Source organism: Trichosurus vulpecula, chromosome 1 (assembly GCF_011100635.1).
Source record: "Trichosurus vulpecula isolate mTriVul1 chromosome 1, mTriVul1.pri, whole genome shotgun sequence".
Classification (NCBI taxonomy): domain Eukaryota; kingdom Metazoa; phylum Chordata; class Mammalia; order Diprotodontia; family Phalangeridae; genus Trichosurus; species Trichosurus vulpecula.
Genome location: NC_050573.1, coordinates 307,464,453 through 307,608,631, shown reverse-complemented (window position 1 = coordinate 307,608,631; position 144,179 = coordinate 307,464,453). Strand labels below are relative to the sequence as shown.

The window sequence follows — 144,179 nt, the reverse complement described above, 5'->3', positions numbered from 1 at the left end:
AATTGCTTAATGGTCAAAAAAAGATGAAAACAGGAAAAGAGCAATTGGATTTATCAGTTAAAAGATACTAATGGCTAGCGTTTACCTAGTGTTTTAAGGTGTTCAAAGAACTTTACATACATTATCTCATTTGTTGCTCACTTAAGCCTTTCAGGGAAGTTCTATAATTTTCTCCCATTTTACATATGAAGAAACTGAGGATGACAGACTTACTCATAGTCACCCAGCTAATAAATGTTTGAGGTGGAATACCAAATTCAAGTCTGACTCTTAACTCCAGTGCTCTATGCTGCCCCCTAGCTGCCACTCACTAGTGTCCTTGGGGAGAGCTGTTTCAGTGACTGGAGGATCAGAAGCCAATAGCAAAGGACTAGAAGCAGCACTTAGTGTAAATGTAGTTTAGTGGCAAAAAGGAAGGATAGATAATTGGAGAAGAGCTTGAGGCAATGACAAATTTGACTGGAAGTTTTTTAAGGGGGCGGGGGAGATTGGATGAATGAAAAATGCCCTTATTAAGAGCTTAGTGCTAAGTGTGAGTGATACAAATAGAAACAAAATACAATCCCTGCACAAAAGGAGCTTATACTCATAAGCTGGGAAGACAACACATGTGGAAGAGAGTAGCCCCAGGTCAGATGCAAAAGGCCTGTGGTTCTAAGGGCTCAGCGTCAGGGCTGATGGCAACGACCAGGAGTCCTTAGGATACTTGTATGTGTGTGTATGTGTGTGTGTGTGTGTGTGTGTGTGTATGTATGTATGTGTGTATATGTATCTGCCTGAGGCCTACCACCACTGAGAAAAGAAGAGTGGGCCTAAAGATCAGTGTTCATCCAAGAAGAGAAAAGGGGAAGAGGGAATTTTCAGGAAGATATAATGTGGCCTGTAGCAGGGAGGGCAATCTTACTCGGCACCAGCTGTGGCTGGAAACTTCCAGGTGCTCCTGATAGTGTCTGAGGCAAGCTTCAGTCGGGGAGGAATCTAGATATGTTTGTAGGTAGTGAAGAGGGAGTCAGCAGATAAGATATTGAAGATGAGAAAATGTTAATTTTCAGTGAAGTGTCTTCCTAGAGGCAACGAGGGGGGAATGGGATCAAGGATATAAGAACGGTAGAAGTATCATGGTTAGCCTTGAGAGCTTCACAAAGACTATAACACAGGCTAATCAAGAATGACTTGGAAGGCAGACAAGAGATATATATGTTCTTTTTTTAAAAAAAGCTCAGTTCAACTTGGAATTTATTATGTTTGATTAAATCAACACAAACCTAGAATTGGTTGGCAAGAAAGCTGAGAAAAATGAGGAAATTGTAACAGTGTGTGAAATGATTGACCTGGAACAAAGACATAAAAATTTGAACTATAATTGTTAGTTCTCCAAATTCCTAAGCCTGGGCAAGACTTGCTTTTTTATTTTTAAATATACAGTCTCTTTTTCTATATCCTTCAGTATCCTGAGTATTTGAAATAAACCAGTGTGGTTATACCTTTGTTTTCATCTTGCTAAGCACTCTCCATCGGCCAAAGGTCAAATAACTTAACATACCATTCTTTGTTTAATGGTACTTTAGTGTGGCATAACTGGAGGGATACATTCAGAGTTTCCAGCACTATTCTCTCAGATCAGCCGGTCGAACAGTAATTACACAGTCAGCATCGCCAACAAACTCTACGGTTCAAAGAATATTGAATTAAATCCAGTAAGTACATCAGGAATGGCGGTATTCATGGCAAGCAGCACTCTTGGAATCCCCTACCAAGATATCTGGAACCACTGGGTATTTTTATTATCGGGGTTTTTTTGGGCTGAATTGCAGAAGAATATTTAATAGTTTCTCACAATTTAAAGTTGGTTTTGCATTAAAAAGCACCTGAAAAATTCACTTCTGGAAGGACTATATATGTTATTCCCCTTAGGTTGACCAGTTGAAAGTCAGATTTGCATTGGGCCTAGAAGACTGATTATGGGGTCAAGAAGTCATGGGTTTAGCTCCTGCCTATGACATATACTGACTATGTCACCCTGGGCAAGTCACCAATGCCCGCAATGCCACAGGCAACTGAAATTATAAATTGCAGAACAGTTGCCTATCTGCATGTAAAAGAAGAACTAGAAAGTGTGAAATCTGTCTGGATCCCCCAAACAAAACAGAGAAGGATAACCTTATCTATTTTCCCATAACTCTACCTTCAAATGTAATTTCCACTGGAGCAGAGAACATTGTAGGGTAGTGAAAAGAGCATTGGACCAGGGATCAGGAGATCTTAGTCCTGAATGACTGGCCATGCATGTTTTTTTGGGCATGTTTCTCCTCTGGTTTGCAAACAAATACCTTGTAGGAAGCTAGCAAGGGTCAAAAATATTAAATTTAGAGTTGGAAGGAAGCTGATCTAGACAAACTTCCTTCTTGTATGGAAAATAACCATAATAGCTAACATTTACTAGAACTTTAAAGCTTGCCAAGAGCTTTACATATATGATGTCCTTTGATCCTTACAACAACTTCCTGAAGTAGGTGCTATTTTCCCTGTTTTATGATAAATAAACTGAGGTTGAGAGAGGTTAGGTAAATGCTGTGTTTTAAAATGGGCTTTTACTATGTGCTGACTCTGCAACTTGGCTCCTGCCAAGTACAAAACAATGTGGCTGGACATAAGACAAACCCCTCCACAAACCCTCTCATCACTGTTTTTGAAGTCCTTGGATCATCCAAGGTATTTGATTGGTTTGTAATTTGTGTGGGGGTACATTGTAAAAGACAAGGGGCTAGCGAGTCAGTGACTCCACATATTTGTGGTTGTTTAGTCATTTTTCAGTTGTGTCCAACTCTTTGTGACTCGTTTAGGGTTTTCTTGGCAAAGATACTAGAGTGGTTTGCCATTTTCCTTCTCCAGTTCATTTTATAGATGAGGAAATTGAGGCAAATAGAGTTAAGTGACTTGCCCAGGGTCACACAGCTAGCAAGTGTCTGAGGCCAGATTTGAACTCAGTTCTTCCTGACTCCAGGACTGGCATGCTATCTACTATATCACTTAGCTGCCTCTTAGCCTGTCCCCAAAGCTTGCCTACCCAGCAGATTCTGCTCCGTATGACTTTAGAAATCATCTGCTATAACCCTCTGCAAATTTTGACTGAATCAAATAACAAGAAGACAGCAGAGTTTTGTGGGGAGCGAACCGGCCTAGGACTTGGGCAGATCTGGGCACTGGAGCCACCAATTAATCATGTATACTCAGGCAAATCACTCAGCCTCCCTGGGCCAGAGTCTCCCATCTCCAAAAGGGGCAGGAAAGCATCCCATGAACCCGATGGAGGGGAGTCTCTGGATGTACTGTTCTGTGTTTTGCCCATGTGGGTTACATGTGTGCACATGGGTCTGTCTAGATGTGGTTCATAAGGAGGCAAGAATAGACATCTCTGGAGTCCCTTCCCCGTCCCGCCCCACTCCCTTATCTTTCCTCAAGGGAGACTTACATGTTACACTTAAAATACTGGTCTAGTATGAATTGTGCTGATTATTTTAAGAGTCTTACTGAGCTAGTGGCTTTATTCTCATTCTGTCTTTATGATTTTTGTGAATTTGTCTTTTAAATTACAGCAATATTTAAGTTGTTCAGAAAAGTTCTACCAATCCAATCTGCAGACGGTAGATTTCCAGCACAATCTAGAGGAAACCAGGAAAATGATCAATGCTTGGGTTGAAAGTAAGACCAATGGTAAGCTTGAGTCACGTTCCAACTGCTGCCCTGCCAAGTTTCTGTCTACACTGTATGTATTCAAGAATGTGGGCAAGGCTCCTTCTCTGAGTAGGTGCTGAAGAGGTCAGCTGAGAGAGGTCAGGGCCCTTGTAATTCCCGACAGTGAAAATGCAGGCCAAAGATAACTGTGTTATACACTGAAGGGATATTTCCAAATGGCCACTACAAAGGGCTGCTTTATAGAGTGAAGAATTGCAGGATGCAGGATGCAGGTCTCTCTGCCTATGACTGAAAAGTTTCCATAATGCCAAAGGAGAAAGGTCACTGAATTAGGAGTCAAGAGATAGAATTCCTTCATGTCAGATTTGCAGGGGCCCTCTTAGGCCACCTAGTCCTACTCATACCCGAATAAGAATACGCTTCACAAAATCCCGGAGTGCTGGTCATGCAGCTTAGAATTTGACATGGGTTCTAAATCTTAACTCTGCTAACTGTGTGATCTTGAGCAAGTCACTTAACCTGCATGGGCCTCAGTTTCTCCATCTGTAAAATGAAGGGGTTAGGTGATGTCATCCAATTCTAATATTCTATGTTCTTAAATATATCAAAGTTTTTCTTTTTAAACTGAACACATGAAGCTCTAAGACCTGAGTGATCTAAAGGGAAAATAACTCATTTTAGGAGCAGATGTATGACTTTAAAAGTAGTTTTATAGAATCTGAATGGCCCTGTAGCATCCTCTGAAGAGCCTTGGCCTCTTCACCTGTAAACTGAGAGGGTTGTATTAAATGTTCTCAAAGTTCTCTCTTAACTCTAAATCAATAAGTCAATGATTTCTTGAACCATCATTCTAGAGCTACATATAAAATTACATAACATCTAAGTCTTTCACTTTAGTGTGATGAGTTAGACTATAACATTTAGCTATGAGTATGGCATTTGTTACTGTTTACACAGACAACTTACTGCTAATATCCATTACAACAGATATAAATAGGTCCTAGGTGAAAATGAGGTCTGCCTCCAAAGACCTTGGGAATGGGAATAGTATCACCGCCATCACCAAGATACAGTTTAGTGCCTTGAAACACGATTGTATCTCTCTAGCCAAAGTATTCTATGTAAACTCAGAAAGGATCTGTGATTTTGTAAGTACAGGGAACTTTAGGTATGAGAATTCACTTCAGTAATACAGAGTGGGATTTCTCCTTGACTCAGTAGGTAAATCCTAGAAAGTAGTTTGAAGGACCTAGATGGTTAAATGACTTGCTCAGGGTTACAAATTGAGCGAGGTATCAGAGGCAGGATTTGAATCCAGGTCTTCCTGATTTCAAGTCTAGTACTGTGACCACTAAGCCACACTACCTATTCATATTATTAATATCAAATTTTCTTTTATATACACTCACATATATGTATGGATATACACATGTATGTATGCACACACATGCACATATATGTATATGTACACACACACACACACACACACACACACCCCTAATATGTATTTAAAGGGTATGCAAAGTTTGGTTGCCCTTTGGGCATAGTTTCAAATTGCAATCCAACCAGAATGGTTGGATTACTTCACAACTCCACCAACAATGCACTAGTGTTCCAAAAACTGGAACACACATCCTCTCCAACATTTGTCATTTTTCTTTTTTGTCATATCAGCCAATCTGATTGGTGCAAGGTGGTATCTCAGAATTGCTTTAATTCTCTCATCAAAAGTGATTTAGAGCACTTCTTCATATGCCTATAGATATCTTTTATTTCTTCATCTAAAAACTGCCTGTTCATACACCTTGACCTCTTATCAATTGGGGAATGGCTTGTATTCTTATAAATTTGACTCAGTTCTATATGTATTTGAGAAATGAGGTCTTCATCAGAGACGCTTGTTGTAAGGATTGTTTCCCAGCTTTATGCTTTCCTTTTAATCTTGGTTGCATTGGGTTTTTTCATACAAAAGCTTTTCAATTTAATTTGATCAGAATTATTTATTCTACATTTCATAATGCTATCTCTTGTCTGATCATGAATTCTTCCCCTCCCCATGGATCTGACAGGTAGACTATTCCTTGGTCTTCTAATTTGATTGCTTCATTGTCTATGGTGGCTTTTTTTTTTTTTAGCAAGATGTAGTTTCCTTCCTTATCTCTTTTAATTAGGTCTATTTTTGCTTTTATTTTGTCTAAGATCAAGATTGCTACCCCTGCTTTTTTTCACTTCAGGTGAAGCACAATAGATTCTGTTCCAGCTCTTTATCTTTACTCTTTGTGTGTCTCTGTTTCAAATGTGTTTCTTGTAAGCAACATATTATAGGATTCTGTTTTTTATCTACTCCACTATTCGCTTCTATGAGAGTTCATCCCATTCACATCCACAGTTATGATTACTACCTGTGTATTTCTCTCCATCCTATTATTCCTCCTGTTTGTCCTCTCTCTTCTTTCACCCTTTCCCACCTTACCAGTGTTTTCGTCTCTTTCTACCACTTCCTCTGATCTGCCCTCTCCTTATGTTGGCACCCCTCCCTTTACTTAATCTCCCCCCCCCCAACTTCTTTGTTGGGTAAGACAGATTTCTACATTCAGCTGATTGTGCATATTTTTCTCTCTTTGAGCCAACATTGATGAGAATAAGATTCAAGTGATGCTTGTCACCTACCTGCCCATCTTCCTCTCCACTGTAATGGGTATTTTCTTGCCTCTTCATGTGAGATAACTTGCCCCATTCTAACTCTCCCTTCCTTCTGTACCCTTTGTACTTCTCTTTCTCATCCCTTAGTTTTTTTATGTCATTCCCTCAAATTCACTTTAAACCCTTATCCTCTGTCTATGTATATTTCTTTTATCTGTACTGTTAGTGATACAATTTTTAAGAGTTACAAGTATCATCTTCTTGTGTAGGGATGTAAACAGTTTAGATCTATTGAATCCCTTTTGTTTTCTTTTCTCTTTTTACCTGTTTACGTTTCTATTAGGTCTTAATATTGGAGGTCAAATTTTTGGTTTAGTTCTGGTCTTCTCCTTATGAAGTTTTGAAATCTTTCTCTTTTGTCAAATGACCTTTTCCCACCTTGATGTATTATGCTTAATTTTGTCGGGTAAGTGATTCTTGGTTGTAGTCCTAGCCCCTTTGCCCTCCAGAATATCATGTTCCATGACCTCCAATCCCTTAACGATGTAGCTGTCAGGTCCTGTGAACCCGACTGTGATTCCCCAGTATTTGAATAGTTTCTTTCTGGGCATTTGTAGTATTTTTCCTTGCCCTGATACTTCTGAAATTTGGCTATAGTGTTGCTTGGGGTTTTTATTTTGGGATCTGTTTCTTGAGGTGATTGGTGGATTCTTTGAATATATATTTTGCCCTCTGGTCCCAGAACATCAGGGCAGTTTTCCTTGATAATTTCTTGAAAGATGCTGTTCAGGTCCTCCTCTTGATCAAGGCTTCGAGGCAGTCCAGTGATTTTGATATTGCCTTTCTTGGATTTATTTTCCAGGTCAGTTGTTTTTCCCATGAAGTATTTTATATTTTCTTCCACTTTTTCACTTTTGAATTTGTTTGATTCATGATGTCTCATAAAGTCATTAGCTTCCACTTGCCCAGTTCTAACTTTTAAGGTATAGTTTTTGTACTTTCTTTTCCATTGGGCCAATTGTACTCTCTAAGGAGTTGTTTTCTTCAGTGGATTTTTGTGTCTTTTCCATTTGGCCAATTCTACTTTTTAAGCAGTTTTCCAGGCTGTTGACTTCATTTTTTCATAATTCTCTTGCATCACTCTCATGTCTTTTCCCAATTTTTCTCCTATCTCTCTTACATGATTTTTAAGCTCCTTTTTGAGTTCTTCCATGAGATCTTTCTGTGCTTGAGACCACTTTCCATTTTTGTTTGGGGTTTTGCCCATAGGTATTTTGACGTTGTTGTCCTCTTCTGATTTTGTGTCTTAGCCTTCCCTGTCACCATAGTAGCTTTCTATGGTCAGATTCTTTGTTGTTGTTGTTGTTTCCTGCTTATCCTTTTGTTTCTTTTTCTTTTTTTGGCCTTTTCCTTTGCTTTTAAATTTGACATCTGCTCCCAGGGTTGAAGGGGCGCTGTCTCAGGCTTCTTGTGCCAGGGGCTGTAGTCTGTTTACCTGGTGCTACGCTGATGTTGTTTTGAGGGACCTTCATGTCTGTTGCTGCCCTGAGGGGATGGGGTATGGGTTGGCTGGCATTGCTGGATGATTAGTTGGTGCTGAGCTGGGGTCCTAGTGGTGGTGTCTGGCATGTGCTGATGCTTGGTGGGGTGTTCCTGTGTTTCCCTGTAGCTACACTGAAAGCACATGGTGGTCAGGCCTCTGTAGGCTGCCTGTTTGTCCAGAGCTAAGCTGAAGGCTGGCAGGACCACTGCTGGCTGATGGCTGCCTGTTTATTTGGGCACCTATAGGGTAGGCATCTCCTGTTTCCCTGGGTCTGTGCTGCAGCATGTGGCAATCTGGCCTCTGGAGGCTGCCTGTCTGCCAGTTCCCTTAGCTATGCTAAGGCACATGGGTCCTGGTCTTGGCATTTGCTTATTCTACTGCTCTGGAGCTCAGGATCTCCTAGTGGTTTGCTGAGGTGGGACTGCTGCTGGCATGCTGGGATGCTTCCAGTCCTGGGTTGCCCTCCCTTTTCACCCCAGTGAGATGGACCTTTCTTGCTTATCTTCCAAGTTTCTTGGGCTAAAAGATTGTTTTACCACCCCCCCCCCATCTTTTTGCTGGTTCCGCTATTCTAGGAATTGTTTTGGGGCTCTATTTTATGGTTGTTTGCAGGTGAGTATGGGAGAATTGCAGTGGTTTACTTCTTACTCTTCTTATTCTCATTTTGTAGATGAAGAAAGTAAGTCTGACAGGTAAGATGACTTGCCTATCATCAAATGATTAATAAGGCTCTGAGGTAGGATTTGAACTTGTGTCTTCCTGGTTCTTGATCTAGTATTCTCTCCACTGTACCACCTAGTTATGGGATCACATGACTTCACTAAATCTATTTCTTCCTGTTTGCTTAGGAAGATCCTTCTCATTGGGACTAAGGTTATCATTTAGTACAAAATTGCTATATGAAATATCTGTGTCTTACTTTATGCAGCAGCTATTTGCCAAGTTGAATATAAACAGAATTTTGTAAATTGACTCATCTTAAATGTGAAAAAGGCCATTTATATTCCAGAGAATCTTCTTATGAAATTTGTTTGACATGTGCATAACTACTTTTTGGTTAATCTTTTTCTTTTAATGTGGATTTTCCTACATTGTTTGTTTAAAATGTGGGCACAACCCATATTTGTGATACAAGTATTAGCCAAGCTGTGAAAAATACAACTTCAAACTAATAAACATAAAATGGATACCACAAAGAGCTAATGAAAACATTTCCAAACAAATAGCATTCTTGTATGAGAAGTCATTGCCCATAAATAACCATAGCAAAGATACTAGTGCTTTCCAGAAGGTCTCATGTTCTGACTAGGAACAATGAAGCCTTTTTTATTTTTGGAATGGATTCTGATTTGATGGTAATATGAAGTGAAAGATGAATGTGTAATGTAGAAAAAACAAAACAAAACTTTGGCAGTTTAGATTGTTTATCAGTGTGGGAAAACAGGTCCGATTCTCCAGTGAATGGTCCACTATCCCAAACATGTTTGTGTAATCACCAAAAGCAAACAGTGCCTCTTACTTGTTTTTGTTTCCCCTTGTTTTACAAGGAAAAATCAAGAACCTGTTTAATAAAGGAACACTTGACACTTCTACTGTTATAGTCCTGGCGAATGCTATCTACTTTAAAGGACAGTGGCAGAGTAAATTTCAGGAAGTAGAGACAACTAAAATGCTCTTTAAGCTAAGAAAGGTATGTACCTCATTTCCATATTTGTCAACATTTATTTGGGGAATACAGTTATCCTATGAGTACAATCTAGAAAAGGTCCATGCAAAAGTTGATCTGTGTTCATACAGATTCCTTAAAGTTATTTCAGGGTTGTGAAACTTTCATTTTTTTCACCTGAAAACACTGAGGATGATCTCTGAGAGCTCCTTCTCCTCTCTTCCTTGTCTCACAATACCCAGATGTGCAATTTTTCCATTTTTCCTTGGGTCACTTACAATTTTGATTTGATCACTGGAAGAATATAGATGTTTTTTTGTGTGTCATGGAACAGTTTGAAATTGTTGAAAGCACTGGCAATTTCCTAAGTGCATTTTGATTTACTCTAGCCTCATATTCAATTTTGAATCCAGTTCTTTGTCCATCTGCGGTGTTATCCATCCAAGATATTATATGCGGACTGATGGACTAACTCAATGTCTGGACAATATATATGGTGGCCACATGCTGTACAAACACAAAGATATATACACATATCCTATACACATTTATGTTTTGCACACCACAGAATATTTAATATTTTTCTTTTCCCTGCCCCCAACAGGGTCAGACTGTACCTGTGCAGATGATGCGTCAAATCGGAACATTTAAAGTGGCTCTCATAAAAGAACCTCAGATGCAAGTCCTTGAGCTTCCATATGCTAGTGGAGATCTAAGCATGATTATACTTCTTCCAAAAGACACAGAGCAGATAGAACAGGTAAAGCTATAGTGAAATGTATACATAAACATATATACTGTATGAATGCCACATATGGTTCATTCAAGAATTATTTATTTAGCATTAATCTAGTGGGGGTTCTGTGGAGGAGTCAAAGGAATTAGAAGCTCTAGTCTCAGTCCTCGAAGAGAGTCTACTTTGGGAGAATAAAATATACTTAAATGAAACACCTGAAGAACAATCAAAAGGTACCATGTAGGCAGGTAAAGGTGCATGGTGCAGTGTAAAGCATACTGGACAAACAACTGGGAGATCAGGTTCAAGCTCTCCTGCTAAGGAGTTATGTGATATTGGGCAAGTCTTTGAACCTCTGGGCCTCAGTTTCCTTATTCAATTCAATAACAAGCATTTCCATTCCTAATTTTTATAAGGAACGCTGTTAGGTTTAGGGGATACATAACTAGACAAAATGCAGGCTTTTCTTTTAAGAAGTTTAAAATCAATGGAGGTGGGAAGACAAGTGACATAAATAACCATGACACAAGATGAGTGAGTTAAGTACCATGGAGAGGTCCTGGGAAAATGTTCGAAAAATTCCTGTTCTCTGGCTGGGTGTTGATTGTGTCAGAGGAAGCTTTGTGAAAGAAGTTAAAACTGAGTCCATCCCTGAGGAAACAAAGGCATTACAACTGGGGAAGGGGGAAGGGAAGGGAACGTGGAACAAAATACAGTTGATCTGTAAGTGACATCTAGGGTGGCATTGTAGCAGCCATTCAGGGGCTTGATCCCACCACTAATCAGTACAGAAGCTTTGACCTGCTTTGTTTTCTTAATCTCTGTCAGATTGCCCCTCCTTTGTCAGCCTCATGGCCCCCTACCTCTAAAGGTTCATCATCTTGGTGCCAGACTTATTATGGTTACTGATTGACTTTAACCTGATTGCAACTCTGAACTTTTGAGTTCGAGATAGGCCAGCCACAGCCTATCCAGTAGTAGGGACTATTGGCATGTGCCACCATGCCTGGCATGTGCCTGTATTGAAGGAGAATAAAGTTAAGCTTCAAGCAACATAATGTAGAGTTAGGATCTTTACAAGAGATAATTTGGTCTTTGTAGAGAAATATGAACTTTAACCTATTGTAGGGTAGAATCATATAGGGAACTGCTATAGGCAAAGCAAACATTAAATAGAGGAGAGATTGAGGATGATATGAGTTGAGAAGAGACTGTGAAAGTAGTCAGTAATGTTCTTAGAGGAAATAATTTTTATATATTGGTGATTATGTAAACAGAGTGAAAGGCAGTAAAGAAGGGATGGGGGGAGGTAAGGAACTGGAGGTAACAAGTTATCAACTATGCAGTTGAGAAGTTGAATTATAAAATGCAAGCAAGAATTCTGATTTTAATAGCAATGGATGGGGCATGTTGAATAGAAGACATTTTTTTAAGACCAGCGAAACTTGACTATAATGTAAAGGCAAATGAAAAGGGGCCAGTGTATACAGCCAGTCTCCCACAGAGAACCATAAAAATAAATCTAATTTTAATACATGATCCCCTATCAGTTTTTAATCTGTGTTTTATCTTTTAGATTGAGAAACAGCTCAACTTGAAGACATTCCAAAAGTGGACCAATTCTTTCATGACAGAGAAAGAAGTTGATGTTCAACTTCCCCGATTCAAACTTGGAATTAAATATGAGCTAAAGTCTCTGTTAAAAACACTAGGGATGACAGATGTTTTTGACAGTGTGAAAGCTAACCTTTCTGGACTATCTCTAACTGGACCCTTAAGTTTATCAAAAGTTATCCATGAATCCTTTATAGATGTTAATGAAGAGGGCACAGAGGCATCTGCAGCAACAGGGGTGGATATTGTTATAAAGAGGCTTCCTCTTCGGGTCTCTTTTGTGGCTGACCACCCTTTTCTTTTCTTCATAAAGCACATTTATACCAACACAATTCTCTTCTGTGGCAGGTTCTCCTCTCCACAAAAAAGGGGAGGGGGTGGTAGTGTCAGTCAGGGCTAGATGCATTGAAAAGGCATAAGGATAGTTAGCATGCTTCTACCACATGGGAAGAGAATCACAAGATTATACAAAACAGCGTTTTATGTTAACTTTTTTTTCATTCTTTCCTTCTCTTGGTCCTTACCTGACAACCTCCAGTAGTGACATTGTCAAAGTAATAGGGCAATTTAAAGGGTTAGTCTTTCTTAGCTGAATATCTTGATGAGATAGTGCATAAATCAAAATAACTATAAACCACACTTCCACAAAGAACCACAAAAACTTAACTGTTCTAGAAAAAAATTCATTAAGTACTTACTGTGTTCCAGGTGTTGTGCTGGGTATTGGGGCCACAAAGGTGAAACAGCTTACATTCTTTCACTGCAAGCTAGCAGGGAGTTTGAGTTTTAGAAATCTCCTTTTGATGTTGGCATTCATGTATAAAGATGACATTATTATTTTGGTTCAAAAATGTCATGTTGATTATTAATAAAAGAATGAACTAAGTCTTAACTCCTTTGATAACTTTTAATTCCTGGAAGAATTAAACATGGAAGGCAACTTTGAAAACTTTAATATGTGTGTTTTCTTGTGATATCTGAAAAAAATATCAATGGTTGAAGAAAAGTAATTTCCTAGGAGAGAAGTTGAGTGGTTTCTTTATATTTCTCCCACCTGGAAAGAGAGCAAGTTATGAATTCTGAGTACCTGAAGGAAGGATGGTTGTTACCTTGGTGATAGTAGAGCTGAAACAGTCACCTCTCCAGAAGCTTCTAAAAGATGCCTGAGCTGCTTTAGTTTTGTTTTCTTTGCTTTTGCCAATTCAGAAGCATGTGGAAAAGGGAGAAAGGGGTAGGGATAAGATTGCCAAAAAAAGACAAAAGAAAGTCATTAAATCAGATATTTTTTAAAAATGGAACAGAAAAAAATGCCCAAAAGAATCATAGACAAGTAAAACAGATTTGAAAGTTAGATGTTGAATTTATTATACATTTAAAAATTAAAACAAACTTTACGTAAAGAGATCTACAATTTCATGTACAATCCTCTTTTTCTGTTCTACTGCATACATGGAAATGTCTACTCTTTTTAAGTTGAGAATTTTTTAAAAAAAGGAAATTGGGGAAAAAGAAAAAAAAAAGATATGAGAACCCAGCCAGATTAAGAAGAGAAGCTGTCGATGGAGCAATAGCTCACTTTCTTCTTTCCATCTCAACCCTTGTTAGAATTACTATTGGTTTAAGATTATGCCAAAATGTACTAGAGAACTTAAATAATTCAGACCACAAGAAGCTTTCACTTCTAATAATCAGATACACCCCTCTGGGCTTACTCACTGAACTCTTAGTCATTGGCGGGATGTATCCACAGAGGGTGGCTGCTACTATTTTCAGGGATCTAAGGGTAACCCTGTGGGTGGCTAGCCTCCTAACACTAGCTCACAAGCTCCCACTAGTGTTTTTCCCCTTGACAATCAGCCAGCACAAAGTTTTGTAGTAAAGTCATTATTCAAAGGGCATGGTAAGGACAGTAGTTTCAAAATGTAACAATAATAATAGCTAGCATTTATATGGCACCTACTATGTGCCAGGAACTTTAAATATAACAACCCTGGTAGGTGAGTCCTGTTTTGATCCCCATTTTATAGTTGAAGAAACTGAGGTAGACAGAGGCAAGTTACTTACTAAGGTTCTCATAGCTAGTAAGTGACTGAGGCTGGATTTGAATTTGGGTCTTCCTTACTCCAGGCCTAATGCTCTATCCGTGGTGCCATTTAGATGCATTTCCCATGATATAGTGGAAGTGAGGTGCATACGTAGGAAACACATTATGACTGAGTCAATTCCTAACTCTTCAATTGCAGGAGGATTTCTTTAGAGGTTCCTCATGATGTTCACTTTGTGATACTAGTAATAGATGAGTCATTCCACTGTTCATCTGAGCTTCATCCTCATAGGACTTGGTGTGTTGACTGGATAGCTTAGTCGTTGGTTGTGGCTTGGGTCAAGTGATTTGTTTAGCAGCTATGTTGGCTCTTTTGTGGGGTGTAGCTACTTCTGGATGCTGTTGGGCAGGTCACCCTGTCACTGGAGGACAATAAAGGACAGGGCACTTTGCTCTTGGGCTGATGTTACCAGATGGTGTCCAGTCAGCCATGTTGCCTCTGGACAGTCACATTTTAAATCTAATCTGCACCATTAGCATTTCTCCATCATCACGTTCTTAAGTCTTAGACAATCAACAAAACAATAAATCAACCCTGATTTATAGAGTTTGCCTTTTCAGGATATAAATGCTCACACTAAAACTTTCTCAAACTAGTTTGAGCTACCTCCCACACATCCCTGTGTGGGCACACCATCAACCAGCCTAATCTGCCATTGGACGGTGACAAGAAGGTATAACTACAGTCATGGTCTCAGCAGCCTTTTCATATGCAAATTAGTTATTAAAGCCTTCCTAGAGTGGAAAATGTCCATTTTACATCTGTAGGCCTCCTCCTTTACATTTCACTCTCTGTCCATTAGCTCCTGTGGTTATTCAGTTTTCTCCAAAGTCTCAAGTTGGTACCCTCTCTTACAGAAATATTTTTTGTTTTTGGCCAGGCATTTAGGACCAAGACTTGGGAAGGCAGACTGATAAATGCTTGGGGGCAAAGTACAAAAATTGGGAAAAAAGGAACACTTTTAATGATTTATTTTGATTATGGCAAATATTTTTTTATAAATTTATTTTTTATTTTTAGTTTACAACACTCAGTTCCACAAGTTTTTGGGTTCCAAATTTTCTCTCCCTCCCTCTCCTACACCCTTCCCCCCAGACGTCATGTAATCCATGTAGGTTCTACATATACCATCACATTGAAGTTATTTACATAATAGTCCAGTTGTAAAGAAGAATTATAACCAATGGAATGAATCATGAGAAAGGAGAAATGAAACCAAAAAAGAAGGAAGAAAAAAAAAGAGCAAATAGTTTGCCTCAATCTGCATTCAAACTCCGTAATTCTTTCTCTGGATGTGCATAACTTTTTCTGTCATGAGTCTTGGAGCTGTCTTTGAACCTTGCGTTGATGAGAGGAGTCAAGTCTATCAGAGTTAGTCCTTACAGACATACAGCAAATATTTTTAACAGCAGAAGATATTACTCTCTTTAGGATGTAGACATTTATTTTGTGGTAAGTAAAGCCTCCTGTATTACAGTGAAGCCTCAAAGTCTTCAATAAGCAGGATCATACCTGCCTTTTTTAAAGATAAAATTATATTTATATTTTCTTTATACAGATTTCAAATCTTGCCTAGGACTCAGAATTTATTCAGGTTCCTTCTTTTTAGTTTTAATTATCTCAAGCAGTTGTCTCCAAATTTTTAATTTTTAAGTATGTATCTCCAGTAAATGCATTTTAACTTATTTATAAATTACATACATGTAGTACTCTAATAGTACTACATTAATAATTATGTAACCATGTACATTATAAAGCTTACACAATAATTTAAAGGGTGAGATAAAGATGAAATATTATTTTGAAAATGTTTTATTATGATACAAAACACTTTTCTTTCTAAGTTATTATCAGTAATGATATTTGTAGTGAGAGCAATGTAATGATATGCTTCCTGATTTTGAAAAATCTTGGTTTAAAATCTGTGATTTAAAACAGTGATTCAAAGGTTTGATTATAAATCCAGTTTATTTTGATATTTGATTCAATGTCTATCATAACTCAAAAAGATACCACACAAAGACCCTAAGATCCAAAAAGAAGTGCATCTTTGAACTTTCTAAATCATAATACATCCTTTTTAATCCCATCCACCAATTATGCAAATCTAAAAAAATCAACGGGCAAATTTCTGTCTTCCCTTATAGCAAGCAGTTGCTCTTGCAAACTAATCAGAAGGTGATGCATTTCAACATATTTAGCAAATAGGCTCAAAAACCACCCAAAATCTTCATTAGGAAGACTTTAAATGGGTTAGAAAATTCAGCATCCCTGTTTTCAAAGTATACAGAAATGAGCATTTTTTTTTTACAGTTGACACACACTGTCCATAGCAACCCAGAGAGGAATCCAATATTTGGGGAAGAGAGTGGTAAACCATATTGAATGCTTCAGAGAGGTCAAAAAGGATTAGGATTGAGAAAAGGCCAACAAATTTGGCAAGAAGAGATCACCAGTAGCTTTTGAGAGGAGAGGTCAGTTTTACATGAGTGAAGAATCAAGGATAACTAGGAATCTGAGAACATGGGGGACTAGGATGTTATTGGTGCTTGGGTGAAGTTAGGTTACAACTACCCTAATAGATTGATTTATCTCAGCCATAGGAAGCCAGAAGTGGGGGTGGGGTGGGTTGGGGGGACTGGTGAGCTATAATGGGTGAAGAGGATGGAAATGAGCCCAGGCTGAGGTATCCTATCGTGCGGACAGTGAGATGTGACCTCTCTTTTCATCCTGAATTGAACAATCATACACCACTTGGGGTCAGGCCTTAGCTTTGCACGGCATTGTGGCCACAACTCTGGAAACCACTGATCTAGAAAAGTATCTGGATTCAACACTTTATTTCATGAGTTTAGATTTGTCCCAAGAATTTTAGGTTAAATGCTTTGATAGTAAAGGAGGAAGAAACATACTTAGCCTATAAAATTGGACTTTTCTAAATGCCCTCAATTGCCTAAAAGTCCTACATCATGCTTTTTTCTAAACATACTAATATTGAGATACTATTGTATTCCTCTGTGACTCAGACAGAGTCATCATTTTCCTGTAGCATTCACACCAAAACCTTTCATGAACAGGGAGCCGTGGAATCCATGAGTCAACAGTGAGTGACAGCATCACTTGGAATCATGACTGCCAGAGCCCATAGTGACTATCCAGTGAAACTTCATTGCTCTTCAGGGAGGAGGTTTCACATATGGGGTGACTGTTCAAGGTGAGACTCCTTGGATCCAATTTGCTGGAAATTTTAATGACGTTTTTTAAGGTTAACTCATTTTTTGGGTAATGGTCCAGTAAGGAATCTAAGTCCCATTGAGTGAGTTTTTGTTCCTTCCTTGATTCCCCAAATAAATCTTCTCTGTAGTAAGACTCTTGAGAGTTTTCAGACCTGTATCCTTTATCACGGGAAAAGTAGGATGGCAGTGTTTTAGTTAAGGGCTTTATGGAGACCAAATGTCAGAAGCATTAAAGCTTAGAATAGCTGAGGTTGGACTTATGTACCACAAAATAGTGGTTTTAAAAAGTTATATTGGGGAAAATAGGAAAATCAAAGAAGAGAAGGGGGGGTAAGTACCCTTATGTCTCTATGAGGTCAGCTGGTGCACTCCTCTAAATCCCCTCAAGCCTCAATGGGGGCCAGTTGAGACAAACATAGATTCCCCCCAAGCCTTGATGGGGGCTGATCAAGGCATGCACAGCAGTTCAGTTCGTGCATTCAACCCTAAGCATTCCCCACTCACTGACTGGTGCCCACTCACTGACTGGTGCCCACCTGCTTTATAGGGTAATGGGTAAATAAGGCACATTGCCAACAATAGCCTCACAATTTTACTTTGCCTCACCCCTATATATCACTGCACTGTCACAGCGAATATTTACAGTTTAAGCACACATGTTTACATTATTTATTATTATATAACACTGTGCAAGTGTGGTGAAGATGTTTGGAACCATGATCATGAGAACTCATAACCAACACCTGGGAACAAGAGATTGTTATGGCTATGGATCATGGGAACTAAACTATAAGAAAGAATAACAAAAATCCATCTCACACATACCAAAATCACCTTACTTACAGTCTGTAAAAGACAGAACAAAATTAGCAAATAGGGAATTTAAACCCAAGGTAAGACATCAGGAAAAGAGTCCTTAGTTGTATTTGATGAATTCAAAGCAGCAGGCCCAGGTGAATTATATCCTCAACCAGAGCAATAAATAGCAGAGTGTGAATGGGTACTTCAGATACCAAATTGAAGGAGAAGGGAATTCTTCCCTGTGGGTTGTACTCCTTCCCTTGGATAACACTTCTGTTCCTCATGGTGAACCTGACTTTTCATTAGCCCTGACAAGGGCCACCCTCCACCCTGGAGACCTATCTCTGTGGCACTCCTGTGGCAGAGTCCACCTTCTTCTTTAATCTCTGAAGGTGTGAAAGTTAGACTGCCCCCTTTCCAAGCCGTACTGCTCCCAAGGCTGGGCTGTCCTTTATGTAGCCCATACCCTCTAAAAATGTTTTTGCCCCAGGTGAAAATATTCCTAGTAAATGATACCCTAGCAGGCATGGAAGAACTGGAGGACATGATTGCTGAGCCACTGATTCTGGGGAATAAGAAATGTGCATCCAGATTGGAGACGGAAAAATGCCATTCCTATTTTCAAAAAGGGAAGAAAGTAGACTGTACGTGTTATAAGTCAGTGAGCTTTGTTTCAATTCCTGGCAAAATTCTAAATGTGTTATAAAGGGATGATTAATGAACATCTAGAAAGGGAGTGGTGATTGCCAAGAGCCAGTATGGTTTCATCAAGAACAAGTCATACCAGACAAAACTCATGTCTGCCTTCAATAGGTTTACTAGCCTGGTAGATTGGGGAATTCCATGGATATAGTTTATTTAGATTTTTGGAAAGTATTTTGCAAAGTTTCTCATGCTATTCTTAGAGATGAGATGGAGACAATTGGGTTAGCCAATGCCAACTTAGAAAGAAATTTTCTAGTGGAATTCCTGGGGATTTCTCTTTGGCTCTGAGTTATTTAAAGCTTTAATCAATGACTTAGGTAAAAGCACAGATGCCATGTTTGTCACCTTTTTAAGTGAGATGTAGCTGGGAGGAATATTTAATATATCATATGACGGAATAAAAATCCCAAAACACCATGGCAGGAAAGAACACTGGGTAAGCCTAATAAGATGGAATTTAGTAAGAATCTCTTAACTTTGGGTTATAATATCAGCTTGATGAATGTTAATTGGGATGGAGTGTTTTGCTTATGTGAAAAAGGTCTTGGAATCTTAGTGAATTGTAGATTCAGTTTGAATCATGAGTGTGATATAGCAGCTAAAACAGTGAATGCAACCTTAGACTACATTGTAAAGAGGTATATTGTCTAAATAAGATAGTAGTCTTACTGTGATCTGTACTGATCAGACTACATCTCAAAGATGGAATTTAGTGCTAGTGTCACATTTTACGAAAAAATACAAAGCCAATCAGACCAAACATTGATGAGCTAGAGAATGTCTAGGGGAGGGTGACCAGAAAGATAAAGGATCTTGACGTCGTACTGATCTAGACAAGGCAACAGGCCTTTAATGAGGTTAATGCATACATTGCCAAAGCTAGCTCAATGTTGGGAGGCTCCTAAGGAAAGTGTAGAAGAGAAGAGGTATTAGACTGACTACCAAACTGAAGGTCCACAGAGCCATTATGCTGACCTCATTGTTGAATGCCTGTGAAACCAGGACAGTATACCAGTGTCATGCCAGGAGATTTAATGGCTTCCATTTGAATTGTCTTAGGAAGATTCTGAAGATCACCTGGCAGGATAAGGTACCAGACACTGAGGTCCTTTCTTGAACTAAATTGCCAAGCATTCAAACCCTACTGCAGACAGCATGACTATGAACAACCATGTTGTTTGAATGCCAAACGTATGCTTGCTTAAAAGACTATTTTATGGAAAACTCACAAAGGGCAAGCACTCACATGGTGGTCAGAAGAAGCCATACAAGGATACTCTCAAGGTTTCTCTTAAGAACTTTGGAATTGATTGTGTGACATGGGAGACACTGGCACAGAACCGTGGAGCACGGCATGTCCTCATCAGAGAAGATGCCGTGCTCTTCGAGCAAAGCAAAATTGAAGTAGCTCAGAAGAAATGTGAGATGCACACATTTGTGCCTGACCTATGGTAGAATATTCTGAGCTTGTATTCATCTGATCAGACACAGTTGGACACAAGGTAACTTGACTCTAACATAGCAACATCATTTTGGTCCTCTTTGAGAATGAAGCATGACCACCACCCTGCTAAGACACTGTGTATTGGGGATACAAATACAAACAAAAAGTCTCTGACCTCAAGAGGTTATGTTCTAATACGGGGAATATACAAAAGGCAGCTAAAAAGGAGGCTGAGGGAAGGTACCAGGGAAGGGACATGTGGCAAAATCCTGAGAATCAGAAGCAGAGCCAGGAGGGGAATGAAGCATGACTGGCTGAGCCTGTCCTCAAAGTGGAGGGATTATAAACAAAGAAGCAGTTACCTGCTCTCTCATTTTTGAAAAATTTGTCATGATTTTCCCTATATCACTTTTACTCTGTTAAGTCTATTCACCTTACAAAAATGTGGAGCCATTAATTCAGTAGTACAAAAGTGATACGCCTAGGGCATTGGTCACTACACATGAACCTTCTTTCTTCTAGGGCACTATATTATCATCATTTCTTTTATCCAGAAGAAGGCCACAGTCACTACATAATGATTCTAAATCCATGCATGTTTCTATCTTCATCTTTTAGACTCTCAGTTCCCAAAATTCAGTGTGGGAGAGGTCTAGGGAAGTGATTAGTAGAAGAAACAAGTGGGTGCATTTAAAAAAAATGGAATGACTAGAAGATGACCACATGAGTTTATATGTAATACTTTTCCTGTATGTCAGAGAGGTCAAGCTCATGACCTCAACATGCCAAAGCCCCATCAAACCAGATTAAAATGTAATTGGCAATTGTCTAACAAAGTCAATAAAAATACAATATAACACAGATGTGGTTTTCTAAGTCAATATGTGGTCAGCAGGTTCTCAGCAATGCAATGATCTAAGACAATCTCCAAGGACTCTTGATGAAAAATGCTATCTGCCTCCAGAGAAAGAACTGATGACACCTGAATACAGACCAAAACAATGTTATTTTTCCTTTCCTTTCCTTCCCTCCCTCTCTCCCTCCCTTCCTTCCTGCCTTCCTTCCTACATTCTTTCCTTCCTTCCTTCCTTCCTTCCTTCCTTCCTTCCTTCCTTCCTTCCTTCCTTCCTTCCTTCCTTCCTTCCTTCCTCCTTCCTCCTTGTCTCCCTCCCTTCCTTCCTACCTTCCTTCTTTCCTTCCTTCCTTCCTTCCTTCCTTCCTTCCTTCCTTCCTTCCTTCCTTCCTTCCTTCCTTCCTTCCTTCCTTCCCTTTTGAGTTTTCTCCCACAAAATGACTAATATGGAAACATTTTACATAATTGCACATGCATAACTTATATCATATTGTTTATTGTGTCAGGGAAGTGGGAGGAGAGGGAGGTAGCAATAGAATTTGGAACTCCAAACTTAAAAAATAGTTAAAAATTGTTTTTACATGTATTTGGGGAAAAACATAAAATATTAAAACTATGTGGCCCCCAGGAATCCTTACGTGTGGTTCATTAATCCCTTTGGATACCACTGCTGTATGTATCATTTCATAGTGGTCCTAATGACTTTCGCATCCATTACTTCATTTGACCTCATGACAACCCTGTGAGTTAGGCATTGTCAGAATTCTTATTCCCAGCTTGCAGATGAGGAAACTGAGGCTTGAAGAGGTTGTTTGTTTGTTGTAATTGCCTAAAGATACAGATTATCAAGGAGCAGAGCTGAAATGATTCTATAGGTCACCAGTGTCTTTCCCCTATACCATACTGCCTCTTTAGAGAAACAGCTTATGTCAATGCTGAAGGCGCATGAGCCCAAAGTCATAAAAAGAGTAAAACCTGCAAATTCTCTAAAGTTCTTTTATACAAATGATTTGATGCCTACAACTAATTGATTTAAAAGCAAATAGTTTTAAAATGAAGTGACCAGAAATTACTAGACCTTCCCATGGAGATTAAAGAGTCTAAGCTAAATCCCACCCTGGTGGGCAAAGACACATAAGCACTTCTAAGAGTGGCTCTGGGTGTGGACCGAGTAGGTAACTCCCAAAGGGCTCCAAGGGGCCCACACAGTGGGGTGTGGGAGCTAGCTCAAACCAGTTTGAGAACCTGCTGTCAAATTTTTAGTGTGAGCGTTTATACCCTAAAAAGGCGAACTCTATAAATCAGGGTTGATTTATTGTTTTGTTCATTGTCTAAGACTTAAGAAAGTCATGGAGAAATGCTAATGGTGCAGATTAGATTTAAAGTGTACCCTGAAGACATTTTTTTTTTAAATGAAGAGCTGGTTGTTAATCATTTACCAGCTTGGCCCTGGTCCCCAATTTTTCCCCATTAGTCTACTCTAATGTCCAAAATTACCACCATTGGAGTCTCTCCTTGGAAGTGCGTGCCTCAAGGATGCCTTAGGTAAAATAGAATTAAGCTATTTGTGAGGCTTAAAAAATTAAGCCAGTTAGTTCCATTGAATACATTCCCATGGGTTGGTCCATAGAGCTGATGCCTAGCAATTCTGGGTGCTGAGGAAATGGGACACAGCACAAGCCAATTTTGATGTGAAGAAAGGGGAAGATCTGAGGCATAAACTTTTTCAGGCAAGAGGAGGGAACAGAGAGGATGGAGAACCTAGGAGGGCACCAGAATGGCAGGCCTTGCATTAGAAAAGGCAACACGAGGATTCTGGGAACCTAGGAGGAGTGGAATGTAGGAAGGGAAGAGGTGGAAGGAGCTGAGGACAAACTTTACCTTCTCATAGGCTGCTAGGTGCTGACCTTGATGAGTTTATCTTAATTTGGAACATCCTAAATGACTAATTGACCCAATAGATTCACTGGATGAATAAAGGCATGAAATGTTGAAGACTGGGAATCCTTAAGTTCTAAAAGGCAGCTTCTGCCAAAGGAAAAATTATTTCCAAGTTAGCCTAAAATGACCTTCAGGAAAATTCCTTATGTCCATAGGCTCTAGTACTTTAGAGGCAGAAACAGAGTTTCTGTCTCATTTATTTTGACCACGTATATATTTTATTTCCACCCACAAGACAACTTGAAAACTACAGTAAGAGGCACCACTGGGGCATTTAAATTGAAGATGGAGTGATGTAGTTGTGAGTCACGGACAGACCTATCAACTCATTATGTAGCTGCTGAGATAATTCATTTGGCCTGATATCCATCATCTTTGTCTTATTGGTTTGGACATCTGTGTTGGAAACTCCCTTTGCGGATCAGGTTGCAAGACTGTAGGGCTGGCCAAAGTGGCGTCTGCTCAATTTGTTTTTCTGGAGGCACAGGAAGATCCCTTCAAGTTCTAAGGAATAATTATCATAAGGAGCTTACAGCCTAGTTGGGGAGATAAGTTCCACCCCTTCCATCTTCCTGGCTCAGCCCTTTTCTTGTCTTGTAAAATTCCTTCCTTTAAAACGTCACTTCCATGAAACCTTCTCTGATCTTCCCAAGATCATTCCATCTCCTGACTCCAGGGGTTTTCACTGGCTGTCACCCCACACCTAGAATACTCTTCCTGACTCCAGGGGTTTTCACTGGCTGTCACCCCACACCTAGAATACTCTTCCCTCCTCATCTCCACCTCCTGCTCCCTTGGCTTCCATCAAGACCCAGCTAAGATCTCATCTTCTGAAGGAAGACTTTCCTGATTTGATTATTTCCAATTTATCCTGTGTCTAGCTTGTTTGTATATGGTCGTTTGCATGTTGTCTCCCCCATCAGACTGTGAACTCCTTGAGAACAGTGACTATCTTCTACATTTCTTGGAATAGCCAGTGCTTAGCATGGTGTCTGGGATATAATAGATTCTTAATAAATATTTATTGACTGACCAGATGAAAGTGATTCAGTCTTTGACATCTCTTTTAACACCATTGCCTAGAGTCTAGGCCATAGACCTTTCCTTTATGTTTATTAAGATCAGCCTCCTATCATTAGGTCTTCTCCCATCTTCCCTTCATCCCATTCTTGCATTGGATTGTAAGTACAAGAGCAGGGACTGAATTTCATTTCATCTTTGTATTCCTAGCTCCTGACATGGTATCTTGCTCACAGTAGGTATTTAATAAATATTTGTAGGATTACATTAGGGATAGTAATGATTAGTGGACAGTGTTGGGCTTAAATTCTTGTTCTGCCATGTAAAATCATTGGACCATTGCATGATAGTGTTAGAACTGGAAGGAAATTTAGAGGACATCTAGTCCATTTTAAAGATGAGAAAGATTAGGCTCATAAAGGTAAATTGATTTGATCAGAGTCAGTGTTGGTATTTGAGCCCAAGTTTTCCTGACTCCAAGTCTAGCACATGCAGTTGAACAAAAGCTGTAGAAAAATCACTGAACTGTGCTGACTGCATCCACTAAAAACTTATGCTAAATAACCTGAAGTGGGCCCTCAATGCTGCACAGCAATCTGTTTATGTTGTTTAGTCATTTTTCAGCTGTGTTCAACTCTTAATGACCCAATTTGGGGTTTTATTGACAAAGATAGTAGAGTTGTTTTCCATTTCCTTCTGCAGATCACTTTACAGATGAGGAAACTGAGGCAAACAGGATGAAGTATCTTTGAACACTGGAAGATGAGTCTTCCTGACTTCAAGCCCAGTACTGGATCTACTGTGCCACCTAGTTGCCCTTAATCTATTTATACTTCCTTAATTAACTACTATCTTACTCACTAAAGTGACTCACTACAAAACTTTTTCTATCTTTTCAAACCTCCCAGGCTCCCTCTCAGCCTCTCAGCTGACAATATTACCTAATATTTTACTGTAAAAAATTGAGACCATTCACCAAGAATCTCTTTTTCTTCCCTCCTCCACATTTCAAATCACTCAGATTCCTTCCGGTAGTATGTCCTCCACCCATTTCCTATAATGAGGCTCCCCTTCTCCTTGCCGAGGCTAACACCTCTACATGCATAAAGGATCTCATTCCAGCTTGTCTTACCCAAAGGATTTTTTCCTTTATCATTCTCACTCTCTCACTTTTGTTCAATCTCTCTCTATCTATTGGCTACTTCCATACTGCTTACAAACATGCCTATATTTCCCTGAACCTCAAAAATCCTCAACCCCAAACAACCTCATTTGATCCGTCCATTTCCTCTATGTATCTTAACATTTCTCTCTTTCCTTTTGTGGTTAAATTCCTTAAGAGGTTCAACTACAATAGATGCTTCTGCTTCTTTTTCTCTTACTCTCTTCTTAATTCTCTACAGTCTGGCTTCTGACCTCATCATTTAATTGAAACTACTATTTCCAAAGTTACAAGTGATACCTTAACTGTCAAATCTAGTTGCCTTTTCGCAGTCCTCATCCTTCTTGACTTGTGTGTAGCCTTTGCCACTGTTGATCACTCTCATCTTTTTTGTACTCTCTTTTCTCTAGGGTATTGGGATATTATTCTCTCCTTGTTCCCTTATCTATTTGACTACACCTTCTAAGGTTCTTTTGCTGGATCTTCATCCAGGTGATGTCCACTAGCTCTAGGACTCTGTTCTAGGCTATTTTCTCTTCTCCTTCTATAGGGTTATGTTTGGTGATCTCATCAGCTCTTATTGATTCAATTATCATCTCTACATTGATGATTCTCTAATCTATTTAGCCAGCCTTAACCTCTCTGATGACCTCTTGTCTCACGTGTCCAGCTGCCTATTGGACATCTAGAACTAGTTGACCTATAGCCTTCTTAATTTCAACATGTTCAAAACTGAACCCCTCCTCTAAATTTCCCTTTTACTCTCCAGGGTACCACCACCCTCCAATTCACCCAGACTTGTAATCTAGATGCCATCTTTCTCTCCTTACACACTCTTACCATTCCCTCCTCCCTGACAATCCAATCTGTTGCCAAAGCCTATTAATTTTACCTTCATAACATTTCTCATATGTTCCCTTCTGTCATCTTACAATGCCACTACCCTGGTTCAAGCCTTCATCATCTCATGCCTTGGCTATTGCAATAGTCTACTGTTTGGTCTTCCTGCCACAGGACACTCCTTACTCCAGTATATTCTTTTTTTTTCTCCACATTTTTTTATTTAATATATTTAGTTTTCAGCATTGATTTTCACAAGAGTTTGAATTACAAATTTTCTCCCCATTTCTACCCACCCCCACTCCAAGATGGCATATATTCTGGTTGCCCTGTTCCCCAGTCAGCACTCCCTTCTGTCACCCCACTCCCCTCCTATCCCCTTTTCCTTTTCTTTCTTGTAGGGCAAGATAAATTTCTACTCCCCATTGCCTGTGTATCTTATTTTCTAGTTGCATGCAAAACTTTTTTTTTGTTTTTGAACATCTGTTTTTAAAACTTTGAGTTCCAAATTCTCTCCCATCTTCCCTTCCCACCCACCCTCCCTAAGAAGTCAAGCAATTCAACATAGGCCACATGTGTATCATTATGTATAACCCTTCCACAATACTCATGTTGTGAAAGACTCACTATATTTTGCTCCTTCCTAACCTATTCCCCTTTATTGAATTTTCTCCCTTGACCCTGTCCCTTTTTGAAAGTGTTTGTTTTTCATTACCTCCACCCCCATCTGCCCTCCCTTCTATCATTCCCCCCCCTTTTTCATCTTCTTCTTCCTCCTTTTTTCCTGTGGGGTAAGTTACCCAATTGAGTATGTATGGTATTCTCTCCTCAGGTCAAATCTGATGAGAGGAAGATTCACTCATTCCCCTTCACCTGACTTCTCTTCCCTTCCTACAGAACTGCTTTTTCTTGCCACTTTTATGTGAGATAATTTACCCCATTCTATCTCTCCCTATCTCCCTCTCTCAATATATTCCTCTCTCATCCCTTAATTTGATTTTATTTCTTTTAGATATCTTCCCTTCATCTTCAACTCACCCTGTGCCCACTCTCTCTCTCTCTCTCTATATATATATATATACACATACATATATACATACATACACACTCACATAAACATATATATATGAACATATGTATATATATGTGTGTGTGAATATATATATATATATATATATATATATATATATATCTGAATATTCCCTTCAGCTATCCTAATACTGAGGTCTCTTGAATCATACACATCATCTTTCCATGCAGGAATGTAAACAAAACAGTTCAACTTTAGTTAAGTCCCTTGCAATTTCTTTTTCTTGATTACCTTTTCATGCTTCTCTTGATTCTTGTGTTTGAAAGTCAAATTTTCTATTCAGCTCTGGTCTTTTCACTGAGAAAGCTTGATAGTCTTCTATTTTCTTGAAAATCCATATTTTGCCTTGGAGCATGATACTCAGTTTTGCTGGGTAGGTGATTCTTTGTTTTAATCCTAGCTCCATTGACCTCCAGAATATCGTATTCCAAGCCCTTCGTTGTCTTAATGTAGAAGCTGCTAGATCTTGGGTTATTCTGATTGTGTTTCCACAATACTCAAATTGTTTCTTTCTGGCTGCTTGCAGCATTTTCTCCTTGATCTGGGAGCTCTGGAATTTGGCGACGATATTCCTCGGAGATTTCTTTTTGGGATCTATTTGAGGAGGCGATCGATGGATTCTTTCAATTTCTATTTTGCCCTGTGGCTCTAGAATATCAGAGCAGTTCTCCTTGATAATTTCTTGAAAGATGATATCTAGGCTCTTTTTTTGATCATGGCTTTCAGGTAGTCCAATAATTTTTAAATTATCTCTCCTGGATCCATTTTCCAGGTCAGTGGTTTTTCCAATGAGATATTTCACATTGTCTTCCATTTTTTCATTCCTTTGGTTCTGTTTTATAATATCTTCATTTCTCATCAAGTCACTAGCTTCCACTTGCTCCAATCTCATTTTTAAGCTAGTATATTCTTCAGTGGTCTTTTGGACCTCCTTTTCCATTTGGCTAATTCTGCCTTTCAAGGCATTCTTCTCCTCATTGGCTTTTTGGAGCTCTTTTGCCATTTGAGTTAGTCTATTTTTTAAGGTGTTGTTTTCTTCAGTGTATTTTTCAGCATTTTTGGGGGTCTCCTTTAGTAAGTCATTGACTTGTTTTTCATGGTTTTCTCGCATCCTTCTCATTTCTCTTCCCAATTTTTCCTCTACTTCTCTAACTTGCTTTTCCAAATCCTTTTTTGAGCTCTTCCATGGCCTGGGACCAGTTCATGTTTTTCTTGGAGGCTTTTGGTGTAGGCTCTATGACTTTGTTGTCTTCTTTAGGCTGTACGTTTTGGTCTTCTTTGTCACCAAAGAAAGAATCCAAAGTCTGAGACTGAATCTGTGTGTGTTTTCGCTGCCTGGCCATATTCCCAACCAACTAACTTGACCCTTGAGTTTTTCAGCGGGGTATGACTGCTTGTAGACTAAAGAGTTCTATATTCCAAGCTTGGGGGGATGTGCCAGCTCCGCCACGCCAGCACTGCTCCTTCCCCAAGAACCCCCAACCCAGACTGGACTTCGATCTTCAGCAGGCTGTTGCACTCCTGCTCTGATCTGCCACTTAATTCCTCCCACCAGGTGGGCCTGGGGCTGGAAGCAACTGCAGCTGTAGTTCTGTAGCTGCCCCACCTCCGCTGCCCCTGGGGCAGTAGCCGAACCCCGAACTCCTTCCACTCCCGCAGCTTTTCCCACTAACCTTCTCCGTTGTCTTTGGTTTTTGTGTGTTGAGAAGTCTGGTAACTGCTGCAGCTCACTGATTCAGAGCTCTAGGGCACACTCCACCTGGCTCCTGGTCTGGTTGGTCAACGCCGCCCATGCTGGGCTCTGCTCCACTACACTCTGCTCCCATCTCTGTGCGGGGTAGACCTCACCCAGAGACCATCCAGGCTGTCCTGGGCTTGAGCCCTGCTTCCCTATGCTCTTTTGTGGGTTCTGCAGTTTTAGAATTGGTTCAGAGTCATTTTTATAGGTTTTTTGGAGGGACTCGGTGGGGAGCTCATGCTAGTCCCTGCTGTTCAGCCGCCATCTTGGCTCTGCCCCCACTCCAGTATATTCTTTACTCACATATCAAGGTGGCCTTTGTAAAGCACAGGTCTGACCATGTCACCCTCCTACTCAGTAAACTTAGTGGCTCTCTATCATCTTGAGGATCACATACGAAATCCTCTATGTGGCATCCAAAACCCATTGTAACCTGGCCCGTTTATATTTTTCTAATCCTCTTCTACCTTTACTCTTCTGGTCCCCTAATACTCTGTGACCCAGTAACACTGACCTCCTTGCTGTTCCTGGAACAAGACTCTTCATGTCTGGACTCTGAGTATTTTTACCAGCTGTTTCCCATCCCTGGGAAGCTGTCCCTCCTCCTCCCTAGCTCCTGGCTTCTATGACTTCCTTCAAATTCTAGCTAAAATCCCATCTTCTCCAAAGAAGCCTTTCCTGATCCTGCCTTAATTCCAATATGTTTCTTCTTTTGATTATTTCCTATTTATCATGTATAAAGCTTGTTTGTATATTGTCTCCTCCATTAGATTGTGAGTTCTTTGAGAGCAGTAACAATTTTTTGCCTTTCTTTGTTCCCAAAGTGCTTAGTACAGTACCCATAGTAGGTGCTTAATAATGATTATGTTTACCTGACAATAATCAGGTAATTATAATTATAATTATATATAATTATATATATGTTATATACATTGTTTATATAGTGGTTTTATGCTTACCTGAATGATTATATCCACTCCTTTCCCCAAATACCCGTGAGATCTTGAGCAAGTCACTCAACTTATCTCTGTCTTGGTTTTGTCACCTGTACAATGATGGAATTGGATTGGATGACCTTTAAGGTCCTTTCCAGCTCTATGATCCTATGAAGATGAATAATAATACAAGGCAGAATATATGTGCCTAATAAGTATCACTGACCCTAAATGCTTTAGGAATTCAGAGGAAGAGGACACCACCATGGATCTGAATTTCTAGAAAAGGAAGCAGTGATTGCAATGAACAAGGATGGCTTCATCACATCTGACTAACTGTATTTCCTGTTCTGACACAGTTATGAGGTTGGCAAATCAAGGAAACACTATAGATAATTGATTTCCTAAATTTTAGTGCAAATTGTATTTCAGGGCCCCAAACTCTGTGCTCACATTAACTGGGTTCAATCATGGTATCTTCTCCAAAAATATTATCACTTTGGCTTATTTTGTCCCCATCCAGAGTTTCCTCTGGAAACTTCAGAAGGTAACTTCTGTCTTGGACCCTACCATTGTAGGCCAGCTCACACCTAAATTCTGAACATTTCACACTTAAGAAACACTAAAAATCAGGGCTTGATTTATTGTTTTGTTGATTGTTTAGATTTAAGAAAGAAATGGAGAAAATATTAATTCAGATCAAACTTTAAAATGTGTTGTGTGTACATTTTACTTTTTATTGGAATACCATTGGTTGTTGTCTTTCATACTCAAAGAGGACTAAAATGGCATCACTATGTTGGGGTCAAGGTATAGTGTATCCAACTGTGGTTGATCAGACCAATATGAACTTAGAAGGCTCTACCACAGGTTGGGAAAAACAATTTGTATTAACATTTAGAATAGAGATGTCTCTAAGTTTGTTCCTCTCACATTTCTTTTGAGCTATTGCAATTCTGCTTTTCTCATAGAGCAAAGCACCTTCTTTGATGTGAGCATCCAATGCTGGGTGGTCCTGTCCCCGTGTATCCCATGTCTCACAATTGATTCCAAAGTTCTTCAGAGAGACCATGATTGTCCTCGTATCACTTCTTCTGACTTTACGTGAGTGCTTGCCTTGTGGGAGCTCTCCATAGAACAGTCTTTTAGGCAAACATAGGTTTTGCATTGAAAAATGTGGCCAGCCCATTGGACATTGCAATCTTTGTAGTTGGGTTTGAATGCTTGGCAGTTTAGCTCAAGAGAAGACCTCAGTGTCAGGTACCTTACCCTGCCAGGTGATCTTCAGAATCTTCCTAAGACAATTCAAATGCAGGTGATTCAGCTTCCTGGCATGGCACTGGTATGTTGTCCAGGTTTTGTAGGCATACAACAATGAGGTCAGCACAATGGCTCTGTAGACCTTCAGTTTGATAAACAGTCTAATACCTCTTCTCTCCACACTTTCCTTTGGAGCGTCCCAAACCCAGAGCTAGCTCTGGTAATGCATGTGTCAAACTCATCATCTATGTGTACATCCCTGGAAAATATATTGCCAAGGTATATATACATATAGCATTCAATATTTCTCCATTTGGTATAGCCAGTGGTTGCATGTATGGATGGCATGGTGCTGGCTGGTGGAGAACATCTGTTTTCTTGGTGTTAATTGTCAGGCCAAAATTAGCAAAAGAGGCAGAGAATCAATCTATACTCTGTTGCACCTCAGATTCGGAGGCTGCATTGAGTGCATAGTCATCTGTAAACAAAAAGTCTTGCACCAAATCTCCCTCCACTTTAGTCTTGGTAAGAATCTCAGTTTCAATGTGAGCACAGAGTTCATCACATCAGTTATAGGACAACTTTTATTTCATTACAGAAAATTTTAAATAATACTAAAGAACCTGGAATCTGAATGTTCCTTCTAATTCTTACCTGTCAATGTTGTGGTGAGTCCGATTTTCTATTCCAGGGACCTAGTCTGGGCCTCTATGTTTATAGTACTGTCTAAGAATTTGGACTCTCTGGAAGGGAGCTCTCTCTGAAGTTGCTAGAGGGGTAATCCCTCTCATTTGGGGGAGACCCACTTTTCACTCCAGCCTAAATAGGCTGTCAGCCTTAGAGTACTATTCTTAGGTAAATTGGATTCTTCTAAGGATGGAAGCAAACTTGGAATTGCTAGAAGGGGAGCTTCTGACCCCCATTGCCAGGACAAGGTCAAAATGTTCCCCCTCATTGTGGCACAGTCCATGGTAGCTACTCCATATCTGGGTCCATGCACTTAATTTTGAGTCCCGAAATTCTTGATATTTCTTCAGAGAGCCAGAGTTCAGCAGTGCCCATCACTCTTCTAGAAGTCTGTCCCACCACATGATTCCCCTATCTATGGTGGCTATCTCTAGGGCTGAGAAGTTCTTCTACTGTTCCTCCATAGTGGGAACAATTACTTAAATCTTAGAAGCTCCTGTTAGTCTAACACTACCCTTGGCTATTGCTGTCTCTTGGGCTAAGAATCTCTGCCCTTGTCTCTCCATAGCTGTCTTCATCTCTGGTGCTGAGGGAAGAAGTAGGTGGTCTCTGGAGACTGGGGTGATTTGCAGGCTTCATGTCCCCTAGGAGCCTAAGTTCATTCTCAGCTTCATGGTCAGCCTCAGCTCTTTTTGTGAATCTGTTTCTATGCAATTTCTATCCATTGCGGAGGGGTCAGTGGAAAGAATGGTAGATTGGAAGTCAGAGAACCCGGGTTAGAATCCTGACCACTATTGATCAAAGAAGAGTCACTTAACCCCATGACTGATCCTTGGTTTCTTCATCTGTAAAATAAGGGGATTAGACCAGATGATGTGTTAGGTTCTGTGCTTTCTAAGTGTATGAACCTAGGCTGAATTCTGGAAAGCAGTTCCCCTTCTTCTCACTAGATGGCACAATGGTACGTTGTTCAGTCACGTTTGACTCTTCGTGACCCCATTGGAGTTTTCTTGGCAGAAATACTGGAGTGGTTTATCATTTCCCTCTTCAGCTCATTTTACAGATGAGGAAACTGAGGCAAACAGGGTTAAGTGACTTGCCCAGGGTCACACAGATAGTAAGTGTCTGAGGCTAGATTTGAACTCAGGAAGATGAGTCTTCCTCACTACAGACTTGGTGCTCTATCTACCAGGCCACTTAGGCCACTGGTCCTGCTGCAAAAGATTTTCTCTAAAAAGAAAAGATTTGTGGTGGCAAATGAAGTTTATTTAATTTTTCAAACTGTGCACTATGTATTTTTTTGTAAACACTGAAAAAACTATAGTCATCTCTGATAATTAACTCACAACTGACAATGGGCAAATTACACTACTTGGTTTTTCTTTGCAGTCTTTTCTCCCCTTCTTAAAAGAGAATGTTGTCCATGCGTGTCGCAGTAAAAAAAATTTGAAAACCAAGAAAAACCCCAATTCAGCTTGAGTTCTACAAACATTTGGGTGCCAGCTTCTTTAAACTTCATGCTTGCACGTACTTGTTTTTCTCATTCTTTCTTCTTTTTTAAATTCATGCTAAACTTCTGTGGGAGAGAACTGTTTAAGCTTTAATGAAATCATATTTATAAAACTATTTTCTTTTACTCTACTTTATGCTTTTGGTATTGTTTATCTTTAAAAATTAAATGGTCTTTGATAAAGGAAAAAATGTATGTAGGAAGAAAAAATGTGTTAGAGGAGCAAGCATTTTATTTTTAAAAGTCAAATTCATTATAGTGAAATATTTTCATTGAGTCCTAGACTAGTAGAGTTAGTAAGGGCTTCAAGAATTATTTAGACCAACCCATTCTTTTTAAGAATCAGTAAAGTAAGAGTGAGAAAGGAAGGAGCACGAGAGGGCAGTCCCTGGTCGGCATGAATGATTCCAGTTCTTACACTGGGCTCTTACTCATTTTCTTCTCCAGATCATACAGATGAGGAACTGAGGCAAATAGGGCTATGTGACTCACCCAGAGTCACACAGCTAGTAAGTGTCTGAGTTCAGGTTTGAACTCATGAAGATGAGTCTTCTTGACTTTAGGCCTGACACTTTATCTATTGTGCTACCTAGATGCCTGGAAGGAACATCAGAAATGAGTTCTTCTTAGAATCAAAGAATTTTAAAGCCTAAAGGAACCTTAAAGATAATCTAGTCCAAACCCATATTTTGTAAGATACAAGGCCCAGAGAGACTTCCCGAATGCCACACAATTAACGGCCAAGTCAGGTTTAGAATCTAGGTCCCTGTAATACAGCAGAATGTCTACTGCATAATGTTGCCTCTAGCTTAACCTCTTTATTTTGCACATCAATCAGTCAATATACCAATTAAAGAGGAAGCTAAGGCCAAGGCAGGTGACATGGTTTCCCTACGGTCAAGTAACTGGTTAGGACTTAGAAATCAGGTCTCAATCTAGTGTTCATTCTCCTATATCCTGACCACTTCCAACTTGTTCTACATTCCAAGGCATAAAGTATGGGTGGAACATCAAAACAGTCAACTTTGAAAGCCAAAGTCCAAAGTTCAGTATTTATTTAAACATATGTTTTTTGGATTATCTTTTGTCTTTGCATTACAGTCATTTTACACCCTCCAGACTAAACCCTCCTTTGTGACAAAGAAAAACAACTAAGCACAGACATCTGATACAAAAACTTTGTGTGACGCTGCATGCAATATTTTGTACCAACAGTCTTATTTTAGAGAGAAGAAACATATTTTCTCTCCTCCAGAATCTTTGTTTTTTTTTCCCATTTCTCAGAGTACAACTTTCCTTTAGTGATCCTTTCTTTTGCATTATTTTAGTCATGGTTTATATCATTTTCTTGGTTTTGTTTATTCTATATCAGTTCTTCCACATCTTCTGAAATGACTCTGAATTCTTATCTATCATAAAATTCCATTACATTTATAAATCACCCTTTTTTCAGCTGTTCCCTAAAGAATAGACCCCTACTCTGTTTCTAGTTCTTTGTTAGACAAGTGCTGCTATGAATATATATTAATGCATATATATGCATATATAATACACACACACACACACACATAAATATGTGAATATGCAACCTTTGTTTCCATCTTTGATTTCCTTGCATGTACATGCCCAGTAGTGGATTTGTTGGGTTAAAGGATAAGAATACTTTAGTGAAGTTTCCTGCATAATTTCTAATTGAAATCTGGAATGGTTGGCCTACTACTACGACCACCACCACCATCACCACTACTACTACTGCTAGTACTACTACTACCACCACCACCATCACCACTACTACTACTGCTAGTACTACTACTACCACCACCACCATCACCACTACTACTACTGCTAGTACTACTACTACCACCACCACCATCACCACCACTACTACTGCTGGTACTACTACTACTACCATTACTGCTGCAGCTACTGTTACTACTACCACCACCATGATGATCCTTACTATGACTACTGTTAACACTGCCAGCACTACTACTACTGTTACCCACTTCTGTTATAACTGATATAACTAAGACTACTACTGTTGCTGCTGCCACTGCTACTATTACCATTACAGTATTGCTTCATAAATGCTTGTCAATTAACCAAAAATACCTTTTAAGGAAAAACTAGCCTAACCTGCATTAGGGGAGGTGTTAGGACATTGCTTTTTACCACCTTTTATCCCTTGGCTGTAAGGTCCTAAAAGTCTTCCAAAAGGCTTTAAACCACTTAAGTGACTTTGGAGTTGCGACGGGTCAAGTCTGACTTCTGTTATTCAAGAAGCCTTATTTAAGCAGCACTAAAAGGAAGAAGAGAAAAACTAAAATAGAAACAAACAAATAACCCTCCTCCCCCCACCAAGAAATAGTGTGACAATTCCCTGAAGGACCATATGAATCTATAAGAATCCCAGAAATGACTGAGTCCTAGATCTAAAAGAACAAGTCTGTGTGGTGAATGATGTCAAATCTTTGCAGTTCAGTCTTGCTGGAGTGGACAGCTAGGTGGCACAAGGGAGAGCTGGGAGTGAGTTCAAATCTGGCCTCAGATACTTACTAGCTGGGTGACCCTGGGTGAGTCACTTAACCCTGTTTGCCTCAGTTTTCTCATCTATAAAATGAGCTGGAGAAAGAATGGAAACCCACTCCACTATCTTTGCCAAGAAAATACCAAATGGGGTCATGAAGAGTTGGGCATGACTGAACAATGACTAAACAACAGGAACAACATTGCCTCTATCACTATCTGCTTCTGTCTGCCATCACCGGGGCCCGTGTGTCTACTGTTCCCTGCTGAACCTGGGGGCCTGTATCTTTGCCCATTGCCCTCCTGCCAGCTGCTACCTACGCTTACATCTGCCTGTGTCCCCCCCCAGTTGCCCACTGTTTTTTCCCAAGTCTGATAACTACTTTGGGACTTTACCTTTATAAAAATGTCTATCGTTTATTTCCTCGGCTTTCAGTTAAAAACAAAACAAAACAGCCATATCCTACTCTTTTATTTATTTGGAAGAATTAATCTCCCTAACTGAGGTCTCTAGCTGGAATCAAAAGCTGGAAGCTCAGAGAAGCTCCAGAATCTCATACCTACTAGAGCCATGACTTGCAGTGACCAGCAGAAAGCACTGGTGTTGTAGAGAAATATTATGTAACATCCAGTAAACACCACCAGCCATGCCTATGTACCTAACAGAGACATGTCAACCACATGTCTGGCAGACATAGACTACATATTTCTAGAGAAAGCATAATGCCTAAGTCCAGTATAACTTAGTTGAGGCTCCCAGCAAGAAGTGAGTCCAGAAAGAGCAAAATGATGGCGTTACTGGAAAACACTGATGACTTTACATCACCATCGGTGTGAGTTATCCCTCCATGCTTGAGTTTTGGCAATATGTGTTCCTTGGGTGTGTGACATTCCCCATATGTGTTCTACCAGCTGCATTCCTTACGTGTTTTATGATCCACACATCCCTTATGTACGTTGAGTGTGCCAGCTGATGGCATGGGTATTGTGGGAGAGGTTGTCCTAAGTATATGAGAGAAATGTTTTATTGTTACTTTTTTTAACCATGCTATTTTGTTGCTAGTTTTTGCTCTGAATTACTTCTGTCCTGTGGCTGAGACTTGAAGAAATAGACACATTAGTGTTACAAATGCCTATATACTACAAAGGAATGAATGCATGGTTGACTGCCTTAGTGATATATGGGGCAAGGCTACATTCACCCTCAGGCTAATAGGTAAGTTAAACCAAATAAGGTATTTAAATCTTCAAAATTCAGTTTCAAATATTTTCTGCAGATAAGGAAAAAATGCAAACTGGTAGACACTATAACAAGTTCCACCAGTGTTTCTTGAAAGACCTCATACAGGCTTTCTGTAAAATCACGTATCTGTGCTCATGAAATGTCTTTCAATCACAAGAGTAAATGGTCACTCATTTCCACATATTTGGTTAAATCTACTTAACCTTGGGGAGAGAGCAAACCTTTTAAATATCAATTCAATTTCTACCTTAGGAATACTGACATCAGCAAGCAGGTAACTCTTTCCTGAAAATAAGCGTCTTCACATTTGGCATTCTCTCTGTGTCTTCTGTATCTGTGTCTGTCTCTTTATATCTATTCCTTCCCTTCCCTTCCCTTCCCTTCCCTTCCCTTCCCTTCCCTTCCCTTCCCTTCCTTCCCTTCCCTTCCCTTCCCTTCCCTTCCCTTCCCTTCCCTTCCCTTCCCTTCCCTTCCCTTCCCTTCCCTTCCCTTCCCTTCCCTTCCCTTCCCTTCCCTTCCCTTCCCTTCCCTTCCCTTCCCTTCCCTTCCCTTCCCTTCCCTTCCCTTCCCTTCCCTTCCCTTCCCTTCCCTTCCCTTCCCTTCCCTTCCCTTCCCTTCCCTTCCCTTCCCTTCCCTTCCCTTCCCTTCCCTTCCCTTCCCTTCCCTTCCCTTCCCTTCCCTTCCCTTCCCTTCCCTTCCCTTCCCTTCCCTTCCCTTCCCTTCCCTTCCCTTCCCTTCCCTTCCCTTCCCTTCCCTTCCCTTCCCTTCCCTTCCCTTCCCTTCCCTTCCCTTCCCTTCCCTTCCCTTCCCTTCCCTTCCCTTCCCTTCCCTTCCCTTCCCTTCCCTTCCCTTCCCTTCCCTTCCCTTCCCTTCCCTTCCCTTCCCTTCCCTTCCCTTCCCTTCCCTTCCCTTCCCTTCCCTTCCCTTCCCTTCCCTTCCCTTCCCTTCCCTTCCCTTCCCTTCCCTTCCCTTCCCTTCCCTTCCCTTCCCTTCCCTTCCCTTCCCTTCCCTTCCCTTCCCTTCCCTTCCCTTCCCTTCCCTTCCCTTCCCTTCCCTTCCCTTCCCTTCCCTTCCCTTTCCTTTCTCTTTTCTTTTCTTTCTCTCTTTCTTTTTTCCCTCCCTCCCTCCCTTCTTCCTTCCTTCCTTCCTTCTCTCCCCCCTCCCTCCTTCCTTCCTTCCTTTCTTCCTTCCTTCCTTCCCCCCTCTATCCCTCTCCCCCTTCCCCTTTCCCCCATCCTTCCATCTCTTTCTGCTCAGGCAGGTATCAATGGCAAATAATTTGAACTATTGCCTTCCAAGGGGATTGGAGGAAATGGAGGTGTTAAAAGTGAAAGGAGGATGGAAGTGAACAATGTCAATGACAATAAGGAAAAATCTTCTTGAGTGGATATGGATATTGGAATAGCCCTTTGGATATATATATATATATATATATATATATATACACACACACACACACACACACACACACACACACACATATATCATTTAATAGGTTAAATTATTGGCTATATAGATGTGTGTGTGTGTGTGTGTGTGTGTGTGTGTGTGTGTGTGCAAGCACTCTGCTAGTACCTAGACTCTGCTAGTCTCTGTTCTCAAGGAACTTATAGTCCAATAAGGGAAGACAAGGTACTCATCTATATAAAGGATACAAAGAATGAAAGTAAATTAAACAATAGAAAGTCTAATTAGAATTTGCAAGAGAGAGAAGTTATTTCTGGGGTAACAGAGAAGGCTTTTTAGAGATAGTTGAACTTGAACCCCAAATCTCAGAAAAATAGAGAGCATTTCAATTGATTAAGTAGGATAGTGAATATAGAATGGGTTGAGAAAGCATTTTAGGCATAGGAAACTCCATGAGCAAAAAACCAGGTAAATGGCAAGAGACAGAATATACTTGGGAAAGGGTGGGTAGATTGGTTTAACTGGAGAGAAGGGCAACTGAAAGAGAGGTAGCACAGTACCTTGTCTATAGAGGCTGAATGATAAATATTTCTTTAATTGATAAGGATGGAAAAAATGAGTTTGAGTCAGATTGTGAATGGCTTTGAATGCCAGGCTGAGTTTGGATTTTTTTTTAAGGTAAGCAATGGAAAGTTTGAAAAGGACAATGATGTGATTAGACTTGTGCATTAGAAAAGTTAATGTGGCAGTGGTAGATGGAATGGATGGCAAGGGGGTTCAGGTGGGAGAGACTGGAAACAGAGATATCCTCTAGGAGGTTATTGCTATAATTCAGGCAAAAGATGATGCTGGCATGTGTGAGAAGATGATAGTGAGAATGACAAGAAGATGGTAGATATGTGTATGTTTCTCTGCTTTTATTTGATCATTAAAAGTTGAAAGAAAGCTATAGAACACTGATAAGTGATCATAGCATTAGATTAGATCAAAGGTTTTTCAAGTTTCCACTTAAATATGTTTTTCAAGTTATATCTAGGGAGTTATACACATACCCACAGACAATTTAGATTAAATAAAATTGAAATTCTTTTGCATGAGCAAAATCATTCAGCTAGAGAAGAAATTAATGAGTAAAAAATGGAAGAAATATCTCTCCTAAAATTGCAAAATTCCATATATGTATACACAAATACATATTATAAGACCAAGATTCAATCCTCAATAGACAAGTGGTCAAAGGATAAGAATTAACAATTCTCAAAAGAATTGCAAACCACTAAACAATCTTATTTATGATTGCTCCAAATGACTGAGAAAAGCAATCAGAACAGTTTTACTTCATACCTAGCAAACTGACAGTGATGACAGTGATGAGAAAGATGAGAATAGTTAATGCCTGAGGGGATTTTGTAAAGAAAGGAACACTGATGTACTGCTGGTAAAGATATGAATTAGATCAACCATTTTGGAAGGCAATTTAAAATTATGTTAAACAACTAAGATGCCTATGACCTTTGACCCACAGATTCCTCGAGTTGGCATTTATCTCAAGGAAGCCCATGATAAAACAAAAGGCCCTCACATATACCAAAATATTTATGGTAGCACAGACCTGTAAAATTAATTTCTTCAGTTAGGGAATGGCTTCAGAATGGCTTACTGAGCTGTAATAAATGACAAAAATGACAATAGAAAAACATGAGAAGACATATGAACTGATGCAAAATGAAGTAAACAGAACTGGGGGAAAATATAGACATGACTAAAGCAATGTAAATAGGAACCACAAAAAGAATAACAAAGGTAGAAATTGAATGCTGTGAAATTATGATGACAAAGCTTGACCCCCAAAAGAGATACAGGAATTTATCTTCCCCATTTCTTTGTAAAAAAGGGTAGAAGACTAAGAAAGGAGAGTGTTAACACTCTCCTTTTGATATGATGGTTAGCTTTCATGAAATTTTTTTCTTCCTCTTTTTTTTTATTCTTTGTTATAAGGAATTGTTCTATGGGGCTGGGAGCAGATCCAGGCATTCACTGAGAAACATTAGGTAATAAAACAAAAGATATGAATGAAAATTTGTTTAAAATGAAAAAAAAAACAAAAGATACCAATAAAATTTATATTCAAAGGAATCCTGAGATTTCACTTTATACTCAAAAGATGAGAAAAGCCAATATTGGAGAAGTTGTGGAACAAAAGACACACTAAGGCACCATTGGTGGAGCTGTGAATTGGTTTACCTATTTTGGAAAACAATTAGAATTTAAATAGGAAAAATTACTAATCTATTTATATCCTTTGATCCAGGTATTTTCCTGACCAAATATACCTCAGAAAGGTCAAAGAAAGAAACAAAGGTCCCATACATACTATAAAATTCAGAACAGGACTTGCAGTAGCAAAGAGGTATAATCAAAGTTGGTGACCATTGATAAGGAAATGGCTAAGGAAATTTAGTATATAATGTAATGGTATTATTGTTGTGTTTGTTCTTCATTTTCGAAGAGGACCATGGCATCAGGGCAATGATGACATGACTTGCAGTTGACTTTGATGTGAGTGAGGGAGGGCTGTGCAAGGTCACCAGCCTCACTTTCTCCTCCAGAGCCATCTGGATCCAGTGACCTGATATTCATCAGGATGACTGGAGATGACCCAGGATGCAATGGAAGACCCTTTTAGGCTAAGGCCTTTTCACTGAATGGGTGTTACCTCACTCCAAGTGAGTACATGAAATGTAATGGAATATTACTATAGCAAAGGAAGTAAGAAATGTGAAGAATTCAAAGAAGCACAGCAAGACACATGCACTGATGCAGAATGAAGCTGAGCCAGAATAACAATACACATATGACTATAATAATGTGAATGAATAGAACACTAAAATGAAGCCAAACATTATGTTATCATGAATATCAATCTTACCCTAGAACATAAACAAAGAAATGCATTCGTATCTTCCCTATGATGGAGAAGCAGGGGACTGTGGCATATGGAACATTGCTTAACCATGTTTTCCTTTGTTATAGGGGTAGGCTTATAGAAGGGGTGGGAAGAGATGTAGGAGGTGAGGAATATCCAGAAATAACTGAAATGTAAAAACAAAAGGTATTAATGACACTACTTTTAAAACCTAACATACGTACATATGTGCGTGTGTATTTATATCCATTATACTTATCTACTTGCTTACATAGGGCATCTTCCCAGTACAACATAAGTGCCTTGAGGATAGGGACTGTTTTTTTTTTGTTGTTTTGCTTTTGGATACCTAATGCTCAGCACTTAATAATGCTTTTTGCATTAGATTATGTTAATCATGAAATCCAGATATCTAGACAGTAAAAGAGCAAATGTAAAAGGAGAAGGGAGAAGAGGAATAGCTTGGCTAGATATTAAAAGTGTTGGGTGTTATGAGTCTTTGGTAAGAGTGGAGACCCCAGTAAAAAAAATTGTCAGTTGTACTCTTTACTGTGGCAAGAAACTGTGTGGATCCAATAGAAACCACCTGTTTCCTCAGTCTTGGAGAGAATTTCCGGAGCGAATGGTAGCTTGAATGTGGTTATGGCGCAACCAAGAAAAACCTTTCTTGGATAGCTAGGTTGAGGAAAAACATGCCTATAGCAGTATGGAATCAGGTGGTAGGACAAAGAGAGAAAAAACAAGGATACTCTTAAGAGCTACTGAGCATGCAGCTGGACAAATCTGGCATGATCCTACCCAGGAAATCAAGGGGACGCTTTTTACTTGTGGAACATCAACACAACAACTTTCTAAATGAAACCTTGGGGTGGCTTAACTGTAGAAGGGTCTTTACACAGCATTTCTACCTACTGCATACTCTGCTTCCTCCGTGGCTAAAATGCCACATCTAGCTCAGTTTAGTAGACTGGAAAGTCACTGTATTAAAGTCAGGAGACTTAGGTTTGAATCCAATATGTAAACTATGTGACTCAGCACAATGCCTGGCATATAGTCAGTGATAAATAAATTCTGGTTATTGACCCTGGCCAAATCACTTCAACTATCTCAAAGATTTATTAAGTTTATTTTTTAAGTTGTATTAGTTTTATTAGGTCTAATCTGTGTTAAACTCAGGGGATACAAAGACAAGATGAAAACCTTTCTCTGCCTTAGGGGCATTTTAGGGGAATATAATACAGCTACTAAGAGGTAAATACAGGACAAATTGATAGAGAAAGCACTAAGGAATTGAATAGGAGTAAATATAAAGAAAGGCAGCTAGGTTTCCCAGTGGGTAGAGTGCCAGGCCTGAAGTTAGGAAGACCAGAATTCAAATGCAAGCTTAGAGACTTATTAGCTGTGTCATCTTAGGCAAGTCACTTAACCCTATTTCCCTCAGTTTCCTCATCTATATAAAATGAACTGGAGAAGGAAATGGCAAACCACTATAGCATCTTTGCCAAGAAAATCCAAAATGGGGTCATAGAGAGCTGGACGCAGTTAAACAACAGCGGTGTATACGGAAAGGCTTTGTGTTCGAAGTGGTACAGGAATTGAGCCTTGAAAGAAATTAAGGATTTTAAGAGGTGAACATGAGAAGACTTCCATTTTTGGCGAACGGGAACAACCAGACAATGTAAAGGCATCGAAGTGGGAGGATGGAATGGTGTCATCAAGCTGACCAGTTTGACTTGAATGAGGAGTGTGTGGTGTGTTAAGGGGAGTGATGAGAAGAAAGTCTGGGAAGGAGGATTAGTAAATTCTTTGATTTGCTCATTCATACAATAGGGGTAAAAGTCTATGTTCTGCCACAAGAGGATACTACTGGACATTTGGTCCCCGATGCTGTTCTATAAAAAAGACCAAACGGGGTCAATCACCACTGGTTAGATGCTCCACCTAACCCTAGGGGGTGCACATGAAAACTTATGGTGGAAGCAAGCATCAAAAGCAGGTTTGTGCTTCTCACACCCAGGCAACTCCAAGTTTACAAAGCTTACATACTCTTATGATTGCACTCTTATGATTGCAGTACATTTATGTAATGAGCACACGTATTACAGGATAGGAAATGGGAAACACATTTTTTTTTCTCTGTGGCAAATAATTACTTGCTTTGAGAGATCAAATTACCAACGCCACCTCATACTTGGACTCATCAAGTTTTTATGGTTTGTAAACAGAAGAAAAGAACAGGTAATTTAATTGAAATGTCTTTTTATTTATAAGACATAATTCTGTGATTTACCATTGCAATCCACATGACATGTTGTACCAGTTGGTGAATCATTTCTGTTCTTAGTGTCTCTTACAGTCAGATCAAATACATGAGCAGCACAAAATGACAAAGAAAGGATCATCGTATTGTGTTGCCTTCATCGATAGATGCTGCTTGTTTAACATGTAATCAGAGAGGTCCAGGAGCTAGGCCCCCTGGCAACCCAGCAAATATACTTTGTGTAGGCCAGAGAGTCACAAATCATCCCCACTAGAACTGCCTAGCCACGGAATGTTTGTCTTCTGTAGAAAAGCAGAACCAAGGACAAAAATAGAAGGAGAGGGTAGAGGAAGAGGGTAAAGAGGAGAGAGAAAGGGAGGGAGAATGAGAAGAGAGACAGACAGAGGGAGAGATACAGAGACAAAGAGAGTTCCCTTTGAAGTACACATGTCCCTCCCCATTCTCTGCAAATGTGGGTTTTTAGCCATTTACTTTTATACCTTATATAACGTAACATCTGGATCTGGTAGTGTTAGTGGAGAATATACTGATGTTAAGAGAAGTAATGGAATTTAATTGAGGAAGCACTTGATTAGAGTAGGAAGACCTGGGTTCAAGCCCTAGGTAACTATTTGTGTGACATGGGCAACTTCCAGTCCCTCATATACAAAATGGGGATATACTACGCTACCTACCTCACAGTATGGTTGCATGGAAATTGACCTAGAACATTTAGAGTACTATCTGAAATGTCATTGTATAATTTGTTCCCATAATATTTCTTGGAAAATAGTAAAGAAAACACCCCTGCTGTTCCCGTTCAAAACTATTTAGATGGTTTTGAGTGTCTAGTTTCTGATTCAGAGTGGAATGGTTGTAAATATAATGGCACTAGATTTGAGAATGTCTGTCATTAACTCACTATGTGATGTTCCCAAGCTCCCAGTCTATCTCTAATGTTTAGAATGGTGATTTGGAGCTTTAGTGGGGTCCTGAAGAAATAAAATCTCTGCCTGACAGCACAGAATTTCTCTGTCATTTACTCCAAGCAACAGCAATGTATTCCTTCTTGAGGAATTTTATTTTGAGGGAGAGTTCTTTATATTTTTATAATATGAGATTTATGTGTGGGGAGAGAGTATGTCCCTGGGTTGTGGGGAATGTTTCATAACTACTCTCCTTATATCTCAGCAAGTGCCATCTTCTAAAAGCTAACAGAGGCTAACTGGTTGATTGATATTGGAGGACACACGAGGTGGGGGTTTGGGAGAAACAGTCTTAGAAGCCAATCAGGGTTATTCCTAGAACCTTTAGACAAGTCTCCCTTTTGCCAATGCAGTGAGAGTTAAGCAAGTCGCCCAGAGGAAAATGCTATGTATCCTTGCCCATTTTTGCCTCTGCACAATTCATACAGTTTAAACAAATACACATAACTTCCCACAGGCCTATGATGTTCTCACATTTCCATAAACATTTTTTCTTTATCTGGCATAGCATCACTATGCTACCCAACCTTCCCTCTTCACTCACTCCCTAGCTACTATTTCTTATCTTAATCTATATATCAAACAATAGTAGCACAAATTAATTTGTTCTTTAAGAAACATACTAATTCTGCATGCTTAAATACCCAGCCCAGGGACTTTTCAGTAGTGTCTGGAATATACCCAGAGCCTGATACTCCACAGATATAATGACACACATGTGTATATGTATATACATACATGTATGCATGCATGTGAGTATCTTTATGGATATCAGGTTCTTGAAAACTAGCATATAATGCCTACTTTTCAGTAAAATCAAAGTCATAATTGTATACAAAGCATAATTAATAAGAACTAAAGATGGGAGCCATTAATTGGTGTCTTAAGCATCCTTTCTATTGTGTGAAGAGATTGTACAGAAGCAAGTTCTAAATATAAGCAACCTAGCAAAACTATTACCCAGTTAGTTAAGCCTCCATTTTCTGTCACCAGCAACTGGAAACCAAATGGTTTTAATAGAGAATCACTTTAAGAGTCAAGTTATTCTCTTGCCTCCCTATAGGATGAGAATTCAGGGAGTAGTAAAAAAGTCATTTCTTTTGAGAGGCCTGGGAGTACAGTGGGAAGAACTGGATTAAAAAAATGAGTTTGAATCCCAGCTCTGCTAATTACTTTCTGCCTGTGTGAACATGCATGGCCAAGTCACTTCACCTTTATAAGCCTCAGTTTCCCTCTCTGTAAAATGAAAAGGCTGGACTTCGAAGGTCCCTCCCAACTTTTATTGAATTTGCATTACTCTTCCTGGTTATTTAATGTACTTAATTTGAACCTCAGAAGAAATCATGAGGCATCTACTCCTATCTTATTTCTCTTTATATCTCAATCAGTGCCTAGAACACAGTATTTCCCATTCTAGGTACTTAATAACCGTCTATAGAATGAAGGAATCAGCAAGTGACTCAGTGTATGTAGGAAAACTGTAATAGCTTTCTGCAGTGGCTGCCTATTGTCCCCAGAAGGAAATTCCAAGTCCTTTCTATGTTCCTTTTGGCTTTTAAAATATTAACGATTTGGCCCCAGCTTAGTTTTCTAGATGTATTTCACACTACTCCACATTCTATGTTCTAGTCAAATTGTACTACCTGAGGTTCCATGTACGAGCCATTCTGCTTCCTTCCTTGTTACCTTTGTATATTTCCCAGTCCAGAATGTTCTCTCTCTCTTCAGCTCTTGGGCCTCCAGCTCTTGGAATCCATTGCCCCTTTCAAGGCTTGGCTTGTGTGTCATTCCTTAAATAAAGGTAAATAAGGTATTTCCTTATCTTCCCGCACACTTCTCCTCCACCTGCCTCCCCCATTTGTACACCCTTAAAGTAGAATGTAAATTCCCCGAGGGCAGAGAATATTTCTTTTTTGCCTTTGAATCCCCAAGACCTAGTGTAAGGCCTTGCATAAAATACCTGCTTAATAAATGCTTCTTTGCTTGAATTTAATTGATACCTATTTCTTACCTTTAATTCTCACTCAAGTTACTAATGCTTAGAGAATTTCCTGGTGTAGTGGGAAAGGCACACAATCTGACATTAGAGTTCTCCATTCTCATTACGGCTATCTGCTGACTGTGAATTTGGACAAGTCTTGATGGCCTGAAGGGGAGAGGTTATTTTAAATAATCTCCAATCGAGTTTATGCTATGCATTGATAATAAATTAATTCCACTCTGCTTGAAATTTGCTTCAGGAAGATGCCTTACTTTTAAAATCAACCTCAGAAAATCCAAAGTAGTTAATAATAAGAATTTTGTAACATGGCTGACTTCTCTTCAGGGCCAAGATGTGGACCATGGAGTAGGCAACCTGGGTATTTTCTTGGATTCATCATAGAACATGGAGTTCTGGGGAACCAAACTATTACTGATAATAATCTTCCAACTATCAAAGGCAGAGTTAGAAAATAACATCCTTTTCTCAACAACAAATACCTGGTCATTGATACTTAACCTAATAAAAGGGTAAGCCCCCATAAGTAGTAATGATATCATTGAGTTGGGCTTGGGAAACTATCTAGTTTGAAACCATCTTGTTTACTTTGAATATCTCCTACCCATTCAGAGCCATATTCCAATCATGAGTCCCATTCTATCAAATCTCAGAAAGAAAATTTGTTTAGGTGATAACAGAGCACTATTTGCTTGGGACAACAAGCCAAATCACTAGTTAGAACTTGCTGCTTAGGTTAGTGACAGAAGAATTTCTGGTTCAGGGTGGTACCATGGATAGAATGCCAGGTCTGGAGTCAGGAAGATTCATCTTTCTGAGTTTAAATCTAGCCTCAGATACTTACTAGCTGTGTAACCCTGGGCAAGTCACTTAACCCTGTTTGCCTCAGTTTCCTCATCCGTAAAATGAGCTGGAGAAGAAAATGCAAACTACTCCAGTATTTTTGCCAAGAAAATCCCAAATAGGGTCATGCAGAGTCAGACATGACTGAAACAACTCAACAACAGCAAAGGTGGTACAATAGATAGTATGCTGGGTCTCGATTTGGAAAGACCAGAATTCAAATTCCACCTCGGACAGTTCTGTTCACTTACCCTCTCAGTTTCAGTTTGCTCATCTGTAAAACGAGGATAATAAAAGCACCTGCCTCAAAAGGCTCTTGTAAGAATCAGATGAGATAACATACATACAATCCATTGCAAACCTTAAAACACAATGTAAGTGCTAGGTATTATTAGTATTAATATTATTACTTAGGCCATCTTATTATGCCACTTCCTTTCTAACTCAGGAACCGCAGTCAACCAAATTAGTACTGCATTGCCACTAAAAAGAATGGCAAATCCACTTCCCTGTGGCTTCACGAAGTATCCTCATGATTTTGTCTTCTGGAATCCCTATTATCCTTCAAGACTCAGCTCACTCACCATCTTAAATGAGATCTTTTCTGGCTTTCTTCTCCATGTGATAGTCATTACCAAAATCCCCTTGTATTTACTTTGTATTCAAATTGTATGTACTTATACACGTAAATATTATATCCCTCAATTTTGACTGTAAGCCCTTTGAGGGTAGGCATTATTTCCTTCTCATTTGTATCCCCAGAACCAAGCACAGTGCATAGGAAACAGGAAGTAGGTTTTAATAAATACTCATTGATTGATGTGCTGACTAAGAATCTGAAAAGCAAACTTCTAGATCAAGTTCTCCTTTATTGAGTATATTATTCCACATGGCTGCGGGGCACCATTTTATATAACATTGAATAGGCTGCTTCTTGATGCGGTATATTCCCCCTCATTAGATAATCTTCAATCAGAGAAAGTATGAACATTTATTAGGCATGCTATAGAGGGGATTCCTTTCAATTATGGGTGGGACTAAATGGCCTGTACCTCTCCTCTCTTTTCTGATTAAATTCATTGAGAAAGTCATCTACAATCAGTTCCTCTACTTTCCCTCTACTTTTTATCTCCTAAACCCTTGACAATCTAGCTTCTGACCTCAATCAAAAATGATCTCTCCAAAGTTGCCAGTGGTCTTTCCTCAGTCTTTATCCTTCTGGACATTTCTACAGCCTTTGACACTGTTGATTACCCCTTTCTCCAGGATACTTTTTCCTCTCTGGGTTTTCATGACATTGCTGTCTCCTGAGTCTCCTCCAACCTCTCTGACTAATTATTCTCAGCATTCAATGCTGGATCTTCATCTAAGTCATGCCCACTAACTGTGGATGTCCTCCAAGAGTCGGTCTTTGTCCCTCTTCTTTTCTTCTATATTATCTTCCTTGGGTATCTCCTAAGTTCCTATAGATTCAATTATCACCTCTATGCAGATGATTTTTAGATCTACTTATCCAGTCCTAATCTCTCTTCTGACCTTTTTGCTTATCCAACTGCCTATTGAATATCTTGAATGTGATGTCCCATAGATATCTCAGAATGCCCAGCACTCAGCATGGCGCTTGGAAGTAGGTGCTTAATAGTAGGTGCTCAATAAATGTTGACTGATTGTCTTAACATGTCCAAAACAGGACTCATTTTCTTTACTTCCAAACCTCCCTATTATGGATAGGGCACTACCACTTTCTTATCTCCCAGGCTTATAACCTTGGTGTCAAAAGACTCCTCATGTGTATTCATCCCCCTGTCCAATCTATTGCCACATCTTGTTGTGTCTACTACCTTAACAATCTTCCTCCCATACTTCCCCTTTTATCCTGTCTCACAGCCACACCCTGGTATAGGCTTTTATCACTGAACTATTGCAATAACCCACTGGTTGGTCTCCCTGCCTCAAGTCTCTCTCCATTCCAGTACAATCTTCACTCAGCTGCCAAAATGATCTTCTTAAAGTGCATGTCTGATTACACCAGTCCCTACTCAGCAATCTCCAGTTGCTCTCGTTACACCCAGCATCAAATCTAAAATCTCCTGTTTATCTTTTAAAGCCATCACATCCCTTCTTACCTTTCCAGTTTTCTTATACTTTACATTCCTATGCACTAAAATATTGCCATTCCTAGCACATAATACCAAAACTCTCGACTCTATATATTTCTATTAACTGGTCCCCTATACCTGGAAAGTTCCCCTTCCTCAACCTTAACTTCTGGCTTCCCTGGCTTCCTTCAAGATGGCTCAAATTTTATTCTCTGCAGGAAGTCTTTCCTATCTGCCACCCCTCCCTACCCTGCCACCTCACTCCCAGCACCTTCCCTCTGAGATTGTCTCCTATTTATATGGTATATATCTTGTACATATAGAGTAGTCTACATGCTATCACTCCCTGGGAAAATGGATGTCTGGCACATAATATGTGCTTAACATATGCTTGTTGATAATGACTGCCACTAAAATCTCTTCCAGCTCTTTAGCTTTGTGGTTCCATAATTTTCTTCAGCAACATTGTGCTGCATGCCAAAAATAATAGCTAACATTTATATAGTTCTTACTCTGTGCCAGGCACTATGCTAACTGTTTTACAATTATTATCTCATTTGATCTTCATAATCCTGGGAGGTAGGTGTTATTATTATCCCCTTTTTACAGATGAGGAAACTGAGGCAAATAGAGGTTAAGTGACTTGCCCAGGATTGCACACTTTCTGAGGCTGAAATTGAAACTCAGATCTTCTTGCTTCTAGACACAGTGCTCTATCCACTCACCAACTAGGTGCTTATATGCCAAGACATCTTTGGAACTGGTTATCAGGTTCCCACATGGAGTAGGATTGTGACATTATTATTATTATTATTGAATATTATTCAGTAAGTACACCACAGTTTTTTCCCCCTGTACTTTCAGACTATATTTGCCTGACATACTCCATTATGACCGAGGTTAAATTGTATACATTAGTCTGTATAGTCGGTGCCAGGAGACATGAAGTCTTTGTAGCTATGCTTGTGGGCTAAGAAGTGTGAAAGGATTGTATTTTGATTGTGCATTCATAAGCCTAGCTTCAGGCATTCTCTAAATATTTTCTTTGTGCCAAGGAGCCAATCTGCATGGTTTTCTCTGGCACTGACTTAAATTGTGGCATGAGTCTGCTTGTCAGTTCAAGTATTGTAGATTATTCTATTGTTAACAATTAGCTTTGAGTTTCGGCAGAATAAACCAACAGTAAGGGAGCATTTTACCAATGATAACGTTTCACTTCATTCTGAATATTTTATTTAAGTGGATAAGAAGTATTTGTACAGGGAAATAGAATTTTTTTTTACATATCAAGTTAAAAGTGGGCTAAATCTATTGGCATGTTCCAGCTATCTCAAAATATGCATATATATTCGTGATTTCAGCTTCCGATAAGCTCTAATTAACTCTCTTGTACCTGACTTTTATGCTCTCCAAATAGGTGTTACTTTGTTTTGTGAGTTTTACTGAACATTAAATTTGCGTAGACAGATACTTGGGGATGGCCATGAATTTATTTTGATGACAGACACATTTCACCACCATAGGCAATACCTTCCAGATTCTTCTTTATTTCTCAATCCCTATTTATTTGGTCATAAAACATGAGTTACAACAGGAAAAAAATTAAATACTTCATTTAGTTAGACTGATACCTACAGATTAAAATGATTATTGTGGATTAAGAAGACAAATGATGTTAGTTTGAGGCTATGATATGCCATGCTATAACATATCCTTATTGTTCAGATGTAAGAACCATGAAAAATAGCCTCCAACTATTGGATGATACTGGTTAGATCTTGCAATGCAAATGTTTTGTGTCTTCTTGCTGGGTAGTAATGAGGCACAGAATCTCTTTACTACAATGGTTTCTACTACAATAAACATAGAAGGACTATGGAACTGAAAAAAATATTAGATGTAGAAGTAGCAAAAAGCCTTTTTTCCTCCTCTTTGTTGAAGTTAAATCAGAAAATCTACCCATTTTCTTTGACTTGCTTTTATCTTCTCTGAACAAGTAGTAACATAATTACTTCATCCGTCTACTGATTCTTTCTTGTATTTTCAAATGTGTTAGCAGACTCACAATAGCCTAGCTTGTTCCTAGAAGGATCATTTTAATTTGAAATGCCTGCTAAGGCAAAGTAAATAAATCCAAAAGCTATGATGTTAGTATGGATCCAACACAAAACTATTTGGCTAGCCTAGGAATTCCTCAGTTCCTCAGCATTACTAAATGGTCTTCTTTTTCTGAAGTTTATGATTCTTTTCTCCTTTGTGAAACTGCTTTGTAACTATTTATTTTAAAATTAAAATAATTTCACTAAAGTATCATAAAACCAGTGGTGAGAACACTGGACTTTGAAAATCGAGTAGCTGATATGTTATATGGACCTATCCTTACTTATAGACGTATTTTTTAAAATTATCATTCCCATTGTTAGTTTGGTCCATTCAAGGACTTGTTAAATGCCAAAGACTGTGCTTACTGCTGATTAAAATACCCGGAGAGATGATTTCATGCCCCCCCCAAGCTACTGTTATAGAATTGTATTTAGGAATAATACACTGAAATAGTTTAAAATCTATGCTCAGTATGGATTTTTACATCTTCTGAGATTTATATATACCTGTCTATGTATATAAATCAAATAGTATTAACAGATCTTTATGTTGTCCAATTTGTAACATAGAAACAGGCTTTAATTTAGAATTCTTCCTTCTTTTTGTCCATTATTATTTGTCCATTTTTAAACTTTATTAAAACTTTGACTATATGCAATAAGATATCAGCAGACCTGTCACTGGCATTTAACAGGCAGCAACCATTCAGTACATATATGCCAGGCTCATAGTAAGCAGCGGAGGTACAAAGAAAGGCAAAGACAATTCCTGCTTTCAGTGAGCCAATGGGGGAAACAACAACATAATAACTGTTATGTATACATAAACTATATAGAGAATACATTGGCAATAATCAACAGAGGGAAGGTACTAGTATTGAAAGGGATTGGGGAAGGTTTGTAGAATGTGGGATTTTATCTGGGACTTGAAGGTGGCCAGGAGACAGAGAGGAGACGGGAGGGAATTCAAGTTGTGAAATTCCAGGCAGCACCTTCCAATATGGCAGAGGCTTCTTCACTTCCCACCTGCTCTGATCACTTGGCTGCCACAGGAGTGGAGACCGGGAAATCTTCAGCTGGTTTTGATAAGTACTCTGGACAGAGGGATGTGTAGACTGGGCATTTCCACCTATCAAGAGTCTGGTAGTGACCCGTTCTCTCCCAGTTAGGGACTGTGTGGATCAGCAGATGGGTCCTAGCCATTGCTGATTATCTTCAGCAATATGGTGACATTGAGCCTAGATTTCAGTCACAGTGTATTGACCCTGTAAGACACCAATGTGGTGACTGTAGAGGACCCTCCTATATTTCCTTGGAATATGAGTTTCATGTATCTTGTTTAGAGTCAGACAATTTAGTCATTGGTGAATCATAGGATTATCTTATCATGATCGTCCTGTTGTAGGGCACTGTACTTTATTGTGTACTATCAGGGGCTGATGGCTTGAGGGGAGTGATGTGTTAATGGAACCATCAAAGTGCTTAGTGGTCGTGGATGAGGCTTGGTTCACTGACTCTTTGGATAGCGATTATTTTGAAAGCTTATCTACCATAATCGAGGAGTCTTAAAATTTCCCTGAGAATGTTAGGTACTTTCAGAGGGACATTTAGCTCTGTAAAATCTCTAGAAAATCATGTGAGAAAGTATTGACATATATGATTTCACCATGTATCTACATGTATAATAGGAGTGAAATACTTAAACTAGTTTAATTTTTAACCAAAGCAATTGGTATACTCTCCTTATGGAGTTATCAATTCTTTGGTATATTTTCAAATATCATTTTTGGGTAGACTGTTAGAGACTGTCAATCTGTTGATTAATTTGACACAGTGCAAATTTTTAATTAACTATAAAACATTTAAATTAACTATAACAAAAGTTATAGTTGAAAGAATTCTGAGGATTTTTCTGCCACCAAATATTTTAGACATAAGCTAGCTGTTTCCCTAGTACATTTAAATAATTAATCTTTATCGTTCAGCAGCTTTATAGTTTAATCTCTTGTAAACTTCTTGAGTATGGGACTGTGTGTGTGTGTGTGTGTGTGTGTGTGTGTGTGTGTTTGAATCAACCCTTCTATCTTCTCCTCATTTAGCATAGGGCTCAGCCCATAGTAGACAATAAATACATGGTTGTTGGATTGACTTGAACTGAATTATTTTCCAGGGTGGCTGGGAGGAAAGTATTTGGGACCTTAAAGCATCAGCAAATGTGTGCATTACTGTTATTTACATTAAAAATAGATAGATTAATGTACCACAAAAATGGAATGGAAGAGTATTAACTGGAAGAATCTGTTTGACAGGACTTGTGCTTTTACTACTGCATATATACACATATGTCATATATGTATATATTGAGAGAGAGAGAGAGAGAGAGAGAGAGAGAGAGAGAGAGAGAGAGAGAGAAAGAGAGAGAGAGAGAGAGAGAGTGCTAAAGACTGGATCTGCGAGTTTTTATTAGTATAGGTAACACAGGTGAGAAAACTCTCCCTACCAATGGAGGTCTACAGCTTATGATCTTAGAGATTTGCTTAGAGCATTGAGAAGTTAAGTGACTTGCCAAAGGTCAATAAGCAGTATGTATCAAAGATGAGACTTGAAGCCAATTCTCTAACTGTTGCTCCATGTTTCTATATACATACATACATACGTATATATATATATATCTATATATATATATATGTTTTTATCCACTTTTTTATTTTTGAAGAGTTATCTTTTGAAAATAAATCCATTTTATCTTATTTATTATATAAGTTATTTTAATATATATCATGTTACAATAATACATAGTTATATAAAGTTATTATAATATAAATTCTAATAATTTTTTCATATAATAGGACATTGTAGCATAGATCTTGAGCTAGAAATAATCTTAGAGATAATCTAGTCCAGTTTCCTCATTTGAGAGTGAGAAAACTGAGATCCAGAGAAGTGAATTATTTGGCCCAAGTCAGACAGGTGCTAACTGGCAGATCCAAAATTTTGATGTCCCAGAATTCCAAATTTAGGGTTTATTTACTGCATGCCAGATGGAAAGCATGAAAGTTAGAGTTTGAAAGATGAAAGAGTTGATTTTTGGAAGTTAAATGCTGAAAGGACTTAAGAGAGTGAGGAGTTTTAACAATCTAAAATGACAGAAGATTAGAGGCTAAGTGGCTGGTGTCAATCAGAAGATAAGTCTTTGATTCACTTCTGGGTGGGCAATATTTGTTGACCAGATCAACATGTAACAACTGTCCTTCAGAGGGTGTATCCTCACAGCAGGTATCCAATAAAGTACTGTGATAAAAAAGCATGATTAAAAAATACATTTTAAGAATCCTTTTATTTTCTTCTGGGATTTCAGAATTCCCTTGACTTGGTGATTGACTCTAGGCAAAGAAGCCCAGACAGAGAACAAGTTCTTCTAGTGTTATTAAATGGGTCAGTCTAAAGAATTGCATTACAATACAATTAGCACTGTGTATCATTACCCAAGATCTAAAAACCAACGAAAACAGAAACTCTGTGTGCCACTCACATCGTACAAGCTAAATTGCAGGCAGGCCCAAGACGGGGACTTGCCCAATGTTTTAGCGACAAACTCTCCCAGGAATTGGGACTTTAAGTGTCTGGTGACTTACTTATTTGTGGATTTCTGTCAAATATTTCTTACACACTTGCAACCTTGATTCTTTGCCTATCATCTCGGGTGAGAGAATTCAAAGCTTGATTCGATTTCAATATCTACATCAAATCCACTTCTTTTATACAATTCATTACAGTTACCTCTGCTTGCTCGGAAATTCAAATCAAAATACTTTTCTATGTAGCTCCTAACCCATTAAATAAACTGCACTGTATGATTATAGGGTTAGGCTTTTTTATAGAAGAGGGACAGATTCTTACTTGTCTGGGTTTTTGCTGGGTTTCTTCACGTTTGTATCTTAATTATGATATTTCCTGCTTGTTACCTAGTTGAGTGAAATTTCCTGTGCATCCTCAGTACTGTATATATAGTCTTTTTGGAAGGTAATATGAATCACAAACATACTCAGAATTTAACATTAAAATATTCCATTTGCCAAAATACTTTGGCAAGGTGATAAATGACTGATGATCTTGTCCAAGTCATAGAAAATAATAGTCATGCTACACTCCACATTAATCAGGTATTAGTTGGAACATTGAATTCAGCTGTAGATGTCACATTTTAAAAGGAAGATTGACCAATATACAGAGAAAGGCAACACAAATTGTGCGGGTTATGGAAGTTACATTTGTTTCCTAAGGAAAAATGGAATTTCGAAATGGAATCTTTAACTTAGAAATGAGGAAACCAAGATGCTGAGTTTGATGATCAGTCATTTTTCATTTGTTTCTGACTCTTTGTGGCCCAATTTGGGGTTTTCTTGGCAAAGATGGTAGAGTGGTTTGCCACTTCCTTGTCCAGCTCATTTGACAGAGGAGGAAACTGAGGCAAACAGGGTTACGTGACTTGCCCAAGGGGACATGGCTAGTAAGTATCTGACACCAGATTTGAACTCAGGAAGATGGGTCTTCCTGACTCCAGACCTGGCACTCTATCCACTGCCCTACTTAGTTGCCCTAAGATGCCGATGAAGGAATTTCATGTTCATTTTCCTTCTTTTCTAATATTGACCATAAAGTTAATCAATTCAATTCTATACTCTCCCTCAATTATTGAATCTCTTGCCCCTGCTATTTTACCAATGTTTACACCTTGCCAAACCTCAGAACTAAATTACTCCTACCAATGACCTCTGCTTCCTATCCCTTCAGCTGCTAGTGCCCTCTCCTGTAGATACTTTCACATGCTGCTTAATAGAACTGGATGAAATTAACCCAGCCAATTGGGTTCACTACAAATTTTTATTATTTAATATTAACTGGATCTCTACCTCCCTAATTGATTTTTACCATTCCCTACTTGATTCTCTGTCCCAATCTGCACAAAAGCTGTTCCATATCATCGTTCTTTCTTCAAGTCTCCGATATCATACCAACCCCGCTTGCTCAGACAAAGATCTTTCCTTATATTTTACAGAGAAAATAGAGGGATCATTTGCTGGTAAGCTCCTTCTTCTCTTCTTTTCTACCCTTTGCAACTCCTGGACATAACCCTTTATTTTCTCTTCCTTTACATCTGTCTCTAACTAAAGGGTGAATCTTCTCCTTATGAAGGTCAACCTTCTTCCCATGAAGTCTCTTTCCTATTTCCTCCTTTCTTCTCTGGAAGATTTTCCATACAATTATTGTTCTCAGACCTAGTGGTTTATGGATTAGTTTATCACTTTCAAATATAGGGTTAAGACTCTTATATTCTTATTTCCTTCTATCAAATCCCAGTATAATCTATGCGCCTTCTTTCCTTCTTTCCTTCCTTCCTTCCTTGCTTCCTTTCTTCTTTCTTTCCTTCCTTCCTTTCTCCCTTCCTTCCTACCTTCCTTCCTTCCTTCCTTCCTCCTTCTGGCTACCATTAGGAAAAGATGGAATTTTTTTAAAAAAAGTAAAAGCTGTAGCATTGTACATTTAAAACTAGAAAAGTTAGATTCATAGATTTAGAGCTGGAAAGGGTCTAAAAGAACATCTAGTATACCTCCCTCATTATCTTTAATGAAATTACATATTATTTCCCTGATTTGTTTTTTGACCCAACAATTCTTTAGGTCAGTTAGCCTCCAAATTATTTTAATACTATTCAGTGGTCTTTTATTTAATATAATTTTTATTTCATTGTTAAGAATGTGTATAATTTTTCTGCATTTGCTCATGAGGTTTTACGTCCTAAGACACAATTAGTTTTAAAGATGCCATGCTCAGCTGAAAAAATATGCAAACTCTTTTCTGTTTGTATTTAGTAATTCTTTCCTTCCTTTCTTCTTTCCTTCCTTCCTTCCTTCCTTCCTTCCTTCCTTCCTTCCTTCCTTCCTTCCTTCCTTCCTTCCTTCCTTCTTTCCTCCCTTCTTTCCCTTCTTTCCTCCCTTCTTTCCTCCCTTCCCCTTGGATTCCTCAAATGATTTTATTTCATTAATTCTCTTGAGATACTTGAATTTTTCTCCCTCATTATTTTTTCTAGTTCTAGAAAACTTGAATGGTATAGCATTGAATAAATACTTTAATGTTGGCAGTACTGATACTTTTATTCTACACATAAGCAATTAAAATTTTTCCAATTATTTAGGTGTCTTTATTTCTGTAAACAGATGTTTGTTGTCATGTCTATATATTCTTGGGTATATCTTGGCACATAGATTCTCAAGTATTTTATATATTTGGAAGTAATTTTAAATGGCATTTCTCTTTCTACTTTTTTAATATTATATAGACATGGTGATGATTTTTCTGGATTATTTTATATCTTGCAAGTTTGTTGAAGTTATTGTTTCAATTAATTTTTAGTTGACTCTTTAAGGTTCTTTATGAACATCATCATTTGATAAAATTCACTTGTAAATCTACCTGATTCTGGAATTTTTTAAAGAGTTCAAATTCTTTCTCTGAAATTGGATTGTTTAAAATCTCTATTTCTTGTTCTATTACTTTGGGTAACTTATGTTTTCAAAGTATTAATTTATTTCATTTAAATTGTTTTTACTAACATATAGTTGAGCAAAAGAATTTCCAATAATAATCTTCATTTCTTTTTCATTTGTTGTGAATTCTTTTTGATTTTGATCTGGTATGGATTTTCCTTTTCCTCTTTAAAAATCAAATTTGGTAATGGCTTGTTTGTTTTATTGTTTTTTAAAATAGCTCCTGGTTTCATTTATTAATTCTTTTTTCTCCAATTTTGTTTATCTCATCTCTGATTTTCAAGATTTGTCTTTTGATGTTTAACAGGAGTTCTATAATTTGTTGGTTATCTAATATTTTTAGGTACATTCCAAATTCATTCAAATATTCTTTCTCTTTTTAATTAGTAAAATAATTTATAGACATATTTTTTCCATGAAAGACTACATACTTACATTACAAAAATTTTAGAATGTTCTTTCATTGTCATTATCTTTAATGAAATTATGTATCATTTCTCTGATTTGTTTTTTGACTCAACAATTCCTTAAGGCAGTTAGCCTCCAAATTATTTTAATACTATTCAGTGGTCCTTTATTTAATATAATTTTTATTTCATTGTGATTGATAAAGAATGTGTATAATTTTTCTGCTTGTCTGCATTTTTGTGAGGTTTTATGTCCTAAGACATGATTAGTTTTAAAGATACCATGCTCAGCTGAAAAAATATGCATAGTCTTTTCTGTTTATATTTAGTAATTATTAGTGGTCAATAATATCTAAATTTAAAAAATTATATTCAGGAACTTTGTTCTTTTTGTTTGTTTGTTTACACTTATCTGTGACCAATAGGGGTAATTTGAGGACCCACATTATTAAAATTTTATTATATCATATTACTACATAATTAATCTATTATAAATCCATATGTGATCATTATATAATTTATTATATAACTACATGTAATTTTGATATGACTATATAATGTGACATATTATATAGCTACATATAATTATTATATAACATATTATAAAACCATATTATAGTTTTATTTTTCCTTATAATGCATTTTCTTTTTCCTTTAAATATTTGGAAGCTATGTGAATGGGTGTGCATGTATGTGTATACATACATACACACTTAAATGAATTAAATCAATTCACTTTCATGAAAATAGTTTCCCTACTTATTCCTTTAATTTAGTCTATTTTTGCTGTTGCCTTGTCTGAAATCATCATTTCCATCTCTCCTTTTTGTGTGTGTTTAGCTGAGGCACAATAGATTTTGCTCTAAGTTCATATTTTAACTCTGTTAAACAGTTTTTACATTTCAAGTGTATTTCTTTCAAACAACATACTTTGCATTTTACTTTCTAATCCATTCTGCTTATCTCTTTTCTTTAATAGGTGAGTTAATCCCATTCTTTTTCACAGTTATGATAGTTAATTATTTCCTTCCATTCTATCATCTTATATATTGATTGTATTCTCTATATGTTTCTCTCATTATCAATTTCAAGTTATAAGGATTTCATTTTTTCCTCTTTTTAACCTTTTAGTTTTCACTATCTCCTCCCCAGGCTTTGGGTTCATGTTACTTATAACTAAGTCTTCCTTGAATCTTCCTCCCTTTCATAGTCCCCTCTTCCTGTTCCTATCTGTATCCCTGTGGAGTTAAATATACTTCAACACCAAATTCTCTTTCCTCCTCTCTCTCTGTCTCTCTCAGTACAAATTTAGTCAAATTTCGGTTTAACTGAAAGTGAATTTCAAGTGGTGGCCATTTCCCCCCTTCCCTACTCCTTCCCTGTTTGCATATATTCTCCTCATAACTGTGTCAATAAGTCGATACAATAAATGCTTATAGGTTTTCTGGTTCAGATAACTACTTCTATGACCTCTGGTGACATGAGGATTCTAAAAGGGCCATTTTAAGTCTCTTTTCTCTATTAGAATGCAGTCTATCTTTAGGAAGTCACTTCTGATTATTCACTTGTAATTTTTAATTTTTATCTTGACTCATGTATTTACATTTAAAAATTCCTTTTTACCTTTTTCCTCCATCAGGAATAATTGAAAATCCTTTTTTCACTGAAGATTAATATTTTCCTTGTAGCATGATACTCAGTTCTGTGGGGTTAGTTATTCTTGGTTGTAAACCACTATCTTTTGCCTTTTGGACCATCTCATCGCATATTCTCTGCTCCTTTAAAATGATATCTGCTATATCTTGTACTATCTTGTGACCTTGAGGCTGCAGTTTCCCCACCCCTGGTAGAAATACAATACTTCTCCTAAGGAGTGCATTAGCTGTATCTGATGAGATATATGGTCTGTTGTCTCATTGAAATTTTCTTTGATGAAATTTTCTATTGCTTCTATGACTTGTTCTTTGACTCATCAATTATTTAGGACTAAATTATTTGGTTTCTAATTAACTTTTTTTAACTTTCATCTTCTAACATTTTTAAAAATTTATTTTTTATTTTTAGTTTACAACACTCAGTTCCACAAGTTTTTGAGTTCCAAATTTTCTCCCCTCTCAACTCCTCTCCCCCACGAAGGATGGCATGTAATCCAATGTAGGTTCTACATATACCTTCACAATTAAACTTATTTTCACAATAGTCAAATTGTAAAGAAGAATTATAACCAATGGAATGAGCCATGAGAAAGAAGAAACAAAACCAGAAAAAAGAAAAAAAAAAGAGAGAACAAATAGTTTGCCTCAATCTACATTCAGACTCTGTAGTTCTTTCTCTGGATGTGGATAGCTTTTCCATCAAGAGTCTTTCGGAGCTGTCTGAGAACCTTGCGTTGCTGAGAAGCGCCAAGTCTATAAAAGTTAGTCATCACAGATACCCTGTGTCTGTAATCATGTATAATGTTCTCCTGGTTCTGATCCCCTCACTCATCATTGGATCATGTAGGTCTTCCAGGTTATCATGAAGTGTGTTTGCTCCTCATTTCTCATAGCACAATAGTATTCCATTACATTCATATACCACAACCTGTTTAGCTATTCCCCAATTGATGGGCATCCCCTTGATTTCCAATTCTTTGCCACTACAAAAAGAGCTGCTATAAATATTTTTGTACATTTGGATCCTTTTCCCCCTTGTATGATCTCTTTGAGATACAGCCCTAGAAGTTGTATTGCTGGGTCAAAGGATATGCAAATTTTTATAGTCCTTTGGGCATAGTTCCAAATTGCTCTCCAGAATGGAAGGATCAGTTTACAACTCTATCAACAATGTAACAGTGTTCTATTTTCTCACATCTTCTCCAGCATTTATCATTTTCCTGTTTTGTCATGTTAGCCAATCTGACAGGAGAGATGTGGTACCTAAGAGTTGTTTTGATTTGCATTTCTCTAATCGATAGTGATTTAGAGCATTTTTTCATATGACTACAGATATCTTTAATTTCTTCCTCTGAAAACTGCCTGTTCATATCCTTTGACCATTTCTCAATTGGGAAATGACTTGTATTCTTATAAATTTGACTCAGTTCTCCGTATATTTTAGAGATGAGGTCTTTATCAGAGATACTGACTGTAAAAATTCTTTCCCAGTTTTCTGCTTCCCTCCTAATCTTGGTTGCATTAGCTTTGTTTGTACAAAAACTTTTCAATTTAACGTAATGAAAATTATCCATATTGCATGTTGTAATACTCTCTATCTCTAATTAACTTGTAATATTTTCATCAAAGATTCTTCATTGAATATAAATCTATTATATTTTTTCAATTAAAGAGGCATGTTAAATAGTTCTACTGTTCTGTATTTGTGAAGTTTTAATGCCCTGATAGATGGTCGTTTTTGTAAATGCTAATGCACTCACAATTATTTCATCCCTATCTAGAGCCAGGTCTCCTGAGGTGTGAGGGAGCTGCTTAGGCACAGAAGGCAGAGCTGAGACATTTCCCCCCCACCCCCCAACTTTGCTTGCCTAGTTTTAAAAGGAATACTGTTTTTTAGTTTAAGGTGTCAGTAGGCAATGGTATAATATATATATATATATATATATATATATATATATATATATATATATATATATATATAATAACTTGATATAATAGTTGTACTGAAGTTTTGGACTTACTTTTCTAACCCTGATACCATTGATAAACAAATTACATCAATTAGCTCTGATAAAGGAACATTTATTGAGAAGATAGAACAAGAAAAGAAGTAAAAATACATTCACTCCCAACTGGGGAGGAATTGCCCCTCTGTCAGTTGAGTCACTGAAACAGTAAGGTAATAATAACAATGTAGATGATAATTGTCAAAATGCCTGTGTAGTTGTGTATTGCAAAGTATATGAGACTCTCCACAAAGAAGGTAGAAGAAGTAAACCATTTATTCAGACACCAGAGAACCATATCCCACAAGCCATTTATCCAATCTATCAGAGCAGTAAAACATTCCACACACATTACAAGCTGGAGCCTCGCCACCCCAAAACCTCTCCAGCCCCCTGCTGGGGTCTTCCCCCCCCAAAACTCACAGTACAGCTAAGTCAGCCTGTTCAGTTCTAACAATCACGAAGGTTGCCATTAGCAGTCATTAGCAGCCATAACTGCTCACGTGCTCTCTCTCTCTCCCTCTTTCTCTCTCTCTCTCTCTGCATTTCCTATGACATAACTTCCTTTTCATGTCAGGAACCCATCACACTTGCCTTAGGCTTCCTGTAATGTAAGCAGATCACATGGCCTGTTAATAGGTGGGAAATATCTTCAAATCTAAATTGCTACAACAGTTACTGGGGAGAGATAATTCAAATTTGAAGTGGTTGTTAACCTACATTTCTACCACTAAGTTCACTTCTGGCTATGGAAGAGCTGATGGCTGAGTTGATTGATACTTTTAGGGCACAACAGTGATTTGCCTGCCATTTAGACTTAGTGATGGGCTGGTTAAAGCAGATTCCTCCTCAGGGGTAGCATCATGAGTTCTTTAGGGGAGTGGAGGAGAGGGGAGATTATTTGCTGGGGACTAAAATCAATGCATATAGGATCAGGGGAAAAGATAGAGAACGGTGAAAATATTTGTATTGGATAGTTCTGATAATAGCCTTACATCCAAATTATTTAAGAAACACACACACAAACACAGCCACAAATATACCCCAAAAAACAAATGGCCAAAGGATATGAACAACTAATGTTCACAAGAAGAGGTATAAAGTATCTATAAATCATATGAAAAATTTACAAGATTATTAATAATCAGAAAAATGAAAATTAGTTATCAATTATAACTATCAAGGTAGGAAAGATACTAAAAGATGAGAATTCATTATTGTAGGGACTGTGGGAAGATAAGCATGCATGCCAAATCACTCCTGGTGGAGTTATGAATTAGTACAATTACTCCAGTAGACAATTTGGAATTATGTAAGAAAACAATTTCTTAGGTCTTCATTCTCTTTGATCTAGAGCTTATACTCCTAGAACTATCTTTCAAGTAGGCTATGGATATTAAAAATAAAATGAAACAAAAAATGTGCATAAAATGTTCATGGCAGAATACAAATACTTGGTAATTGAAGAATGTCTGAACAAACTATGGTATGCTGATATAATAAAGTATTACTGCACTATAAGGAATGATTAAAATGAAGAATTTAATGAAACATGGAAAGACTTGATGCAAAGTGAAAACACAGAGCCCAGAACCCAATGTACACAATGGCCTTTGTTGTTTTTTGTTGTTGTAAATGGAGTTAACATGGAGAGGCAACAAACTTCCAAGAAGCACAAAGGTCAATATTAGTACCATACTGCCAACATTAAAGCATAGGTCCCTATTTTTTTTCAAGGATTGTATTTGAGTTGGGTGTTTGTTGGGGAGTTTTGTTCTGTCAGAACAAGATAACAGTGAATCAAAAGAAGGAAAAAAACCCCAAGAACTCCAGCTCAGTCTGAAGACTTGGTTTTGCATTCCGGCTAGCTCTCTTATCATAAGGAAATTACTTAAGAGCTTAGAATTTCCTTATATGCAAAATGTGGATAATAATATCTATACCTCCTATTCCATAGGGCTGTTGTAAGATTATCGTTGGTCCTTCATTTTTGAAGAGGACCAATGACATCACAGAGTGATGTCTTGACTTGTGAGTTAATTGGATTTGTGAGACAGAGTTACACAAAGTCACCAACCTCACTCTCTCTTCCAATGTCATCAGAGTCCAGTGGCAAGACAAAAGTCTAGATGACTGGTGATGGCCCAGGATGCAGTTGATAACCCTGGCATCTTTCATGTCTGATGAAGCTCTAAGTGCTCCATGGTGCCTGCTTCAGTTGCTTTCATGACCATTGGAACAAATTGTTCTTTTTTATTTTAAGAAAACATTTATGAAGTCTTTATTTACAAAAGCTTTAAAAATAAATAATACATTCCGTTTTGCAAGTAACTTTTCTGAAGAAGGACCACTTAGTTACAGCATCATAATTCAACAAGAAAAGAATGTTAAATACAAAGGAACAAGCCAATCTGGCAAACAGCTAGTAAGACTTGAGTTAAGGGTAAGTAACACACACACACACACACACACACACACACACACACACGCACACCATGACTTGCTGTCCATCATCATTTCTGAGTAGTATTTAGTTACTCATTAGCAAAGTCTCCCTTCACATGCTCTGGCCTGCTCACGTGCTTTTGTCTACATGGCTAAGAAAGTATTTTACAGTTATTCTGTCAATACATAGAAAATATATTGCAATGATAAACACACAAAATAAACATGCATTATGCTCCTCAGCTGACTTTATTCACTCTAATTTGTTTTGTCATCTCTTAATAATATTTGTCTTTGCAGCAACTACTAAAGCATCATCTCATCTCTTCTAATTTAATTTGGTATAAGACCTAAGGTGACTTGCTCTCTTTGGACTTACTGACTTGTGGAGTTGCCAAAACAAGGGCTTGATAAATATGACTCTATCATGGGGGAGTGTCAAGGGACAGCTTGGGGGGGTGGGTGTAAAAGTGAGCTAGGAAATGGAACAAGACAAAGGCATGGCCCACCACGTGGGTGCCGGCAGCTCTGGCACATAGGTGGAAAGATGCCTCGAATCACTTCTCTAGTCCATTCAGAGACCTACCCAAAACCCATTGGGCCTGGTGAGTGGGGTTCCAAAACCCTAGGGACAGTAAGAAGGGGGCTTGGCTCTTCAGGATCCCCCCTTTCCCTTTCATGAGAGCTTTACCAAATCAACAATTTATAGCACAGTAAATAGACTGTTCCATGGGTCCAAAATAAGAGAATTCTGTGGAAAACTGCAAATGATCAACTTTCAGTCTAATAGCAAGAAAAACCAAAACTTCTACTAAAATGATGGATCTGAGTCACTCTCTAAAGTGCAAAATTGATGGTCCACAATCTCAAATAGCTAAAACTCTTGAATGCTGGAAGGGACAGACATGAAACAGGGCAATAAGTTATAGTCAGTGCTTTTTAGTCTGGGAATGGGGGGAGACGGGTGGGATACAAACTAATGCTGACCAGATATTTTTACCAAAAGACTGAGTATGATACAGATGTTCCCCTTGGCCACATATGCTTGCTAACAGATGAGTTAATTATATAGCCAAATTTAAAATGAAGACTTTTCTACTTATCAGACTCTGTGGAAGGAATGATCATAATTAGGACTGAAAAGCAAAAGAAAAAACAGTTTGAAAAGGCAGGGTAAAAAGAAAAAGCCTTATTGTCTACTGGCCAAGGGATTTAACTGGAGATAAAACCTATATACAAGCACATGTAGTTCCAAACACCAAGGCCTGTTCATCCACTTCATGTCATGGCTGCTTGCTGGCCTGCTCTTTGTATGCATTCCCCATACGATTGGGCAAATAGGAGGAGCCTGAACCAAGGCTGTACAAGTGCCCACAATATGTGGCATTGTTGATGTGATCTTCAAAGAACATTTCTCTTATTTTGAAAAAGGCCATTTCCTTCCACAAGGAATTGGATCCTGCCTGGTGCTGTGGCCCTATCTGCTCCAACTCCAGTGACTCAGCCACTTCCTACAGGCCACCCTTGAGGTTTTTGCAGCTCTTCATGAGGTACTTGTCATCACAGATGACTGAAAAGAACAATCAGAGAATCTCAAATAAGTCCAGCTCTTCTACAAGCAACTTAGAGTCGGTCAGGGTTTTGTTTAAACAGCTGAAGTCATAAGCACTGTGAAACGAAAGCTGCTTGACTCCTTCACACAGAGTGACACCCAATGTCATGAAAAGTTCTGCAAGATAATGTGTCTCAATCCCTTCTTCCTCAGGCTTTTTAAACTGGATTCCCAGGGTTGTTGGGAAATCTGTGGAGTCCTGGGCATACGTGTCCTCCATTAAATTAAACTTGAACTGCCATGTTGAAGTTCCTGGAGGGTATTCAGCTTGCTCATTTATAAATGTTGATTCAAGGTGAATTATCTTTAGCAAGTCTACATTACATCTCAGTAGTTGGTGCTGATAGCATTACTTCTAAATTCTACAATGGGTCTTGGCAACCACTCCTGGAAACTCAGTGTCCGTGGCAACACAATTATACTTATGTATAATTTGACAAATTTTCTTCATCTTGTCATCCAGGTTTCAAGCCCACACTATATAAATTCTTTGGCTATGATCTACAGTCACTGCTGGCATAGTGGGAACACAAAGGGTTTAGATGCCAACAAGCATCAAAATATTACACTTGATTTTATAAAATATTTTATAAAATATGTTTTCTTATCCTTTATTTTTTTTTAACTCTGCTGGTACTGTGTTGTTAACGTATTGTTAATGCAATGGGAAGATCTTTCCCATCCATTAATAGGCCCGTGTGACCTGCTTGAGTTACAAGGAAGCCTGAGTCGCCTAAGTCTGTGGTGGGAGGAGCTTGCTGAATGGGTGGAGCAGAACAGAGCGGAAGTGAGACAGAGCAATCACAGCTGGGACAGAGAGACACAGAGCAGCCGCTAGTGTGAGTGGGAAAGGGAGTGACTTTGCCCTTGTTGTGGGAAGGCCCTAACAGAGGGAAGGCTTGGGGATGGTGATGCCCCCTGCATTGATAATGTGCATGGATTTCTTTGTTGCTGTGATGGATTTGGCTTTCTGGTGTTTGAATAAATGTTTTGGTTTTACCTTCCATGGGGAGAATCTGTTTTATTTTATGATTCGGAACTATACCAGCATATTCGTTGCAGCCACAGCCTCTGTGGGTATGGCATTGGCGCTACAGCTGCCAATGTGATTGTTGTGCTCCTCCGCATCATCCTCGCCATAGAGACGAGCCTCAGTAGCAGCCCCATAGATGCCTTTTGCTGGCCCAGGAAAGGAGGGTGAGGGAGCTGCACAGGGCCAGCTCTCTTCACAAACTATCTTTATCCATCCATTCCGCCATGGGAAGTCTTCACGTGCTTGGGGTAGACACCCCCTAACCTACCGACAATTTTGAACCCTGTCAGTTATCCTCAACTTGGTTTAGCTTGTCTGCCAAGATGGTTACTAAGGTGTGGATGCTATGCTATGGGTGAGAGTTGAGCATCAGGTGAACACCAAAGGTGGATGTTCAGCCATTTTCAGTCATGTCCAACTCTTCATGACCCCATTTGGCATTTTCTTGGCAAAGATACTGGAGTGGTTTGCCATTTCTTTCTCCAGCTCATTTTATAGAAGAGGAAACTGAGGCAAGCACAGTTAAGTGACTTGCCCAGGCTCACACTGAGGCCAGATTTTAACTCAGGAAGATAAGCCTTCCTGACTCAAAGCCTGGCACCCTATCCACTGAACTACCTAGATGCCAGTAAAGGTGGATAAGCAACCCTGAAAAAGGGCTCCGCAAATCATCATACCAGAAGTGCTAGTCTTCCTTGCACAAATCATACACCTCGTTGTAAGGTAAGTACACTAAAGTGTATATTAAGTGAACACCAAAGGATAAATCAACATGAGCTATTCGGTATTTCATGGTTATGAAAACTTTATCTGGTCAGGATTTTATGGAATTTGAAAGCAAGTTCCATTTTTTAAAGACCTGTAGGCATGTCAAATTCAGCATCTCTGAAACAGAACTCATTATCTTTCTTCCCGAACACACCCATCTCCTGAATTCCCTTATTACCACCAGCCTTCTAGTTGCCCAGGTTCACAACTTTGATGTCATCCTGTACTCCTCACTGTCACCCCATAGTTCAAACAATTGCCAGATTAAATTTTCATTGCTATCTATAACATCTCTCATATGTATCCTTTTGTCTCCCTCCACAGAGCTACCACCATAGTTGAGGTCCTCATTACCTCCAGTGTGAGCTATTACAGTTCCTCCCTCATTGGTCTCCCTCCCTTAACATTCTCTCCACTCTGATCAATATGGCTACAAAGTAATTTTCCTAAAGCTTGGTTTGGCCATGTCATCCCTCCATTCAACAAATGCCAGTGGTTTCTGAATGAACTCCAGGATCAAACACAAACTCCTCTGTCTGACAGTTAAAGGTCTTCACAACATGGGCCATTCTTACCTTTCCACACTCCTCATTAGTCCCCTCCACTCACTTTATGTCTCCATGGCTCTTCCCTCTTCCTGGAATGTTTTCTCTCTTTACCTTATAGTTGTATACACATGCAATAACAACAATAACAAGGATTATTCGACATTTAATAAATACTTGCTATAGTCAATGTATTGTTCTAGGTGCTGAGAATTAGATGAGAAATGACACAATCCCTGACCCTCCAAAAGGTTATTGTTTGTTGTTGTCCATCCCTTGTTCTTGAAAAGGATGATACATCATGAGGATGATGTATCGACTTGAGAGTGAATTGGATTTAAATGAGGCGAAGCTGCACAAAGTCGTCAGCCTCACTCTCTCCTCCAGAGTCATTGGAGTCCAGTGGTAAGACATAAGTCAAGATGACTGGTGATGGTTCCCCAAAAGAATATAAGTGAATAGGGGAGGATGTAACATTTACTCAAATACGTATAGTATGAAGCAGACTCTTGTAAAGGAAAGAGAAAATTTCAGGGAGGGAGGGAACATGTTCAGGTGGGAATATAGATCAGAAGATGGAAGGAGCCTCAGAAGCCACCTTGTTCAACTCTGTCAGTTTACAATAAGGAAGCTGAGACTCTGGAAGTTAAATGAGCTGCCCAAGTCCACGTAGGTAGTATCTTACTTCAGAGCCAATGATCTTTTCAATATCTCTTGTTGCATCCTATAGTTCAAGAAAGGCTTAATGGACGTTGCAGAACCACGTGGAAACTTAAGTATAAGAATTTTAACATATGAAGATGTGGCGTGAATGCACTCTGGGAATACAGCCTAATCAATGTGTAATAATATATTGATGTGCAAGAAAACAAGATAAGATTGTGAAATACCAAGAAGCTGGAATTAGATGGAACATAAAGTGAGTATATGAAATAGAAAACATAAAATAATATTAGAAATATAGGTTAGAGTCAGAATGTTGAGGAACTTGTATGCCAAACTGAGGTGTTTGTATGTGATCTTAGAGGAAATTATGGAGTTACTGAAAGATTTTTATCAGGAGAATAATATGGTTAGACATATATCTTCAAATGTTTGTAGTTCTGGAAAGGAAGGATTGGAGAAGGGAGATACTGGAGGTGGGGAGACTAATCAGGTATGAGAGGTAATGTGGGCCTGAATTAGGACAGGTAGTGTGAGCAGAGAGAAGGGGACAGAATTGAGAAATGCTATGGATAGAAAATAGGACTTGGGAGCTGACTGGTTATAGGTAATGAGTAAGTCATTGCTATCCTTACCTACTTTCCCTCCCTCTCCCCTCAACCCTGTTTGGATTCTAAATAGAGATGCTAGTTCAGATTCTGTAGAAGTGTAACAACAATGTTACTTGCAGCTACTGTGGAGGTATAAGGCCAACAACACCAGCACACAGGAGAGCTCCTAGCACAGATTCTTTTATCTCTCTTTTCTAAAGGAAAGCAACTTTAAGGGGTTAACAATCTTACTTTAATTGAACATACATATATTATTCACTTAGTTCAGGGGAAAAAGTCAGTACCCTGAACTTCAGTACAAATACAAACAGAAATTACAAACAGAGAAAATAACACAAACCAATAGACAGGCTTCTAACTGTATGACCATAGCAATACATGCATAGTTACCAGAGAGAGAAGCACCAACATCTGGGTTTTCAAAACTGAGCTGCTCCTTAATGGCTACCCAGAGTCTTGTCTGGCAAATCACATGATCACTCTTCCAATGAGTGAGCCCCAATGCAAAATGTTAACCTCAGAGTATATATACTGTTTCCAATCAAGATCTCTTGATTCAAAGACTCTTGATTCAAACAAAGGCAAGACTCAATCAAAGGCACTTGATTGCCTTAGTGCTGAGAACCATTCCAAAAACAAAAACAACAAAAAGTCACACTTTGCTTTCCATTTCAAGGGGAAGCACAAAATAAAATACCAATACATAAAACTCCTAATGAGACCTTCCTTATTAATATAGCTATGTATAAATATATGCATTCATGTGTTTATTCTATAGGAAGAAATAATAATTCATTTATACTCCTTGGAGTAGGGATAGCATATGAAGTTATAACATTCTAAGAAACCAAACCATATCTGTGTTCACATAATAAGAGATAGAGAACCAGAGAGACAAGACATCATGGAAAACACTGTAGTAATCGAAGTGTTTTTGGCCTTGCCACATGGGGGTGAAATGATGAGTTTCATTTTGTGTATAATGAATTTAAAATATCAAGAGGTCATTCAGATGTAGATGTCTAGGAAGCAGTTGTCAATGCAGGACAGGTGTTTAGGAAAGGAATTAGGAATTGTAATATAGATTTAGGAAACATTTTCTCAGAGATGATACTTGAATCACGAGGGTGAATGAGGTCAACAAGGAATCACATTGTCATAGATCATAGAATCATAGATTTAGAGACAGACTGAGTCTTAGAAGTTATCTATTCCACCTTTCTCATTTAACAGAAGAGGAAATTGAAACTCAGGCACCTTAAGTGACATCCCAGTATCATTCATCAAGGAACTGTGTGAATCAAGATTCAAACCTGTGTCCTCCAGACTCCAAGTTAAGCACTCTAGCCATTATGCCAAGCATAAAACAAGAAAAGATTTTGGCCCAGAATCATGGAGGTCTTCACATTTAGGGAGTAGAAAAAGGATGGCGATTTAATAAAGGAGTCTCAGAGAAAGCAGATAGGAAACCAAGAGAAGTGTCATGAAAACCAGAGGAGGAAAAAGCATCTATAAGGATGCTGTGGTTGTAAGTGTTAAATGCTGAAAAAAAAGCTCCAGGGAGATGAGTAAGGACAAACAAAAGGCCATTGAACTTACCAGGAAGTCATTGTCACCTGAGAGGCTAGGTGGAGTCTTAGCACATCTATAGGATGTACTAAGTCATATTGCAAAGAGTTATGAGCAGGTAGTGAGGAAGAAGATGGAAAGATTCTTTCTAAGTGTATGATGGAAGGAAAGAATGAGGATAATAGCTTGGAGGGAAAGATTTTAGAGATAAGGAAAGTTTGAATTTTTGTCAAGGGGGAAGGAGCCAATAGATAAAAAGAGGCTGAAGGTGAAAGAGAAAGTGGGGATTAGATGAAGGGTATAAGATTTCAATTCAACACGCATTTATTAAGGACCTAATATATTCAAGGCACTGTGGATATGAATACAACAATGAAATAATTTTTGTCCTCAAGAAGCTTACATTCAACTGGGGAATACATGACACAGATAAATGGATACAAAGTCTATGTGTAACAAGGGAATGCCACATGGCTCTGATGCTATCCTCATATGCAGAAGGTTGAGTAGCCTACTTCTAAGTGAGGATGTGTAATGCAAGTATGATAATGAAGCCTTGAATCACGCCTAGACGTTCTATAAATGGTTATACTCTATTAACTTCAGGATTTGTAGCCAGAAACAGGGGTGCTTTCAAAAGATGCTAACTGATCAGAGGCTTGGTCATTCTCCTCGGCTCTCTCTCTTAACTGGATTTTGTATCTTGGTTTTGACTCCATTTTGCAGATGTCCAGGCATCCAATGAGAGACAAAGCTATAAGGGTAGAATCCTCAGTCTCTCTTCCTCTGAAGCTGGCACATGGCCTCATGAAAATTGGCTTCTGTCTTTTGTTATTTGTTCTTTCACTTTTGATAAAGAAGATTAATCTAGAGGTTCCAACCTTGTGAGTTTTGAAAGGTTAAGAGAGAGAACCATCAAGAATCCAGGAGTCTGGGAATCTGTGTGTATTAATGTAGTGAGTCCCCACAGTAGGGGGTCACCAGGGTTGCCCAAGAAGAGAGTGAAATGGCCAAGGTCAGAAAGGAAGCAAATCAAAATTCTTATACTTCAAGCTTGAGTGGGATAAGGAGATCCAGTCCTTAAAAAACCACCCAAATCAAAAAGCTATTTATGTTAACTAGTAAAATGGAATTTTGGTGCCAGTTACTGGCACCCAAAAGTGAAGGGAACATAAATGGTGGAAGACTGAGCATTCCAAACCCTTCAGGAGTACTGCTAGAACCCTGAGGAGATACAGTAGCCTGGCTCTGGGACAGTGAGCCCAAAGAGATCCTCACTACACATATAAAGCAATAAAAAATAATTTGAAGAGGAAGAGGGCACTTACAACTAGAGAATGTGGAAAAGTCTCATGTAAGAAGCAGCACATGCTCTGTGCTTTGAAGGTAGCACTGGATTCTAAGAGGCAGATATAGAGACAGAATGCATTTCAGACATGAGAGACTACCTGATGAAATGTTTCATGCAGAGAACATCTGGAAAGCCAATTTGACTGGAGTATCCTGTGTATAAAGGAGAACAATAGAAAGTCAGTAAATAAACATTTGTTAAGCACCTACTATGTGCCAAGCACTGCCCAAATCCTGGGGATATTAAAAACACATAAAAGACAGTCCGTGCCCTTGAGGAGTTCACAATCAAATAGGAGAGACAACATGCAAATAATTATGGACAAACAAGTCATACACAAAATAGATGGGAAATAACCAATAGAACTATATAGTTAAGACTGGAAAACAATTGGGAGCCATATTGGGATAGGCTTTTAATGATAAGTCAGGGATTTTGTATTTTATCCTAAAGGCAATAGAAAATCACTGATGGTTTTTGAGCAGGTTGGGAGTGGGAATTGACATAGTAAGATAATTGTATATGAGAATTGAGGTAGAGAGAAGGTTGAAGACCTAGGTGACTTGGAGGATGTTGATGCCCACCTAGAGATAGGAAGATTGGCTTTGAGAGATAATACAACGAGCTCTGCTTCATACATGTTGATTTTGAGATGCCTATGGAATATCCAGATGGAGGTGTCTAGTAGGTAGTTATCAATGAAGGACTGCAGTTCAGGAAGATGTAGGTCCTCTAGATGAATGAATGAATAAAAAATTTGTAAAGAACTTACTATGTGCCAAACACTCTGCTAAGTGCTGAGGATACAAATGCAAAAATGGTGACCATCCATTATCTCAAATACATTATATTCTAATAGAGGGATACAGCATAGAGATTTTAGCTACAACTATGAGGAAAAGGCCCCTCGGTCTTTAGGATGCAGCAGCAAAGCACATGTAATACCTCTTATTTAAAATCATTTCCACTAATAAAGTTATCTCTATAATGCATAAATATGTATTTATACCCACATATGTCTATAAATAACATAAATAAATATACATACATGCATCTACTTCCCAGGTGAAAGTGGATAATATGAATGGGTAGTGGACCTGGTCAGCGTGGCTCTGTACTTTCTCCAGTCATGTTCAGCAATTTAGGAGTAAAAGTAGAGGAGAATTTTGAGATGACTCACGGTTGAGGGTTAGCAGAGAGTGCATTAGCGATAAGGGGGCCAAAGAGTCATGGATGGAGGGCAGTGCTTAGCTCAAGTGATAAAGGATTAGGTCAAGACTGTGAATGGGAATAGATTGGGAGAACAAGGAAGAATGGAAGGAAAAGAGGTTGCAGAAGGGATCAAGAATAATTTTAGGAGTGAAGCAGAGGGAGAAAGAAAAGGACGAGAGATTATGATCAGAGAAGGGAATTTCAAAGTTCAAGGTGGATCGTGAGGTGTAACCATCCCTGTGGGTGGCTGAGGCAGAGTGGAAATATAGGTCATGGGATTTGAGGAGGTTGAGGAATTGGGAGTCCAGGGTGTTGGAAGGGACATCAGTATCTGGAAGTCACCATCAGTGGAGTGGAGAAGAAAACAGGGAGATTGTTGTTCTCTCTTTAGAAAGTTTAATTTTTTTACAATAAAAGAACTAGCCTGGGACTATAGGTCTAGCTAATACTCTACCAAATGTCTTTTAATATACTATACAAAGAACATGTAAATAATTTCATTTTAATTACGTTACTCTGTATTATCCTATAATCAGAAACTGGAAAAGTGAGTGTCTGAGTCAGAGGCTTTATATTCCGGGGTAATGCAAAGAACACTTTCAGACTCACCCAGCCAGCTGCTAACTTCCTCTATGAAGACAATAAGGTAAATATTTTTGGAGTCTATAACCTGTGTTGTTTAGAATTTTGCTGTTTCCCCCTCCCTCATAGAAAAAACCAAACCACCAAAGCTCCCTGGGTATAGTTAGCTATCTGGAGAGTGGTTAAAGGATCCTCATGACTTCTTGTCTGTGTATGATGCTCTCAGTTCTCTTGTTGGCAAATTGAAGCTGTGGGGCCCAGTTTTCAGCCCCCTCTTACTGAGTAACTTCTCTATGAGTAGTCACATCTGGAGTCAGCAAGTGAGCCGCATGTGTAAGAGATGGAAAGAAATTTGGGATGAAGGTCATTAGAGTCCAACTGACTATTCAAATAATAACTATAACTTTGATTCTTGGATTATATAAACAGTATTTGGTAGAATGCATGACATTAGCTTCTGCAACTATCGGTTTCTATGTGAGTGTATCATTCTTTAAGGCAGCTTTATTTTGTGACTATATTTGAATTTCATCATAATGAAATTAGCACAAAATTTTATGTTGTGACTAGATTAGAATTTCATCTTAATCATATGGTTAAAAACACAGCTGACTAAGTATTTGTCTGGTCTTAAACCAATTTTGAGAAAGAATGGGGAAAAAACCCCACTAAAACAGTTACTTATGATGGAAATGGTTATTTTGTTGCTGATATACATCACCTTCAGTTTTAAGATTTTTTAAAATGAGCCATTTCAAAGTGTCCTTAGTGATCTTTTGATCTTTAGCTCATTAAATCAGTCGACAGTTTTTATTACTTAAGAGAAATGAGAATAGCAAGTGAGCTAATATATACTAACATTTGTACTAATATTTTTCAGTTATTTCTAAAGGCTCATATTCTATTAAAATGGTGCCAATGAATGGAGGGGAAAAGTTTTAATTTAATATTCTTTTTCATTTACATTTTGCCTAATTTTTTATGTTTTAACTTTTGGACACCTTGGTTTTAAAGAAAGTTTCTTCGCTTTTTAGATAGGCATGATCAAAAGATTTTTAAACAATCTAATTTGTAATTGACATCTTTTGTTTTTACATCACCTTCATTTCTGAATATTCCTTCCTCCTTCCCAGAGAGTCATGTCTTGTGACAAAGAATAAACTGAGAGGACAAAAAAAGCAGTTCATCCCAACTATACAATATACCAACTGAGTCTGACAGTATATATGATGTTCTAAACCTACTGTCTTCCTACTTCTGCAAAGAAGGAAGGGAGGTAAATTTTCCCATCTCTTTTCTGGAGTCAAGCCTATTCATAATATCTTCATAGCACTCAATCATGGTGTCTTCTATCCATTTCCATTCTGTGCACATATTGTTCTCTGAGTTATGCTTATGTCACTATGTATCAGTTCACAGAATTCTTTCTATGCTATGAATCTTAATACACATAATTTCTTACAGTGTAGCAATATTCCAGTATCTTAATGCACCATAATTTGTTTAGCCATTCCCTAATCAATGGGCATCTGCTTTGTTGCCAGGTTTTTGTTTTTTCTATTTTTTTGCCGTGAATATTTTAATGTAGAAGAAATTTTTCTTTTTCTTTCTCTCTTTCTCTTTCTTCCTTGCCTCCTTCTTCTTTCCCTCCTTTCTTTCTATTTTTCCTTCTATTCTCATTTGTATCTTTCTTTGTTTCCCTGTATATTACTTCCTTCCTTCCTTCCCTCCTTCCTTCCTTCCTTCCCTCCTTCCTTTCTTCCTTCCTTCCTTCCTTCCTTCCTTCCTTCCTTCCTTCCTTCCTTCCTTCCTTCCTTCCTTCCTCCTCAACATAAATACCTAATGGTGGGATAACTGGGTCAAAAAGTATGAAGGTTTTAATCACTTTAAAAAAGCATAATTTCCAATACCTTTCTAGAATGTTTTTGCCAATTTGCAGCTCTCTCAATGCTTACTTTCTGCAGTCTATCAAAACTATTTTCATCTTTTGTGATCTTTGCTAATTTGCTGTGTGTGAGGTAAATGCTTGTCATTTTAAAAATATTAATTTTTCTTACTATTTGTGATTTAGAACAACCTTTCATATGGTTATTAATAGTTTGCAGTTCTTTCGAGAACTTTTTGCTCATATTCTTTGTCAGGAGATTGCTATTTCTTTGTTTTCAAAGAGTATTGCATGAGCAAAATATATGTAGAAAGAGATAGAAATTGTCTCCATCTATAGCAAATAATTTTACAGCTGTTGACAAAATAGCTGAACTGTTGTTTATAGACCTCAGCAAATATGAGATGATCAAATCCAATTCCTTTCATGTATATTTAATAACTCCTCATCTTCAACTGGAAATGTAGGACTAGAGAAGTGCGAATATTTAAAAAACTTGATGAGGAGATGAAAGTACTTTCTAAACCTTAAAAAATATGAAATTTTGCTATTGTTATTACTCAAATAAAGTATTTGTATAAGCAGCATGATACTACCATATTATAAAATGAAATAGAAAACTGAGGTATAAAAGCAATATTTCACTTTTTCCCCCTTAGGATAGTCATATTCTGAGATGACTACAGCATCCTTGTCTCCACTGGCTATAATAATATTTTCCCTTCCTATTGTTCAGTTGTGTCCAGCTCTTCATGACCCTATCTGGGGTTTTTTCTTGGCAAAGATACTGGAATGGTTTGCCATTTCCTTCTCCAGCTCCTTTTATAGGTGAGGGACTGAGGCAAGTAGAGTTAAGTGACTTGCCCAGGGTCCTACAGCTGTTAAGTATCAGAGGCCAGATTTGAACTCAGGAAGACGAGTCTTTTACATCAGGCCTAGCACTCTACCCACTGTACAGCTAAATGCCCATTCTTTTTCTATTCCCTATCCCTATCCCTATTCAAACTCTTCAAGAATTCATTAAAGAACCATTCTTCTTCTTTAGTTATTGCAGTAAAGAGGTGGACAAATCAGAATCTTTAATCTATAACATTTCTCTTTACTCCTAATGTTACTTATTGGGAAGGAGCATGAAGTATTTGTAAATGAACAACTCATCCTTAGAAATAGTTACTCCTTTAAACACTCCAAGGTGTTTAACAACCTTCACAAAGTTTTACTCTAAAGGCTCATTGTGTGTGTCTAGTTCTCAAAGGCTATTCCATTGAAGCTCAAGCTTTGGTACAGACTATTAAGCTGGAAAGCCAGGCATGGTCCTGGTTAGTGGAACCAAATAGAATGTGGGAGCTACTAAACTGTACATAAGGATCCCTGTCTCTACATATTGACTATAAAATTAATTAAATTGGGTCTCAAATTAGGTCTAAAATAAAATATTATCTATGTTTTGTCTTATTTATTTTGTTAAATACTTCCCAATGACATTTTTAACCTGGTTCAGGCCACACTTGAGAGTATTGTGGGCTGCATGTTGCCCACAGTTCACTCACAGGACTTCTGGTCATAGCGATGGACTGAGGACAAAATGATAATCAACTTCATGTCTATTGAGCAGTGTGGCTAAGTTTGGAAAGCCTCATCACCTAAAGATTGACCAACTTGTGATGATTTCTTTTTCATACCACATTGTCTAATAAGGTCTCCGGAGAGAGGGCATCTAGTCCTCTACCCTCCCCCCACCCCCATCACTTTGCTGATGAGGAAACTGACAACCAAATAGACTTAGCACTTCCCGTAACTACGTAGGTAATAAGTGGCAGAACTAAGTGTCCTCTAACTCTGCATCCTCTGCTTCATGCTGCCTCCTTGTGTTGGTTGAGGCAGTATTCATACCAATGAAATAATGGATTTCAATATATACTGTCTGGTTAGCAGAAAAATATTCCATCTTAATTCATTTTACTTTTGATGAACCTACTCTGGGGAAACAAGAAAAATGATTAAAAGTTATGTGTCTTTCTAATATTTTTTCTTAAGGCTACATAAAAGTGATTATATGGGAATTATGTAGAAATAACAGCTAAGTGGTACAGTGGATAGAATACTACATATGAGTTTAAATACAGTCTAAGATATTTACTAACTTTGTAGCCCTGGATGAATCATTTAACTTCTGTTTGCCTCAGTTTCCTCAACTGTAAAAAAGAAAATAATTATAATAGCACTTACCTCCCACAGTTTTGAGGATCAAATGAGATATTTGTAAAATGCTTTGCAAATCTTAAGGTTCTATATAAATGCTAGTGATCATTATTAGTAAGCATGGTGGTAGTAACATATGGGTATATACTATTATTAATTATATATAATTATTGTTATTGAATGACACTCTTGTAATATTGGATTCTTAATCTTATGTTATGACTATATATAACAGTGTGATTATACCATTACCTTCCCTGTCCTCTTCACTTGTACCTAAACTATACCTTTTTTTTTGGTTTGTTTGTTTGAAAGTTGTAATCAGTCATGGTTCTGGATCTAATGCAACTCATCTCATCATGATGAGGAAGATTTCCTGGAATGCCTCAAGGATGAATGACAGCCTGAGTAATTAGAACCATAAGGTCAAAGGATTTGTGATTGTTTCACTGTAAGGAGAGAGGGTCAAACTATGATTTAAGACTGGTTTTCAAGAATGACGTATAGGGCCTAGCATCATGAATAATTATTAGTTTTTATCTATGTCCTCTATGGATAAAACAATGGAAAATGGTCTTGAATGTTAACTTAAAGAATTTAGATTTGATATAAGAAACTGCTAATAGTGAGGGCTCTCCTATGTTGAAGGCTTTTACTGAAGTTGATATATGCCTTGTTCTGGAGACCTAAAACAAAGTGCAATGTGTGTGTGTGTGTGTGTGTGTGTGTGTGTGTGTGTGTGTGTGTAGGAATGGCCTAAATTCTTATTTGTCTCAAGTGCTTAAGAATTATTTCTTCTTAGAGGAAAAGAAATGTGTGACCAAAAAAATGTGAATCCTATCATTTCAGGCCAAGAGGTAATGTCTCTTTATGCTTTCTCTTTTCATAATTTAGACCAACTCTGGAATATCACTCCCAATTCTACCTCTACCATATCTCTCACATTTATCACTTTTCTATTATCTATTGCAGCCACCCTTGAATTTCAATCTTCTTGTATATTTGCCTCCTAAAAGGTCTTCCCACTCTACAATGTTCCCACCCCCATTCCCATAGGAGTTATTAGATTTAATTTAGAATTAAAATGGTTCTTAAAGTCCAAACCCCTCATGTTATAAAGATTAAGCAAGAGAAGGGTAAGTTACTGGACCCACCATCACATAGGTTGGTAAGAAACAGTCTTTTGACTACTGACAGATCCAGTAATCTTTTCAGTGTGGAAGGCATGATTCATCCTATATAACATGGGCAGGCTAATCTTTTTCTACATAGATGTGGTTATATATTCCTTTGCTCAAAAATATTTACTAGCACCAGCCAAGTAAATCGAAACTCCTCTGCTTGGCCTTTAAGGTCACTCATCATTTAGCATCATTCTACTTTTCCAGGCTTAAGTCAAACTATTTCCCTTGAAAGGATCTATCATCCAATACATTAATCAAATGGATTAATCTTCATCTCTCAAACATCCCTTGTGCTTTTCCATTACTGTGTCTTTGCTTAAACTATTTCCTTTTTCTTGTATATCTTTACTTGTACTCCGTGCCTACTGAATTCCAATGTTTCTTAAAGTTCACCTTAAATTCTTCCTCTTCTAGAAAGGTCTAATATAACCTTTTCCTCCTCACATCTCATAAAACATTTTGTGAAGTCTTCACTTATGCATTAGAATTATCTGTTTATGTTTTGTAATCTATTACTGCTCTATAGTAACTTTCATTAGGTCAGAGAATGTGGCTAAACTGTTTTCCCATTAGCACCCAATATAGTGTTGTGATTATAGTAGGTGTTAAATAAATGTTAAATTAAATTCTCTGTGCCATATTTTAAGAAGGATACTTGTGAATATTTTTATACCACAACCAATAAGACTTATCCAATCTTGGGTTTTATTCTGAGGGAACGAGCCTCTAAGGATAAGAAGTTTCCACTGTATTCTGCATCGACCAGAGCACATCCAGAGAGTAATGTTTTCATATCTCGAAACCACAGTTTAGGAAGGGCATAGATAAGCTGGTGAATGTCCAGAGTTGGGCACTGGGAAGGGTCTTACCATTCATTCCATAAAAGGATTAGATGAAAAAACTAGGATTAGGATTAGTTGAGAAAACACATTTAGCATGGAAAAGAAAAGACTTAAGAGAGATACAATAACTGTCTTCAAGGATGTGAAATATTCTCTAGTGAAAGAGAGATTAGACTTACTCTGTTTGACTTCCCCCAAAAGCGCAGATCTAGAAGCAATGGAAGTTACAAAGTACAATTTAGGCTTGATATAAGAAAAATTTTCCTAACAATGAGTCTTATTTTGTAGTGTGGGTTTGGTATTGACCCCCATCCTTCAAATGTCTGTGATGGGGATGGATTATCTACCCCACTGTACCCACACTGGTAGGTTGGAGTGGTTTCCTAAAGTGGTGGCTGTATGGCTACATCTCACTCTGGGGATCCTAAGGATAACTCTAGGGTGGATAAGAGATACTATACATTTATTACTCATAGCTATAGCATTTCCCATTAAAAAAATCAGCCAAGATGTCACCATTGAAGGCAAAAGTAACCACAAAAGTAATAATAATAACAATATAACAATACCCCTATAAACTTGGGTCATACTCTGATACCAATGCCCACAGTGTTCATGGGGGGAGAGTCAAGCCAAGACAGCAAGCATTTATTAAGTGCTTACTATGTGCCAGGTACTGTGCTATACACTGGGGACGCAAAGAAAGGTAAAAGATGGTTCCTGTTTTGAAGTAGCTTACAGGCCAATAGGGGAGATAATATGCTAACAACTGTATGCAAACAAAACACATACAAGATAAATAGGACATAATCAATTGAGGGAAGTAACTAGTATTAAGGGAGATTGAAAAAGGCTTCTAAGAATACAGAGGGTAGAATTTTAGCTGAGATTTGAAGGCAACCAGCAAAGTTAAGAAGTGAAGATGAGGAAGGAGAAGGTTGCAGGCATGGAAGACAGAAAGTGAAGATGCCCAAGAATAAGGACATAGAGTATCTTGTGAGAGGAACACCAAGGAAGCCAGTGTCACTGCATCACAAAGTACTCAGAGATGGTTGTGGAGGTGGGGAGGGCAATTGTTGTTGTTGGTAGTGTAAGGGGTTAAAAGCCTTGAAAGATAGTAAGGGGCCAGGGCCCAGAAGGCTTTAATAGCCAAACAGATCCAGTAAAGTGGACACAGACTCGAAAAAACCTAATGGGTCTATGTGCCCAATGCAACTCACAAGGTAGGACTATAGGCCCTGATATCTCATCAAGAAACAGTTTAACATGTCTAATCTTTTGGGCAAAGCCATTTATCTTGTCAGCTACTACTCTCAAACCGTTGATGCAGTGTTAAGTTCTTTTTTTTTTCTTCCTTACTCTCTCCCTTCCTTTCTTCTTTCTTTCCTTTCTTCTCTTTCTTACTTTCTTTTTTTCCTTCTTCCTTTCTTTCTTTTTTCTTTCTTTCTTTCCTTTTTTCTTTCTCTCCCTTCCTTCCTCCTTCCCTCCTTCCCTTCCTTCCTTCCTTCCTTCCTTCCTTCCTTCCTTCCTTCCTTCCTTCCTTCCTTCCTTCCTTCCTTCCTCTCTTTCTTTCTTTCCATCCAGAGCTCTGGGATCTATGGAGCCATTCAATTCTACTCCCTAGGCTAAGTTCTTGTTTGTAAGTTCATCAGGTCTTTCAGCACATAGGTTTCCCAAATCCAGGAAACTGAAGCACAATTCACATCATTTTCCTGGACTCTAAGTGGTTTCATCCACTCAAACCGTAGGTGACAGGACATAGCAAGGTAGACAAACTTCCAAGTGGGTTCCATATTTCAGGATGTAGGTGGCAGAAGAGAAGAAAGCAGCCTAGTCTTTACTTTCCCTAGTTAGCTTCTTATGCAGCAAAGGATTATTATTATTTTTAAAAAAATATTAACTAGCTTCTAATAGCAAAAGTATTCCTTCAATCAACCTTTTCAAACAGCAGAATTTTCCTCTAGCCAGATCAGCTCCAAGTAGCAGCTGCCAACCCTATCTTCCTCTGATTATCTAGTCTTGGCCAAGGTTTGGGTTGAAGAACAACTGCTTTTCTTTTCTGTTTTCTGCTCATTCTTCCTTCACTATTGGCTCCTGAATATGACTTCTGACTTACTTCTGGCTCACATCAGGCTTTCCTGGTAGGAAAGAAAACACAATTCACACATCTGTCAGACACAACATAAATAGATGATATGCAATTGTCTCATAATCATCAGAAAAGTATAGATATTAGGGTTTCCTAGCTTTCGATCTCAAAATGTTTACAATGAGGCAGTGATAGGGATTGGATGTGTGATTTTATGGGTACAGAATATTCTGGATGTAGGACCCCCATCTCTACCAATCCGGCCAGGGACTTCTTGGCAAATTAGTCTTACAGAGTCACCTGGAGTACTGAGAATTTAGGGGACTTGCTCGGGGTCACGTAGACAGTATCTATCAGAAGGAGTTGAACCTAGGTCTTCCTGTTCTTTGCACATGTCATTCAATCTCCTGACTGTATTTCTGCTGACATCCCCATGCTTAGAATGCTCTCCCTCTGCATCTCAGTCTCCTGGCTTTCCCAGCTTCCCTTCAATCTCATCTAAAGTCCCACCTTCTATTAAAAAGAAAAAAAACCCCTTTTTGGTACTCCCCGATGTTAGTGCTTTCCCTCTGTGATTATTTCCAATTTATCCTGTATATATTGTGTTTTTATGTAATTGTTTACATGTTGTCTCCCTCATTAGACTATGAACTTCTTGAGCACAGGTACCATGTTTTTGCCTCCCCCCTTTTTTTATAATAGCACTTAGCACATAGTAGGCACTTAATAAATGTTTGATAACTTGACTTGATTTGACTCCTTGGCTTAAAAGTAATTTTTCTAGACCCTCCACATGCTGCCTCTATAATAGGTTTATGTAAATTCAGACATAGGAGGTGGAGGGAGAGCCAATTCAACTGTCTTTGCCTTCAATATTTTGTGTGTGTCTGTGTGTGTGTTATATGTGTGTGTGCATGCGTGTGTAGCTATTTTTCCCTCAGGTACTCTTAAGCATTTTTTTCCTGAGGAGATGCTTTTTCTCAGGTACTCAGAATTGTCTATACCTCGGCCCAAAGAGTGAGAGGCTTCTTTTTCTCAGCGTTTCTCACTGAAAAATGCCCTTTATCTGTTCCTTTCAACAAATAGAATTGTCCAAGTAAGGAAGAGGTACCACCTTACAATGAATGAATGACAAGAAACATGCTTATTATTTTCTAGGTACTGTTCTAGGCACAAGGGAAACAAATACAAAAATCAGATAACTCGTCCTCAAGGACCTTATATTCTAATGGGCAGGAGGGCACATTTAGAAGAAGCTACCCAAAAGTGAAATGGATTGCCTCGGGAAGTGGTAGGTGTCTCTGTGGAGGTCTTCAAGGAAAGGATTGGTAAACTTTTATTGCATGTGATATGGTGTGGATTTGTTTCCAAGTATGGGAAGGAGTAGATGCCCACTGAGATCCCTTCCAACTCCAAAAGACTGTGGTTCTCTGGGTAGTCAGGATGCTAAGGTGAGTCTAAGGTGTGTCATATGAGAATAGATTTAGACTTGGGAATGTTAAGCCTGGAGAAGAGATTTAATAGGGGCGTGATCACCATCTTAGAATACTGGACAGATTGTTGAGCAAATGGGGATTAGATGGGTAGAATTCTAGACCTGGAGTCAGGAAGTCCTGAGTTCAGATCCTGCCTCAGAAACCTACTAGCATTGTGACCCTGGACAAAATAAAACTCTTTGTGTCTCAGTTTCTTCTAAAATGAGGATAACAATAGCACCCACTTACAAGGCCAAAATGAGATAATATTTGTAAGGTGCTTTGTAAACATTTAAGTACTATGTAATTGCTGGTTATTATTAACATGATGCAAAGATAGGATGAATAAGTAGAAGTTAAACCAGGGCAAATTTTGGTTTGGCACAAGGAATAACTTCCCAACAATTTGAGCCATCCATAAACAGAGTGGGCTTCCTGGAGAGGTAGTTTTATAACCATATCACTGGAGATGTTTAGGTAAAGGTTGGATGGACCACTTCTTATGTATGTCATATAAGAGACTTGCACTATAGGTAGGGACTGATTAATTTCTGATGTCCTTCAAACCCCAAGATTATTTGACTAAAAAAAGTGACATTGTACCAGAATGAGGTCCATGGGAGATGATATTCAAAAGCACTGCCTGTATCATTTAAAATTTATTTATTTATTTTATTTTTAATTTATGGAAAAAAAAGCATTTTAATAATATAGTATAATAAAAATTATTTCACATGAAATTGCAAATTTATTATGTACAACTTGCTATTCCTGTTAAATATATAATAAAATTATCGTGTAAATTTTTTTTCCATCCCACCCTAGAGATGGCTACTATTAGTCACACATATGTAGGTATATACACAAGTACATACTTATATGTATATATAGATGTAAAATCATTCTCTACATACTTCAATTTACCAATTGTTTCTCTGGATACAGACAGATAGCATCTTCCTTCATATGTCCTTTCTCAAATATATAAAGAACTTTGTAAAATCTGTATCATTCTTTGTGTTCTCTAGTCGGCCCTAAAGTAGAAAGCATGGATGCATTTGGATTCTCATTTGTAGGTCTAATACCTATTCCTATTGAGCCTTTAAAAATATTTAGATATGAGCTTAAGAATCACAGGATGTCTCTACCATTTTAGGTTGAATTTAATTTCAATACTATTTGGTAGAGGTATAAATTTTAGAAAATAAACAGGACAGCCTTGAAACTCTAGTGGGCCTAAGACAGCCCAAACTAGAATTACAGGGATTACTGATCCAGAGCCCAAACTATGGATGGAATGGGGTGGGCCTGTAAAGAAACTCTTCAGAGGTGCCCTGAGGGATTTCATCATAGCAATGAGGCCTTTCTATCGTTCAGAAATTGCAAGCACTATTAGGAATAATTACATGATCTTATGCTGATCAGAACATTTTAGAGTATGTCATTTAATTAGTGCATATATCTGATTTTGTACCTCAGATTCTAAAAATGGTTCGGCAGAGGACAGATGAGAGAAACTATAAAAAGTCTTGAGTAACTAAGGGCTGGTTTGTAAACAGGAAGTTGAACTATCTACGTGAATATTTCCAAAAAGGTAGTACAAACTTTAGTACTTTTGCCATATGGGCTTGTATTTAGAGTAACCAACAAGCAAGCCCAGCATGGAAGAGTGAAATTGCAGTGACAATGGGGTGAAACAGGGGAGTAATTTTTAAAAGAAACATCAAGATTAAGGAATGATGGAAGTGGTGCAGTGGATAGAGGGCTGGGCCCAGAGTCGGGAAGAGCTGAGTTCAGATTTGACCTCAGATACTTACTAGCCATGTTAAGTGACTTGCAAGATACTTCCTAGATGTTGTGACCCTGGAAAGTTACTGAACATCTGTCTGCCTCATTTTCCTTAAGTACAGGGTGTTCCTAAAGTCTGAACACATGGGCAAAAATGCATATTTTCAAGAAATGAAATGAATGAAATTTTCAACAACATTTCATTTAATTGGAATACTAACAAATAACATCTTCAATATGATTTCCATCATTTGTGATGCAAAGGTTGCTGTGCTTTGCAAGATTTACGTGAACTTGATGCAATTAACTCCACATTTCCTATGGGTCCATTCTTTAGGAACACCCTGTATAAAATGAGTATGATAATAACGCTTGCTTCCTAAGATTGTTGTGAGGATAGAATGAGATCTTAGTAGAGTGCTTGACACAGTGCCTAGTACTTAGCAAGCACTTAACAAATGCTCACTTCCGGGGTACCTAGGTGGCACAGTGAGTAGAGCACTGGCCCTGGAGTCAGGGGACCTGAGTTCAAATTCGGCCTTAGACACTTGACACACTTTACTAGCTGTGTGAACTAGGGCAAGTCACTTAACTCCAATTGCCCTGCCTTCCCCCTCAAAAACAAAAATAACCCAAATGCTTTATTTCCTTCTTTCCTGGGAAAAGAGATAGTAATTCTAGTTCAGGATGTCTTAGACCCACTAGAGTTCCAAGGCTATCCTGTTTAATTTCTAAATGTGTACCTCTCAAAGGTAATATGAACCAAATAATATTGAAATTAAATAGATGCTATGGAACGCCCATCAGAATCCAAATTCTGGAGTGGGAAAAGACATAGACTACAACCCAGATGTTGAGCTCATGACCATTTCAATGGATCTGAGATCTCCCTGATGCAGCTGTTCTTTTCATGTTTAGATTGTGACCATCTGTGCCTTCTCGTGCAACATGGTCTCCCAACCATACTCCACCAAAGATACATCCAACATGCTGAAATGTCTCTTTCAGGTCTTTTCACATTTTGTAGATAGCTGTGGGCTGTCCATTCTCCTCACACGACTGGCCCACCTGTTTTTCCAATCTTAATCTGGTCATCATGAGGTACTGAGAGATGCTATCCCTCTCCTGTTCAATCTTAAGAGTCAACTTCATCTTGGAGTTTGAGCCTTCCATCTGTTGAACTGAAGTATTGAAAGATGTGCCAGGTTGTCTGGGGCTCTTAGAGACTGGACGACCTTTTATCTCCCAGCTCTACCTCCACCCAGGTGACTGAATTGCCTTTCTAGTCTAAGGGCTGTGGCCAGAGAGAATTTATCTAATTACTTAATCATAGACTTAGATTTCGAGGAGGTCTCAGAGACTATCTAATCAACTTTTCAGATGAGGAAACTGAGGCCCAAGGAGATTAAGAGATTTGCTCCAAGTCACGCAAGTAGTAAGTGTCAGAAACAGGATTTAAAACCTGAACCACTGACTCTTGAGCTATTACTGTCTTTTGTCTCCCCACTTAGAACAACTTTGAACCTTCACCTGCTGGAGAGGAAACTTCCTCTCTGAATTTTCTGTATTTCACTAAGCCTTTTGGCCCCGGCATAATGAAATCAGTTCCTTATAGCAACAGAGAGCCGTTCTTAGATGTCATATCCCATGCTGTACTCTATTTTTTAAACATGAAATAATGAGAACAAATAATATATAGTAAAAAATCCACCATTAGGTTTCATGTCTGCTGTTTCTTCTACACTCAAGGCTCCTCCAATCACTTATATTGTCAAATCCATGAGTTCTAGAGAAGGCACAGTTCAGAACCTACGTGTGTGTGTGTGTCTATGTGTGTATATATATATATATATATATATATATATATATATATATATATATGTAAATTGGTTTCCTTTGTAATCCTAAATATTTTTATTTTATAACTGTATTTTGAGAAAGGGTCCATAGGTTTCACCCAGACATGAAAAGAGGTCCATGTAAAAAGAAAAAATTGAGAATTCCTCCTTGGTGAATGACTCAGGAACACTGATTTTAGATGACTCAAGAAAAGTCAAGTTTGTTTCAAGTTTGTGTTTAGTATCTTGTCACTGCAAGGGTCCTTTGCTTCTTAACACATCTATCTCATTGATAATAGAATGGTGGGCTATGGATGAAGGTCAGTCAGATGCAGAGAAAAATTCTCAATATCTTGATTGCTCCAATAATTTCTTTCTCTGTCTTTGCATTTGTATGAGTCACTTACTCTTTGGCTGCTGTGGGTTGTCACTTCTACTTGTATCCTCTGCTCTTGGTCCCCACCAGGAAATCCAAGATACTCTGCAGAAGGGCAATGGCTAAAGACTGAGAGGGGCATTATATCAAGAAATGATAACCATGACACTATTTCTTATGTGTAAGCTGTCATTGGAAACTTGCTGCAGACTGCTTGTTGACTGCATAGATCTCTCCATTACTCCTGAGGTCACCCACAAGCTGGAATCATCAGAAAATGTGCTATCAACCATACAACATTGCTGCATTAAAAAGATGGTACTTCACAGTTAGTTAGTCAATAATCACTTATTAGGTACCTAATCTGTGCTAAATAAGTGCTGTGAATACATAGAAAGATAAAAACATGGTCTTTACTCTTATGGAAGTCACATTATAATGGAGGAGAAGACATAATAAAATTTTACGTTATACATTGTGTATATGTATATATACACATATATATAGAGAGATATGATGTATTTATACATGTATATATACACATATCTGTGTATATACATATATCTGCATCACAATATGCATATGTAGCTATATATAATGTGCGTATATATAATCTGCATGTATTTGTCTATATATGTATGCCTATACTTTTATAGACATACATACTTCTATACACTATAAATGGAAGTTAATTTCAGAGGAAAGGTACTGAGAAAAGAGGACAGAGAAGAAGCTGGGATGTGAATTGAGTCATGAAGGAAGGTAAGGAAGCCAGGAAGAGGAAGTGAGGAGGACAACATTCCAACTATAGAGGACAGCCAGTGAATAGGCCCTGAATCAGGAGATGGAGAGTCATGTGCAAGGAACAGCAAGGAGGGCATCGTCTCTGGATCTTAGAATACATAGAAGGAAATACAATGTAAGAAGACTGGAAAAGTAAGAAGGGGCCAGATTGTAATGGGCTTTAAATGACAAACAGAAGATTTTATATTTGATCCTGGAACTAATAGGAAGTCATTCTAATGTATTGAGTTGGTAGTGGTCATGACATGGCCAGAGCTGTACTTTAGGAAAAAATCACTTTGGCAGCTGAATGAAGGATAGCTTGGAGTGGGGAGAGACTAGATGCAAGGAGACCAACTAGAAGTCTATTGCAATTGTCTAGCATAAGATGATCAGGGCCTGTACCAATATGGTAGCTATGTGAATGGAGAGAAGGGGGACATAAACAACACATGCTTGCACTTGAAGAAACTTGGGATCATTCAAAGCAGCTTCCCAAATGTGATCACGTCCTCACACTTTCTCCTATTCTGTGCCCAGCTCACTGTTCATCTGTAATGCTTGTACTAGGTATGTACTGGCTATCCAATGGCATGTCAACCTCTGGACAGTAACACATCCGTTTCCTCCTCTGTAAAGTGGGGATAATAATAGTGTCGAGTTCCCAGGGTTGTTGAAATGTTAAAAGGAGATCATATTAACAATGTGTTTTGCAAACCTTAGAACTTTATATAAATGCTAGCAAAGATGATGATGATGATGATGATGATGATGAGTTATAGGTACTTTGCCTACCATTGGAGGTCGAAATCCCTCTGAACTCTCTTATGCATATCTTTTTGTTAATCCTACTTAGAGGATCTACCAACTCAGCTAAAGATTTTCCTCTAGGTCTTTTGAGGGATGCTCATGTAGCCCTCAGGCTGTAAATCTGTCATCCCTTACTTTTCTTTTTTTTAAACACTGGGTCTCCCTATCTCTCCTAGGTTGGAAAAGAAGGGGCTACTCATGAGCCCAATCCTACTCCTGACTGAGATAGGAGCTTTGATATGCTCTGTTTCTGACCTGAGCTGGCTCACTCTTCCTTTGACATAATGGTTCCCCAATCCTGGGGGCTCATCATATTAATGTTGACCTTTTTGTGGGCACCTGATCAACACAGACCACTTCAGCTTAGAATTCTGGAACTCAAGAGATCTGCCTGCCTCTGCTTCCTCACTAGCAGTTATTATAGCTGGGTGTCAACATTCTCAGTTTATCCCTCATTCTTGTTGTAGCATTGTTTCATTACTTTCTTATTTATTAGGACTAATAATAATTGACAGTTATAGTACTTTAAGGTTTTTAGAGTGATATATATATATGTATACATGTGTGTATACACATATGTGTGGAGATATATATATATATATATATATATATATATATATATATATATAAAATCTGATTTTTGAGACAACTCTGTGAAATAAATAACACCCTATTTTATTAAACCTGTTTTACTTAGGAGGAAATTCAGGCTCAGGGAAATACACAGAAAATATCACTGGGGCTAATTTATGTGGGGTTTTTTTTGACAATTTCATTTTTCTCCCTTTAGGCTGTGTTCAGCTTCACAATGGTCAACCTCGCTGCAGCAAACGCAGAATTTTGTTTCGATGTTTTCAAAGAGATGGATACCAATCATGGAAATAGCAATGTCTTCTTTTCTCCTCTAAGCCTCTTCATTGCTCTCTCCCTGGTACGGATGGGTTCCAGAGGTGACTGCGCAAAGCAGATTGATAAGGTAAGTGTCTGATATATAGATCCATGTTTGTTCCTTCAGATGTGATCTTCCGCAGCTCATCAGGACTTGGAATTGTTGTTACTGTTGCTGTTTTTGTCCCCTTGTGCCCAAGGAATGATTTAATTGGAAATGAGCTGATTGCAGAGGGAGAGATGTCATATTCTCCTGTAGCACCATAACTTACTTGTCTTGTGCTGGGAAAGGACCACTTTCAGAGCACTCAATGTAAAGTGAGGGGGAACATAGAAATCTAATAGAATATCTCAGAATCTCGGGTTTGCTTCCCGCATTCGGGGGCTGTGAAGAGTAAAGTCAGGGAGGCAGAAGAACGTGTGATACATCTTAAAACCAAATGAAATCCTTGTTTAAAGAGATATCAGATGCTTTCCACATGATGCATGGTTCAGGTGCAACTCCTATCATGATGTATTCCAAAAGGTACTTACCTATTTTATTCTCCTGCCAGCCTCATAAACCTGAAAGTCTGTATTTACCTCACAGGCACACGCATACATGGCATTAAGTAAGGCGCTGTACTCAGAGCGAGAGGGCCATCTCTCCTTTCAGAAGCTTACCATCTAAAAGTGAAGAGGCTGTTCAATTTCTGAGCCCTAGTGAATGTTGAGATGACTCTACACTTTCGTGTGAAATTTTTGTGACTTTAACTCATATAGATTCCTCTCGCATTTTTGGATCTTGAGGCCTTGGATCCTGAACCTTGACTCTATATTGTCTTAAAATAAAGATAATGGAACTTGTCAAGTTTCACAGGTCTAGCACCTTTAACTCCTAAAAGCTATCCTCTCTTGCAAGCTTGGGTTCTTTTGTAAAGACGAACTTTCCAGAGTTGGTCCAAGTTAGGCCAAGAAGGCCAAGTTTAAATCCTGCCTGAGACATTTACCAATTGCACGACCCAGGAAAAGTCATTTAATTTCCTTTAGCCTCAGTTTCCTCATCTTTTAAATGGGGATAATAATAGCAGGATTATGGTAAGGATTAAGTGAGATTAACACATATACACACATACACACATACATACCACATATGCACACATACACATACATTTATGTATGTATACATAATATATATAAATGTATGTACATATATACATACAAATGTATATATATAAATGTATGTACATATATACACACAATACATGCATATAAATAGCTTTGCAAGCCTTAATGTCCACATAAATGCAAGCTACTGTTATTATTATTACCTTGTACTACAGCTAAGACTAAAGGCTAGCAGCATGGACAGCCACCCAGGGCCACTCATGGAGCTTGAGGTGTTAGGAGTGATACTCTTTAATCATTTATTATTTTTTATATGTTGATATTTTTTCATGTCACCCAATTTGCCAATTTGGCTCTTCATGCTTCTGTTATTTAGTTCGTAGTTAATCAGTTCATATATGTTACTTTGAAGGTTCAGTACCCTTAGTTGACAATAACATACAGAGGTACTACGGTCGAATGCAGGAAGGTATATACATATACATACACATGTATACACATGCATACATATACATACATATACATATATACATATACACATACATATACATACATATACATATACACGTATATACATACATATACATGTACATATATACATACACATACATACATATATACATACATATACACATACCTGTATACATATACATACACACACATGCATGTATACATACATACATACATACATACATACATACATACATACATACATACATATGTATATACCAAACCTTGCTGAGGGCTGACTGGGCCTGCCCAGTGCAGCTTTGAAATGCTATGTGCCTGATGCCAACTGTTAGTACATCATTTCAGGTTTGTGCTCTCTCTGGTGATGTCAGTGAAATACAGGTCGCAGAATCACAGAGTCTCAGGATTGAAGATTAGTGCTGGAAGGTACCTCAGAGGCCAACTAGCCCAACTCCATTATTTTACACATGAGGAAATGAGGCTGAGGCACTGATGTTGTAGAAGGTAGAATTGGTGGTAAAGACAGTCCTACTGTCATACCAAAGAACAAAGCCCATACATAATATTGAGACCCTCCCTAATAAAATGGACAGTAACAGAACAAATTCCCAGTGTCTTTCTCTCCTCTACCCTGCCTTCTCCCAAAGAATGCCTTTGAAAAATACATAAGTAAAAGTTAAATGACCCCTAGGATGCTATTAACCTTGGGAAGGACTCTAACAGTCTTATGATTCTGTCGCACCTTTTAATTGGAAAAGGGTGATTTTAATTTTTGGTTTTAGAAAGCCTCTTGGCAGTCTGCAGTAATGTATATCACTCACAAGAGTGTTATTAGCTTCTTTTAAGGAAATGCTGTCTCGATCTTTGCATGTCTAATTGCAGGTGCTCCATCTTCAGAATGACCCTGGATCTTCAAATTCTCAGGTAAACATATGGCATTTTATTTTAAATTTTTCTATCGGAAGAAGTGAAGTACGTTATGTGATAGGTGACTAAACTGAAAGAAATCTGCTTCCTCTTTTCTCCTCCCACAAGAAATTTTAGTTCTATGTGGCTAGGACTTTTTTGTTTGTTTGTTTCTCAGCTCTCTAAGCTAAATGACAAAGCCTCTACTCAAGTTTTTTTCTTTTTAATCTTTCAAAACAAGTTTGAAAATTCCTAATTCACAGACTTGTCATAAGTGAGGATCAAATAAGATTATGCGAAATGCTATACATAGATGTCAGTTCTTTGTAGTAAAGGCAAAACTGCCTATTTCAGTCATTTGGGGCTTTTGTAAATTTGAGCACAGCAACTGTATCCAAACCACTGATTACAACCTAAACCTTATTCATGTTGAATTCAATATTGATTTCTTAATGGTCTTATATATATATATATGCACATATATATACATACATATATACACACACACACATATATATATACATATATATATGTATATATACACACACATATATACATACATATATATATATATATATATATATATATATATATATATATATATATATATATATATGAGGTTGTATTGCTCCATAATTCCATGAAAGTGTTTCTACCCTTTAGTAACATCCCATAAATATATGTGGTTATTTGCATATGTGTATCTTTCAATCCCGTGAATGAATTAACTACTTGTCTTTATCTTTTTAATGACAATCTGCCAACACCCAGGGACTCCAATCTCAGATGAAAACATTGCTGTCAGAAATAAACACATCAAGTAATGATTATGAACTCAAAATAGCCAACGGTCTGTTTGCAGAAAGGATATTTGATTTTCAAGAGGTAAGCTGAGCTGTTCTCACTTTAATAGATAATTATTATTATTATTTTGCCTAACAGGTCATTTGTGTGATCATTTGGGTGCTTCTTCATAATTAGTTCTAGCAGATTTACATGGAGAGCTCAGGAGCTTGAGTCAAGAGAAGTGGCTTTGAGCTTTGGGATCATGGGCAAGTCAGTTAACTGCTCTGAACCTCAGGATCTCCAACAGTAAAGTGGGAAGAATCATATTTGTACCACTTAGCTCAGGGGTGGGGAACTTGTGGCCTCCAGGCCACATGTGGCCCTCTAGGTCCTCAAGTGTGGCCCTTTGACTGAATCCAACTTCAAAGAATAAAGCCCCTTCATAAAAGGATTTGTTCTGTGAAACTCGGACTCAGTCAAAAGGCCTCACCCAAAGACCTAGAAGGCCACAGGTAGCCTCCAGGCCGAAGGTTCCTCACCGCTGTGCTAGCTTTTTGAAGCCAGAAAACACGAGTTTGAGTTGTAGGAGCCCAGGTATTCCATTTAACTTCTTGGAGTTTCTCTTTTCTCATCTGTAAAATGGGGATAGTAACACCTGTACTACATACCTCATGAGATTGTGGAAAAAAATACTTTATAAACTTTAACACCTATCAAAAACTTTAAACTTTTGGAGACTTTTGGAACACCCTGAATGGTATGTTAAAGTTTAAGCTATTCAGGCTTAAGATTCCACTGAGAGTTTTAAGATACCCTGTAGATAAGTGATTTACCGTTATTTAGTGCACAATTTGAAGGATTGCGTTAGTTCCCTGAGCCATATGGAAGGGCAAAGGTGACTCAGCAAAGTCTAAAGAAACACTTGAAGACAGATGTGCAGGTACGGTTCTCCGAGTTGCTCCTCCCATCACCCCAGCTGCAGACTTCAATGTCACAAGGACTGTTCATCTACGCCCCTAAGTTTTCTTTGTCCCCTCTGGCGTGGAAACATTTTCTTGCTATGATGCCCAAAAGAGAATGGAATCACAGGATGCAGGTAATACAAGCTTTTAACAATGTTTATTTCTTTGATAGCTAAAAATGATTTGATGGGTAATGTCTACCTGAGTAAAAAAAGTAGTGATTACAGTCTGCTAGACTTTTCAGCATCTTAGTGTTCATTTTCAAATTCTCCAGTTAATTTCTCAGGCACCTCCAAAATTGTACCTCGCCTCTTTCTTGACCTTTATTTTCACATCTGCTAAAGCACTGGGTCTGGAATCAGGAAGACCCGAATTCAAATCCGGCCTCAGTTACTAACTCTGTGATTCTGGGCAAGTCACTTGACCTCCGTCAGCCTCACTTTCCTCAACTATAAAGCAGGCATAATGATAACACGTATCTGCCAGGGCTGCTATGAGAATTAATGAGTGCTTAGCATGGTGCCTGGAACATTTTTGTTGTTGGTGTTTAGTTGTTTTTAGTCACATCTGACTCTTTGTGACCCACTTTTGGCAAGGATACTGGAGTGGTTTGCCATTTCCTTCTCTAGCTCATTTTACAAATGAGGTAACTGAGGCAAACAGAGTTAAGCGACTTGCCCAGGGTCACACAGTTATCAAGCGTCTGAGGCTGGATTTGAGCTCAGGTCTTCCTGACTCCAAGCCTGGTGCTCTATCCATTGCACCGCCTAGTCATCCATGCCTAGCACATCCTATGTGCTTAATAAATGCCTGCTTCCCTCCAACCCCCTTTAAGCCAACCCATTATTATTACTGCCTTTGGCACTCAAGGGTCTATACTCTGACTCAGCATCACTTCCTCTTCTTGAGGTAATTGCCAAATGACTGAGGACTAGTCTGTTTCTTTTGCTTCTCCTAAAAGAGGCCCATGAAGAAATTCCAGGAACCACTTCCTGCTACAACTCTGACTAATGATATAGAGCCATATAGAACTCTTTGAAATAGGAAGTTGCCTAAACACAAAAAAATTATCACAGTGGACAGACACACAGACATGGTTAATGATCAATCAAGGACAGATAATAGGAAGACCACACTTTCTTCACAAATTACTTAATGAACATAGCATCTACTCAATCCACCATAATAACAATGGTGCTAGCAGTTGTTGTGGAGGTGTAAGACCAACAACACCAGCACACAGGAGGGCTGCTAGCACAGGTTCTTTGATCTGCTTTTCTAAGGAAAGAAACTTTAAGGGGCTTACACTCTCACTTTAATTAAGCATACATATATCATTCACTTAGTTCAGGGGAAAAAGTCAGCACCTTGAACTTCAGAGAAAACACAAACAGAAATTACAAGCAGAAATTAAATAAACAGAGCAAATAACCCAAATCAGCAGACAGGGCTTCTAATTGTCTGTCCATAGCAGTACATACATAGTTACTAGAGAGAGAAGCATCAACATCTGGGTTTTCAAGCCAGGGGGCTCCTTAACGGCTACCCAGAGTCTTGTCTGGCCAAATCCTATGAACACTCTTCCAATAAGTGAGCCCCAAAGCAAAATGCTAACCTCAGAGTATGTATACACTTCTTTAGGGTCAAAGGGCATCACAACCATGTGACTCAAATTCATGTGACTTAGGCTTTCTTGTGACTTAAGCAGGTCATCAAAGACTCTTGATTCAAACAAAGGCAAGTCTCTACCAAAGCCACTTGATTACCTTAGTGCTGAGAAGAACTAGAACTCCAAAAGTTCAAAACAAAACAAAACAAAACAAAAAACTCCAAAAGTTCAAAACAAAAGAGCAAAACAAAAAAGTCCCATTTTGCTTGTCCTTAAATTCACACATTTAAAAAGAACTAGTGCTTTTTTAAAATTGGCCGAGTCAATTATTCATGTCTCTGGAGCAGAACAGTGACATGGAAAACACTCAAATCACTAAATTTGACTTTAAAGTGAACTGTTGTTCTTACATTTGCTTTTTGTTTATTTAAAGCCTTTGTCTGATTCTCTACAAATTCCTTCCATGCAAAACAAGGGAGTCTTGCAGATTTACTCAATTCGACAAGCATTTATTAAGAAATTAACATGGCAAAACACCCAAGTCATATGGCAGGGTAGAGGTAATTTAGTGTACTCTAAAGGAACACTAAAGGTGGATTTCCAGGAATGGTTGAAAAACAAACAAAAAAGAAAAACAATTCTTGATTTCAAGGAATTTACATTCCATTGGGGGTATGCGGAGGGCACATCATGTACATAGGTGAGTAAATATCAAATTATATACAGATGTATGAAAATTAATTTCACAAGAGAAAAAGCAGAAAGGCCTTGTTTAGCATGTGGTGCCTGAGCTATGCTTTGAAGGAATCTGAGATGAAGAGGTGAGGGAAACAGTATATTTTAAGCATGCACAGGGCAAAGGGGTTGAGATAAGAGATGGAATGGAACCAGGATGAGATATATGCCCTGACCCCCCGACATGTATAACCTGTCTCGTTACTACTTGTACCATGAGCATATTCTTTTGTCACTTTCTTTGCTGTCTACTTGCTAGGTCTGATGTGGGAAAGAGTCCTCAGGAGAGAAGGTTACTGAATCAGAGAGTAAGAATTTGAGATCCAGTGTCATTTTAATGACAGTTTTAAAAGTGGATTTGTGTTTGTGGTAGAGGCTTTCCTCTTTTCTCCATAGGGATAGCTTTTCCTCTCAGTTTGGGATCAATGATTGATGGGGACATGGGGGGCGAGTGGGACAGGAGGGAGACAAAATACTTACTCTTCACACCCTGCTAATAATAATAAGGTGCCAAGCTTCAAGCTTCCCTCTCAGCAACCACTTGGGTTAAGTCTAAGTTTATTGTCTAAGAGACACACCTTTCCCGAGGGCATGGGAGGTAATGACTTTGGTTTAAAAAACTTTACTTGGTAATGAAAATAGTAATTTGCCACAGTCAATCATCTCAGGATCTGATAATAGACAAATAGGAGGTGGGAGATTAAGCAGTACAAATATTAACACCTGTCTCTGAAAGAATCCTGGGAATGTGGTTTGAAAAAATCTTAAAAAGTTAAAGAAAATGAACTGACTGGTTATTATCTGCTGTTATTATCTACTGCTTAAGAAGGCACATGATCTTGAAAATTGAGTGTTAAACCTAAATGAACGCCCTTTTCTGGGTAGGAGTGGGAGTGAGGTCTCTGAAAATAAGCCACATCTTTTGAATATAGGTACATCCAACAAGACAGAATGAAATTGTCTAGTATTTCACTTAGCAAAACACCATTATAGCAAGACTCAGCACCCAGAATTGTATGATAACTGAACTTAAAAAACAGTAAACACCTTTTCTAGACTATACAACTTTCTAAAGGCACATTTAGAGGATTCTTCTTTCTTTTCCACTTTGAACTGAGCTCTCCCAACCCTGGAAATCTGGGGATCTAGGCCTGGGTTATGGCATTCCTTGATCGAGTGATCTTCAGAAGTTATGTAAGAGCACAGTTTCTCTTTCCTGTGCCAACAGGTGCAGGGACCAGATTTTCTAATACCCAGATTAGGCCACTTAAACTGACAAATGGTATTCCTTTTTCTAGACCTTAGTAAAAGCATATTTACTTTTATTGAAATTGGGATTGCCCTGGAAAATGTAGGCCATCATGTATGTAGACTCAAAGTTATCCATTGATGAGTATTTATGAAGCATCTACTATGCGCCAGGTAATGTGCTAGGAGCTAGAGATGCAAATACAAAAATGAAATAATCCCTACTCTCAAGGTACTTACATTCTAACTGGGGACAGCAAAGACACAAATAAGCACATATAGAAAAAATTAAAGAGAATAAGTACATACAACACGCTAGCTAAAAACAAAGTTGTTTTAGAGGGAAGACGCAAGTATTTGGATGTATATGGCTTTGTGTAGAAGGCGATGCTTGAGTTGCATCGTGGAAGAAAACAAAGAGTGATTTTATGAGGCAGAGGTAGGGAGTGAGATGGGGGAAGCAGGTAGGAGCACATTCCAGGTTTGAGGGATGACCAGTGCAAAGTCACAAAGATGGGAGATGTAGTGTTGTGTGTGAGGAGAAGGCCACTTTGGCTGGATCACAGAGCACGGCGGGGATGTACTATCTAAAAAAAATGACTGGAAAGATAGGATGTGAAGTATTTTAAAAGGTGAACAGAGGAGCTTATATTTTACCCTATAGATAATATTGAGCTATTGCTTGAGTAGGGAAGTAGTATAGTCAAATTTGCTGTTGAGGAAAATCAGTGTGGAAGACCGAGTGGAGTCGAGACTTGAGGTAGAGGGATGCACTAGGAGCTGTTGCAATAATCTTAGTGAAAGAAAATGGGGGCCTGACACTAAGCACATGGTGAGAAGAGAATAGTCAGATGTGGGAGATGTTTAAGATGGAGAAATGGCAAGATTTAAAAACTAATTGGATATGTGAGAGAATGTGAAGAATTGAAGACAATGCCAAAGTTACGAACCTGGGAGACTGGAAAGATGGTAGTGCCTTAAACAGAAATAGTCAAGTTTGGAAGAGAGGAAAGATTTTTAAAAAAATATCCTGGGTTCAATTTCAGAGGAGTTGAATTTGAGATGTCTTGTAAACATCTAGTTTGAAATGTCTAATAGATAGTTGGTAATGCAGGACTGAAGCTCGGGAGAGAGAGACCAGGGCTAGATAGTTAGGTCTGCGAGTCATCTGTATAGACATTTTAATTAAAGTTGAGGGAGCTGATGAAGTTACTGGGAGAGAAGAGGAAAGAAGAAGAGAGAAGAGGAAAAAAAAAGGAGAGGAGGGCAGAGAAGAGAAAAAAGAAGAGAAAGAAAGAGACAAGAAAGAAAAAAGAGAAGAAAAAATACCAAGAGAGTGTAGGGAATACCTATAATTAGGGCATGATAAATGTGAAGAGACAAAGATAATGTCAGAAAGGTAAAAAGAACCAGAAGAGTGTGGTATCTCAAAACCCAGAGAGGCAAGAGTATCGAGGAGGTGGTCAACAGTATCAAATGCAGCACAAAGGTCAAGGAAGATGCAGGTTGAGAAAAGATCATCAGACTTGTCAATTGTGATGGAAACTTTGGAGAGAGCAATTTTAATTGATTGATGAAGTTGGATGCTAGATTCCTGGGGGCTGAGAAGTGAGGGTGAGGAGAGGAAGTAAATATACTGAGTGTAGACTACTTTTTTCTAGAACTTCTGATAAAGGGAGGAAAGATATATGATGATAGCTTGGAAGGATATAAGGGTCCAGTGAACATTTTTCAAGAACAGGGGAATTTGGGGCATATTTAAAGGCAGTAGGGAAAGAACCATTAGACTGGGAAAGGTTAAAGTTTTGAGATCAAGGGATGATTAAATTTGCAATCTGTTGAAAAAGATGTGAGGACATGAGATCAAGAAGTGCTCATTTAGACATGTTGGCTTTGGCAAGTTAAGTTGTGCTTCATTATCAGAGACTGGGAGAAAGTGAGGGATGATAACAAGGGGTTTTGAGATGAAGAAGATGGGAGGACAGAGCTCACATTGAATAGGCCTCAGTTTTCTCAGTAAATTAGGAAGGGAGGTTGTAAGAGTTTATAGGAATGAAGAGAAGGTCTAGAATAGTTTCTGGGACTAGGAGGAGAGTAAGACAGAGACTCACTTAGGGAGGAATAAAAGAACACTGTGCTGCTTTTATATATACTGCCATTGTAGCATTCACAATTGCAAATATTCTGTTTTCAGGTCTGGAAATGTACTTGCTTTTTTTTTCTCCAAGAAAGTAGAGGGTGTGACAGGGCAGAGGTATAGATCTGTCTGAAAAGAATTACCAGTTTTTTTTCAGATTTAATTCCTATGCTTTATTGTACTTTATGCACATAACAGCATATAATACATTTTGCTAGGGATATTCCAAAAGATTTCTATTTTTAATTTTTGAAGGTGAAGTTATTGAATACTCAGTGATAAAGGACATTGAAGAAAACTTAACTAGATGTTTAGAGAAAATTACAACTAAATTTTGCTTAAAATACAAATATAAAATGAGAAAAAAATACCTTTTTTCATCAAGGTGTGCCTAGGCACAGCCATCTATGAACATTTATGCTTATACTATATATAGGTGGTGATTATTCTGTTAATATGAGATATTTTTTATTTTAGAATTTTTTAAAATGTGCTGGAAGCTTATATAATGCCAAAATAGATCATGTAGACTTTACAAACTATGTAGAAGAAACCAGGAATACTATTAACAAATGGATAGAGAACCAAACAAATGGTAAGTGTAAAACTTTTTTAAAAATACAGTAATTGCCAAAGTTACATGTGAATATTAAGATCTGGATTCAACCAAGAAGTTTCTTTCTTATCCATAGTAGTTAATGCTGTCATTCAGCATCACTGAACTATTTTACATGCCTTTCTTTGTTTTCCCAGTGCTTAGCACAATGCTTCACACATAGTATGTATTTACAAATGTATACTGACTGACTGACTGACTGACTATATCTTCACTGTGCTTCAGAGGAAGATCGATATGTGAATATCATCACCACTCATCTGTACCTTAGCCAGAAAGTAATGATATCAAATGGCTAACTCTCTACTTCTGCTTCCTTAGAGAGCCTGCCATTGCTCTACCTGACCTAAACTTCCTATAGTCTATCTCTTCCTATGTGTTATCCCTTCTATTCTTCCTTCTTGTTGAAACCTCTAATACCTCTACTGCCCAGTTCTTTTTCCGGCCATTAGCCTTGCTCTGACTTCACTTGCTTCTCTTCCCTTTCCCATCTCCACCCTAGTTAGCCATTTCAACTATGCACTGTCCTCTGCCCTGGAATCTCTCTCCCTTGCCCTGCACTATTCATCTTTTGCCAAATCTCAGCCCTGGATTAGTTCCTCTCTCCACCTCCTCTACTTACTCCTAATCATGGGCTGTTGAATATAAGCTAGTGGAATTCACAAAACCCTGATGATTGGAAACATTAAAATTCATCTGACTTTGATTGGGCTCTCTTTTTAACTCAGAGATTTGCATGAGGTTTAAAGAGACCAAGTGATTTGCTGAGAGTCACAAGATTGATAAATGTCAGAGCAGGAGTGTGCACAACTGTGCTCCTGACTCTGACTCCAGCATTCTATCCACTATGACATTCTGGCTTGCTTACCCAAGGAAGAACCTGGGATTAATTTGTGATTGAGCATATGAGCTTGATTTCTTAGAGAAATGAGCCCATGTATTAACCAAGAGATTGTGCTTTTATGAAACATTCGTGGCTAAAATTACTTTTTAAAAAAAACTTTAAAAGTACTCACATTTTTAAAAAATTTGCATTTAACACATATCCTCCCCAAAGCATTTTCATATAAATTAAAACAGTGACAGATAATTGAACACGAAACTATAAATCTTGACTATGTACAGCTTCATTTTAGTCAGTCAATTAGCATTTATTAAGCACTTGTGTGCAAGGCTCTGTGCTAAGTGCTAGAGATATAAAAAAAAAAAATCAAGACAGTCCGTGCTCTGAAGGAGATCACAGTCCAATGGAGGAGACAATGAGGGAGACAACATGAAAACAACTATGTACAAACAAGATAGGATGCACTGACATACGCATGTATCATAAATTCAACTTTCTATTTTAAAGTTGTCCTGTTTGTCCTGTATCTCCTTCTGAACTGATATCTCCTAATCATGTTGTACAGTTTTTAAAAGGGCCTTAATCTTGCACATTACATAAAATTCAAATATTAGCCATGACAGAGATGTCTCAGGGAAGATGTCTTAGAAAAGATATCTTAAGAACTTTCTCTAGCAGATTTTGCCTTTACTTCAGATATTTTCAATTTATTTGGAAGAGAAGATTGATTAGACATTCTGTACATTATCCTTTCCCCCCTTCTCTTCTCAAAGCTATTCATTCTTTAATTAAGCAAGGTTTTTCAGCTTGAGTTGAGCCCTCAGCAAAGTAAGTGTAGTTGAAATTGCAGTAAGAAATATTGTATACATTTCTTGAAAATGAATTTGTAAAATACAAATATAAAATTGGCCTTGGAAAGAGAAGTGGACTGAAGAAACTTGCTTGCTCTCCTTGCCTCTTCTGGACATTAATTAGAATTTGGCCATTAGCTATGAGATAGCTTAAATACACTGTCTTCACAAAAATAAAAAAGATGGATAGGACATAAGCTTGTTCTCCCAGGAACCATCTGGTTGTCTATCCACAGTTAGTTATAGACTAGAGTTCATAGTTAAATAAAAGGGTACTAGATTCTCAGTTCCTCACAACATATTTTTATGGTTTGATGGATCTATGATCTCACTCATGTGGATACTCTCTTCAGTAATGTAGATCTCAATCTATCTATGTTTCCTCATTCTCTGTGACTCTTGTTCATGTACTCCAGTAAAAAATTCCATAGAAGGTTCTCTAACATAATAGAAGCCTTCCTCTAAATGTCTTGATATTTTGTGGGAACCAGTGGAACATGTGAACTGTCCAGCAGCCATTACTGGCTCTCATTACAAGGCCAATCCACACCTTTTTCTTGATGCTATAACTCTTTGATGATACCCTTTCACTACTACAGTGAAATTCTTTTTTGGTAATGAATTGGACCTAATGTGTGCTTCTCCATTTCTCTTTGGATGATTCACATCCATAATTCTTTGGAAAGGGTCATATTCCATGACTCAATGCCACCCAAAATCACCAGAAGATGATTGATGCTAAAAAGATGGGTCTTTATTTCAAGGAGTCACCCAAGGTCATTAAAAGTACCCTGCAGTTTCTCAGATTTAGTGCAGCCCAACTTACCAACTCTGTATTTATTACTTTTCTTTTCTACTCATGCAAATACTAGTAATTGGTTTGGGTCTTGATAAGTATATGAATTTAGCACAGCATTTAGGGAATGAATATTACCTTGCATGATCCTAGTGGGTTAAGAAATTTGTCTTCTTGGTCTTATCTTCTCCAGCCTAGGCACAGTGTTCAACACATAGAAGTGTCTTGTTTGGATATATTGCCTCTTTCTGATATGTTTGCTCTCTCTTACTACCTATCTATGAATCTAAAATCGATGGACACTATTGCTTGTATCTTTTATGTCTTCTTACAATGTTCCTCCTATTGACTGATTCCTGATTTGGGATTCAACCCTGCCCCACTCCTCCCTTCATTCAATTATCTTCCAGGGTTGGTCAGCCTATGACAAATGAGTTTAATAATAGTCTTTCTCCCTACCTTGTAAAGTGGTTCTGACATTCAAAAGAGATCAGATGTGTGAAATATCCTTGTAATGATAGACAACTATATAAATGTGACTCATTGCATTTATTAAGCTGTTTAATTCAGAATTTGAGATTGTGAACATTTCAGAAGGAGCCTGATAACCCAAGAAATAGTTCCTCATCATTTATTCAGCTGAGTGGAATCAAAATAGTAGCTGAAATTTCATAGAGTATGAGATGTACTAAGATGGGGTTGGGGAGTCTTACTGAAAAGTTCTATTATCTTATTGGAAAAGTCCTATCTTGTTGAATATTATTATCTTATTAAAAAACAAAATATTTACTTTTTTCCTCAATGTTTTTCAAAAGGCAAAATCAAGGATATCTGTCCAGTGGGTAGCATTAGCTCCTCGTCAGTAATGGTGCTGGTGAATGCTGTATACTTCAAAGGGAAATGGGATGGGGCATTCAGTCAACATGAAACCGTAACTTGCCCTTTTAAGTCCTCCAAGGTATGTGAATTTCTATAACATGTATGATGGCTTTGGATATTTATTCTTAGTGAAAAGTTGTGATTATATAAGCACTGTATTCAAACAGTCAATGGAAACTCACATTTTCTCTGCATTACCAAAATCAGGAAGCCATGTGTTTGTAGAGTCAAATTATACAACTTTGCACCTTATAATGTTCATTCATTTAACAAAAATTTACAAGTGATGGGAAGGAGGGAAAATAACTTTTTTTCATTGAAAATACTAATTTAAGAACAACAATTAAAAACTCCAAAATTTATTGATCATTTACTCTGGACTGACCACTGTGCCAGGCTCTGGGGTGTTTGGAAAGAGAGATATTTAAACCTAGATTAAAAAAAAACACCATTTCTCTAATAGAACTTATATTTTGTGCATTAACGTTCCCTTTGGAATGTGGGTGGTAATAGACTTTTCCAGATAATCTCTTTTTCTTCCCCCAACCCAATTATTTTGGTTTTATTTTTTATATATTTTGTGCTGGCTTAATTGTCTGCATGTTTTTTTCTCCCAGGTAGAACATAAACATGTTGATGTTGAAACAGTGGGGATCATTGTTTTTTATCTTTGTATGTCTAGTGCGCCTACCACAATCCCTGGTGCACATAGACATTTAATCAATGTTTGTCAAACTGAATAGTGACATGATACAAGACTTTTGTTTCTTTATTCCATTATCCCCATATGGGAATGAAAAAAGTGCTAATAAAATCATTTGTACTTGTTAATGACTAAGTTTACAATTAAAAAGAAAATTTAATTTAAAAAAATCATTAATGTTTCCCTAGCAATACTTTGGATTTTGCAGTGAAGTGAGAGCAGATAGCAACTTCAACTGATTCACTTAAAGGTGAATCTAGGGAGCATCTCCTTGGTGTTTTGGGCTCTCCCATCTTCCCAGTGAAAGCAGAATGGTTCTCCAATGCCCAGAACTCTAGCAGAAGCTCCATAGCAACTGTGTCACCTCAACACCCAGTTTCTCAGTAAGGAGTCTCCTTTAGTAACTCATCTCAGGAACTAGTTTCTCAGTCAATCTCTTGACTCACCACACTTGTGTGCTAAAGTTCTATCAAAACATTTTCCTCCTGCTCCATTGTCCTGGTGTGTATCTCCTCAAGGGATCTAGGCAAAAGATTCTGTTCAGATGAGCAGAACTTCGTCTCCCATCATTCCTTTCTCTATTTCAGAGAGGCCTCATGGGTTGCACCAATTATCCTGTATTATCTATGTTTAGTTGTTAATGTTTTAGGCAGTTGCTTACCCACAAGGCATCCAAATAAAATCTCTTTACATAGGGTCTCTTCTGGGATCACTAACACCTCAAGTACAATCGATATCACTAGAGTTGATGAAAATAAAGCAGAAAAATATAATCTTATTTTATTTTTTCTTATGAAAGGATCAGGTTAAAGGCTATTTCTTCATTTCTCCAAATTAGATGCTTCAAGAGACTTATACGAGACCTATTAAAATGAAATGTTAATGACAGCTAATTTCTGAATGGCTGCATATATCCTTTTTTTCTCTTTCTTCACTGACTTCTGAATAAAATCCACATTGAAATTTCCCCAAGACGATGTGATTGGATCTACCTAGACCTGTTGCAGCTTTAGGAATATTATCTCTCTCTCCCCCTCCCTCCCTCCCTCCCCTTTTCCCTCCTTTCCCTCTCTCCCTTCCCCTCCAGTTCTGTTTCTTGTTTTCCACATCCACCTTCTGTGCTGTCTCCAAGCATCTAAAACCCTCTGCCATTCTTAAAAAAGCCAATCCTTCTCTTAATTATATCAGCCCCTCAAACTTTCTTCATATGTCTCTCCTCCCTTTCATAATCAAACTCCTAAGGGAAAAATTGCCTGTCTACATTCCTTGACTTCATTTCTTCACTTCCAACTCTATTCTTAACTCTTTATGATCTGGTTTCTAATTCTACCAGTAGAGTGAAACTGCCCTTTTCAGGGTTACCAACAATCTCTTAACTGCTAAATCCAGTGATCTTAGTTGTCATTCTAGCCTATCTTTATGTACCAAGTTCATAACACTCCTCACATACTTGGCATTCCAGCTAACTGCCTTGTGCCCTGTGTTCCCTGTACATGACATTCCATTTCCTGTCTCTGTCCCTTTGTGTAGGCTGTCCTCCATACCCAGAATACTCCTCCTTCCTCATTTCCTTCTCTTGGAATTCCTAGCTCCCTGCTAGGCTTATGTCAAATGAATAGGCACAATAGACCTTTCTGAGTATCCCAGTTGTTAGTCCCTCTCCCCAATTATTTTGGTTTTATTTTTTATTTATTTGGTATTGGCTTAATTGTCTGCGTGTTTTCTCTTCCAAGTAGAACATAAACATATTGAGGTTGAAACAGTGGGGGTCATTGTTTTTATCTTTGCATGTCTAGCGCACCTACTGCAATCCCTGGTGCACACAGACATTTAATGAATGCTTGTCAAATTGAATAGTGACACGATACAACACTTTTGTTTCTTTATTCCATAGTAATTTTATGGCAGAAGTCCCCTATGGATCAAAAATGGAGCAAATATTTCAGAGGCATTCTAACTATACTTTGCCGAGAATAAGAGAGAGTAGGGATACTGGTATCACCCATGTTCTTTACATTTCTTTTACAGTGCCCAGGGAAAACAGTCAACCTCATGCATCAAGAACGCAAGTTTAACATGACTATCATTAATGACCCAGATATGCAAGTCCTTGAGCTCAAATATGTTGGTGGAATAAGCATGTACATATTGCTACCTGAAAATGATCTATCAGAGGTAAGGTATGCTGAAAGTGGAACATACAAGGAAAATAGGTGACTAATGACTTCTTTGGGGACACAATCGTTTTCGTTTTGAAACAATTATATATGTCTAAAATGGGAATGGACCTCAGAGGCCATTGAGTCCAATCCCCTCCTCTTAAAGATGAAGAAATCGTGGTCTAGGGATATGGAATGATTTGCTCAAGGTGACACAGGGAGTGTCAGAGGCAGGTTTGAACCCAACCCTTTTGACTCTTTAGCCGATGTGCTAGATACCATTGGTTCTCCAGCCTTTTGATTTCCTGACCATTTTACACTGTTGAACAATAGTGAAGACTCCAAAGAACTTTTATTTGTGTGGGTTAGGGCTATTGATATTTAACAAATTAGAAATTATAACACCTTAGTATGATTATAAAACCAGTTTTGATTTTATGGACTCCCTGAAAAGGTCTTGGGGACCCCCAATGGTTCACAGGCTACTTTGAGAACTGCTTTCTCATAATATGATTTCTACTTAGGCCCCTGACTTTCAAACTCTTGAATGTTGCAAATGTATGCAAAAATCACCGTATCGAGAAGTGTCCCATTTTATCCAGTTCCATTTTAATGACTTACTTGGCACAAATGGAATAAGAAATGAAGGTAAAGGTGAAATTGCTAAGCCTGTGGTCATACAAAGAGTAGTTCACATTTATGTAATAGTCACCAGTTTGAAAAGTGATTTTTTTCCCCATAAAATAGAATGCAGTACTTAGTACAAGTGTGTTTTTCCTTTCCTTTCTCAATAGATAGAAGAGAGATTTAGAGGGATTTCAGCATCTATGCAGCTACGAAGTAGCACAGCTGGTGCTTGAACCCAGGTCTGCTCTATCTTTGGGCTTCAAGCTGATTAGTTATTCCAGTCTACTTCTGAATCAAGGAGAAATGGAAATATTTTGCCGCTATTATGATGGGCTCAATAATATACTTTGAACATTTATTTGATATATATGGATGTATATTTGAATTTTTACTATGTATATTAGATAGATAGATAAATAGATAGATAGCCAGGTCTCGATAATCTGCATTCATGGAGTCAGAAACTGGCACAGTTAAACCAGAATAGCAGACAGTCCAAAAGATATCTATTCTTAGTCTTAGATTCATCAAATGATTTGATTCCATCAGTAACATCAGGTTCATTTAATATTAAAATCCTATTTTTTCTTAATATGATTTTTTAATCTTTATTTTAGACTTAAATATATAATGAGAAAAGAAAAAATATATAAACTTAAATATAAGATAAGAAAAGAAAAAAATGTCATGTGTGCAGCAGAATGTAAGAAAGGATTCAAAATATATAGCAATAAATTTCCATTTCAAGAAAACCTATATAATAAATCCTGTACTTTGGGTTGAGAGCTATCCATCTTTTCTTTGCTTCCTTGTAAGTTTTCTTTTGTTCTCTTCTGTGCACTTTTTATTTTGCTCTTCCCCCCCTCCCAGGCTATAATTAAGCATGGATATATTTATATAGAGATATACACATATGTGTATATCTATATATATATATATATAGATATACACATATATACATATATAAACATATACTTTCCCTAACATATTCTAGTCCTAATCTTTATTTTTAGGTTTATACATAGCTCTTATTTCCTATCCCTCCTGACTCCTCTACTTTACTTCTACCTACTACCTTGACCTCCTATTACTTAATCTATCCTGCCTCCAAGGATCCCTCCCTTGCCCTCTCTCTTAATATGATTTTCATAGGACCTAGCAATAAGGGCAGCTAGGTGGCACAGTGAATAAAGCACTAGGTCTGAATTCAGCAATACCTGAGTTTAAATCTAGCCTCAGACACTTACTAGCTGTGTGACCCTAGGTAGGTCACTTAACCATGTTTGCCTCAGTTTCCTCATCTGTGAAATGAGCTGGAGAAGGAAATGGCAATCCACTCTAACATCTTTGCCAAGAAACCCCTAAATGGGATCAGGAAGAATCAGACATGACTGAAATGACTGAACAAAATATTAGTCTCAGACTAATGTTAAGATTATTTTGTATCCCTGAAAAGCATAAATTCATGAAGGATAGGTGACTCCAAAGTATGCCAAATGACAGGAAAAGCAAGCCTAGAATCATAGGATCCTAGAGCTAGAACGAGAAGAGACCTAAGAGGCCAACTTTTCCAACTCCATCTTTTTTTACAGATGAGGAAACTGAGGCCCAGAGTGTTTAAGTGATTTAAGTGTGGTGTAGAGCATCAGAGGCAGAATTCCTATGGGATCATAGATCTGAAACTGAAAGGACTCTCAGAGGTCTGCCAGTCCAATGCTATCATTTTATAAATGAGGAAATTGAGGCTTAGAGGGGTCAAGTGACTTGATCAGGGTTCCAAAGGTAGCAAGCATCAGAGGGATGATTTGAAACTAGAACCACTGACTTCAGAATCAACATACTTTGAACTGTTTCATGCTACCTATCAAAGCTGTTGTGGATACTCCACAAAGTGGATAATCCACAAGACAGAAAATCAAAAGCCAAAGAAAATCATGGAAGGAAGATTGGATTTGAACTGGGTTTTGAGCCCTGTCTTTGCTATGTGCAACTTCCATGACCTTCAGCAAGTTATTTAATCTTCTGGAGCCTCATTATCCTCAAGAGTAAAATACAACATATTTAGCTCATATTGTTGTGAGAAAAATGCTTCATATACTCTACAATGCTATATAAACATGAGCTACTATGAAGCTAAATGATGGAGTGGAGAAAGCGCAAGGCCTGAAGTCAGGAAGTCTCACCTTCCTGATTCCTAACATGGCCTCAGACACTTACTAGCTGTGTGACCCTGGGCAAGTCACTTAACCCTCTTGGCCTCAGTTTCCTCACATGTAAAAATGAACTGGAAAAGGAAATGGCAAACTATCCCAGTATCTTTGCCAAGAAAATCCCAAATGGGGTCACAGACAGTCAGACATGACTGAAAAAACGACTGAACAACAATTATTATTAAAATGTAGATTGCATTCGGTGACATAAATATTATTTCTTTGATATGAAATCTAGTAAAATGCAAGAACTATAAAATTCCATTAGGAAACAAGATATTATAAGGAATTATGTATGCAATATTTGATTAAAATGTATGGGGAAAAATTCACACAAACATTCTTCCTCCTCTATACCTGGCATAAATTGTAAGCATCCTTCAATTATCCCGAGGATGATAGCCTTTGTTTTTAAATTATCCCAGCCTTTTGCTTCTCCTCCTTCTCTTCCCAGGTTTGGGTTATATTTCTATAGCTGGACCAGGGCAAGAAGAAGAGGTGAAATTCTTGTGTCAGTTTTACTGTAGATTAGTAATGCTAATAAAATTTCTGGAGCAGAATGGGGGAGCCCCTGCTTTTACTCACATACTCTCCCCTGTCCCAGGCACACATTTTATAACTAAGTCTCAGAGAAGCCAAGTGACTTATCAGAGGCAGGATTTAAACCCATCTTCCTGATTTCAAACCTAGTATTCAGTTCATCATACAGCATTGCTTTAGATGTGGATTCTTTAGGGTTTTACATACCAGCTTCTCTCTCATAGGAAAAAATTTTCTTGAAAATGATCAGTCCCTTTTCTGTCCTGAATCCTATCATTCTAGAAATAATTGTTAGTGCTCTAAATCACAGTGGTGACTATGTCTTGAAATCAGTTGTTTCATACAGTACCTAATTTAAATGGCCTATGATACTCTCCCCAGGTTGAAAATAAACTGACCTATAAGAATTTAATGAACTGGACCAACCCCAAAAGAATGAAGTTGCAGTTTGTGGAAGTATTTGTTCCTCGTATCAGGATTGAAGAAACTTATCAAATCAAGAGACATTTAAAAGCTCTGGGAATGACATATGCCTTTGATGAATCAAAAGCAGATCTTTCTGGAATTGCCTCAGGAGGACGTTTATATTTATCAAAAATGCTGCACAAATCCTACATAGACATTACTGAAGATGGCACCGAGGCAGCATCTGCCACTGCAGATAGCGTTGTAGAAAAGCAGCTCCCAGAATCGGCTTTATTTAGGGCTGATCACCCATTCTTGCTTATCATCAGAAAGAATGACATCATTTTGTTTGCTGGCAAAGTCTTATGCCCTTGAAATCAAGGGGATGGAGTGTGTGTGTGTGTGTGTGTGTGTGTGTGTGTGTGTGTGTGTGTATGGTGACTTCCTGTTTAGATTGTCCCTGGTTCATGAGGGAACAACTGTAAGTGGAAGGAATTACAATCATGTGGGAAGGCCTAGTGTTTCCCTCATATTACTTTTCTCCTAACATTAGTTTCATTACTTAATAAAAAAAAGATTGGCAAGCACACAAACTAACTGATTCACTACTGCCCAACACACTTTCTGACCCATCCATTTCACTGGTAGCCTTACTAATGGCTACCATTTTCCTTACCTCCATGTATGACTGTATCTCTCTAGCCTCTCAAAATGGATTATTTATCAGCATAGTGGGAATGTTCAAAGGAAATTTCTAGGCAGTAAAGGAGAAGCTACATTCCTTAAATTATTTTCCTAAACTTTGCATGTGCTACAAGCATTTAAATTGGACTATAAATACTCTAGAAAGCCAATGTGTGTGGCTTTAAATAAGTCTAAAGGACAACTTTTATTTTGCTAACCTGAGATTATGATAGAATTCTCTTTAACATAGTTAAAGTTCCAGTTCATAGTTCTAAAGTGTAAATTGAAATTTACCAGATTATAACTTTTTTTAAAGAAATGGGAACTAAAAGAAACCCCCATACATAAATATATTTAAGGAAATGGCTGTCTGTCTCTTCCTACTAGGTGAAACGTGTAGGACTTAACTTGTGTATATTCTTTTGTTTTCTTTTTTTCTAGTACTCATGTTCATTAATTAAATCTTGTTACTTCTCTTGCTTCATTCAGTATATCACTATTTGATATTTTCAAAATGTCTTGTTTGATATATTCTCTAGTTAATAAGATTTTGCTTCCTTACCAAAATAAAGAATCATTGGACTCTCTTGACTGGCTGAAAGGGTAATGATATTTTATGGAAAAAACTTGCTTTCTGAATTTTGATAGAATCATAAATGTCCCAGTGGTAAGGAACCCCCAAACCATCTAATCCCACTGGTACCTGACCTGGAATTATCTCTGCAACACCTCTACCAAGTAGCCAACCAGCTTTTGCCTAAAGATTTCTAAGTGGGGTGGCGCTATCTCCTGAGGCAGCCAATTCCACTTTCTCTTGGCTTCGTTAGCACATTCTTTCTCACACTGAATTTGTATGTGATACTCCCCATCCACCACATACTCTTTCAGGTTTTATACTCTGAGGCTGAACAAATCAAATTGCCTTTACAAGCCAGTAGCTCTTCAGATACTTGAAGGGAGCTTTTATAAACCTGCTACATTTTCTCTTCTCAAGATTAAATATCTCTAGTCCCTACAAACAATTCTTATAGCATTAGCTTTTGACCTTTTGAAATCCTTATCACCCTATAATATAGGATTTCTAGTTCATCAATGCCTTTCCTAACATGAGGTGGACAGAACTGGACACAATATTCTAGATGAGACCTGGCCAGGGCAGAGTATCCCAGAACTTTCATTTCTGTCATTATGGAAATTATTCCTCTCAGTGGAGTCTAAAATTGTTTTAGTTTATTTGTATGGCATATCACACTTATGATTCATATTGTGCTTGTACTCCACTAGAATATTTTAAAACAAATTAGTCATGCTTCCCTCATCTTATACTCATAAAACTAATTTTTTTAAACTCAAGTAAAGGACTTGACCTCTATTCCTATTAGATTTAATCTTATTGGATATGGACTAATGTTCTAATCTGTCAAAACTTTTTGATATTTAACATATAAACTATTCCTTACAGATTTCTATCATTTGCAAATGTTATAAATGTGCTGTCTATGTTTTCATTCAAGTCATTGAGAAAATAAGTCAAACAGTCTGGGGTATAGGACATCCTTGAGTCTACTTATGAAAAGACTTCCCTCCATGTTGACATCAACACATTATTGACTTCTCCATTCTTGTTCTAGGATAAGCAAACATTGAAAGTGAAAAGCATAGCTTCTTCTGATAAGAAAATATAATCTGGTTTAATTATATCAGACATTGATCAGACTCATTGCATATTGTGGCATATTTTTTAAAGAGAATTATGTAGGCTGATTGAATAATTTAAAAAATTTTGACAACTAATGGACTTTTCAGTTGTTTCTATATTAATTATAATAGTCCACAGGATTTATTTAAATTAGATATAAGTACAAAAATCAATTTGAGAATTAGTAGAAAGAGTTTTGATTCTATTTCTAATTAAATGTAAAGTAATATTATATCAAGTTTTTACCTCATAAGTATTGATTATTGGGGCAACTAGGTGGTGCAATGGATAGATCACTGGGCCTAGAATCAGGAATGCCTGAGTTCCAACCTAGCCTCAGACACTTACTAGCTGTGTGAACCCTGGCAAGTTACTTAACCCATTTGCCTCAGTTTCCTTATCTGTAAAATGAGCTGGAGAAGGAAATGGCAAACTACTCCAGTATCTTTGCCAGTCACAAACAGTCAGACACAACTGAAGTGACAGAACAACAACAGTGATTGCTGATAGAAATAGAACCAGAGAAATCACAGATTACACATGATTACTAGTTATACAGGAGAGGTGTCCCTATCGTGGAAGTAAACACATGATATTTTATCATTTGAGAGAAGTCAAAGGATACTCTCATCTTTCCAGCCTTGAACACCTAACCATCGGCCACCCACATTCCAGAATTTCTAGCATTCATTCAATGTCCTTTAAGGAGCTCTGTATTTTAACTGGGTTGAGGGCCCTTGGAAGAGTTAACAATTAGTAAGGATCGTTATTTTTCTGACTGATCAACAACCATTTGACACCCAATGAAGCAAGACCCTGAGAGGTTAACAGACAACAAACTTTCATTGTGGGAGAGGTCAGCAAATGCAATGTTCAGTGCCAAGTCATACTCCACAAATTCAACAAAGGTTTTAAAAAGCACTTACAACATACAGGGTTCTATGATAAGCACCAGACAGTTGGTGAACTCAAAGACTTTTCAAACAAATAAGGCATTTGAACTCCATTAGCACAAGGAGGGAGGCAGGGCAGTTGATCTGTGGAAGAAGCAGTAAAGCACCTGCAATCAGTGGTTCTGAGGAGGGCACCAGCTGTTTTCCCATGCTGGGCATAAACTAGAGGGACTTCACTGTTGGCATTTCAGGCAAATCTTCTCGATACCTCTTACAATGTAAAACATTATAGTAGTGGAGGAAGGAAAGAGACAGGGAGGACAGTGTGCAAAGAGCTAGTCATGTGATCCAAGTATTCTTGGGCATTTTTCTCCCAGAATCAGTGGGTGCATTGTCCCTAAGTTGTGTGTGTTCCTTGGCAATTCTTGTGGACAAAGTGATGCTGCTGCACTTCCTAAGATCCAAGAAACATGATACCTCGAAAGGATCAAATGGTGGTGAATCTGTGTCACCTAGTCAGCAATAGTTACTTACATGAAAACTCCTGAATTATTCTCTCATCCCCAGGGCATGTCTGTCATAGATCAGTGTCTTCTGGCAGTTAAAGGTTGTAGGAATCAATGATCATTAAAAGAAAGTGTGATTTCATCAAGAAGGAGTCATGCTAGACTAACTCCAATTCTTTTCGTGATTGAGTAGATCACAGGAGGCTACTAAACATAACAGACTACAATATTGCAAAGCAAAGAGAAACATTCAACAAAGTCTCTCATGCTATTCCTGTGGATGAGTTGAGTAGACCCGTTGTAGACAATGCAATTAGCCAGATTTGGAGTTAGTTGAATGACTGGACCCCAAAAGAATAGTCATTAATGGGTCAATGTCAACATGGAGGGAACACTCTGCTGAAGTGCCCCAGTGATGTTTTCCTGGCCCTTCACTATTCAATATCTTTTTTATGACTTGGGTAAAGTCATAGATGACTTGTTTGTCAAATTTTCAACTGATATGAATCTAAGAAGGATCATGAATATTTTAGATTACAAAGCCAAGATTTTTTTTAAAAAAAGCATTACAGTATAGAGAGAGGTATTAACTACAATATAGTGAAATTGAATAAAGATAAAGGCAAAGTTTTATTTCAGTCATTTTTTTCAGTCATGTCTGACAATTCATGACCCTGTGTGGGGTTTTCTTGGCAAGGATACTGGAATAATTTGCCATTTCCTTCTTCAGCTCATTTTCACAGATGAGGAAACTGAGGCAAAAAGGGCTAAGTGACATGCCCAGGGGTCACACAGCTAGTAAGTGTCCCAAGGCTAGATTTGAACTCAGGAAGATGAGCCTTCCTGACTCCAGGCCTGGTACTCCATCCACTGCACCATCTAGCTACCCAAAGTTTTATACTTGGGTTAAAAAACTTATATCGGGTAAGATGTAGCTAGACCATAGTTAACATGAAACAAAATCTAGAATGGACTGGCAGTTCAATGAGTGAATTACATGATATAACCATCTCAAAAGCTAATGTGATCATTAACTACATTTAAAGGATTGGTACCATGAGGGACTGAGCTGTGTCAATACATGCAGTGCATTAACCCATACTCAACCAAGTAGGATAAAAATTTTTATTTTAAAGCAAAATGATGATATATTTTTGAAACTGTGGAGTGTATCTATACAGATAGAGAAAATTATAAAAAAATTATTGTGTCAATTGATGTAAATGAAAGATCTGGTCCTTCTTTGTAAAGAGAAGAGTGGTGTTGAGCAAAAGGGATACAGATAGTTCTTCCATATTTGGCCTCGGTCAGGTCACATCTGGAATATTGCATTTCAGATCTGGGTACCACATTTTAAAGAAGAAAGGCAAAATGGAGTGAATTTAGAAAAGGACTGGGGATATTAGTCTTCAGGAGAGAAGATTTAGGGATGTCAGATGCTGGATGTCATGACAGTTGTCTTCAAGTATTTGAAGATTTGTCACAGTGGAGCAGTGGATAGAGTGCTAGATCTATACTCAAGAGGGCCCGAGTTGAAATCCAGCCTCAGACTAGCTGTGTAACTATAAGCAACTCACTTAGGCAACCTCTCTAGGCCAGAGTCTCCTTGTCTGTAAAATGGGGGTGGTAATAGCACCTACTTCTGAGAGCTTTTGTGAGGAACAAAAGAAATATATATAAGGTATATTGCAAACTTTAATGAGCTGTATAAAGGCTGGCTATTATTACCATTAAGAGGGATGAGATTTATTCTCCTCAGCCACAGATATCAAAACTAGAAATAATGTGTACAAGTTTCATGCTGTCAGAGAGGCATACTTTGACTTTATGGAAAGGAAATCGTTTTTTATACTTCCTTAGAGCTGTCCAAAAGGAAATGGATTGTTTCAGGAGGTGGTGGGGTTCCCAATTGCTAGATATTGTCCAGAAGAGGTTAGAAGTCTACACATTAATTTTGTCTTAAATATTGTCCAGAAGAGGTTAGAAGACAGACATTAAGTATGTCTTAGAGGTCATTCTTGTTCAATGACGAGAGGACTACGTGACTTCTGAGGTCCCTTCCACCCTGAGATGCTGTACTTCTGTGACCCTGGCAGTCCCAAGGTGGCTGTCTCTGACTGGTCCAGTGGAAGCATGAAAGCACCTGGGGTTTGAGAGTGGGTGCCCAAAAGGGGAAGGAGTAGTTTCCAAAGAAAGACTGAAGGAACAATTAAGGTAAACATTTCTTAACTCACAAATTTTCCTTGGGGTTGGCCCTGCCCCAGTGTTTGTTAGATTGAATCAAGTCCTGCAGCACTAACACTGTTTATTCATGACCTATGTCGAGTTTAAAGAAACTTTTTATAGTCTTAAGACAGGTAGGTCTTATTGTGTGTAATGGACCCATTTGATGGTGTGGTGAAGCCTATGGAAATTTTCCAAGAATAAAGGTATTAAATACATAAAATAAAATGCATAGAATTACAAAGGAAACATAATATTGAAATAGTTATCTAGCTATCTATCTCTAGAGATACATCTCTATCTATATCATCTATCTCCATATCTATGTATTATAAAATATGTGTATATGTATACATGTGTATATAAGACACTCACACATATATGTATTAGGAAGCTCTGTATACACAGTGAGATCCCAGTAGAGATTGCTGACTGACATAGCTAAGCAGAGAAAATATAGCTTAATGAAATTTGGAAATGAACTTTATATTTCTCATTCCTAATTTATCAGGTCAATGAAATCACATGCCCAATAGATCTTTAAATAAATAAAAACATATTCACATGTATACATATATATATATACATACATATGTGTGTGCATGTATATATACACATGCATGTCTCTGGGTATGTGGACTAAACCTTTCTCAGGGTGTGTATATACATATACATACACAAAAATATATATGTGTATGTATATGTATATGTACATGTATACACACAAACACACACCCTGAGAAAGGTCTAGTGTGCAAATGAATAAACTGCAGTAAGCTCTTCTGATTCTATACCCCAAGAAAGCCACTTTATCCCCCAAGTCTGTATTGCTTCTGTGTGAGAAGGAAAAGCTAGGTAGTCACTGCTTTCTCAGAAAACCTTAAGCCCCTTCCTTAACACGGGGTAGAAGGACAGTGCTTAGTTATTTCCCTTACTAGGAAAATGGCTGATTGATGAGTGCGTCGTGATACATATGATTTGATAACCAGATGATCCCTGGAATTCTCTGCTCAGCTATCTTTAGGGGAGTCCTCAGATAAGTTCTTGGAACCTTCCATCTCCCTCTTCATGGTCTCATAGGAGCTACTATCACAAATCTTACGTGATCAGTTCTACCTAACACTGATTACCTCAGTCACCAGCAACATGTTAGCTTGCAAATATCTCTATCTGCCTATAGGTGGTTAGGCCTAGGCCTTCTATTTCTTTTAATAACAATTCCATTTCTGTGGTTCCCTTTTATGCATTAGATTATCAATTCTGTGAGAGCAGGGCCCTTCTTTCCATCATTTTTGTACTTCCTACAGAAGTTAGAAGGCTCTGTACACACAGTGAGATCCCAGTAGAAACTGCCGATCATCACATTGTTTCTCTAAGCATAGAAGAAACAGTCTAAAAAAATTTGGAAATAAACTCTATCTCTCTAATTCCTAATTAACCTGGTCAATGATATCATATGCCCAATAATCCTCTAAATAGACAAAAAGTTAAGCTGAGGATTTTCCAAATCTCTTTCCTTTGTTAAAAAGAAAGAATTCTTACCTGCTATTAAATTACTTCTTGGTAGTTTATAATTAGATTGTAAGCTCCTTGAGGTGAGGAATTGTGTTTTATGCAGTCTTTTGTATCTTCTCTAGGTCTAGCCTAGAACAAATGTCCTGAACATAGTAGGTGCTCAGTAAATATTTATTGATTTGAGAGGCCATTTCAGTCAATATCGATTTCAGCCAATACGTGTTGAGCACCTTCTATGTTTGGTGATTGTTGAGTGACACAAGGGGCAATGAGAGAGTGAGGGCTGACATACATAGAGATAGAACTTCAGAGGTGATTTTTTGATTGTGGTAAAACCTGTCATGCCCCAGGCAGAAAGCCATGGATTTTGTTTTAATGTTTCTCTGCAAAGGTTCACATTGCTTACATGCCTTTGAGAAAGGTCCCAACTTCAGCTTCCAAATCAAAAGATGGATATTAGGTCTCTAGGTATGGAGAATTTCACATTTTCATCTCTAGAATCCATAAATCCACTGTCTTTCCTCTAGGTTCCTATGAGGTGATGCCACATGCTGTCCTTTGTGGAAGTAGGGGATAGGAGACAATTGCTCTCATGAATGAGTGGGATGGCTTTTTACATAGGTTAAAGAAATTTGAAGCAGGAGCCCTCTCCCTCTATAGGGATGGGAACATGGGTAGCTTAGTGGATGGCGTGTGCCATCTCAGTAGGCCTTAGGGACCCAGGTGGTGACAACATAATGTCATCTGTGTCTTTAAACTTTCACAAAGGCTGTCTAATCCAATAAAAGAGGAAGCATGGCTCCCCAGCCTGGATGATAATTATAAGACTTATACAATTTTTCTCATGTCAGACAAAGCTGGCATAGATTTTTTTGCTTAAAAGCTATGTCTAAAAAAGCGCCACAACACCATCTTGAACCACACCTGGGTTTCTGCTTCTGAATAGCTATCATCTGAGTAACTTGCTGATTTTGCATATAACTATCTATCCAGAAAGAGACAACGTGTCTCTTGTCTCCCCATGAATAAGTGGAATAATACATGGATAGGATCATAGATCTGGAGGCAGAAGGGACCCCAAACGTTATAAGCATCCAATCCCTTCATTTTACAGATGAGGAAAAAGAAGCCCAGGAAAGCAAAATGGCATGACCCAGGTATGTTTTACTTGTGACTATTCTTTTGCCAGTATTATCTGCCATGTTAATCTACCCTCCCCATCCTTAATTGTTCACCTCTTGTGTTTGCTGTATTTCTACACCAAACTCTGTGTGTGTGTGTGTGTGTGTATGTGTGTGTGTCTTAAACCCTCCTTCGACTTTCAGACAAGTGAGGTTCATTTAATATCTGCTCCCCTACTCCTTTGTCCAAGTTTAGATACCCTCCTCATTAACCCCAATTATGAGAAATAGCTAGACCCATCCCATTGTTCCTTCTTTCTGTGCTAATATATTTGTTCTTTTTTTCCTCTTGAAAAATTCTCAGAAGAGAACCCATCCACTTATAGATCCTTATATTTTTTGACTTATTTAATTCCCTTGATATCCATTGAAAAAAATTAAGGTTCTGAAGGGATGCTTGCTTATTCTTCCCCTAATAGAATATTAGCTCTACACCATCATACAGCCCCTTTTAATTATTCAAATAAATTTACTTTTCCAGGTTTCTCTTGATTCATGTTCGCATTTCAAAGCTCCAACTCAGATCTAGTCTTTTCATTAGAAGTGCTTGAAAATTTTATATTCTATTAAAGGTCTGTTCCTCCCCCCTCCCTCATTCTTTACAGGATTATACTCAGCTTTGAAGGGTAAATAATTCCTGTTTATAAGTCTATATCTTTTGCCTTTTGCTATCTTGTATTCCAAGATCAGCTCTCTTAGTTAGTAGAAACTGCCAGATCTTGTGTGATCCTAACTGTGGCTCCTGGTTCAATTTGATACTTAAGCTGCTTTTTATGGATGCCTGCCATATTTTTTTTCTTTGATGTGAAAGCTCTGGATTTTGGCTATGGTATTTTGGTGAATTTTCGGGGTTTGGGGGTTCCTTTCAGTAGGTGATTAGTGAATCTTTACTTTGCCCTCTGGTTCAAGTATATTGTGGCAGTTTTCGTTAGTGATTTCTTGAAATACAATGTCCAGGCTTCAATATTTAATCATGTTTTCCAAAGAACCTAATTATTCTTATATTTTCTATCCTTGATCTGGTTTCCAGGTCAGTTTTTTATATCAGATATTCTATATTTACTTCTTTTTTCAAAATTTTGATCTTGTTCTGGCATTTCTTGTTTTTAATGGAGTCAGATTTCTGTTTGGTCTATTCTAGTTTTCAGGGAGTCCATTATTTGGGTAAGATTTGCCATTTTCTTTACCAAGTTATTTATTTTTCTTCCAAGCCAATAATTTATATTTAATCTTTGGATCTCTTGTTTTTTTATCTAGTTATTAATCTTGTACTAATTGCTGATTCCAAAATCTAGTTATCTATGTCTGATCTCTCTTGACCTCCAGCCTCATATGTCCAACTGCCTAGTGAACATTGTGAACTGGATGTTCCATAGGCATCTTAAACTAAATATGTCTAAAACTGAACTCATTTTTTTTCCTTTTCCCTAATTTTCCTATTAATGTCAAGGGCACCAGCATCCTCCCAGTCACTCAGGCTTGCATCCTAGATGTCCTCTTCTGCTTCACATTCACTCTTCCTCCTATGTCCAATATTTTGCCAAGACCTGTCAATTCTACATTTAAGAAATGAACTTTTATGCTCTAAAATGTTTATGGCAGCTCTCTTTGTGGTGGCAAAGAACTGGAAATTGCAGGGATGCCAATTATTTGGGGAATGACTGAACAAGTTGTGGTATATAATTGTGATGGAATACTACTGTGCTAAATAAAATGATAGAAAAACATGGAAAGACTTGCACAAAATAATAAAGAAGGAAATGAGCAGAACCAAGAGAACATTTTATACAGTAACAGTGATATTGTTTTAAGAACAACTTTGAGCAAATAAGTCATTTTGACTATTATAAGTACCCAAATTAATTATAAAGGAATACGAAAAAAAGATGCTATCTGCATCCAGAGAAAGAATTGATAAATAGAAATATGTATAGAATTATTTTACATATATATGCATATACATACCTATTTATGTCTATTGGTAGGGCTGGGGGCAGAATGGAAGGAAAAAAGAAATTTACGTTATAAATTTATTATTTATTCAAAAGAAATAGCAAGTTGTACATAATGGATTTGCAGTTTCATGTGCCATCATCTTTTTTATTATACTGTGTTATGGAAATGATTGTTTTATTCTATAAATTAAAAATAAAATTAATTCATTTTTAGAATTCAAAATTTTAAAATTTAAAAAATCACATCTCTCATGCACAACTATCACCCTAATGCCAGCCTCATCCCCTCACCCCTGGACTACTGCAATAGCCTTCTGGTTGATCTTCTTGCTTCAAGTCTCTCCTTACTCCATTCCATTCTCTACTTAGGTGTCTAACTAATATTCCTAAAGCACAAATGTGACCATGCTAATCCCTATTCGATAAATTTAGATGGCTCATCTGTCACCTTAAGGATCATCAAATTCTTTTTTTGGGGGGGGGAGGGCTTGAAAACTCTTTATAACTTGACTGCCTTCTAGCTTTCCAGTTTTCTTCTTCTTCTTCTTCTTCCTAAATATTATGTGATCTGGTAACACTTAACTCCTCGCTTTTCCTTGAACAAAACACTCCCTATACTGACTGTGAGAATTTTCACTGATTTTCCCCTATGACTGAAATGCCCTCCTTCATCTCCATCTTCCTGAATTCCTTCAAACCCCTGCTAAAATCCCACCTTTTCTCATCCTCCTTAATATTGGAGCTTAGTTTGGTGATTATCTCCAATTTATCCTGTATATATTTGGTTTGTACATAGTTATTTGCAAGTTGTCTTTCCCATCAGACTGTGAGCTCCTTGAGAGAAGGAACTGTCCTTGCCTTTCTTTTTATGCACAGCATTTAGTACAGTGCCTGGCACATAACAGACACTTAATACTTGGTGACTGATTAACTGGAAAATCTTAGATTTTTCTGTACTTCTTTTAGGGGTACTATTGCTTTTTGAAGATTTCTAGATCCACAATAATATTTGATACTGCTGAATTATTTTTTTTTTGGTTTGTTCACCTCTAACTTTAATTCCTGAACTAGGACTTAGTTCTAGGGCCAGGTTCAGCCTTCTGTTGCACTTATGGATGTGATAGTTTGCCATGCTTATTCTTACCCTTGGTCCCTGGGTTCCTAGGCTGACTTCCCCCTCCCAGGGCTAGAACCCCCTGGTTCCTTAAGTTCCAGAGTGCTGAATCTTCAAAGCCTTCTCAGGTCAGAATAGTAAGGACTTTTGAGCACTACAGTTTCCCAGTTTGAGTCATGCTCATGCTACTTGCTGCCAGACAGTTGTTTTTCTGGGCTTCCAAAGGTCCTTGTGGGTTTAGAACTACATTGAACCTCTTTTTAATGATCCTTGTTCACTTGCTGAGAGAGACAGAGAGAGAGAGAGAGAGAGAGAGAGAGAGAGAGAGAGAGAGAGAGAGAGAGAGAGAGAGAGAGAGAGAGACAGAGAGACAGAGAGAGAGAGAGCGTGAGCAAGCTCTCACTGATATCTCACTGATAGGCTTCAGACTTGTTTGTTGGGTTGGTGCTGGCTTTTCTGGAGACCTTCTTTCTTATAACCTGTGGGCTATTAGCTGAATATTTTTTTGTAGTTCTAGGATGGAAGAAGTCACTTGCTATAGTTTCTCGTTATACTTCTTGATCCTCATTTGGTCTGGCACAAATTTCAGATTTTTACAGAAGTAGGTGGAGGGGAGATGAGCAGCTTACCTCCTTTCAGGCAGACATCTTGCCTAGAAGTCACTTTCTTTTTCTGGATGCTCACTGGCCATGCCTTTCATGGTCCATTTTAGAATTTTCCTAAGAATCAAAATCAAGTTCACTGGCCTACATTTTGCAAATGTTTTCTTCTTCCTTTTTTTTTTGAAAATAGGAACATTCACAATTTTCCATTCTTGGGGTACCTCTCCTATTTTCCATAATTCCTACTCACCAGTATTTATTTTCTCTCCTCACTTCACCCTCTTCCCTTACCCCAACCACGGAAGAAAAAATAGAAAATACAACTCTTGTAACAAATGTGCATAGTTCTGATCAGTGCACATGATCATTCAAGTTATTTTTAGCAGTTCAGCAACCATATCTGCCAGGTCTTTAAGTACTCAAGAATGTTGTTTGTCATCAATGTGATAGATATTGTAGCAAAAAAGCTAATGGAATCTGATGCTAGGTTAAAAGAGGCATGAGGGAGGCGATAGCTCTATGCTCTGTCCTCATCAGAACACATCAACTGCACCATCTTCTGTTCTGAGCGCCCCATTTATAGAAGGACATGGATGAACCAGAAAATGCTCAGAGGTGGGAAAGCAGGATGGTAAAGGACCTTTTGATCAAGCCAGTATTTAATCTAGAGAAGGGAAGATTTAGTGGGACGTGTTAACTGTTAAGTATTTAAAGGGCTCGTATTTTAAAAAATAAATCTCTTTTGTTTAGCAAAAAAATCTCCCCATCAGTTTGTTGCTGTCGTTCAGTCATGTCCGACTCTTCATGACCCCATTTGGGGATTTCTTGGCAAAGCTACTGGAGTGGTTTGTCATTTCCTCACACACGAGGAAACTGAGGCAAACAGGGTTAAGTGACTTGCCCAGAGTCATCCAGCTAGTAAGTGTCTGAGGTCATATTTGACCTCAGGACTTCCTGAATTCAGGCCCAGCACTCTATCCAGTGCGACACCAGCTGCCTCATGCCAAGGGAGATAAATTTACTTGTGTTTAAAAATGAAAATTTTTTCCCACTGCTGAATATATGGATTGCCATACTAGGAGGCCGTGTTACTGACCTGAGATGCTATTTGTACTGACTATACTATCTGTACTGATGCTGTTTACAGCATATTACACATTAAGTGGCCTTGGACAAGTCTCCAAATTACATTTTCCTTATCTGTAAAATGAGAGTTAGATTAGATGGTTTCTACAGTCCCTACCAGCTCTGACATATTGTGTTTACAATGCTAATTTTGTCTTCTGGTTCCTGGCCACAGCTGGTATACACATCTTAATGCTCTTTGGGAAGCTTCCTCTTTGCCTTAAGGTGTGCATGACATCCTTGTCCAAAAAGAGACACCCTACTCTCGGTTACCACTCCCAGAGAGTGGCCTCTTACCCATCAGGACTCATCCCAGAAATCAGAGAAAGTCCTGTAAGTTTAGTCTGTGAGACTGGGTGGCTCTAATTGGTCTTTAGAGACTAATAAGCCATCAGGATGGCCAGAGGACAGGCAGAGGCATATTATACAATTTTTTTAAATGTTTAAGTATCTAGCACAATTTGGTACTTATAAAATAACAGTTATGATACAAAATCAAGACTGCTAAGTAGTTACTCAAATATTTGCTATAGCTTTTGGTGACGTGATTCATAGAAATGCTGACCATGTGTGTGTCTCATAACTCATTCCTTAGCCCTTGGTAGAATTCCTTTCAAGCATAATACAAAAAATATATAATTTCTTGTGGATCAAAATTTTAAGAGGATTGTGGGAGGGTCAAATGCTTTTCATTCCTGCTGAGTGAGAGACAGACGAACATTAACCATCTCTGAAGGGAAGCTAAATACCCTTCAAATTCAAGTTTTAACTTCTTTTTATTACATATGGAAGACTTTCAGTGTTCTGTACCACAGGGAGTCTCTTGTCAGTGTTTTCTTTTTTCTTCAAATTTTATTTTTTAAAAATCAACAAAAATCTACCTTCTCTCCTTCCAACCTCATTTGCCCTTCCCCAAATTGAGAAAACAAAACAAAACAAAATCCAAAACCCTGTGTCACAAACCTGTATAGTCAAACAAAACAAATTCTTACATTGCCCATGACCAAAAACTATGATTCAATCCGAGTCTATCACCTCTCTATCCAGAGATATGATTATGTATGTTACATCATGGGTCCTCTGAAATCATGCTTGATCATTATGTTGAGAAGAGTTTCGTTGTGTTGATCACAGTTCCTAACTCTTTCAGAGTTGTCTTTGAAATATTATTATTATTGTATGGACTGATCTCCTGATTTAGCTCACTTTGCTCTGAATTGGTGCATAGAGATCATCCTGATTTTCTCTGAAAGTGTCTCTTTCATCATTTCTTACAGTGCAATAGTATTCTGTCAAATTCGTATACCATGACATGTTCAAACTGATGGCACCCTCTCAATTTCCAATTCTTTACAACTGAAAAAAAACTGCTATAAATATTATGTGTGTGTGTGTGTGTGTGTATAAACTTGACATATTGTTCCTTTTCCTTTTTCTTTGATCTCTTTGCCTCTTTCCAGTATTCAATCCCATAGTCTATTAGATACCTTCAGATTGCTTCTATTAGCCCAAAACAAATTGTCTTGTGTTTATTATTTCCATCACCCCTTCTTTCTCCTGACTTCTCTTCTACCACATGTCCCTATGGAAAAAAATGCAGGTTTTTGTAAATTATTCCCTTTCATTGAAAATCTCAAAAAAAAATTAGCCTACTTTAAAAAAAGATTTTTTATTGCTATCAGTATAGGAAAACAAACGAGTTAAAAGAGAACAAGCATGAGGACAGTTTCAGTTAAAAGAAATCTCAACAAATCCAAACTGTATAAGAAGCAGCCTTAATTGAAATGTAAATAGTCTTAGTTGAATATAAATAGACTACACTTTGAGGGTTCTTTTCTATATAGTTTGTTTCAAGAAAGAAATGATTGAAAATGTACACAAAAGGATCAGAGTCTTGATCCTTCTTAGCCACTCTTCTTCATTCATATTTTTTAGTTCTTGTCTACAAAACGAGCGCAGCTTTGCAATTCTGGGCTTGTGTTCTCTCTTCTCTAAGGAGACTCCCCTTTAGGCAGCAGATCCTCTCCACCTCCAAACACTCTCACCCTCTTATTCACCTCAGAGACTAGCTTAGCATAGGGGCTAACAGGCTAATGAAGAGTCAGCAACTTGCACAAAGGATTTGAGTTTGTATAAATTAGGGCAACTCAGAAAGTGCTTCCCTAAAGTCTCGTCTCTATCTAATGTCTCTATCTTGCTTCCCAAACAAGTTATTTTAGAGTTTGTCTTCATTGTAGCAAAGGAGACAAAACTTCAGAACCTCCTTAAACATAGATTGGAGTAGAACGAATTCACATTTATAAATCTCTCTACTTGGAGTCAAGGAATTAAGTTCTAGTCTCTGCTCTTCCATTCACCAATTATGTGAAATTGGGGAAGTTTTTACTTCAGGAGTCAGTGGGATCCTCCTCATTGCAGGTCTTCAAGGAAAGACTGGATGACACTTGTCAAAGATGCTATAGAGGGCTTTCTGTTCATGTTCCGGTTAGACTAGGTGAATTCACATTGCTTCCTACCCTGAAACTCTGTGATTGAATGACTCATTTTGGCCTGGTTTCCTCATCTGTTAAAGTTGACAGATCTTTTTCCCAACACAAAATGTTCTGAAGACTAGTAAACTCTCTAAATTAACCTGCTGAAAACTGGTCTACCTTCCTCAAGTTCAGCCTGACAGCTCTCTGAGAGTCAGGGAGAAGGAAGTAGAGAGCAAAGAGAAGGAGAAAGCAGTTTTTCAAATATATCTATTATTATTTTTAAAAACTAAATATTATTTTTTAAAGTAACAAGCATTTATTTTCTTTTTCTCTCTCTCCCCTCAGAAAAGAAAAAGAAAACCCCCTTGTACAAATGTTTGTACTCAAACAAAACAAATTCCCAAATTGGCCATGTCCAAAAATGTGCATCCAATTTCCCTCATTTAGTTTATTTGTCTTTCAGAAGGAATCATGCTTGGTCATTGCATTGATCAGAGTTCTTATGTCTTTCAAAGTTTTTTGCTTTTAAAATATTTGTTATAGTATAAATGATTCTACTGGTTCTGCCCATTTAACTCTGCCATCAGTTCATATACATCTTCCCAAGTTTTTTTTTGAAACTGTCCTCTTTATCATCAAGACTATAGATTATAAGAAGTAAAGACCTTTGGTAATAAAAGCTTGTAGACTGGCAAAATGCTTCTGTAGATTGTTGAATGTCCTCAGACTGGTGGCTGAGGAACACTGGAGTGGATGATTGCCAAGATCCCTTCCAACTCTAAGTTTTTATTATTTTATTGTGGGTTAAAAAGCATGTTCTCCAAAGGGAATGCATAGGTTTTATAACACTATTTTTACTACTTACGTAGAGGGTAGAATTATTCCTCAACCTTGACATTGTTAAGTAATGTCCCTAGATTCAGGATAAGAGGAAGTCACCTAATTCATCCTTTAGTTGTATATAGCAGAACCTGGAGAATTCCCTTGGATTGCTGGGTCACCAGGGTGTTTGGCTCTTTTCAAAAAATAGAATGGCATACTAAAAGCACACAGAATTTGAGTTTTGGAAGGGATCCAACTGATTCTCTAGTTCAACTCATAACCACTAAAGGAAACAGTCGTTCAGCCTCTGCTCAAAGACTTCCAAGGAGGGGGAAGCTACCATCTCTTGTGGCAGCCTATTCTACATTGGGACAGTTCCAATTATTGGGCAATTCTTCCTAACATCAAGTTTAAATTTACCTTTTTATAATTTCTACTTATTGTTCTTGCCTCTGCCTTTTGAGACCAAACAGAACATGTTAAATCTCTTTACTATTATATGATAGCCTTTCCAATATTTAAAGATAGCTCTTATGTTTCCTATGAATTTTCTCTTCACTAGGCAAAACATCCCCAGTTCCTTCAACTTGTCTTTGTATAATCTGGACTCAAAGCCTTTCATTTTACTGGTTTTCTTCCCCTGGGATTTTCTGCAACTTAGCAACCCATAGTTGAATATAATATTTCAGATATGATATTAATAGGGCAGAGTACAGTGGGCCCTCCATCTAACTTAATTGACTCTGCTTCACATTGAAATGATTTTCTGAGTAGAACAAAGGTTGAACAATGTTAACTCCTTTTCCTACCTCTAGAAATGTGTCACTAGACAAAGGTTTTATACTGTTTGGAGAGGTCAGTTTACTACCATTTGAAAAAGAGAAAATTCCTGGTTTATGGAGTGTGGTTCTGATATTTTCAAGGACATTGGGATAGAAAAAGAGAGGACAGCTAAGAATGCTATTGTAGAATAATTCAATGGTTAATGTAGATCCCCCATATTATTAAGTTGGGCTTACAGAGCACACTAAATACTTGTGCATCCTCTCTTCTAAACAGAATGGGGACACTAGTTTGCCTTTAGTCTAAGACTTAAACTGTTTTTATATAAATCAATCAGCCAAGAAACATCTGCTAAGTTACTACTGCTTGCCAAGCTCTGTTTTAGGCATTGGGAATGCAAATTTTAAAATGAAGCAGGCTCTCTTTCTTCAAGAAACTCTCATCTTATCAGGGAGGAAAATATATACATTTGTATACAAGTATATACAAGAACAAATACAAGCTAACTTGTGAGGAAATGGTATAGACTCTAGTAGCTTGAGGCTAGGGGGAAGAGGGGGAGTGTTTGAACTGAGGTTTAAAGGAAGCCACGTCTTGGAAAAGTCAGAAGCAGGTAGGAAATTTCAGGTATGGGAGATAGACTATGCAAAGGCACAGAGATGAGAGAGGGAATGTTGCATGTGAAAAAGAGCAAGAATTCAAGTTTGACTGAACTATGGAGTATATAAAAGAGAGTAATATGAACTAAGCCAGGGAGGATAAGTTAGAGCCATGTTTGGGGGATCCTAAATTTAATAGTCACTACAGTTTTGAATAAAGAAGTGACATGGATATCCCTATGCTTTAGGAAAAGCACTTTAGCAAATATATATACTGGAAAATATACTAGAACAGGGAGAGACTTGAGTCAAGGAGACCAATTAGGAGGCTATTGCAATAGTGCAAGTGAGTAGTGGCTCTTTGGAGAAAAGGCAACAAGTGTATGAGATGTTTTATAAGTAGAATCAACAAGGCTGGGCAACTGGCTGGATATGTGGAATGAGTGAGAGAGAGGATTTGAAGACGACTCCAAGGTTGGGAATAGGGATGATTAGAATGGTGGTAGTATTTACTCTTGACAAAAATAGGGAAATTCAAAAGAGGGATGGGTTTGGGGGAAAGAATTGGGACATATCAAAGGAAAGAAATGGATTTTCCATAAAGTATATGAATACCTGAAAGGAACAAAGGAAGTGATTTTTAAAAAGTGAAATAAAAGTTCTAAAAGAAAGAATCGAAAAAATAAAAAATGCCTTAAAAAAGACAGTAGTAAACTTTGCCAAAGTAAAGTACTCTCTGAAATTTAGAATACACCAAAAAAGAAATTAATAGCTCCACAAGATGGCAAGAAATTTTAGAATAATAGTAAAAGATTGAAAACATAAAAGAAAATACAAGATATCCTATGCCAAAAAAAACAACTGCCCTAGAAAACAGATAAAGCAAAGACAATTTAAAGATCCCATTTCAAGACAATATAAATGAAAACTTCCCAGATCTATTAAGATCAGAGAGCAAAGTACAGGTAGGAAGAATCAACCTATCATTTCCTGAAGAAATCACAAAACAAAACATTTCAGAAATATCATAACCCAAATCTAGAACTTTCACATCAAAGGACAAATTCTGCAAGCATCCAGAAAGAAGCAGTTCAAGAACCAAGGAAACATAGGATCATACAAAACCAGGAAGTTTCTACTAAAAACTAGATATTAGGGTACAATACTTCAAAAGGCAAATGATTTAGGCTTACAACCAAGAATAACTTACCTTGCAAAGCTAAGTATAATTCCACAGGGTGGGGAAATGAACCTATAATGGAACAGAGAACTTTAAAATACTTTGATGACAAAATGGAGCTAAGGAGGAACTTTGAAATGCAAGCGCAAGAGTCAAGAGAAACCTAAAAAGGTAAATTTATTCATGTTATTGTAAGAAGTTCTATGATGATGTAGTATCAGTATTCTAATGGGGGAGGAGCAAGTGTTCTTTAAGAAACTTAAAATCTTCAACCGAAGTTAAGTAAGAAAAACAAAGGACCCAAGGAGTAGACTTTCTATTTTGTGGCTTTATAATGTCTCTTCACTAAGTTGGGGGAGTACTGGGGCACTAGTTGGGGAAGTACTAGGATTGGAAATGCAGCTAACAGAACTGGTCCTTGGTAAAATAAGTAAAGTTAGTCTTTAATCTCTTCAAAGCTCCAGTAGGAGCTCCAGGTGCGCCTCTGGTGCTCCGCTAGAAGATCATGATGGGAGCTTCACTCAACTCAGTCAACTTCTAATGGATCATGATGAGAAACTCAAAACAGATTGACTCAATTGATTCTTCATTTCAGATCCTTGTTGAATATCTTTCTCCTGCTATGGCTAAATTAATCTTTTGTTAACTGTTAAGCAACCCTTGAGTGCCTTATTTTGCTCCAATATTGAGCTTAAACTATGACCAGACTGGCCTTAGTCAGGTCCAACCCAGAACAATGGACCTTTATGATTGTTGCTAACTGTTCTTTCCTCAAACAGGATACTCAACCCACATTAGGACTGAACTCAGCAACAAAGATGGTGGCATGATCAACAGATAGCCCTTGTCTATCTACCTTTCAGCATAACAAAATAAACATTAATTTGAATGGTTGAACCCCGACTCTGGGCATATTATCAAGTTATTTCACAGTATTAAATTGAATAATAGTTTACAGATCAGAAGATAAAAACATATATTCAACTTGCATCTCTGTCCATGTATGATTAAGCAAAAGCTGACAGGTCTAGCTCTTTAAGCCTCCCAAAGGCCTTTAACAAATATTATTACACTACAAAGTTGTAACAACCTCATAAGATAAGAGCTTTTGTCATTCCCACTTTATAGATGAGGGAATTGAGCTCATAGAAGTTAAGTGACTAGCCTACAGTCACACATTTATAAGTTTGTGAGGTAGAATTTGAACCCAGGTCTTCCCCAGTCCAAGCCTAGCACTCTATATAATATGCAATATTCCACTGTCTCCCTTATGTAGAAAGAACAGGTTAGAAGAGGCTCACTTGAGAAAGCTATTTATATTTCACATATTACATACACAGTGTTTGATGACAGTGATCATATCACTTAAAACAGTTCCTTATGTGCAGCAGGTAGGTGTTTATGAATATTTGTTAAATGAATGGCTGAAAGATGGATGGATGATGATGGAAATGATGCTGTTGCTGTTTTACAAAGCATTAACAACATTATTGCAGACAGGATAAGAAGAATCACTTTCCCTTCCCTTCCCCTTCCTTGGTTCCATGGCTTGGATATAGTGGCACCAGGCTGTTCTCCCAGCTTTCTCCTGACCACACGATCAGAATAATGTCATGGGCTGTGGTGATTCAGGAGCAAGTTGAAATAGCAACATGGCTATGTCTTCCTTTCTTATGGGAGCCTGAGCTTGGAGAGATCCTAAGGAATCAAATCTCTTTTGTGTTCATGAAAGCACAGAGGAGATGAGGATCACTTGGCATTTCACTGAGTGGTGTGGTAGAAGGAGTAACAGATTTAAAATCAGAGGAGCAGGGTTTAAATCCTGGTAGGATCACTTGCTACCTGTGTGATACTGGGTGAGTCACTTAAACTTTCTGAAGATAACATGAATTTATTAAGCATCCACTAGTTTTCTATCTATAAGATTAAGGGACTAGACTAGGCAATCTTTTAAGGTCCATTCTAAGTTCTATTTACTGAATTGCTTCATGTTTCTTCAATAAGGGGTCAAAGTCTCAACAGTGTTCCTACAATTCTGCTTTCTTTGGTAAATAGTGCCTGATGATGATGGTTTCTAAATAGTGAGTTTCATGGCATCATACACTATTACCCAAATCTGCGAGACTATACAAATTAGAACAAAGTTTTACAAAATCTCTAGGATAGTCAATATAACCCCCTCTCCTTCCCTTCCAAGCCCTCTCAGCATCAGTATAATTCTACCTCCTCTCCTTGGGGTGCTTAACTCTTGGTGGAATTTTAAACTTTTCAAATTTATATTTTTTCTTCGGGAAAAAATGAACCCATTAAGAAAGAAAAGATGAATAAAAAAGAGTGAGAAGCAAAGTATTGCTTTAAAGATATGGTTGATTTGTTGGTGGTTGCTCTCCTTTGTTCTCGAAGAGGACCAAAATGACATCACTATGCTATAATCAAGTTTCAATGTGTCTGACTGTGGTTCATCAGACAAGTTGGGCACAAATACTCTGTGTGAACATTTGGGGTGGATACTCCAAACTTGTACATATGGCACTTCCTTTGAGCTGTTTCAATTCTGTTTTGCTTATAGAGCACAGCACCTTCTCTGATGTGGGCATGTCATGCTGAATGGATCTGTTCCAGTGTCTCCCATGTTACACAATCAATTCCGAAGTTCTTGAGAGAGACCTTGAGAGTGTCCTTGGATTGCTTCTTCTGACCACCATTTAAAGGTATATTATTGAAATAAAAGAGGAGACAAATAAGGCCAAGATTATAAGAAGAAAAACAATACATTATCTCAGTTTCTTCCCCTGTAGAACGAGGGTAATGGACAAGATGATTTCAAAGGTCTCTTCCATGTCAAAATCTCATTCGGTCAGTCTACCAAGCACTTTTAAGAACTTTCCACATGGGAGTCATCGATCCAGAGATTTGTAACAGGAAGACCCTCAGCGTTGACATTACTAGAAGTATGTCAAGTAATATCTGTTACACTAGCAGCAACCACTTTACAATGCAATATGATGTTTTTCATTTCAGGTGCTCCACTTGGTTGAATTTGTAGAAACTACCAACTTTTTTCAAAATAAAGGTGTATAAATGGTTTCCTTTTCCTTTCTTTTCTGCCTGTCCGGTAGGAATGAAAGCTCAAACACAGGATAAAGCTCCTCCAGCTAGCAAACTCAGATTAACTAAACTGGAACAAACATGGTCTTTCTTATGTAATAATAATTAATCATTATTGATGTCCCCATTTCTCTCACTAACGCAATTAATGTTATTCCCTGGGCAAGGAGGTGGTCAACGGAAGAGGTAAGAGGTGCTACTACTTGGCAACATTTTATGGTGCAAAGAACACTGAATTTAGGATAAGAAGACTGGGATCCAAATTTAAGTGGTCTCATATGCTGTGCGACCTTGAGTCAATTCATTTCTCTGGGTCTCACCTTCTTTCTCTGTATAATGATGGGCTCAAATAATCTCTAAATATCTTCCAATGCTCAGTCTAATTATTGTCCAAGGACACTTCAATGAATCACTCGCTGAAAGAAATCAAAGAAGAATTGAGGGACGAAAGGAGACTCTACAAGTGGAAATAAAAAATAGAGCTAGAAGAGTTGGGAAGAAAAGGGAAACCCGGGTTAGACACAAATAGTGGCATTACTTGTAAATTGGAAATAGCACACTGGAAAGAGTACCAGCAAGGCACTTGAAGTCAAGGATACCTAGGTAATTCTGCTTCTGCCATACATACATGCTGTGTGACTCTGGACAAGCCAATTAACTTCTCAGCAACTCAGGCAGCTCCATAATACTACAAAAGCTGATATGACTTGTGGAGTGAATTTCCTCAACCAGAGGTACCTAAACCAATGAAATCACATGTCTGGCAGAAAAAGAAAAAGAATGGTTAATATTCAAATGATACTTCATGATCTGTTCATTGAAACTATAACATTCAAAGTAATATCATACCATTCCTTCTAAATTTATGTACCCTTCCTTAGTTTGTATTGTCCTTTTTAACGTTTTTCAGTCTTGGCCATTTTTAAAGGAAATATGCAAATATTTATCTTCTTTTGATTAAGAGTTTGTGTTTTCTTGGAGATGTAGCCTTGCCCACCATTTTCCACAGCAGAACGTTCTAGGTCACCACACTCTTTGTCCAAGCTGTCTCAGTAAGAGGAGAATATGGTGTTTAACATCCTTGTGGACGTCAACTATGCTGAGAATATTTTATAAATATTTGGTACTTTCTACTTAAATGGATAGTATGTGAATAGGGACAGGTGGGAGTATTCTAAAATAGCAAGTCCTATATCTCAATGTGAATGTGGCTAATGAGTAGTTGCTATTGTCTTAAAATAAGCATCAGATATTGAGCTCCAGAGACTTATGAAAGACAATATATTTTCGTGGGCACAAATGACAGAGTGGTTTATCTCCTTCACCTCATCCCCCGTGTAATTATGTACCTTATGCAATTAATTACGTAATTTATGGAAATTGGAGAATTTGTTCTCTTATCTCTGTTGCTGACACCATAACCCCACTTTCCTTTCTTTTCTAATCATACCATCCTTAAGGTGAAGAAGGGTTCATTCTTCCATCCAAGCCCTTGTCTTGGAAATAAACAAGGCCTGTCAAAATCAGTTTTAACACAGTAAATGACCTGTATGCCGAAAAGAGTTCCCTACCTCTCCCAGTAAGTTGCAATAACAGATTTTGGTAGAAATATTTTTTTTTGCTGTATTTTTAGAATACAATATTCTTGCTAAAGTATCTATAAAGATACTTTCCAGCATGGAGGTGTGAAGTAGCGAAAGTTAGGGAGGCTTGTATGACATGAGCTATGCTTTGGGATTTCCCCCTAGATACTGGCTTTCATCCTTACATAAACACCAAATTCTTTTTCCTACAAATTCAGCTACTAATTAGATGCGATTACTTGAAAATAAATCGTAACGATTTTTCTCCATGGCTTAAAAGCAACTTTTTGATCAATCAACCAAGAAGTATTTACTAAATGTCTTCTAAGTGGTAGCCACTGTGCTAGGTGCTGGAGATACCAAGACAAAAAATAAACAGTCACTCTCTTCAAGGAGCTTATATGATGCCAACAGTCAAACCAATGTTGCAGAACTGAAGCTCTGTGCCTTCCAGGACTAGGTAGGATGAAGCTTGTACAGAAAGTTTATTTATAGTATCAGAGTTCCGTAGCTGAAAAGAGCAAGACATTTTCTCATCATTGAAATAGTCTCCTGTGAGTTGAAACTTTCAAAATTGAAGGTGACTTCATAGTGTCAGAATGAGCTAACTCCAGTACAACAAATCAAACATGATCGTGGACTTACTGAGTTCTCAGTCAGTTGAAATATACCGTCTTCTCTGAATGTATCACCTATAGGCAACTGGGTGGTGCAGTGGATAGAGTGTGAACTTGGAGTCAGGAAGATCTGAGTTGAAATTCTGTTTTAGACACTTAGCTATGTGACCCTGAGCAAGTATCTTGACCTTTGTCTCAGTTTCCTCATCTGTGAAATGGGGATGACAATAATAGCACCTATGTCCCAGGGTTGTTGTGAGACTAAAATGAGATAACATTTTTAAAATGCCTGGCAAACCTTAAAGTGCTATGTAAATGCTATTAATGTCATTATATAGGCCTATCCTTGAATATCCGTACTTATGTATTTCTATCTTTGTTTATATACTTAGATTAAGCAATGCTTCTTACAAAAAAAGACATTGTGGTACGATTAAAAAAAAAACAAAAACAAAACACTGACACTGGAATTAGAGGGGTTCAAATACTGCTGTGGATGCATAGTATCTTTGTGACCTTGGGCAAATAATTTATCCTCCCCATCCTCGGTTTCCTGATCTGTAAAATGTGGGTGTTGGAGTAGATGGCTTCTGAGATCCTTTCAAACTCTAGAGTCATGATTTTATTTAAATTTATTTTAAAAATTCGTAATTAACCATATTATGTGACATGCCTTCTATTCCTTATTCCCTTTATATAGGAATACTTGGATTGTACTGAAAAATTATATAAAGCTAAGCCAATAAATGTGGACTTCAAAAATAACATCAACATTTTAAAAGCAGATAAGCTTAATTAAAGAGATTACATGACTTGGCTAAGGTCCAACATCTAAATAAGTGCCAGAGGTGGGTCTTGAACCCAGGTTTCTGCTGACTCTGAGTTCAATACTCGTTGGACTATAATAGGTCTCAGACAAATATTAGGGAATTTATAGCCTTCCCAGCCTGAGAAGAGATATGATTAATCCCATCCCTCCTCTTGAGTTTGGAAGACTAACAGTTCCCATAATACTAGTGTGAGCCAAAGCTATAGCACTACCATGCTGCTTATATCATTGAGTGTTTCTTTATTCTAATTTAAAACTGGCATTCAGTGACTGGACCTCTTCAATGCTAAGTTGACTGAACATCCAATTTGTGTGGGCTAAAACAATTTTTTTCTACCACTGTTCACAGTTTACATTTCCCTTTCTATACTTTGAAAACAAAACAATTGCATGGTGAATTAAGCAAGTCACCAAACCTTTATTAAACCAAGATGAAGCAGAGAGAACAGAAAACAGATAGGGACAATGTGAGCATGAAGGACCAGAGGAAAAAGGAGAAGGGTAGAGTAAGTAACTCTGTTTTACTGTCTTGAGGCAACATCCCCATCTTTTTTGGTCTGTCCTGGAGTAGTGACTAATGGTAGAAAATTGAGGCAAGGGAAGCTCATTGATTTAGCATGGGCTGTAGAGACCGTATATTCCAACCCTTATTTTGCATTTGAAGGAACCGAGGCCCAGAGAAGTTAAGCAAATTTGTTGTTGTGTCATTTCAATCATGACCATTTCTTTGTGACCCCATTTGGGGTTTTCTTGGCCACAATTCTGGATTGGTTTGCCATTTCCTTCTCCAGTTCATTTTACTACCGGTGAGAAACTGAGGCAAACAGGGGTAAGTGACTTGCCCAGGTTCACGCAGCCAGTAAGTGTCTGAGGCTGAATTTGAACTCATAAAGATGAGTCTTCAAACTTCTGTGAAGTTTGTATTCAGTCAAAGGGCTGCGGTTGAGGACCTAGAGGGCCACCTGCGGCTTCAAGGCCAAAAGTTCCCCACACCTGCATCCTCTACCTAGCACTCGTTAAGTGAATTGCTTGGATGTGGGATTCGAACGCAAGGCTCCTGACTCCAATGTCACTGCTTTTCCCACTGTACCACATTGAGAAAAGGTGAGGGTAGGGCAGCCCTTTTTAAAATCTTTTAAAACTCTTAAGCAGCCCTCATATATATGTATATATATATATATATATATATATATATATGTATATATGTGTGTGTATGTGTATGTATAGGTGTGTGTTTATGTATATGTATATTTACATACATATGTGTATAAATGTATATGTATATATGTATACACACATACTGTATATATCTGTATATACCATAAAGATAATCTTCTAGAAATCGCCTTAATTTCAGACCTATTTAGTCTTGCCAATTAGTTCATAAAAGTGTTTACTGGTACACAAGAAACCCAAATGATCTTTACTAAATAGATTTCCTTAGACAAAGGAGATAGTAATATATGGTTTTACTGAAGACAGAGCCACAAAGATCACATAACTCTAGTGCTGCAGAAAAACAAACCTTCTAGGGTGCCATTCTAACTGAACCCATTCATCAAAGCGACTGTAGAAAAAAGGTGGGCCCCAAGAATAGTCTCTGTTTTTTTCTCATTCATTAACCTTTCTCCATCTCAGAATTTTAGTTGCTTACGTACATTCTCCAAATGCACTTTCCCTTGATCCGTGGGCATCCATTTAGAGCTCTGATCGCTTATGAAGATCTCGAAATGCATGAAAAGCAAGAAAGAACAAAAACATGAGTGACTCACAGCTCCAGGAGAGCAGCTCTGGGCTTAGATGGAGGTCAGTTGAGGAAGCTTCTCAATAACTATCACTCTCTGCGGTTTGTGCCTGTCATAGCCCAGAAGTTTCTCAGGGAACATCAGGCTCTTTCTCAGCATGTTTGGTTTCCTTCATATAAACAACTGGAGGCTACCAGAGACATCAAAGCAGGAAATTAAAATTAATTAAAATACATGCAAGGCAAAAGTAATTAAAATGCATGCAAAGAAAAGAGACTTGCCCCGGAGTCAGCTGAGCAGGGCAATAGTTATAGTTAGTGCCTCTTGAAGGGAAAACCCGTTTCTCTTCTCAATGGTTTGCTTCCAAACCTACAACAACCTCACTGAACCCACAAGGGGTGTCCCAGTAGTCTGAGTGCACTTCTACTTCAGGTTCTGGGGTCCTTTCAGAGTAAGACATGTTCTTTTTCCATTCTGGGATCAGGACCCCATTTTGTTCCAGCAGCTTCTTCCCTTATCCTGGCACCTGTCCAAAGCCACTGTGTGTTTCTCACTATAGAGATAGATAGGTACCACAGTGGATAGAATGCTGGGCAAGTCAGGAAGACCTAAGTTCAAACCTGGCTTCAGACATTTACTAGCTGCGTGACCTTGGGCAAATCACTTATCCTCTGTCTGCCTCAGTTTCCTTAATTGTTAATTGGGAATAATAATAACAACAAGGCTGAGGATCAAATTAGATGATATTTGTAAAGTACTTGGCGAAGTGCCTAAAACATAGTAAGTGCTGAATAAATATAGTTTGATTCGTTGGGTATGGAATAAAGGTTACATTATATGGTAGTTTCCTACTTCAGCTAATTGTTCTTGCCAGGTCCACCTCTGCCCGGGTCACACAGCTAACAAGTGTCTGAGGCTGGACTGGAACTCAAGTCCTCTTGACTCCAGGGCCAGTGCTCTATCCACTGTGTCACCTTGTTGCCCCCGAAAGTTATTTTCAGATATTTGAAGGTCTGTTATGTAGAAGAAGTATTAGGCTTATTCTGCTTGGTCCTAGAGGGCAGAGGTAGAATGAACTCAAGTTGCAAAAATATTGAATGGCTTGAAGGAAAAATATGCAAACACTTAAAGTTACCCTAAAATGGAATTGGAAATGTGGCAGCATTGGCTACTGTGGAAGGTAGAAGGTTTCTCCTTGTTCCACCAAAGTTGGGATGACCAATTGTTTGGTATGTTGTTGAAGGAATTATTTCTCATCCATTGATTGAACTAGATGGCATCCGAGGTCTTTTCCAACTCTGCAATTCTGGGATTCTGTGAATTTAAACCATAAACCATTTGACCTGGGGTTGAGTCTAAATCATTTTCTATAAACATGTGTCCTTGAGAAATGATTATTTAGATCTACTGTTGTGGGGAAAAATTGTCTCTATAAAGTAAATAAATGAAGTAAAATGAGCCCTTCTAGAGCATCGGACAATCACATTTAATAGCATTGGGACTGGAACCTCGGAAGAGCTAAGCCTACTATAAAATGAATGCCTAGTTTACTTGGGCCTTTTCCCTTTCCTGTGGTAGCAAGAATAATAATTAGTCTCAAAACCTTTCTAACACAGAAGAGACTCAGATCTTTTCTATTTTCACACCTCTTGTGGATTTTCCAAATTGGACACCAATTTTTAAAATAAACTGTCTTCCTTGTACAGACACATTTGATTTTTTCCCCCCATCATGTTGATTTTCACAGTACCAGATCAAGCCGGTTCAGATGATGCATTGGCAAGTTCACTTTAACCTGACTTCCGTAAAGGAGCCACAGATTCGGATCCTCGATATCCTGATGTTGAAGAGAATCTCAGAATGATAATCTTATTGCCTAGTGAAAATACCTACCTCATAGGGTTATTGTGATAATAAAATGAAATAATATTTGTAATTGTTTTTTTGTTGTTCAGTCATTCAGTAGTCTTTGTGGCCCCATGGACTGTGCCACACCAGGCCATTCTGTCCTCCATTTGGATACTTTCCAACCTGAAAGACGCATCTTCTGATGTCATTTTCTTTCAGCATTTTGATACTATCCATGTGATCTTCTTGGCAAAGATAATGGAGTGGTTTGCCATTTCCTTCTCTAGAGGATCACCTGTTGACAGAACTCTCCATTATGACCTGACCATCTTGAGCAACCCTACATGGAATAGCTCATAGTTTCATTGAGCGTCACAAGCCCCTCTGCCACAGAGAAGGGATCCAGGAGGGATAATGGTTGTAAAGTGCTTTGCAAACCTTAATGCACTAAACAAATGCTAGGTACATTTACAATCCTTGTGATCCTGTGGGGTTTTGGTAGTAACTTCATTTCTATTTTTTTTAGCAGAAAGAGTAACTCAGGTAAAGGGTGGATAAATAATTTATCAAAAACACAAAGTATATATGAATTTATATAGACCTTTTGCTCACCAAAAGAGTGTTTATATCTACTGAAAAGCCAAGAAGACCTCGGTCAACTCCTATCTCTGACATGTTTAGCTGCTTGGCTCAGACAAGTCTTTTAACCTTTACCATAGGCAACTCTTTAAGTCATATTGTAGAGGTGTTGCTGACCTGCTGTGGTAGAGGGAATGCTTCCTTCCACTACTGATATCATAGGCCTGGCTTCATTCCACCTTGCTATCTCAGTTCCTCTTCATACAGTTTCTATTTTTTAAACTATAATTTTTTTTAACATATTATATATTTGTAGCTCATCTCTAATTTGCAGTCAAGCAAACAAACACACCCACAGAAAAAGATTTCAGCAATCATTCAAATCTTCTGCTTATGCAGTCTCTCACCTTGGAGACATGTGTTTATATTGTCAGCAATGCTTTTTGTAATATTTGTGTGGGATAGTATTTGTCACAGAATTTCTGAGATGCAAGGGCTCATTGAGGCCAGCTAGTCTACAGTATTAGAGCAGTAACCTCCCCTATAATGTACCTGACATGTGTCATCCAACCTTTGTTTGAAGAGATCCAATTAAGAAGAATTCCCTCTCTCTTGAGTCTATGGTCCACCTTTTGGACACCTCTCCCGGCTAAGAAGTTTTGTTTTCTGATATCAGGACAGCTAAGTGGATAAAGCTTTGACCCTGAAGTCAGGAGAACCCAAGTTCAGCTGTGGCCTCAGACACTTACTAGCTGTGTGACCCTGGCAAGTCACTTAACCCTAATTGCCTAAAAAAAGGGTTTTCCTGATATCAATTCTAAATTGGACTTTTTGCAACTTCTACCCACATCTCCTAGTTCTGTCTTTAGGGGTCAAGCTGAACAAGTCTAATCTCTTCATGTCCTTTATAGCTTTTTTTCCAATTTGCTCTTTGCCTTCCCTCATTTAACTCTTTCTATTATCTTGGTTTTTATACAGCCTTCCTGTCCTCTATTTCTCTGTCTTGTAGAACTGCTTCTATAATTCTATATTCTATAATTGGTTTCCTGATTGAAGGACTCCTGACAACAATCCTATGAAACAAGGGCAGACTATTATCTCTGTTGGTCTGAAGAATAAAGTAGATGATATTATGGTTATTATTATTGTGATTATTTATCCTAGTAGCAGAGCCAGGACTAGAACTCATACCTTTCTACTCCTAGTTCAGGTTTTCTACCCAGGCAGGGTTCGAGCAAGAATTTCTAGTCTCTAATTTGCAACAACCATTGCCAAACAGTGTTCATTCTCTTTAATAATAGGTAAAAAAATTGAAAGAGATATTCAGAATTAGAGACTAATCATTGGCACTCTATTCAACCTGAACTTGCTCTCTTGGACTATCTCATTGCATGAAAGAGATGAAAATCATCAATGCCAGTTTATGGAGTACTTTAAATGCCAGACAAAGGAGATTCAACTTTTATTCAACAGACAATAGAGAGCTACTGAAGATATTTGAGCAAGACAGTGATATGATCACATCTATGCCCAAGATGATTCTGGCCAGGAGGTGACAGCTGGATCACAGATTTACAGAATTTTGGAATTGGAAGGGATATCGGTGACCATATAGACATGCTTGAAAAAGAAACCCCATTATAACATACCCTGTGAGTGGTGATACTGCATCTAGCTGAAAACCTCCAAGGAGAGGGAATCCACCACTGCCCAAGGCAGCTCATTTCATTTTTGGAGAGCTCTATTTGGGATAAGGATTTTCTAGCTATCTAGCCTAAATCCTTCTTTTTACAGCTTCTGCCGACTATCTGTATTTCTACCCTTTGGGATCAACAGAACCCCTCTATCCCGTACGTGACAGTCCCACAAGCACTTGAGTATAGCTATCATGTCTCCCTTCATTCTACTCTTTTCCAAGCTAAATATCCTATTTGTTCCATTAAGATTGTTTACCATCTGGATGCTCTTTAGTTATAAATACTCCCTTCATAAATTGTGGTGCCTACAGTTGAATGGAGTATCCCAGATATGGTCTGATCAGGGCACAGAATATAGGGATGATTACCTCCTTAGTCTTAGAAATTATGCCTATCTCAATTAAGACCAAGATCAAATTCACTTTTTTGGCTGCCACATCACAGAACGGAATGTGGGCTTAGGTATTTTTAGATGGGCTGATATCTAACAATATCCCACATATCCTTTACTTATGAAGTTCAGTTTTTGAGCCAAGTATATGACTTTATGTTTACCCATGTGGAATTTAATCTTACTAGATTCAATCCAATGATATAGACCAGAGGTGTTACACTCACAAGCAGCCCACGAAACTCCCAAAATGTAACTGGGAAATATTTAACAAAAGAAGCAAATATAAAATACCACATAGGTAATGTTAATTTGCGGTTTCCTAAGTCAATATGTAACCCATAGACTTCTACACCACTGATCTAGCCTATTTAGATCTTTTTGTATTTTCTTTTTTTAGATATCAGAAATGCATATCATCCCTTGCCAGGAGTATCTTATTCCTGTATTTCAAGCTGTGGTCTAGATTTCCAAATCTCAGACATGACTTCTTAGCCAACTGTGCCTTTCCCAATTTTTTTTTTCTGTATTCCTTGGCTTCAATGAGCAACAGGGATGAAAACATAACGTACCCATTTGGTTTTCATTTTTTTGCCCAAGATTTTGTAACTTTTAAACTTTTTGAAACTCTTAAAGTTCCTCTTGACAATATCATTTTGCCCACATGAATCACCAGACATGTGTAACGGTCACATGCTTTTCTATGTCTTGGGAATTTCCCTATGTCTTGGATACATGCTCCAAAAAGACAACAGAACTCTCCACTATTGTGATCAGGGCAAGAATAGCTACCTCTTCACCTCTGAGCATCAACTACTATTACTCTTTTCTTCTTCTTCTGACTCTAATTGTGTGATGACCTTTCACCTGACAGCTTTGGTGGCTTTATGTTGTCATTTCTTGGAAGATAAATAGCTATTTTCTCTCCAGAGCATCCAGTTTTCTGTGTTTCAAGAAGTCTCAAATTTGCTTTTTAGTTCGTAGAATACTGTTACTCATCTGTTCCTCCTATATTACATTCTTTTGCTCTCAAACTTCATGGCAAATGTTATT

General features: G+C 38.0%; 2 protein-coding genes and 1 pseudogene across 3 annotated transcripts in view; 2 read left to right on the top strand and 1 right to left on the bottom strand.

Moving 5' to 3' along the window:
- SERPINB11 (serpin family B member 11) overlaps positions 1-12,298 on the top strand; it is a 14,652-nt gene extending 2,354 nt beyond the window's left edge. The window contains exons 3-7 of the mRNA XM_036744442.1: positions 1,569-1,697; positions 3,597-3,714; positions 9,430-9,572; positions 10,153-10,308; positions 11,861-12,298. Of these exons, the coding sequence (XP_036600337.1) occupies positions 1,569-1,697; positions 3,597-3,714; positions 9,430-9,572; positions 10,153-10,308; positions 11,861-12,298 (984 nt within the window). The remainder of the gene's footprint in view (positions 1-1,568; positions 1,698-3,596; positions 3,715-9,429; positions 9,573-10,152; positions 10,309-11,860) is intronic.
- Positions 12,299-65,960: 53,662 nt separating this feature from the next.
- LOC118837505 lies at positions 65,961-66,809 on the bottom strand (annotated as a pseudogene).
- A 23,894-nt stretch (positions 66,810-90,703) lies between these two features.
- On the top strand, positions 90,704-111,749 carry SERPINB7 (serpin family B member 7). Of its 2 annotated transcripts, XM_036765308.1 has the most exons (7): positions 90,704-90,871; positions 93,244-93,285; positions 94,039-94,152; positions 101,222-101,339; positions 104,667-104,809; positions 107,462-107,608; positions 111,351-111,749. In XM_036765308.1, the coding sequence occupies exons 1-7, from the start codon at positions 90,704-90,706 to the stop codon at positions 111,747-111,749; spliced, it is 1,131 nt and encodes a 376-aa protein (XP_036621203.1). The 2 variants fall into 2 exon arrangements, with proteins under 2 accessions (XP_036621203.1, XP_036621211.1); XM_036765316.1 differs by lacking the exon at positions 93,244-93,285 and having other exon boundaries at positions 90,704-90,877.
- The last annotated feature ends 32,430 nt before the right edge of the window (positions 111,750-144,179 follow it).

What these genes read in the sequence shown, in the direction of transcription:
- SERPINB7 (XM_036765308.1), top strand. Translation starts at nt 90,704, where the DNA reads ATGGTCAACCTCGCTGCAGCAAACGCAGAATTTTGTTTCGATGTTTTC. An exon ending in CTGGATCTTCAAATTCTCAG is followed by an intron (nt 93,286 to 94,038) that starts GTAAACATATGG and finishes GCCAACACCCAG; the next exon opens with GGACTCCAATCTCAGATGAA. An exon ending in GGATATTTGATTTTCAAGAG is followed by an intron (nt 94,153 to 101,221) that starts GTAAGCTGAGCT and finishes TTTTTATTTTAG; the next exon opens with AATTTTTTAAAATGTGCTGG.